Source organism: Pongo pygmaeus, chromosome 8, assembly GCF_028885625.2.
Source record: "Pongo pygmaeus isolate AG05252 chromosome 8, NHGRI_mPonPyg2-v2.0_pri, whole genome shotgun sequence".
NCBI lineage: Eukaryota > Metazoa > Chordata > Mammalia > Primates > Hominidae > Pongo > Pongo pygmaeus.
Window position 1 is genome coordinate 105,973,595 of NC_072381.2, and position 129,684 is coordinate 106,103,278.

Below are 129,684 nucleotides of genomic sequence, written 5' to 3' on the forward strand. Positions count from 1 at the left end.
GGTCTCCAAGTGGCTGTTGAGAGCCAATTTGTAGTGGTGATGGCCGAGGTTGCTCTAAAGGCTGGGAACAGCTGGAGCTCCGGGTGACTGATGGGTGGGCCCAGGAGAGGGGCCATTGGTCTGGCAGACACAAAGGCCCCGATGGTGTGCGGGTGGGGCCCGTCAAAATCATTAAGTGCGGAAGATGGGAGCCGGCAGACTTCAGATGGGACCAGTGGGTTGGGGGAAGAGGTCAGGAGCCTGCCCCTCCCTCCCTGCAGCCCCTCCTCCACCCCATCCCTGCTCTGGAAACTTGGCCACTCACACCCCGATTATCATCTGATTTGCATAGACACCCCCACCCCAGCCTTTCAGGTCCCTCGGCTCTCTCTGTGGGAGTTCAGGCTCCAGTCCTATTTGAGCAGCTCTGGCTTTGGGGGCTGACCAAGGCGAGATGCCTCCCCGTGCCTCTTGAGGGGATTTGCCCACCCTCAGGCACTGCATTCTCCAGTCGGTGACCCCATCCACTTCTCAGGGAACAGGGCATTCTAATTTCAGGACCACGGACCTCCCCTTCCCCAATTTCGAAGGGAAGAAACTGAGGCCCAGGGTGCTGATTTCTCCTGTCTCTCGGCGCCTTCTCTGTGTGGGAAATGCTTCTCCCGCTTGCCCTTCCCTGAGGGTTGGGAGACAGTGACACCGGGAGAAACCCGCGCCCCGCGCCCCCATCCCCCAGGAGCCCCTCCCTCCGCGGCGCTCCCGGCAGAAGAGGGAAGCAGTGACCCGGCCAGGTGGTGATGATGCGGCCGGCCGCGCTGGTCACTCTTGGCCGCTCCCCGCACGCAGCCCGACCCCCCTCGTATGGGTCACGGCGCCTGCAAAACTCCCTGACACAGAAACGCCGCGGGGCCTGCGCGTGTCGGGAACAATCCTGCGCCTGATGGGAAGCGACAGCTCCGCCACGCCTCCCTCCGCTCCTGCCCTCCCGCGGCTCCTCCTGGGCGCCGCGTCCCGCGCTCCCGCTGCCAGCCCAGCCGGCCTGGGGCGCCCTAGCCGCTGGTCCTGGCCCAACAAGTAGCCACCGACCCCTCCCATGTGGCCTAGGGCGGGAGGAGCTTCTGCCCGGCCATTGGGGATGACAAGGATGGGGTAAAGAGGGGCGCCAGGCAGGCGCAGGGCGGGGGGAAGGGGCAGCCCACAGTTGGCGCTACACGACTCCGCTTCTGTTTTCTCCGTGTTGACATAGAAATCAGACTGGAAAGAAAGCAACATGTAGAGGGGCTTCCCCAGGTGTGAGGTGACAGGTGGGTTTTCCTGTCTTTTTGCGGATCTGTGTCTCCTGGGCTTGTTTTGTCTTTTTGCGTCCGTTTGTAATAAACACCCCCTCTCCCACCCCCATAAAAGCCAAGCTAGAGCAGAAGGGCTGTTTGAAGGAGCGCTGCCACCTCCCACCCTGACTCCAGGCCCTGGAGCTGATCCAACCCGCAGGGAGGAAGGCTAGAGCATGCAGGAAGGGTCCTGGGGGTCAGACCAGGCCACGAGGTGACCCCTCTCCATCTCCATCCCGGGACGCTGGCCGTCCCCCCACTTCACCTTGCAGAGGCTGCAGGGGTGTGGGGAGGAGTGCCGGCTGTAGGGGAAAGGCCCACATGTGCACAAGTAGCCCCTCTGCATTTCCTCACACATGGACACTCAGATACCCGGGGCACACATCCACACACACTCACACATATGTTCATGCCTGCCAGCATGTCCTTGTAGTGATGGCCACTGGCCCAAGAACACATGAACACTTGTGCCCTCCTGTACACGCACACACACACACACCCTGTCCTTCAAATCCCCAGACAAATACATAGCCCTCTAGTTCTCATCTTCCTCCAGCTCAGCCCCTTCAGACAGCAAGTGCCCCATTCATCTCAGATGCCCTCATTCATTCTACAGCTGGCTTTCTGCTCACCCCGACTCTTCCTCCTCCCGATATCTGCTCTCCTGTCCCTCTCCCCAGCCTCCTACTCCCTTTCTTGGTCTTGAGATATGAGGGGAAATTTGCCTGCTCTACCAGCAGCCCCAGAGTTGGTATGAAGAAAGCAGAGCCTATAGGAGAAAATGAGGAGTCCCCCTACTCAGCCCCACCAAATAAGAGGCCTATGTGGGCTCCCTCTGGGCTCCAGGGCTTAAGGGGGGCAGGCAGGCCTCCCATGCCTTCTGCCTAGGAACCCCTGGCCATGCCCAGCTCCACAACAGAACTTCCTCCTCCTCTACTCCTACCCTACTCCTACCCATCCTTTGTGGCATAGCCTAGGGCCCAGCTTCTCCAGGCTCCCCTCGGCCCCCCACTCCTATCTGTACCCCTCACTTGACTGACATTCCTTTTGTGCCTTCACCATTAATTCTCTCTTCATAGCTGTGAAGCCTGTGTGCTCCTACAAAACAGGCAAGTCTCCTCTTCATCTTGCATTCCCTACTCCTGCACATCAGCTGACTTCTTCGTGAATGAGTGAATCAGCTGAGGGATATTTATGACTTTGGCTTGTGTCTCGGCTATTGAGGGTGACTATGTGTGAGTGAAGAAGTGGGAGCAGGGGCAGCCACATGGGGTAAGTGCCACTATCATGTTTCCTCTGTGAAAGTCCTAACAACCCTTGCACGCTTCCTAACTGCCCTACAAGGGAAGTGCCCATTTGATAAAGAAACGAAGGCTCAGAGAGGTCACACTATTTCCCCAAGGTCACAAAGCTTGCCAGACTATCAGAACCTCAGGCTGAGGATGCTAACAGCTTCTGCCTCCCTCCTCATGGCCTGCTGCAGAGGTGGGGAGAAGCTACCTTCTGATAACCATGCTGCCCCACCCCACCTCTCCAGAGTGAGTGGACCTCTGATCTTCTCTCCAGAAAGGGCCCTAATGGATCTCCCCCTTTCCAAGCCCTTTCTGTGGCCCTAATTCTCCTTTCTGCTCTCTCTGTTATATCATCTCTGCCCAAGATCACCATGGCCTCAATGTTCCTTTGGCCTTGAACACCTTGACAGGAAGCCGACTACAATCTTGGTTCTGCCACTGACTAGCTGGTGGTCTTGGGCAAATCACTAGTCACAACTCCTGTCTGGCCTCGATTTTCCCAAGTGTGTGTGGTGGAGTGGGGCTTGAGTAGGTGATGTCTGAGGTTTTCTCTAGCATCAGCATTCTGGACTCCAGTCCCTGGTGAGGGGAGTGCAAGAACAAACCAGTACTTCACCCAGCCCAGTCCACCCCTCCACCAGGCCCCCCAGAGGGGTTCAGGCTCAAAGAGGGCTGGGAAATGCTGTGAATTAATTACCATCAGACCTCCGGCCGCTGTTCATCTCTGTAAACAAACATTTTAATATGCAGTAATTAATTACATCTGCCACAGCGACCCTCCTCTCGCTCATCCTTCTTCAGCTTTTCTTCTGCTCACACTAGACCAACCCCCTCCTCCCAGTTGGAGCCTGAAAGCCAGGCAAAGCCCCCTCTGTCCATCGCCCCAGCCTTCTCCCCCCACCATCAGATGCAGGTGCTCGCATCTGCCATGCTGCTCTGCAGCTTTTTGTTCTTTTTTCTGTGTCTCTAATGCCCGTCTGTCTTTCTGACAGTCCTTTGTCTCCAGTTCTCTCTGCCTGGATTTCCCTCCCCAACAAAGTTTGATGCCAGGGACACATTCTGGGAGGAAGGGGCAAATGAGGAAGCCAGTGGATCTACCCAAGGTGCCTGAGCATGTGTTTCAACTCCTCAGTGGACCAGGACCACGCTAATTTACAGGGATTATCCAAAGACCAGAACAGGCCCTGTTCCAGGACCCTCCTGCCACAACCACTGGGTTGTGCGCTCCTGGGAGTCCTTCTGACGCTGTTCCTTCTCCTACTCCACACCCTGCCTCCACAGCAGCTCTGGGTGAAAAACGCAGAGGGGAAACAATTTCCCAGGTGAGCCCACCTGGCTATGCCACAATTACTTTTCACCACAGCCGGAAATACCACAATTGGATCCACCTTCTGCGCCCCAGCTCTCCCCAGCCTCCGTACCCAGGAGGCAGCCAGCTTAGCACGGTAGGCATGTGGGTGGCCCCGCAGCTCCTGGAATGGAGCGTACTCCGTTTCTGGGGAGGTTCCCCGCCTCCTGCCTGGAGTCTAGAAGGGAGCGGAGAAGTGACCAACACTAGATTAGAGGCGGGAACTCCGGAAGAGAAAGAGACGAGGGGGCCAGGATCCCAGGGCTGGCAGCGGCACGAAAGGTGGGAAGAGATCCGCAGGCCCGACGGGTGCGGGCCAGCCTGGCCGCGCAGGGGGAGCCGGGAGCTGGGTGGGTGGGTGGGGTGGGGCGGGCGCCACCAGGCGTGGCGCAGGGAACAGAGCAGAATGAAATGCAGATGCAAAACGTGCTCATAAGAGTTTCCTCTCTCTCCCCATCTGCCAAAGCCGAGATTTTAATCTTTAATCCATGAGCAATCAGCGAGCAGCGGCGAATGGCACATTACAGATGTTTTACTGTCGCGGGCGCTCGCAGCTTCCGCGCTGCGCACAGGCGCGCCGGGCGCCCCCGCCCCGCCCGCCCCCTCTCCCTCCCTCTGGTTCTTCTTCCTCTCCCCTCCCCAGGTCCCCGTTTAACACTATCCTCCTCACCTGCACGCTCCTGGCCCGTAGCGGAGGTGGGACCTGGGAGCAGGGCCTGGGACTCTGCTGGTGGGGGTACACGCAGGGGGCACTGGCGGGGGCGGGGGGCGACGGCATTCAGAATTCCGCTGAGGCAAATTCCCTGCCAGGTCCAGATTGGGGGGCGCGAGGACAGGAGCATCGAGTGCCCGGATAGCTGAGCCCTCCCACTCCCCATCCCCTTCCTGGACCCCACGTCTAGGGCCGCTGGCGGCTCCTGCGATTAGCGCTCCAGATGTTCGGCTGCGCTAGGGCTCCGCTTTCCAGATGTTGGGCACCTCTGTTCTCACGTTTGGGATCGCCATCCCTTCAGCATGATGAGGAAGGAGAGTCCTGTAGCTGTCAGATCTGGGAGTTGCTAGGAAAATGTAGTGGTATGGAGTCTTTTAGAGAAGCTGATAAAATCTCACTTCAGTTAGGAAGTTCAGCCCTCTGGAGTCCCTCCCACTTCTTGGAAGCTTGAATATTGGGAGGAAGGTGAGAAGCCTAGGAATGTGACCCTGGAACTCATAGCAGGACCTGAGTCCAATATACTACCCCCTCACCCAGCCCCTGTAGGATCCCTGAAAGCCCCAGAAATATATTCTTCCCCAGTTCAGCAATCCTTAGCAGTGATTCCAGTTTGCAAAGATACATTTGTGTGATTATTTAATGTCTGTCACCTCCACTAGTCCATAAGTTCCATGACGTCAAGAACTGTATTTTCACTCATCATTGTGTTCCTTGGGTCTAGCACAGGGCCTAGCACATAGTAGATGCTCAAATATTTGTTGACTGAATGAAGCCATTTGTGAGGTCTACTGTAATCTTGGAACATGTTTTTTTGTGCTACTATCAATGAAGACAGGCTCTTCACCCCAGCACAAAAGCATGCGTACACCACTCCATTACATCAACAGTCCTCCCCAACTGCAGCCCTCTTTCTACGTAACAGCCTCCTTCACGCCCCCACCCCACCACTGCCCCGCCCACCTCTATGGTGGATCTTTCCTATTAGTTAGAAGGAATCCCAGGGCAAGAGTGTGTCTGACACTAAACCAGGGCTCCTTTGGCCAGGGCCCCCTGTGACTTAACCTTCACCCCCAACCCTTGGTCACCACTCCCTCCCCAGCTGACCTCTTCCCTTTGCATGGCCACAGAACCATCACCCTCTCTTATGCTCCCCTAACCTAGCGTTTCCAAACGTACCCCAATCCCAGCCCAGCCAAAACCTGGTCCAAAAGCCCATTTCACTCACCAGGGACCATCCCATCACATGGGACTCCCTATTCCCCACCCCAAGTGGCTTAGGGCCTTCTGGGAAGAAAAAAGGAGGGGAGGATGTAGAGACCGGAAATGTGGAGGAGAAAGAGATGGAAAAAAAAGGAAAGCTAGACAGATGAAAAAAGGAGATCCACAACAGAGAGAGGCGTGGAGAAGGGAAGAGACAGAGACCAATGTAGTGAGGTCGGGTAGAAAGAGTCGGATATAAAGGCAGTCCAGAGAGAGTGAATAACTGCGTCAGCCGCAAAGAGGCCCAGACAGACGGATGCAGGCCGGAAGACGGACGAGAGGGGAGAGAGAGAGAGAGGAGAGAGAGGAGAGAGAGAGGAGAGAGAGAGAGAGAGACAGAGAGAGAGAGAGACAGAGAGAGAGAGAGAGAGAGAGAGAGAGAGAGGAGGAGAGGAGAGAGAGAGAGAGAGAGAGAGAGAGAGAGAGGAGGAGAGGAGAGAGAGAGAGAGAGAGAGAGAGAGAGAAAGAGAGAAAGAGAAGAGAGCTGGGTCAACGAGAGATTCGGCTTCCGGGAGCAGGGGCGTCCGGGAGGGACTGCCCAGGGCGCCCCGCGGCCCGAAGCCCAGCCCCGCCCCAGCCGCAGCCCGCGCCGTCTGTCGCAAGCCGCCCGGGGCCTAGGCCGCAGGGTCCACAGGCGGCCCTGACAGGCGGCGGCGGCGGTGAGGGAAGCCGGAACGAGAGGCAGCGGAGCCGCGTGTGTGTTTTTATTATTATTATTTCTGATTAAAGAGGAATTCATCTCGTATCTGCCTCCTGCCAGGGGCCGAGGTGCCGCCATTGGGGTTAACGGTGCGGAAGAATACAAAAAAATTTCATTGAGGAGGATTATAAAAGTTACTAGCTGGAACATTAACAGAAGAGTAACTTGTAAAAAATGCAATATTACAATATTCACAAGGACGGCAGAGCGTGGTAAAGCTATAAAATTCAACATTAAAATCTTCCACAGCCTAGATAACCTAGTTAACAAACATGGGATTGGAACTACTTTTCTGTGGAGGCTGAGGGATACGCGCCGGAGGCTGGTCACACTTCTTCCGCGGGAGGGGCGGGGTCGGCGGCCACGGCCTAGCTCCGCCCCCCGCCCGCCTCGTCCTCCTCCCCGGGAAAATGGGCACAACCCGGTCCAGCGCTGGGGAATGCCTGAGGAAGCCTTCAGAACCTCAGACAGGGCTGCTTACTTGCGACGTTATCTTTCATGGGAAGCGCTGATTAAAGAAGAGAGTTCAACGTGGATTTAGACCTGTCGAATAGGATATACATTTCTATAATTGCGGGATTTGTGTGTGACATCTATTAAAGCTTGTGTGTGTATGTGTGCGTGTGCTGGATATGTGTATCCAGGGTCTCTGTATGTATGTGCATAGTACTTGAGAACATAATGCATGGTTTGTAAAGGTGTATGTTAATAGGGTATACAGGGCATGGTGTTTTGAGATGAAGGGTGTGTATTCATAATATATATGTATACCAAGCAAGTCTCTATGTGGGATATACGTGCATATGCACAGAATCTCTGTGTGGTTAAGATACGTGTCTAGATAGCATAGACATTTGCTGAATATATGTGTGTACGTGGTGTATTCAGGATATATATGCCATTGCAGGCATATTACATATCTTTTTGCAAGGTGTGTTTATAAAGAGGATATATGTTTGCCTCATTCTGTGTGTATGTGTGAGTGTGCAAGGTGTATATATTAGAGGGCATTATGTGGTTGTGAACACAGGATGTTTAAATAGTATCAAAATATAATATGGTGGCACATGTTCTCAGGACCTCCTGAGGGCTGTGTCACAGGCCATAATAAAAAAGAAAAAGAAAGAAAAATAAATATATAATATGTTGGTTGTGTCCACAGAGTATGTATTTATGCATAGACTTGTGTGAGATAATATATATAAATGTGTATATGTGTGTGCAGGGTATGTGTATATGTGTACAGTGTGAGTGTATGTGAGCAGAGGGGATGTTTGTGGATATGTGTGTCCAGGTATTTTGTATATATTCATGTGTCTGTAGCACATATGTATTTGAGCAGAATATATCTGTATGTGCAAGGCATGTGTATATATGTATAAAAAATACACAGACATTGTGTGAGTTGTCTCAGTATGTAGAGTGTCTGCAGGTGCAGAAACAGAGCATTTGTTTCTATCAGCTTCTGAATACTTGTGGTATGGTGGTTAAGCTCATAGACTTACTTGTAGCTTTGTCATGTGCTAAGCCTGTGACCTTGGGCAAATGACTTAACCTCTGGCTTCTTAGCTTCCCTATTTGCAAGATGGGGATAGTAATAGTGCCTACTTCATAGAGTTATTATTAGGATTAGATGAGTTAATAGTTACTGTGGTAAGCAGAATAATGGCTGCCCCCCCCAAATGTCCACATCCTAATCCCCAAAACCTATGAATATGCTATCTTCATGGCAAAGGGGATTTTGCACCTGTGATTAATTTTTAAAATCTTGAGATGAGGAGATTATCCTGCATTATCCAGATGGGCCCAATGTCATCACAAAAATTCTTTATAAGGGAAACAAGAATATCCGAGTCAACGGAGATGTGAGATCGAAAGCAGAGATTGGAATGATGTGGTCATGAGCCAAGGAATGTGGGTAGCTTCTAGACTATGGAAAAGGCAAAGACACTGTTTCACGGTAGGCAGGTCTATTCAAACCTACCCCCAAATCCGAGGAAGTTGAGAGGACAAGCAAAGGAGAGGCTAACAAATCCAGTTTCTTAGAACAAAACATTTAATAGGGACTTACGAACAGAAGCCATGTGTGTATCTCAGTCAGCCATGAGAGGAGATGGTGGATCCCTGTACCTTTATCCCCCAGACCCAGGGCTTATATGCCCATGAGGAAAGCATGATTCAGAAGGGATATATAGGACAACTGAAGTATGATAATATCAAGGTTGTTTGACATAAGGGCAGAATTTGTAGTAAGTACCTGCTTTTACATGAAGAACAATAGATAAACTAGAAATCTTAGTGGCCTTTCCAGAACTGGGGTTAATCAGAAGTCAACATGGCAGATTAGCATCCAAGAAGGAGTTGCTTTAGCCTGCACAAAAACAAATTCTCCCCCGAAGGAACAAAGCCCTGCCAACCCATTTTAGACTTCTGAACTCAAGAAAGGTATGATAACAACTGTGTTGTTTGAAGCCACTAAGTTTTTGGTAACTTATTACAGCAGCAATAGGAAACTAACACACTTGTGTGTGTTAAATAAATTTCTTAGAGGTAATGCTTGAGGCCTTAGGGGAGGCCTGGTTGGTCAGTCTGCTGCCAGATTTGCCATCCACATCTCAGACTGCCTCTGGCTGCCCCCAACCCTCCAAGATTCCAGATCCTGCCAGAGCCTGTGTTTTGCCAACCTAAGCATGAACACATGTAGTGGATGGAGGAGGGGAATGTCCCCTCAATAGCTGCCTGCTTGTCCTTCCTTACTCATGCTTTAGGGTTGGGGCTAGTACCAGGGATCTAGGCCTGTGGCTGAGGGGGTTGGGGGGCAGATTGAGAATCTTTGGGCCTTTCTGTTCACTTGCTCTTTGACCAGGTTTGGCAGGAGGACAAGGTTGTTGTGATGGAAGGGAAACTTGTGTAGGAACTTGATGTCTTGAGAGCCAGTGGTGTATACACATGTCCTCATGCACAGAAAGCTACACCAGACCTTGAGCCACACTGCGTCACAGTCTTAGCCATAGAACCCAAGCCACCAATGGGATGAGTTCTTGCTCAAAGACCGTGGTTCTTCCATTACCTCTTTGCTTCTGTTGCTATCTCCCTCCATTTCCAGCTTAGGGCCCCTGTGTAATGATTCCCCCATGGTTCCTTCATTGGGACAGGGACTTGGAGGCATTGACATGAGAAAATGAAATGATTCAGTTAATTTTCACCACAACACATACTTTTTTTATTGTAGTTTTGCTCTTTTTATTTTTTTAATTGACATAATAATTGTACATATTTGTGGTATAAATAGTGATATATACATGCAATGTATGGCAACCAGATCAAGGTAATTAGTATATCTGTCATCTCAAATATATATCTTTTTTTGCATTGGAAGCATTCAACATCCTCTCTTCTGGCTGCTTGAAAATATATATTATAGTGAATATGGTCATCCTGCAGTGCTATAGAGCACTAGAACTTATTCCTCTTATCTAGCTGGAATTTTAAATCCTTTAACAAATCCCTCCCTTCCAGCTTCTAGTAACCTCTGTTTTACTTTTTACTTCTATAAGATCAACTTTTTTTAGCTTCCACATGTGAGGGAGAACACGCAATGTTTAACTTTTTGTTCCTGGCTTATTTCACTTAACATAATGTCCTCCAGTTCCATCCAAGCTGCCAAGACACAATAGATTTTTATTTCTTACAAGTATGTGTGTGCGTGTGTGTTTGTGTTTGTGTGTGATGTGATGTGATGTGTGAGCCACAGTTGCCTCATCCACAAAAGGGGAATACTAATCCTGTCCTTCTTTCCTTACAGGGTGTTAAGATAATCAAAGGAGATTTTTCTCAGCCGGGGCACGGTGGCTCATGCCTGTAATCCCAGCACTTTGGGAGGCCGAGGCAGGTGGATCACCTGAGGTCAGGAGTTCAAGACCAGCCTGGCCAACATGGTGAAACCCCATCTCTACTAAAAATACAAAAAGTAACCAGGCGTGGTGGGGGGCACCTGTAATCCCAGCTACTTGGGAGGATAAGGCAGGATAATCACTTGAACCCAGGAGGCGGAGGTTGCAGTGAGCCAAGATCGTGCCACTGCACTCCAGCCTGGATGACGAGAGTGAAAAAAAAAAAAAGAGAGAGAGAGAGAGACAGATTTTTCTCTACAAACATTTGGTATTGTTAATGCCTGGGGCCCTGGAACCAAGAACTCTCATTTAACAACTCTGGTTGCTCTTGGACATGCGGCAGCACAAGGGTATAAGTAGGAAGGGAGGGTCACAAGGAATCTGAAGGAGCATTGCTGGGGGTTAGATATCCATTTCTCCTCACTACAGAAGAGGACACAGGAAGGCTGTCTCCCAAGGGCATCTGCGCCGGTGCTGCACATATGTGTTCGGGCAAATACATTTGTACCTAGGTCCACACTAGAGAAATCAGTGTACGCTCATGGCAGGCCCCAGAGAGGTGTGACAGGGCATTTTGGGGATGAGACCACAGTGGGATACCAAAAAAGGATATAGAGTTCTCTATGTGCATTGCAATGGTTAAAGGGCCAAGGTAAGTTTGGAGTTATAATACCCAGGTAAGGCTCTCAGCTCTACCACTTCCTGCCCAATGTAACTCTGGGCAGCCTCATTAACCTCTCTGCCTCAGCTTCCTCATCTGTAAAATGGGATAATAATGGTGTCTAACTCATAAGGTTCATAATGTGACCTGAAATATTTATCTCAGTGCCTGGCAGGTAACAAGTTCTCTATAAATACTGTCGTTGATGGCAGTGATGCTGTTATCGTCATGATTCCTCCCCTCTTCCAGGAAGAGTTAGAGGTGTTCTGGCCTGTGAATTAGAGGGATCTGGGTTAAAATCGAAGCTTCACCACTAACCAGTTAGTTAACCAATTGTATAAACTTGAGCAGCCACACTTTAATCCAAATGAGCTTCGGCTTCCTCGTCTGTATAATGGAGTCCTTAACACCTACTTCAAAGGGACAGCCTGTGAGGATCAGAGTTTATGCACATGTGGCTCAAAAGCCATAGCTGGCCTTTAACCAGGTTTGCTCAGCCTGCACTGTAAATAGGTAAGTCATGCGGTTAGTGCAAAAGTTAAAACATACCAAAGGGAATACAGGGAAAAACAGTCTTCCTTCCACCTCTGCCCCATTCCTTAAGGCAATCACTTTCCAGAATTAGTCTATGCAGGTACATGTGTGTGTGTTCTCTTTTTCTCTCTAATGAATCATACCTTACACATTGTTCCATGCCCATATATATATATATATATATATATATATATATATATATATGGAAAGAACTCCAAGATAAATAAAGTTGATCTCATCTCATAGAGATAAACTTAATTTATCTTGAGCTCTTTCCATATCTATATATGAAAAGTCACTTCACTCTTGGTTAAGGCTGCCCAGTATTCCCCTAAATAGATGTATTATAAGTCATTTAACCAGGCTCCTAGCTGTGAACATTTTGATTACTTCTAATTTGCAAATAAAGCTGCAATGACTATCCTTTCACATTCATCATTTGATCATCTGCCCAGTTAGGTTGTTTCTTTTAAAAAAAAATTAAGTACTTTCCAACGGATTTCAAATACAAATCAATATTTTTGCTTGCTCTTTAAAAGTCAGACAACTTGGCATCACTGACTGCCACTCCTGCATGGCAACAGCCTCCAGAGTTGAGGAACTACATCCTTTAAAGAACCCTTTCCTTTCCAGTTGTTCTAGAACCCCCCTCCCTGTTGTCTTCCCAACTCCTCCTGCCCCTACAGGCATCTGCATGCATGAGCCCCTGGTAAGACTTAGAACATATGCAAATAGTGCCTGGAATGAAATAATGAAATATTTATTGAGTATAATGAAATAAATACTCAATAAATGCTATTATTACTCTTGCATGAGAAATCACTCATCTACAGTTTTGAAAATGAGCCTGTTTTAGGGACACAGATTTATGTGTCGTGCATGTGTGGATGGGTTGCATTCTTAGAGTGTGTAGGAAACTGGTGATCCAAACAAGAAGTGCCAGTACTCAGAGGCCCCATACCTGCACCTTCCACAGCTCTGGAAGGAAGAGGGAATTCTTTCACATATATCCTGTCTCATTTAACAAAATGAAGACTAACCTGCCGGCTAGATCTGTGCTGGCCAATACAGTAGCCATTAGCCACAATTATATTACATAAATTGATTTAATTTAATACAATTAAAAATCAGTTCCCCAGTCACACTTGCTTCATTTTAAGTGCTCAATAGCCACATGTTGCTAGTGGCTACCATACTGAACAGTGAAGATACAGAGCACTTGCACCATCACAGAAAGTTCTATCGGACACCCTGCTGCAGATTGTAATCTTCATAGAGGTAGGGACTGGGTATCTCTTGTCCATCACTGTAATTCTCATGTCAAGCAAAGAGCTGGCACAGAGAAGGCACTCGGTAATGTTTTTGAATTAATAACTGATGAATAAATGATGAATGAATGAATGAACCAAGCAATACCTCCAGGAGACACAACTATAGGCTCCTCCACAGTAGCCCACTGAGGCAGCCTTTTTGGGGAAACTGGGGGGATGAAGTCGAAGGGGACCTCAGTATAATATTGGAGACTGGCCGGGTGCGGTGGCTCACGCCTGTAATCCCAGCACTTTGGGAGGCCGAGGTGGGTGAATCACAAGGTCAGGAGTTTGAGACCAGCCTGGCCAATATGGTGAAACCCCATCTCTACTAAAAATTAGCCAGGTGTGATGGCACATGCCTGTAGTCCCAGCTACTCAGGAGGCCAAGGCAGAAAAATAGCTTGAATTCAGGAGGTGGAGGTTGCAGTGAGCTGAGATCGCACCATTGCACTCCAGCCTGGGCGACAGAGCGAGACCCGGCTCAAAAAATAAAAATAAAAAATATTGGAGACTGGATGCTCCCAGGGAAGCCAGCAGGGTCACCCCCAGGACTGAGGTCTAGAAAGGAAGCAGTCACTTATGGATGGTTGTTTGAGTCAGAAGCCTGTGTTCTGAACATCCCTGTTGTCCCTTTTTGTGAGGTATTCCCTCCTTAGAGTCTGAATAAAAGCCCCTTCTGAAATGTCCTAGTGCCTGCAGGCCTGTCCTAGGGAAGCCTCATTGACCTCAGAAGGTCAGCGCAGAGCAAGGAGGGCTCTTCCAGGAGCTGGATGGGACAGCTGACATCTTGCTGGTTCCAGGGAAACTCAAGCCACAAGTTGTTCCAGGAGCTGTGGTGCCTGGCATGTTCTCATCTGAAGGGTATGTGTGTGCTGAGAAAGAGAAATGCAGGAGAAATAAATAGATGTTGAGGGGAATGGGGTGGATAATCCAGATATGAGGACAGGAGAGGTCGGTTTGTAGATCTGCACACCTGTGTGTTGGGAATGTGTGTATCTTCCTGCACCTATGTGTGTCTGTACATATTGGGGGGCTATGTGTGTGGTAGGGAACTGTGTACATATTGTGGGTTGTGTGCAGTGTTGAGGGGGGCTGTGTGTCTATGAGGAGGGCCGCATGAGTATGATTAGGGAGCTGCGGGGTAACGTGTATCAAGGGCTGTGTGTGTTGGGGGCTGCATGTGTATTAGGGGTTGTGTGTGTGGTGCGTGTGTGGTGTGAGGTGACTGTGTATATGGGGAGCCTGTGTGGTGTATTGAGGGCAGTGAGCTATAGTGTGCGATGGGCACGTACACGTCTCTCCTGTGGCCCCACTTCATTTCCTCAGACTCTTGGACGGGGCCCAAAGTGACCCCTCCAATGATCCTGGGGAGCCCCACTTTGAAACACCTCCCCAGTCCATGAGGGGAGGTTCAAGCTGCTCTGTCCCAAATGGCGCCTCTGGTTTTTTGGTTCTGCCAGGCAAATAGAAGATGAGGCCGTGGGAAGACAGCAAAGACCCAGAGAGACAAGCAGAGCTGGAGACAAAGATAGGGAAGGAAGGGAGACCCAAACCTGGAGAGAGAGAGAGAGAACAGGGGGAAGGGGGAAGAAGCAAGAGTAGATCAAAGGCGAGGGCGAGATGAGAGGGAGAGAGAGAAAAGAGTGCAGGAGAGAGATTGATGGGAAGTGGTGGAGGTGGGGGGGTGGGGAAGAGCGGAGGGGGAAGCAGAGCCGGTGGATCAAAGGCCAGAGAGGAGGCCCGAGAGGTGGGGGGCGGGGTGGGGAGGAAGGGACGAGGGGAGGGGGCTCGATGGGGGAATTGCCGGGCGGGCGCTCGGGCGCTCCGAGCTGCGCGGCTCCCCGGGGAGACGGCAGACACTTTGCGGAGATGTTACTCCGGAGTTGGAGACGATGATAAATATGATAATTTGTATAAAATCTGAATGGGTCTTGTTTTCAGGGAGAATGCCTTGGATGATGAATGGGCCCGGCTCTCAGATAGATGGCTGATAAAAAGTGTATTGGATTGTTGAGAGCGATTTTAATTCTCATTCTGTACCTGCAGATGCCGCGGCCGCCGCGCCCGGGCTCCTCCTCCCTCCTGCCACCGCGCGGGGCGGACGCCGGCCCGGCCGGCCTCGGCGGCTCAGGAGGCTTCTGAAATGACTCTAATTACAGAGTTATTAATTTTAAGAGGAGGGTGAGCGGGGGGTTTATGATTATTAATCGAGCGCCCGAGCTCGGCGGGCGGGGCGCGGCGGGCCGCCGGCTAGCGGCGCTCGGAGTGCAGAGGACTCGCGGGGCCCCGGGGCAGCTCCAAGCCCGGCGGGCTCCGCGGCGGCGGCGGCGACCAGGCTCGCTTCCCACTCGGGCTGCGGGCGGCAGGGTCCCTCTGCGCCCATCCGGCTCTCCTCACCCCTGCCAGCCTCCGACCCGGCCGTCCAACGTCCCTCCCTGGCCGGCGAGCCTGCGCAGCGGAGCATCAGGCTCTGCGCCGGGGTAGGCGAGCAGGCCCCCAGCCCCAGGCCCGCAGCTGTAGGCCGGTGAGGAACAGCTCTGCTAGAGAAAGCGCACCCCACCCCCACCCCCAGCTCCCAACTCCCACAGGTGTCGAGCATTGCCGTGAACCCCGAGCCTGGGGCTGGCGCAAGTGCGGGCTGCTTGAAAGGCATATGATCATGACAAAGACGCTTATGAGGCCCTTGCTGTGTGCCAGGAACTGTGCTGGGAGCTCTGAGGCCTTACTTTCTCCATGCAGAAGGGATGAGGCTTCCCACTTCTCAGATGAGGAAACTAAGACTTAGAGAAGCAACTTGTCCTTGGGAAGGTATAAATGTACTTCAAGGTTACCCTGTCCCCCACCCCTCCTCCTCCCCCATACACACAACACTTTTCCTTGACAGGAAGAGCCAGGGAGGGGCGGCAAGACAAAAAGCGCTTCTCTCTGATTTACATGCATCCAGTCACCTCCACCCACAGTGTCTGCTCTGAATGCCTTGGCCTATGGCCTGACACCCTGTACGTCTTAGGGGGAGGGTTTTCAAAAGCTTGGACGGCAAGCTAGGAAGGCAGACCTCCAAAAGGAGTGCATCAATGGTTTGGCTCCGTGATACTAGCACTTTGAGAGTAGTATTTGCTGAGCTACGGGGACTATTTTAAAGAATTCAAAGGTCATCTCAAGAGGCCATTCAGTCTCACTTGGTGAGGAAATGCTTACATACCAGTAAAAAATGAGACCCTTCAAAAACAAGCCCTGGCCTCTCCTCCCCCAACACACGTATTTTCATTCCTACTCATTCTGGTCTTCACAGAACTGAATCATTTCAGAACTTCAACTTCTATCTTCTGGCAAAGACAATTCCTGCTCAAGGAGAGAGAAGAAAGACCATTGCAGGCCTAGAGAAAGGAAGAACTGGCCAGGTGCAGTGGCTCACACCTCTACTCCCAGTACTTTGGAAGGCTGAGGTAGGCACATCACTTGAGGTCAGGAGTTCGAGACCAGCCTGGCCAACATAGTGAAACCCCATCTCTCCTAAAAATACAAAAATTAGCCGGGTGTGGTGGTGCAGGCCTGTAATCCCAGCTACTCCAGAGGCTGAGGCAGGAGAATCGCTTGAACCAGGGATGTGGAGGTTGCAGTGAGCTGAGATTGTGTCACTGCACTCTAGGCAACAAAGTGAGACTCTGTCTCAAAAAAAAAAAAAAAAAAAAATAGGAAGGAGGAACTACAGGGCAGTTCTAGGATATGGGATGGGGGCAGCTCTGGCCACAGTGAGGTCAGTTCTGAGGCCGGCCACAGTGCCTGTTGTGCGGACACAGGAGCCTGCAGACAGGATGGGCTCATGGGCAGGGTCCTCTGTGCTCTGCAGTTCCCAGGGACCTTGGCCAGTCTCATGGAGGATCTGTATGGGACAACCCAGGTCAGGCCTGCATGTGGCCCATCAGGATCTGTCTAGGGAATTCTTGCTGTGGCTGGTGTTGAGGATCAGGGCCCACTTAGGCTGGATCAGAGGCTAAGCCCAGCTGGGACAGGGCATGGAGAGGAGACCCCCATCGTGAGGCTGCAGGCCTGGAAGCTGGGAGGGCCTGAGGGCATCTTGGAGAGGGGCAAGGCCTGAGTGGGAAAAATCAATCTCTCAACACAAAAAACACTTCTTCGGGTGGGGGCCCTAGAGCTTCCTGAAGGGCTGAGTGAGGGCTGGGAGGCCCTGAAGCCTCACAGTCTTGGCTAGTCTGCCTGCAGCAGTCAGATGTGAGTTATCTGATTTAGAAGTCCTGGGCAGAGAAAATAGCAGAGTGTGGAGGGAGTGAAAGAGGACTGGCATGAGGATCTGGAAGGCAGGGGGTGGGGGGCTCCAGTTTCACCAACTGATGTCCTTAAAGAGTCCTCTCAGCCACAGCCAGAATGGTTTCTTCCCCTCTGACTTCTCTCTGGGGACTAGGAGTATCTAATACAGCATATGCTTAAAGAGTGTAGGTTAGGGAGGCAGTAGGTGGCAAAGGTAGGATCTGAAGCTAACCTTTGCCACCTACTCACTGTGTGATTGTGGGTAAGCTACTGAAGCTCTCTGTGCCTCAGTTTTCCCATCTGTAAAATGGGATTCATGACAGTAGGTGAGGGTTAAAGGAATTACTACACATAAAGCCCTCAGAACAATACCTGACATGCAGTCAGCCCTCAGACATGTTAGTTGTTTTGTTGTTATTATCATTAACCTTGCTCCAGTGGAGTACAAGTCGTTTCCTCTTGTTGACAACTTTTCCAGAGTATCACTACATTCTGCTCTTTGTACCCCTGACACTCTGTACCTGTGCAGGAGACAAAGCTCAATCAATGCACGAAGAAGTCCAAGGCTTGGGTAGGGGTAGGGAATGAAATAGCATGATGAAGTGTGTTATTTAAATGTGCCAGGAATATATAAACTTACTTAACCTGACCAACAATTCTACAAAGCAGAAATTCTTGTCCCCATTTTACAGATGTGAACACTTAGGCAGAGTGAGTTCAAGGGATTTGCCCAAGGTCACATAGCTGGTACACTTCAGATCTGAAAAAGGTGGAGTCCACCTCCAGACTACTGACTCCATCTTCTACTCTTGGGTGCTGTTTCTCAGATGTCTTGGGATTAGTGAGAAGTTATCATCTTCTAGAGTGTGCATTGTTCTATGAGACTGCCCGGTAAAGGGTGCATGAGGTTGGGAGAAAAACCCATTTGTCAAGTGAGACAGGACATGTGGGTTTCCACTTCCCAACCACTACAGGTGAGGATTTGCAAGGGAAGAGAGTTGGAGGGTACAAGGGAGGAATCAGAATTGAGATGAAATTCACCCAGAAACCTAGGTTGACCTTAATTTAGCATCTCACCCTACAACACACATACACACACACAAAATCTGTGACCATCTTATTTCTGCCTCTCTCATCTAATGCTTCTATATCCCTTAGACTTTTTTGAGGCCTCACATCTTCTTTTGCAGACCACTCACTCAGTCTCTGATGCTGTCTCTACCTACAGCTCATTGTCCATAGAGTCCCCTCCAAATCAGATCTTTTCATTCCTCTGTTGAAAAAATCTCCCAGGCAAGGCATAGTGGGTCACTCCTGTAATCTCAGTGCTTTGGGAGGCCAAGGTGAGAAAATCGCTTGCCTCCAGGAGTTCAAAGCCAGCCTGTGCAACATAGCAAGACCTCATCTCTACAAAAAATAAAAAATTAGCCAGGTGTGGTAGCATGTACCTGTAGTTCTAACTACCCGAGAGGCTGAGGTGGGAGGGTTGCTTGAGCCTGGAAGGTTGAGGATGCAAGGAGCTGTGACAGTGCCACTGCACTTGGCCTGGGTGACAAAGTGAGACCCTGTCTCAAAAACAAAAACAAAGCAAGCAAACAAACAAAAAATCTCTCAATTGCATCCATGACCTAAAGGAGAAAAGCAAATCCTTAGCAAAAGTTCTCCTTGCTCTAGGCCTTGCCAACCTTCCAGCCTTATTTCCCTTACTTCACCCATATATTGGCTTCACAGAATCCTTTTTGCTTCCCCAGCTAGGTAGGCTGTTGCCCCCTCCCCATGCCTTTATCTTGATGCTCCTTATGCCTAGGAATATTTCATCTGCTTAGCTCCTGCATTTAGTGGACATCTACTGATCTTGCAAAACCCCATTCCCTTTATGAAGTGTTCCCTGACAACTCCCAATTGCCTTTCTCTGTATCCCAGTCACCATTATCTTGACACTTTCCTAGAATTTATTGGTTGATAGCTCTCTCTCTTTGCAACCAGGTAATGTCTTCCTTGAAAACAAGGCCAGTGTGTGATTTACTTCTCTAGCCACTGTGTCCCAATCCAGGTTTACTGACTGACTGGTGCCCTGATTCTTTGAGTTAGTCCAGCTCGTTCGCTGCCTTCCTACTTCCAAAGAATTCTGGTCTAGGCATCAGTTGCACTCTGTCTCCGTGCAGAAGTAAGAACTAATTGAGCTGCCATTCTCCTTCCTGGAGGTTTTTCTGTTTTGTTTTGTTTGTTTTTCCACTCCTCTAGTCCAGCTCTGCAGCTGACCCACCAGCCAATGCCAGAGGAGGGGACAGGAGGAGAGAGGAGGAGCAGAGTGGGTTGGACCAGGTCGACCCAGAAGTCTCAAAAGGCTGGAAAATTTCAGAGCGTTTCTCATCCCAGGGCCGCCTAGTGGGCAGGGAAGTCTTCCACTCTGGGATCTCGGTCTCACTCATACAGGAGCCTCCAGCGGCCCTGCTGCGGTCTCAGTCTTCAGCCCGACGTCCTGGGGGCGCCAAAGCACAGGGGCTCAAAATGGTGAGGCCGGGGAACCGGGCGCTCCCACCTCTGTCTACCCAGAGACCTAGTCAAACCGAAGGGGGAAAGCTCCCTAGCATCCTTAAGCCCTCCTTTCCATCTGGTCTGCATTTCCACTTTTCATTGCAATCTGCTTCTCTTCTGCACCGTCCCCTCTCCTCCCCCACCCTTCTCCCATCCCTTTTCCTCCCCACCCCACCCCTGCCCCCGCTTCTTTCTCCTCTTCTTTCTTCCTCTCTACCCTCTGGCCTGGGGACACCAGTGCTGGAGCAGACCCTGGGAACGGGCAGAATCTGAGCCGCGTCTCTGGGTCGCCGTGGGAAGGCGGCTCAGGAAATGCGCCCTCCGCTGGCGCCGGGTCGCGGTTCTGGCTGCCTTACTTTTTCCTTGCATCTATGGCCCGGCACGCCAGCCTGGACACTAGATCCGCAAGAAGGGAGTTCTCCCAGGGCCGGCTGAAGAATGAGAAGTCCGAGCTGCGGGGATGTTGGGGGTCTGTGCTTAGCGGCCACAGCCTGCCCACCCCGGGTTCCTGCCTCCCCGCCTCCCCACCTCCCTTCGCGCCAGGGCTGAAAGTCCCAGGCGCCCAATGCGTGCCCAAGAACGAGCCGTGAACCTTTTATCTACCCGTCCCCTTCCCCGCCATGGACCCAGGATGACACCCCACACCCAGACACCACTCTTTCCAGGGGCAGATGCTCCGGCGCGCCCCGCGCCCTGAAGTTCAACTTGGAGTCTAGGTCCGCGCGGGACCCCGCCTAGCGCCCCAAGCGCACAGGCTGAGCGCTCCGCCCGGGCCTCCTGGGTCTGCGGCCTCAGCGCGAGACCCCTGGCCCCCTCCCCGCCGCGGGGAGCGGTCGGGAAAGCGCGCCCTGCAAGGGGGTTTTGTAGATAAACAAAAGCGTTTGCTCTTCTGGTTTTCTTTTATTTTCTTTATTCACCTGTCCCTTCCTTCTTAATCTCCCTCTACGCTCTTGTTTCTTTAACTTATTTCCATTCCTCATTTTCCCTTTCTTTTCGTTCGCTTTTCCTTGTCACTCTCCTTCTGGTTCTCTTCTGTCTCTTTCTGTATCTCCCTCTTCCATTTTGGCCCCTTCTCTGCCTTTGGGTCCCTCTCTTTCTCTGGGTTTCCCTTTCCCGGGCCCCTCACACTTCCTGGGCTAGGGTTGCGCCGTCTCCCTGCATCATTTTTCCTGGATCCGCTGCCTCTTTCTCACTTTTTCGTTCTCCCGGCGGCCACCGTCTGGCGGGCTTGGGTCCGGTTCCCCCGCCGCCGCAGTGATTTATTCGCTTCACCCGGCGGAATCAGGTGCTGAACCGAGCCCCGGAACGAGGGAACAGATTTCTCTCAGGAAAGGTTTTGTGAACTAAACGATGCTAATTACGGGGTGGGGGATGCGCCGCCCGGGAAGGGGAGGCGCGCGGGGCCGAGCGCGGCCTGGGAGGGGAGAGACCAGGGCTGGCCGAGGCCCTCCCGGGGCGCCTCCCCTGCACCTCTCGCCCTGGCTTTAGCCTTTCCCTGGGAACTTTCCCGTCTGAGTTAACTATTAACCTCCGGCGAGAGGCAATTTTCTTCGGAATTTCAGCGATTTCCTTTTCGCGGTGGACTCAGATTAGCATGCAAACGGTGAGGTGCTCGGCTTGAGTCTACGCGCGGGCGAAGATGCCTCTGTCGCCTCAAACAGTGTCCTTCGCGACGGCGGAAAACTACAGCCCGCCCCCGCTCCCGTGCCTGCTCAGGAAGCCGTGACCAAGCCAGTGCCCGCCGGTGCCCGGAGTGAAGGTGGAAAAAGCCGAGCGCTCCTGCTCGGGGGCGGGGTTGAGAGGGGGAGATTAATCTGGGCAAGCCAAGGGGACCTTAGACTTGCAGCCAGGGCCGCCACCCGAAAAGCCCGCATGCAGGGACGCTCCTGAAGGCTTAGGCAAACCCGGGGAAATGCCCTCCCCCGCCTGCAGAATCCCCACGCCGTCTCTTACTTCCTCCCTCTTTGCCACTGCCGAGCTTACACGTGCACACACACACCCCTCTCTGTCTGTGACCGCAACAAACTTTGTGAAACTTGAACCGCTGGGTGCAAACTTCACGCCCTTTTCTCCTTTCCTCTCTTGCCTGGGCCGGCTCCTCCTGGAGCAGGGAGGGAAGAGGTTCTTGGCCTCCAGACCTCGGAGAGGAGTTTCCGAAAGTCAGGGCCTCGCCTCGCTGTGACATTAGACCCTTGACACCCACCAGACCGACGGACACTAAACACATTCCTTGCCGAAAGGTGCTAGTAGTTGCAGCGGCCAGGCTTGGCAGGGCCCTGGTGGACCACCCCGCCACTGCCCTGGCCGAACTTTCCCAGGGCGTTGGTCTCCTGGTCCCTATTAAGTCGGGGCTGTCCTGGGCTTGGAGCCCAGGTTCAGAGCTGTCAGCCCCTTGCCAGCTGTCTGAGCTCTCTGCCTTTCTAGTTTATTTTCCCCCAGCTCTCGCCCTGGGTTAGCTCTCCCCCAGCCCTCCACTCTGTCTCCGTCTCTGACTCCATCTTTGGCAGGGCTGCCACTATCTCTCTGCCTCTCTCTGTCTCTCCCTGTCTCTCTGTCTCTGTCTCTCTTGTTTGTTTCAAGGCACGGACACTGATTGCGCCTTATGAAGTTCTAACTGGTTTTGTGTCAGGAAGATCTTTCTCGCCGCTACCCAGCCTGGCGTGACGGATTAAACATCAACTAGTTAAATAAAAATTAATATCAACTGCCTCCTAACTTCTAATGTCATGTTGTTTATAACTAATGAACTGATTAGGGGATAAACACATCACGAAGACATTCGGCTCTCCTGCCTCGGCTCCGCTGCCGCCTGGTACCCACTCCCCAGCATGGCCTGCGGGTTGCCAGGCCAGAAGGAGTTGGGGGAGGGGGTTGCTGGAGGCGGGACAGGCTGGAGGGCCTGAGAGCTCCCTCGGGCTTGCTCCTCTTCCTGCCTTGATCTCTTTCCTCCCTTTCTCTCTTGTCTTTCCTTCTTATTTCCTTCCTCTGTACATTTCCTCTTCTCAGTCTCTCTTGTTCCCTTCTTTCCTTATTTCTGTCTCCCTCTCTCCTTTTTTCCTCCTTTCTTCCCATCCATTCCTGTCCTCCTCCTCTGCCCTGTGCTTCTCCGCCTCTGTCTCTGGTAGTGTTTCTCTCTCTCTGCCAGTCTGGGCCCTGAACCCTTCCCTCTCTGGTTCTCCTCTCTTCCTCCCTCTATTGGAGTTTCTGCCTCTCTCTTCCCCCTTGTTCCCCATCATTCGGATTCATTCCTCCCTAGCCAGTGCAAAGCATAACGATGACCAGTCCTTGTGACTAGGCCTCCGCCCTGCTACAAAGCCAGAGGCTGCGGAGGCTGCAACCTCTCCCTCAGCACCTTGGTGGAGACTGATGCTCCTCCCTGCTCCCCAGCTATTTAGGGGAGAAGGGAAGGAACTAGAAGAAGTGAGGGTCCTGTTTTTTATTTCTCCTCTATTTGATCTGGAACAGGAGTGAGGAAATAAAAAATGATTTTTTGAAAACTTTTACTTTTCATCTTGTCCCAGAATAAATTAATACAGGCTCAAGTGCTAAATTTAATTTTCAGGAAAAGAAAAACTGCCCTGATACCTCTCCTTTAGGGGCTTCAGCTTTCTCACCAGCCAGCCCCAGCCTGACCTGAGCAGCCTCCTGCAGGGCCCTTTTCCTAAAGATACTTAAACCAAATCACAATTGTCATCATGACAACAATAAGGCAGAGAAGCCAGTAATCACAGACCCAGCCCCAGTGATTATTTTTTCTCCTAAGAAGCCACAACATTTAAACTTGGTTTGCCCTGGACCGCAGGGTCTGACAAGACAATAACAACAGAAAAAGCTTTTAAAACCAATTTAGCACACGTGAAAATGTAATTCTAATGAAGAATCAATAGTCTGGCGGATCATTTTTCCTGGGACTCCTTGGAGATCCTGAGAGAGACTTTCAATCAATGGGGCGGGCAATGAGCAAGAGGGCCCAAGAGACAGTGCAGGACAGGGGTGAGGGCCAGGAGACAAAGAGAAGCTGAGCCTAAGGGAGGAGGCCAGAGGGAGGCTGAGGTACAGGGCTGGGCCCTTTGACTGACATCACTTTGCAGGCTTCTGGAGGAAGAGTATCAGAGCCAGAGGTAAGAAGTCACCTTCCTCTTCATGGCCCCTCTGGTATGCAACAGGCGACTTTGCACAATGGCCTCAGCTCTCTTCCCCTGAGCCTAGGCCCTGGCCTTGGCACTGCCCCAACTCTGGGCCCTGTGTTCAGGTAACTGTGACCAATGGGCTCAGGAGCAGGCAGGGGACACTGAATAGTGTGTTTCCAGTTCAAAACACCTGGTTCCCAGTGGGTGCTTCCCTATGTATGTGTCTGCTATGCTGGGCCTCGGTTCAAGTCTTACAGAACAGAAGCAAAAGCACAGGAAGTATGTGTGGTCATACTTCACATTTTACAAATCACTTGCACACACACTATCTCACGAGGAACCTGCTAGAAGGGCAAGGATTATCATCAGTATTTCAGAGAAAAGGCCACAAAAAGGCACAAAGAGCTGTGCAGTGAAGGTGAGACTCAGCAGGCCACAGTCCCTGTGTGTGAGTGGGTGTGGTTCTGAGTAGGTGACAGCGAGAGGCTAATCACATGTGTGGTCATCTCACATGTATGCAATGGAGGGACCACACAACGGTGTGAGATTTTTGTCACAATGGTCTGAGATTTTTGTGTATGTAACTAGGGTCTCATGTATACATATTGCTCTCCATCCCTGTCCTTGGAAATGTTGCTCCGTGGATAAAAAAGTGAAAAAAAAATTTTTTTGCTTCTAAGTATTTGTGTGCTTGGGTTGGAAAATCACTGTTTGATGAAAAAGAAAAAGAAAAAAAACACCACCATGGTCTGATATTTTAAATCACAAATATTAGTATGATGATAATTTGGCCATAATTTGCCTGAAAGGGTAAAAAAATCATATTCTTGTAGAAAGATATTTAAATTTTAAGTCACAGAACCATGATACAGGTTTTGCCTCTGGGCTCTTGTGCCCCTCCAGCTTCCTGTCCCTAGTTATACAGCCTTTCTAGAGGAAGTTCAGCTGAAGTGGTGGGAGTCCCTTTCCAATTCCTGAGGGAAGCTGGCCCAGTGGGCCTGGTGAACCTGCTGTCTGGCTTGCCTTGGTGCCTTCCTGCCTGGGGCCTGGTGGGGTATGCTCAAGATGGGGCCAGCCCCAGCCTCTGCCTGCCTACGGGGGTTTACCCAGCACTTTCCTTGATAGCCTCTCAGTTTTCCCCCGTGAGTGTGAGCCAGGCTGTGTGAAGTGGGAGGCCCAGGGTATGTGGGTAGGGGTATTAAGTGGAGCAAATGAAGAAGGGGAACCCTGGGGCAAGCAGGAGTGGGAGCTGTGGTGCTTAGAAGGTGTGTGTGTGTGTGTGTCAGAAGTAGGAGTACAAGAGGGTGCAGATGAGCAAAGGGGGTGTGAGAGTTTTGAGGGAGAGCTTATGGCTAAGGTGTGAGAGGTGTAAATTCCAGGTTGGGAGGGAGTGATGTGGGCAAAGCTCAAGTGGGCCTTTCATCAGGGTTGGAAGTGTCAGTGTGCTGTGAGAGGAGGGTGTGAGTCTGAGGGTATAAAAGACTTGGGACCAGAATGCTATGGACGGTCATGGCTCAAGCGGGTGGCCCTGTGAGTGTGGCAGGAGCTTGGAAGGGGTGAGTTCTTCCTCCCTTTGCCCCTGGCCCTCGCCATCTCTTTAAAGGCAAGGAAGCCAGAGCTTTTTTCTTTTATTCAGTTTAAAAATAAAAAAGCTCCTGGAGCAGGAGAACCTGTGAGGGATTTAGCGAGCACCTCCACCCTGAACATAGTGGGGACAGGGCCCTTCTGGAACCACTGTGTGGCCTCAGAAAGTTAGGGCACGTCTGTGGAGATCCTGGAAAGGGAGGCTGTGGAGCCTCACGTTCCAGAAAGTGGAATGAGCCGAGAGCTGAAAGTGGTGGGGAAGGGGAACCGCACAAAGTTGGGGAGTAGGCGAGAGCCAGGCTGTGGGTCTGGAGGGGGGCGTGTGACAGTGAAGAAGAGTGGGTGGGGTGAGAGGGTGCGCCGGCGTCTAGGCTGGGCTGCGGTCCGTGGGCGCCTCAGGCAGCGAGGGTGGCTGCTTGCCTGCGGCTGGCTGGGGCCTCGGTGCGTGTGCGCGCGTGTGCGCGGGGCGGAGAACCCGGGCTCCTCGGGGTGCCGGAGTCTCTGCGCGGCCGGGAGTGAGAGAGCGGGCGAGGGCGGAGCACACAGCCGAGGCGGCGGGCGGCTCGGGTTATCTGAGCCGCTTGGTCTTGGGTGGCTGCGCCCAGATCTCCGGGCGGCGGCGGCGAAGGCGAGACGCGTTGTCGGGCCGCGGAGGAGCGGGACAGCCAGACCCAGACCCAGGCCCAGGACGCGGCGTCGGCGGGGAGCCTAGCATGGAAGAGCGCGCGGGTCCGGCAGGTAAGAGCTAGAGAGACCCGTCCGCGCCGCGGGCGAGGACGAGGGGAGAGGGGTGGGGGCGGCCATGGCCGGGGCGGGCTCCTTTCCTCTTTCATCCCTGTGCTCAGTACCCGGTGGGCGACTGTGAAGGCTGGGGACTGAGGCTCTGCGGACTCTGGGGCCTCCTGGGCAGTCCCTCCCGGTGTCCTCTAAACCTTCTGAAAACTTTCCACTCAGAAAATGTGAGTTCTACAACTTCGCTTGGTCTCTTTGCAGAACTTGGCTTTTTCCTTTCTGTTGTGTGTTTAGGACTTTCTCGTTCTACTTTGGGCATACAGATATTTTGCACAACTTCCTCCAAGTTGGGAGCACTGGGAAGGCCTTCGCTTCCAGTAAGAAGGGAGTGTGAGCTGGGCCAGCGCCTATGCCAGTGGGTGGGGAAACGCCGTGTGTACCTGTGTGTAGGGTCTTGTGTATTCAATTATGAACACTGATGTAGATGAGCCTAACCTGTGTAGGGAGAAGGCTCTGTCCCCCCAACCCCAAATCAAGGGCAGCATGGGGACAGGTGGCAGGCCCCAGGGGACCCAGTGGGGAGAGGAATCTGAAAATGTTTACCCAAAGGTCTAAGGGAGTAGAGTGCTGCTCTCTTTTTCTTCCTTCCTTCTCTTGTCCCCCAGGGCTGCCAGCTCAGCTCTGGACTGCCCTTTAGGTGCCCTGGTGTTGTACAGCGGTGGGAAGCCAGGCACCCAAGTTTAGTTTTGGACTTCGGGGGAGGGAGAGGGTTGGAACAGGTTTCTAGAGTTTTCCAAATAATTCCACAGAGGTCAAGGCCTAATTTGAGGCCTTTTTTGCCTCACTCCTCACCTTTCCCAAATCTCATTCCTTGCTCCCCCCTCCCCCAGCTCAGGTTCCAGTTGTTTCAGCTGATAACCCAGGTCCCACCCCCAGCCCTACCCTTGATCTAGCTTCTCGATCCAATCCCTGGGCTGTACCCAATTCCCCTCCTAGGACCTTGTCCCCACTGGGAAACCTGAACCCCCGGGAGTGTCAACTGTGGCCACCTGAGCTTTTAGGGCTCTGGGCAGACCCTCTGCACCAGAGGTTTAAGTAGGGAGATCAATAGCAAACAGTTGTAATGATCTAATTAATTATGGCAAAATTAAAAGCGAGTACAAAATCAATCTCTGATAGTGTTGAAGATGGAATTCAATTGAGAGCCCATCTGTGCACCCCCTCGACCGTATAAATATTCAGCCCAAGGACAGACCTAACGTCTGGGCCTTCCTGAGAACCTCTCTCCCCTTTCTTCCTCTCTGCACAGGGCTTCTCTTTCCCAAACTCTTTCTGAATCTATTTTGCCCCTTGATACCTCCTGTTCCTTGCCCTCCTTCTTTCCCTGTCCCATTTGCTCAAGCTCCTGAGACTCCCACTTTTCCATTTTCCCTCCAGGCAGGCGCTCTGCCTGCATTGCAGGCCTGAGGTTTGTGAACCAGGTTCTCAGTCCTAGCAAGTCTCCCAGCAAGGCATCTAGGCCCCCTCCCCAGGACCTCGGGAAAGAGAAGGCAGTGTGATGGGGGGCATCCTTGAGTGCCTGTCAGGGTCCTTATTCCAAATTTCTTGGCCTTCATGATACTACAGAAGAGACCAGGGCACTCTCCACTTACCCAGGGGCGCCTGCACCTACTTGGGCCTGACGGGTTAGGGCAGCCGCTTCCCCGGCGCGCGTGGCACAGCGGCCAGCGGCCGGACTCCGCACCGCACTTCCTTTCCCTTCCCTCTTTTCCCGCCTTTGCGGGTGCGGGGCTCGTGTTCCAGGCAGCAGCAGCTCTGGGAAAGCCGGGGAGGAGCTGCGGAGCTGGGCAGGAGACAGGGCTGTGTTTGGGACAAGGAAACCGCACTTCGAGGCGGCCCCACCGAGCAGAGCTGCAGTCTTCCGCCCTCCCAGCCGCCTTCTCCCTTTGCCTCTTTCTCTTTTCACCGCCCCCTCCCTTATCTCTTCGGTAGCCACGTTTGGCCGGGGCACAACTCCCTGGAGGCCCTGCCCCCCCTAGACGGCCTCGAGCCCTTTTGGACCTCATCCGGCTAGTTTAAAATGACAATGACAGACGCGCGTGACCGAACGTGCCTGCCGGACGCCCCGGCGCAACTGCCGCAGCCGGGTTTGCGAAGGATGCGGGTTTTACTTAGTCTCGCTGAGCCTGTTCTGGAGCAGTGAAAACCATCAGGAAAGGGCGAGGGAAGGAGGAAGGGAATTGAATCAGCAACTAGAGCAATTGAGGTCTTCAGCTATCGCTGCCTATACCCCAGAACTTAGAAAAATAAGCCGTTTATTCGATGCCCTCCCTTTTTCTGCACCGCCCTGTCCCAGCTGGCTCTCTGGCTCCCTGACGCTGGTCCCCTGCCTCTGCCTTCTGGGGCCCTGAGCTCCTTCCCTGGCCTGCACTGAGTTCCCAGGCTTCTTTCTACCTTGGGAGACTTCTTCTCTCCCTCTACCCATTCGGGCGCCAGGCCTTCAGAGTCTGGGGGAGACACAGCCTGATGCCTCCCCGCCCTCTTTTGCCAGGCCTCCTCACCCCGTTATTAACTGCTATGTTGACCTGCAGGATTGATTGGCGGCCCCACTGGAAGAGGCTGAGGAGGCCTTGGCCTCGGAGCAGCCTCTGCTGAGGGCAAAGGGGGAGCGGGAGGGGGAGGTGCTGGATATGGGTCCCCAGCTCCCATCTCAGCCCCGCCTGGAACACAGCTGTCTGCCTATACTACCTTCGCCACCCCCTGGCACTTTTTACACACCCTCACAACACTCAAGCACACTCCTACGATCCCCTCATCCAGACGCTCAGCCCCCAAAGAGACACAACAGAAATTCTCCTTAATTGATTCAGAAATTGAAAGGGGTTTCTTCCCTCCAACAGTTTCTTCAATGTATTCGTTATCCGCGGGTCTAGACCTCCCAGCCCGTCTAGACCTAGCGGAGCGAACTCCTGCAACCTAAGGGATTTTTTTCTTTCCAAGATTTACCTTGCAGCTTTTCTTTTTTAGGAACAGTTACACAAAGTTAAGAAATAATTCTGGATGCAGGTGACCCTTGAGATGCAAGTCTCAAACCAAAGCATTTTTTCCGGAAAGAGACCCTGTCCTGGCTCCTGAGGGATTCGGTTCAGCTCTTTTGTTTCAAGTTCAGGGAACGGATGGCTCTGGACCTTGGAGGGCAGAGGCTGGCAGTCGCCTGGGGCAGGGGTCTCACGCTACAGCGAGGGCCCTCCTTCCCCCTTTCCCCGCGGGCCTAATCCGTCGCGCGCGCGCACGCGGACACACACACACACACACACACACACACACACACACACAAACACACGGCCCCCATAGCCACCGCAACTCTCAGCAACAGCCCTAGCCCCGACCCGAGGCCCCAAGACGGCGGGCCAGGAACCCCTGGGACGTCCCAGCTCCAGGCTGGACGTAGGCGGAGGTGGCAGGAGTGGACAAACCCAGGCGGGTCCCACGACGCCCCTTTCCTCGGGTCTCTCCTTGCCTCAGCCAGCCGCTCTCGCCCCTGGTCCCCTCTCCCCTGCGTTCGGGTCCTTTGTCTCCAGCCACCTCGCAGCCTGTCCCCGCCTCGGCGGCCCTGCCCTTTGGGCCTCCCGGTCTCTCTGGCGGGTCCCCCTGCCTTACCAGCTCCCGGCTCTGGCGCGCTCTCCGCCTGCTCCTCACATCCACACAGCTGCTGGGAGAGGAGGAAGGAAAGGCGGGAGCGCCGCGGATGGATCCGAGACCGTAGATTTCGTGCCGGCTCGCAACTCTGGGAAACTCAGCCCGGGTCCTCCCACCCCTCTCCAACTCTGCCCCGCGCGGCCCGGTAGCGCGCGCTCACCCGCGGGGACCCTTCCTTTCCCTGTATCTCGGCTGTGGCTGTTTCGCTCCCTCTGGTCTCCCGGCCTCTGGAGTGTGCTCCCCGGCCCTGCACTCCGTTCCCTTTGGGCCGCCCCCGGCTGTCGCCTGCCCCCACCCTCCGCAGGTCCCACGGTCGCGGCGGCGATGACGGTGGCGGTAACGCCGGGGACGTCCTGGGTCAGCCTGCACCGTCTCCCTCGACCACAGCCCGATGAGGCCGCGGGCTCCGGGCCGGCTGCTAAGAGAGTTAATCATTACTTCGCCAGCGACACTCAGCCTCCCTCCGACTCTCTCGCCCGGCCTAGGGGAGGAGGGGAGGGGACAGCTGGCCAGGTGGTGACTTCGGCTTCTCACAAACCAGCCTCTTCAGGCCTCCCAGAGACAGGTGGTGGCTTCTCAGTTCCCTCGGCAACTCTCTTAGGTCCTCTCTCTTCCCCTCCTGTCTCTCCCTCCTTCAAGCCTCCTCCCAGCCAGGCCTCTCCCCACCGTCTCCTGTCCGCTCTGGCTTTGACTGATTAACTGCAGGTCCTGGGAGGACCAACTTTCTTTGTTTGGAACCGGACCGGACGGGATTTCCTTGCCTAGGTCTCCGCCAATGGGCCAGCTCCTCCCGACGGTTTTGGCGGACTGGCTGAAGAGGACCGCGCCTGAGGCCACAATTAACCCGGCTGTTGGTGGTGGCGGTTGGGGGGTGGGCAGTGAGGAATTTAACCGATCCTCTAGCAGCTGCGCTGGTGCAGTTGGGAGGGGGGTGCAGGAAGTGGGAATGGAGGAGTGGCAGGAGGGATAGACAGAGGGAAGAACGATAAACCTAGACAGGTGTGGCATAGCCAATAGAAAGGGAAACAAAATAAAACAGGAAGGCGGCGCGGGGAGGAATCCCCAGTAACCTTTATAGGATTGAAGTTGGGTGGAAAACGCCACCTCCTGCCCCACCTTAGCACTCAGATCCCTCCTTTACCTCTTTGTGGAAGGGTAAGAGTTCAGAAAGCTGGCCATTTACTCCATAATCTACTATAGAAATGGCCGGGTTGCAAAATGCCTATTGATTAGCTCCATGGAGTAGACAAGACAGGCGTAATTATTCCCATTTTACAGGTGAGAAAACTGAGGCTCAAAGAAGCAAAGGGACTGTGTATGTCGTGGCTGTCGCTTTTTCCTGTAGGCTGTGGGGTGAGTGGCCCCTTTAGCTGTGCAGAGGTCCATGGGTATCTAGGGAGGGGGTACAGGCTGTGTCCAGGTCTGAGCCAGAAGTACCAGGGCCTCACGGGGCTCCTAGCCCTTTTAGCTTGTTCTCTGTTGGACAGGACCTTCACTCTTACTCTCTAGACCTGCTGGCTAGGTTTCTCCCAGCTTCACTATTTTTTCAGTTCCCTAGTAGAGTGGCCCATGGGCGGCAGCCACCTGGCTGGCCCGTGCCACTAAGAGGCAGCTTTGGTGGCCAAGTGGCTTGCATTGTTGTTGCTTCTCAAAGGGCCTGTGAAGGGCTGGGCAGGTCGCAAAGACCTCTTGTGAGGGGAAGCTAGATTAAAGGGGGAGGGGTCCTGGAGGATAAAGGCCCAGCACGTGCGCCTGGACTCCACAGGACCAACAGACCGAGCGGGCGGGGCCAGCTGGGAGTCAGGCCCCCCGGGCTTCACGCAGGGAGCCCAAATATTGGGAACAAAAGCAGGAAAAGAAGAGTGAGAGCAGGAGGGAGGGAGGGAGCGAGGAAGCAGAAATTAGGGGGTCTTAGATAAAAAAAAAAGAAAGTAGCTTTAGGGGGAATGTGCTGTGGAGTGTGAAATTGCAGCCCATGGTGCTCCATATTGTACCAGAAGCTCTTCCAAAAAAAAAAAAAAACCATCCTCCAACGTGACCAGAGGGCCAGGCAGGGGGAGGGGCGGGGAGAGAATGGGGAGGAGGAGGGGGAAAGGCCGGGCAGGAGCCGGGCAGGCCTCTCTGCGGAAGGGGCTGGGGTGTAAGTTTCGGCTCCCTGGGATCTGACAGCCGAGGGTATGCGCCCTGGGGTGCGCCGGGACCCAGAGGGCGAGTGAGCCTCGGTGGTCGGCTCTGGAGTTCGGTTGTCAGAAGAACTTTTATTTTTCTTTTTGGTGGTGACTTCTAAAAGTGGGAATAATCCAGAAATGAAGCTCAGCTGCGGAGCTGCAGCTCTGTTCTTCCTCTCTCCCCTCCCTTTCTGCTTCTCTTCCCTTCGGACTAGTTTTCTCCCCTTGGTTCTAAACAGCTTTTTCCCCTCTGAACTTTAATGCGTTTAATTTGGTCCGCGCTGTGGGGAGCATTTCCTGGGGAGATGCATTTAATTTCGGAATTTCTAATCCCCTCCCTCAGACCCCGGCCCTAGCTCCCCTAGCCGCTCCCCGGGAAGTGGAAGGAGGAAGGCAGGTCCCGGCCACGGGGGAGGGGCGCGGCTGGGATGCTCCCGCGGCCCCCGCCCGTCTCACCAAGGCTCAGCCGTCTTCCCAAGCTGCTGGAGGCCGGGCGCCTGGGCCCCGGGTCAGGGCCCTGCAGGAGCAGGAGAGGCAACCACGCCTCTGCCTTTTCTCGCCTGGGCAGAAAACGCTGCGCCAGGGAACTGGAAACCGGAAAACGTGAGAAAGGGTTTCTGGAAGGGAGAGGGAGCGGGTGGCAGCGGGGCAGCGGGGCAGCGGGGCAGTGGACTAGGTCTACACCGGCACTTCACTTTTGCACAACATGCCGAGAAACGCATTTGAGAGCCCTGGAGTCGCGCTTGGCTTGGCTTGGGGCGCCGGTGCGTGGGTACACTCGAGGTGCGGGATGCCTATCCGCCACCCCGACACCTACACCCAGGCAGAGCAGGCGCGGCCCAGCCAGACAGCCAGGCCGGCAATAGCTCGGCCTGGAGGGCGGAGGCAAGGGTGGGGGCCGCCAGGCGCCTGGGCAAGCCTGGCAGGGAAGGGAGCCGAGAAGGCAAAGGAGCCGAGGTCCACAAGGAAGATTTATTGGGCAGATCAGATGCACAGAGGCGGCTAATGAAGCAAATCCCGAGATGGGTATCAGAGCAACTCCCCAAAAGTTTATTTGCCTTTAAATTTCCGCAGGGAGGCGGGCTCCTTGTTTGAAGTGTAAATGCCCCTAGGTTGGGGGGTGGAAGGGCCGCTTTGAAAACACCAGAGAGAAAAGGTTCATTTAGAGGCGGACGGGAAAAGCAACCAACCTTGACAGGTCCGAGCCCGGGTAGTGTTTGGGGTTGGGTTGTTTTCTTTCTTTCTCTTTCTTTACCCCTTTCCTCTTCTTTCTTCTTTTTTTTTTTTTTTTTTTTTTTGCTTTCTTGCTTCCTCCCACCCCTCTACTAGACTCTATAGAGAAAGAGAACAGAAAAGGGGGAGTCAGAGGAGCGGCCAGTGACTGGATGAAGGCCAGCCCTTCATCCTGGAGCCCTAGGAGAAGGCAGAGCTTTGGAGAAAAGGGGTTCCTAATCACTAGGGAGCATTACTCTTTGACTCTCTAGACCCAGGAATGGGCTGGAGCTAATGGGGAAGCGGCCAGGAGCCGGCCTGGCGGAAGAGTGAGTGTCCAGCTAGTGCAGTGCTGGGGAGAGGATCCCAGGAGCAGGGGGGACTCTCAGGAGCTACCTGGGAATGGGACTATCAGAAGGATCTTCACTCCTCAGAAGGTGCATGTGAAGGATAGGTGTGTGAGGACAACTTCCAGCACACTTGGCGCATTAAGTCCCCTTCTCTACAAAATGGAAAATCCTTCTCGCCCAACATGTGAAAATGCTTGTTGTGGGCACCCACATTTCATGGTACTTGTAACATAGGGACCTGTCTAGCCGGTTCTAGAAAAATCTGTGTCTGTGTGGAAGGGGGGTTCTACTCACAGCTTTGTTCCTTCAGTAGTTCACATGCCCCGAGACAAATTCCTGGATGACCAACTTGGAGAGACCTGGGGCAAAGGTTACTTTAGTTCTGAGCTCCTCTAAATAAGGACCCTTTCTCAACTTTCCTTTCACCCCAGTTCTGGGTTAGTTACTTCCCAGAGGGGAAAGCCAAGGCTGTGCTAGCTAATACCACCTGAGATCCCTTGCACTCTGGCCTGGGAGCTGTTACTTTTCGGCTGCCCGAACTGTTTTCCTTCGCTCCCTACACGAAGTTAGTGCGTGTTCGTGGGGTTGTGAGGCCAAAGCAAACCCGGGAGCGCCATCTGCAGGCCTCGAGAGGAAGAGACTGACCTTAGGGTCTGGGCCCTGCGCCTTCAACCTCTAGCCCAGGGGAACCAACCTGCCTAGCCACCCAAGGGAAGAGGGGTAGGGGCTGGGAGGGGCAAGCAGGGAGGAGTGTTTTCTTCCCAGACTTTACCCCGCAGGTGGATTAAGCTTATTGGGCTCTGGAGGATGCAGGAGGGAGGGCAAATGCCAGGATCCCAGTGGACCCAGGCCCCACAGCAGTGAGAGGCTCAGAACCCCGTCCCGCTGAGCCTGGCCTGAGCTCCTCCTGAGGAATAAGGGCATCCCGAAAACCCGGGTACAAGACGCCCAGTAGTAGTAGTCAGGCTGAGTCAGGCAGGTGCCTCTCTCCCCATGCTATCTGCCGCCCAGGCTCCGGCCAGAGGGAGGGGAGCGGGAGTCCGCCGCGCTTCCGCGGGGCGCCCGGAGCTGTAGACAGGGGCTGGAGGAACCTCGGATCCGGGCTGCAAGAGCGCTGCGCAGGCTTCGCCGAGCCGCCCTTTCGCAGACCCAGGGAAGCGCGGGGAGGGAGCGAAGGAGGGAGAGAGTTAAAACATCAGCTGAAGTGCCAAGATGATTTATGAGACGAGAGAAAATATTTCATAAAGATCTCCCGGATATTCTGTACTTAACCAGTTAGGAGACAAAGGGCTTCTTCTGCCTGGTGCGTGCGAGCGGACCCCAGCGAGCAAGGGAGCGAGTGCCAGAGAGAGCTGCGGAGGCTCCGGCAGGAGTGGGGACGTCCCCGTGCGTTGCGCCTCCTGCGCTCGCCCCGGATCCACCGAGCTAGCAGCGGGCGGCGCTCAGCCGCGTCCGCAGCCTCCTCTTCTCCCCAGCCGGGGAGAGCCAGCCTCGTCTCCCACATCCTCTGCCGCCAGCGACCTGCAGCTCCGCACTGGCTCCCTCCCCTGTCCCCCCTTCTCAGTCACCCGAGGGTTCAGAAACCAAGTCCCCCGGCTCTCCCGCCATCCGCTGGGTCCCACCGAGGCAGGTGGATACTCTCCGGAGGTCTTCAGCTCGATTCTGAACCAAGCGTTCTGGACTGCCCAGACCCGGTGGGCAAGGGGACTGGGGAGGCCCTGCGCACAGTCGCGTGGAACGGGAGGGGACAAGACAAACTGCTGGACACTTTTCCGTGGAATGAGAAGTGGGGGGTGCGTGGGTGGGAAGGTACCTCCGGAGGGAAAGGCCAAAGGGAAGGACCAGAAAGAGAGGAAGGAAGAGCCGGGAAGGAACGGAAGGGAACTCAGGTCCGAGGGTGGTGGGGTTGGGGCTAGAGATGCGCACTGGGCCCGGGGCCGCGCGGCCCAGGCGGGCACTGACCAGTGAATGGCAGGGCTCAGCGAGTTAGAACTGAGAGCCCGGTTTCACAGCGCAGAGCGCTCCGAGGCCCTCTGTCGTTACCTGAATATTCATTAGACTGGCCGCTCTTTATCCTTATCTAACGTTTATCTTATCGGCGAGTTTCGTTTCTCAGTGTAGTTTTAATCCCGGGCTCCCATTCCCCCTCCCCCGGTCCGCTCCCCTCCCTCCCTCTTCCTTCGCCGGCTGCTCCCTCCCTCTCCCCCTCCCATTTCCCCCTCCCCTCCCCTCCCCTTGCCGGCACCGGAGTGACAGGCGCGGGGCCCTCCTCGCCGAAGCTCGGGGCTCCGGCGCTGGCGAATCACAGAGTGGTGGAATCTATTGCCTTTGTCTGACAAGTCATCCATCTCCCGGCGCGGGGAGGGGGAGGGGGTCTGGAGGGGGCTTTGCAGCTTTTAGAGAGACACACACCGGGAGCCGAGGCTCCAGTCTCCGGCCGAGTCTTCTCGCAGCCGCAACCCACCTGGGGCCAGCCCAGCGCTGCCAGCGCCGCTCGGCTCCCTCCCTCCCTCCCGGCCCTTCGGCCGCGGCGGCGTGCGCCTGCCTTTTCCGGGGGCGGGGGCCCGGCCCGCGCGCTCCCCTCCCGCAGGCGCCAGCTCGGACATCCCCGGGATTGCTACTTCTCTGCCAACTTCGCCAACTCGCCAGCACTTGGAGAGGCCCGGCTCCCCTCCCGGCGCCCTCTGGCCGCCCCCGCCCCGCGCGCTCTCCGACCACCGCCTCTCGGATGACCAGGTTCCAGGGGAGCTGAGCGAGTCGCCTCCCCCGCCCAGCTTCAGCCCTGGCTGCAGCTGCCGCGCTAGCCATGCGCCCCCAGTGCACCCCGGCTCGGCCCACCGCCCCGGGGCCACTCTGCTGACCTTCCAGCCCCGAGCCCCGACAGTGGCAAGTTGCGGCTACTGCGGTTGCAAGCTCCGGCCAACCCGGAGGAGCCCCAGCGGGGAGCGCAGTGCTGCGCCCCCCGCCCCCGAGCGCCCCGCAGCAGCCGGGCGTTCACTCATCCTCCCTCCCCCACCGTCCCTCCCTTTTCTCCTCAAGTCCTGAAGTTGAGTTTGAGAGGCGACACGGCGGCGGCGGCCGCGCTGCTCCCGCTCCTCTGCCTCCCCATGGATATGCACTGCAAAGCAGACCCCTTCTCCGCGATGCACCGTGAGTACCGGCGCCCGGCTCCTGTCCCGGCTCGGGGCTCTCCGTCCCAACCCTGTCCAGTCCCAGCGTGGCCCCGGCCCCTCGCGCTTAGGTCCCATCTTGGAGGCCTCCCTGGCTTCTCCTGGTCCCTCTTTTCGTTCTTTCTCTTTCCCTCGCCCGGTGTTTCTAATGCCTCCAGCTTCTCTCCTGCCTTCTGCCACCCATACTTACCTCTCTGTCTGCCTGCTTTCCTGCCTTCCCTGATGCCTATCACCTGCCTTTGCTCTTTCCATCCGCTCCTTCTTAGGTCATGGGATGCACGGCCTCGGAGCCCTGGTTCCAGCCACCCTCTCCCTAGTCAGCCTCTTGCCCTGGGCTGGGGGGCAAATTAGCAGGCAGTTTTCAGGGTGTTGTTTTGTTGTTTTCTCTTTTTTCTCTTCCTCTCTTCCTCTGTTTGCCTCCCTTTCCTGTCTCCCCACATCTTTATCTTTCTCAAACTTAAGAGTCGTGGGGTCCAGGAGACTCCAAGAGTATTCAGCCTCAGTGTCAGAACAATTGGGCAGAAGAGTGTGGGGGTGGGGTGCCCCCTTCTGACCCTCATCTCTCAGCATCTCCAGGCCCTTCCAGCCCAGCATAGGCTTCTTGTGGGCTGGTTTGAAATATTTTCTTCCTCTTCCTTTCTTTCCCACCCCTCTTCCCTTGCCTTCCCCTTCCCTTCACATTGGGAATCCCAGGTTGTCAAGACACGATGGTCATCTTTCCCTGCCTCTTCCTGGGGGATGCTCTAAAAACAAAGAGGGGTTCCGAGAAGAAATCGAAGTCAGGGAGAGAGACAGCAGCGCAGCCTTCCAGGTGGGCCCCCGGCAGAGTGCAGCTCTGCTCTCAGCTCTGGAGGCTCCTTGCCTAGACTCCCGACTCCCCATTGAGGATCACGCAGCCAGCAACCTGGCCAGGGGGTCAGCAAAGAGCAAAAAATGAGGGGGAAAGAACAAAAGGAAAGCAAATGCCAAAGCTGAGGAGAAAGGAAAAGAGAAATCCAAACACGGGAAAAGAAATTAAAGAAAGAAAGTTGAAATGATGTTACAGAAGAAAAGGGAGAAGGGAGAAAAAAATAGAGAAAAGAGGGAATTATTTTAATAAAATTTGAATTTAATTTATGCCATGTCTTTAGCTTGAAAAACTATTCTGAGATTTTTTTTGCAGGCCTTTTTTTTTAAAGATAAAATTCTAAATAGAAAACTCCTCCCTATCTGCGGATTAATAATTAGGGATAATTTGTAACTTTTCACAAGGAAACTTTAGACCTGGCTTGGACCTGTGTTTAGGACAGGAGAGCCGAGGAGGGAGAGCTGTGTTTTTCGCTAATCATATATTTAGCGTTGCGGGGGTGAGGGGGGGCGTTTAAAAATACTCCTGGGATAAAATATATTTTCCTAAGTAATTTCCAAGCGCAGGAAAGCCGCGCCGAGGGCATCAGGCCTCCGCGGGTCTCGGCGAGCGGGCCGGAAAGCCTCGGTCCTTTTCGGGAGGAGTGGAACCGGGTCCATACGCCGTCTTCGCCCAGCCAGCCTGCCTCGCGGCCCGCTGCCACCGCTCTTGTTCTCCTTTTTTGCGGATTCCGCCGGGGGTCCGCCGAGTCCTGGCTGCCCGCGGGCAGCCACTTTGAAACCCAAAGGTTTCTGCACCGCCAAGCAGAGGTCGGAGGGAGAGAGCCGCAGCGCGGGCCCGCGGGCCAGTGGACTGGTGGGTGAGACACCGCAGCCCGAGTCGGTGCCGGCGGCAGTGGCGCATTCCAGGCCCGACTCAGCGCCGGCTCGCTGCAGTCCCCCAGCCCTGGACTCCCGCCGTGTCCCCTTCCCATCCCCACCCCTTAGATTGGGGCTGAGGGGCCGGGCCCTGAGCCCGGGGAGGCTGAATTATTCATCTTTAATCTGCCCGCAGCTGCCGCCTTTTCATACCGGTAACGCGAGTTCTCCCGGGGCCTAAATTATTGATGGTCGGGGTTTGGAGGGAGGGGAGGGTGAGGAGTGGGGCTAGAGATAGGGAGATTAACGGGGTGGGCAAGGGGGTAAAAGAAGAGGTGTCAATCTCTCCCAGCAACCCGATCAGAGGTCTTTCCCCAGGGTTTCACCCGAGCTTGCTCTAGGTACCCCCCGAGAAAGGGACGGGAGAGAAATGAGGGGGGCACAGATGTCCCCGCTTTCTCCGAAACTCGTGTGAGGCTAGCGGGGCAGGGGCTGCAGCTTGCCAGTCCGGGCCGACCCGACTCGGCCGCTAGAAGTCTCTGCGCTTGGATTGCTCAGTAACTGCGGCTGCGGGTTGATCGCTCTGGGTGCAGGATTTCTAGACTGCTGTAGGCCAGGGAGAATGGGGCACGAGGAAGCACCCTCAGGCCTGGCACCCAGTGGCCGCCTCGGCTCCGAGATCGGGAACCCGCGCTGGAGCCGGGTTGGAAACCCTGTGCCCTTCTCTTGGCCGAAAGAGCAAACGCCCGAACCGGTCGGTTTCCCGGGGGGCTGCCGAGGTCTGAGGGGTCAAAGAGACGCGAGTCGGGTTTGGGTCGGCTACACAGGGCGCCCCGAGAGTTATTAACTCGCCGGCGCGGCCTATGCAGTGCCACCTGGGCGAGACGGTGGGCCACAGCCAGGCTCTGCGCGGCGCGGCAGGCAGGCGAGCCCAAGCAGCCGGCATTCTCTGCCTGCTGCCTGGAGCCGCTCTCGGCTGCCTCCCTGTCTCTGAGCACAGCAGACCCCGGGCCCCTGCCTCATCCGCCTTCCTTGCTCCACTTCAGATACTAAGGAGGTGAAAGAGAGATACGGTCCCCCTACAGATAAATAACATTAGAAAAACTTCCTATCAAAAACAAACAACATAGGAAAGAGGTAGAAAAATTCCGATTACAATTTAATACTTTTTAGAGAAGAGGCAGAGAGCAAAGGGGTGTGTGTGTGTCAGGCACTTATCCCCTTTCTGCGCTAGGAGCTCGGATAAACAGTCAGCCAAGCCCCGACGCCCCCAAATCGTCTGCCTCCAAGCCCCGCACGCAAGGACAGCTCCCTGGTTGCCTGCGGCGCAGGCGGGATGCTGCTTCGCAACTAGTCCAGTCCTCTGCCAGGCCCTTCCTCTCCTCGCTTTCTTACGCCCTTTCCGCTGGCATGAATTCCCCTTTGGCATTTTCTCCCCTCTCCCCTCTTTTCTGTCATCTGGTTTCTCTCCAGTCCCACCTTCGCTTTCCATCTTGCGTCGCACGGCCTGAGTCGCCCTCTCGCCCAGCCCCCAGTCTTCAGCCCAACGTCTGTGCTTCCAGTCCCCACTCCTCCTTGTGGTCGTGGGGGTCCACCACCTTTCTTCTCAAGTTCGGGAACATGCCCTTCCGCCCTGCCTGCTTCCTTCGCCCGTCCCGGGCCGCGGACCCTGACTAATGGCCGGTCCCTGCTGTGTGTGGGGTGTTGTGTTTTTTTCTTGTCTCTCCCCAGCAGGGCACGGGGGTGTGAACCAGCTCGGGGGGGTGTTTGTGAACGGCCGGCCCCTACCCGACGTGGTGAGGCAGCGCATCGTGGAGCTGGCCCACCAGGGTGTGCGGCCCTGTGACATCTCCCGGCAGCTGCGGGTCAGCCACGGCTGTGTCAGCAAAATCCTGGGCAGGTGAGGGCTTCGCAGCTGTCCCGGGAGACGCCTTGCCTACTTCCCCGGCCAGCCCTGGGTCTCCAGCTGGAGGACGTGGCTAAAAGTCCAGCGCGCCAAGCCGGAGAGGGGGATCCCCAAAGGGGTCTGGAGAGGTGCTCCTTTTGGAAAGAGTGTTCAGATGGTGGCCGAAGACTCAGGAGCGAGGGTGGAGCAGTGTCACCCAGTGCCTGCCCTGCCCTTGGTCCCTGGTGAGAAGGCAGCCCGTTTCCGGCTTCAGAAAGAGAAGGATAACTTTCCTAATGGAGTTAAGGCAGATATGGGGTGGAGGACATTAGAGGAACGGGGTGGGAGTGAAAATGGGTCCCCGAGAGAAGCAACAGCATTTGGGAGGTAGAAGTAGGGTCCTGGTTCCCATAGATGCTCTGTGCCCAGTAGGAAAGGGTTCGAGGTGGTGCCTCAATCCTGGCCTCCGGGAGACCTTGCAGCGCTGTTCATTTTGCTCTTCCCAAATGAAAGGCTGGGCTTTCACTCCCACGGGTGCCTATTTGGGCTGGTGCGCACCCAGCACCTGGTGTGGCCGTCTCCCCGGAGGGATGGTACCCCTTGTCCTCCTACTCCCCAGCGCTCCTCGTCCTAGCCAAGCACCCTCAGGAAGTCAGCTCAGCCACACTGGGCCTTTTCCCTCCACTCCGCTGCCTCGGCGGGTGGGAGAGTGGCTCAGCAGCTCTGGAACCTACAGCCCCCCTGCCCCGCCACGGTCCGCTTCTGGCTGACCCCGCCGGCTTTCCCGGCGCAGGTACTACGAGACCGGCAGCATCAAGCCGGGTGTGATCGGTGGCTCCAAGCCCAAAGTGGCGACGCCCAAAGTGGTGGACAAGATTGCTGAATACAAACGACAGAACCCGACTATGTTCGCCTGGGAGATCCGAGACCGGCTCCTGGCCGAGGGCATCTGTGACAATGACACAGTGCCCAGCGTCTCTTCCATCAACAGGTGAGCAAGCCACCCGGGTTTTCAGGGCTGGACTCCAGCTCCTGGCTCCTGCCTGCAGGGGTGTCCCACGCCCAGTCTCTGCTCTTTGTCCAGCCTCTGCCCTTTCTCCCTGCTCCCAGCCCCAAATCCTTCTGTCAGAGAAAGGGAACCTGTGAGGCAGAGAGATAGACAGACAGACAGGGCTGTCTGCAGTTCAGGGCTGGGTATTCCCTGCCAGGCTTCTCCCGCCGGCGTCCTGGAAATGAATCCAAGTGTTTGTGGTAATTAAGACTCCAAGATTACGAGCATCCAGCCTTGGGATCTAGAGACAATCACAGCCTGCAGCCGGAGCCTTTAAAATGACCAGTGTCTATTCATCCCTCCAAACAGACTGCCCTTTCTAAAGGCTGCTCCTTCCCCAGGGGCCGCCGCTTGTCCTGGCTCCCTCACCCTCCCTGCCAGCTCCCACAAAGCTCACCTCCCAGGAGTCTGGTCTTGCTAGCCAGCTCCACACAAATTTCTGGCCTGTAAGCACTGGGATCTGGGCTTGCAGAACAAATGCCAACCACCAGCCAGCAACTGGCAGGGAGTAGAGGAGCTGGACAAGGAGGGAGTGCCAAGCAGGGAGGGAGAACTCCAGACTTTGAGACTGAACCTTGGGTGATACCCTCAACCACCTAAGGTGCCTGTCTCCAGGCTGAAGTCTTTGCGCTGATGACAGGCTCACACAAGTGAGGACAACACAGGGCTGAGTCAGCTTGACGTATAGGATATTTAGGTCTCCTGGTCTCCAAACCCCTCCAGCGTGCTCTCGGGGAGAACACATGTGCACACTCCATGCATGTCCACCCTAGCCAGTGTGCCAATATGCCTATCTGTGGTAGCTACAGAACATACAAGCAGCACTGGGCTCAGGAACCCAGGCTAGTTTCAAGATCACAGAACTGTACAAACTGACAGTTGTTCACAGAGTCCCTGCACAAGTCACACACCAGCCTTGGCCCCCCATTTTAAGACACCCCAAAATGAAAAGAGGGCTAAGCAGTTCACACCTTTGTTATTTTTTGCATTCTTCATAAGCTCATTATCAGGACAACTAATAATTCACATGGTGCCTTATTCTGAAATTGGCATCACATATCAAGGATTTTTAAAATATTTTGCAAGTGATATGGAATTATCCCAAATCATCCTGAAAACAGCAGGTAAAATTAGCTGGTAGAATGTACCTTGGCTAAAGAAGATTCCCTCTGCCACACTCGTGCTGTAATGTACTGCAAGGCGACCCCAGAAATTATCCCAGTGTGTGCCATCTGTATTAAAATGGTTATTCAGTTATGAACAGGGTAACATAATACTGATCAGCTAATTATACACCCTCCGAAAACCCTCCAGCTCCCTCGGCCTGGCTCAGCCAGGTATTGAAAGCATAGCGATTTGACATTCAGATACCTTCCAAAGGAGCTGGAGAAAGACGCTGGGTGGTTTGGGAAAGGAATAAGCCCTTTGCTTTAAAAGCCAGGAGAGGAGGCTGGGGCAGCTTTGGGCTGAGGCAAGAGTGGCACTTCGGGAGGGGAAGGGGACAAAGCATTGTTTTATGAGCCATGTAGAGACTCAGTCTCTTGGCTGACTGCTGGTCCTGGGAGTGAGTTGGAACTGAAATCTCAAGAGAAGAACAGCCAAGGGCCAAGAGTGGCCCTGCTATGTGCAGTGTTGCTAGGACTGGGTAGTGGTCTTCTGCAGAACATTTAAGAGAAATGCTTGTTGTCAGTAATAGAATTGTCAAGCCTTTGAAGAAACCCAAGTCATGTAGGATTAATGTAATTTGTTTCTTTTGAATGGTGTAGAGGAGTGGCACAACAAGTCAGGTGTGGTGGCCCCATCCAACACCCCCTGCCCCTCCCCCCAACAACATACACCCCTCATTGGCTGAGATGATTTTAGAAGCTGGCTTAGGCATAAGTTTGGAAATGCTTCTATCCTGAAAAGCCATGAAGAGCAAGGGCCAGGTGACCCTAGGATCAAGCTCCAGAGGTCTTGAGGTGCACCCACCAGAATTAGGACAAAGTAGACAAGTAAGCCACAAGTGAGATGAGGGTGGGGAAAGAGTAGCCTTAGCTTCACAGCTGTGACAGCTGCAGAACCTGCCCAGCACAGAGCCCTATCACCTGAGGGGCACACAGGCTTCCTTTGGGTGTGGAGAAATAGCCATCTGTGGGCAGGTGTTGCTGGAGATGGAGAGGGAGTGGGAGGAGAGGAACAGGTAAGCCACCAACAACACGGGCAGCCCACCCTGGGTCCGCAGTTAGGCTTCATGGCTGGCTTTGTCTACAAGGAGCAGGAAAACTATTCCCAATTTTGCTTTTGGCCGGAATCCTCTCATGGTTCATATTTTGGAAAGAACTCTTGGGGCTTCCCAGTGTGCTGCTGAGTTGGGGCTGGAGAAATCCACCTGGGGAACCATGCTCTCATCTTCATCCGTGCAGGTGCTTTTTGCTCTGAAGAGGGAAGGTTTATCTGAGATGTATTGTTTCACCCAAAAGCCTGATAAAAACAGGATGTTTCTGCTAGTGCTGGTTATATCAGAAACTTTGCCTTTTATCAGTTTTGGGAATTCTCACTCACTGTAGGAAGAGCCTGGAGATTTTCCTGTGTGCAGAAAGTGTGGTGCACCGGGGAACGGGTGGTTCTTGAGTTTAGAGCTTTGTTGGTAGTGACCTGCCCACTTGTGTTGGGTACTTTATAACAGTTATGAGTAAGGTTGTGCATAAGCTGGTGGTTGGCAAGAAAAGAAGTCCACACATGCTCACCCACCTGAGCCAATGGTTTTTCATCTTATCCTCCCCAAAACAGATGCTGTTGCCATACTTGAAATATGCTGTTATGGTTATAAACCAAATTGCTTTTTTCACTCTTTAAAAATGGTTTTGGCATTCTCTGATTCTGTTGCGATAAAGGCGTGGCCATCCAGCCTGTATTCTCCACTATCAAATCCTCAGAAATGCCTCTCTGAACAAGTGGACTGGGTCAGGAAGGCCTCCCCACTCCCACAGACCACTGTCAAAAATCCCAAGGCTTGACTGGGCTCCTTAGCATGTGGAATTTATCTGAATCTTTCTAAACATTGGGTTACCAATGGCTGACCATGGAGTTGCCAGTTTTTTGGTTTGTACACCGCTGCTGTAAAGGGCAGGTGTTTATAAACAGGGGACTTTAGATTGAAACCTGGTGTGGGAAATGGCCTGGAGAGGGGAGAGGTGGAGGGAGATCCATGCTACTGAAAAAGGAAAAAGTCACCTAGTTACATCGCTGAGCAATTGTCTAAGCAGGAGGGATTTTCCTGATTATATGCCAAAGTCTTCTGGTTTGGCTGTTACTCTGGGCAGAGAATACAGCTCCTTTGAAAGAACAGGCACAGACCCCAAATAGAGTCTGGGGTTACTGACAATCCCCTGAGGGTGCTCTTTTGGGAAGAGCTGACAATAAGGGTGTCACCTTCTAACTTTTTTAGCTTGCCTAACACTCTTTGGAGTCAGGGCACTCTCTGCCCCTAGATCTTTGGAGTGGACCCTGCCAGAATCAACTTCTCATGGGTCTCCCACTATCCACACTCTCTCTTAGCCTGTTAGGCTCTAGGTGAGTACATTCATTCTCCTAGCAGTGGCAACCCAGGGCTGTGTTAAGGACTTCCATCCTGTGTCATTTGGGTGTCCCTCTTCTGTCATTCTCAGGTCTTTGAGTCATTCTCAGGTCATTGTTCCCCTTGGGTCAGGAAGTGGAGTGACAATGGTCTACCAGTTGTTCATTCAAAGACCTTTCCAAATAAGCTGGGAGCTATTCATCTTAGCCCAGGGAATGTTGAAGATATGTTCCGGGCTAGGGTCTGTTTCTCCCTCTCTGAAACTCAGGTTCCAGAACATTGCCTATTCGACTCTTGGACCTGGCTTGGCATGAAGCTTGGCCAGAGGGGCGGTACTGCCTACCACATCTCCATACCTTTGCAGCTATTTGGTGGTCAGGGCTGTTGGTCTCATGGCAAAGAGACAGGACAAGTTGGAGAGTTCAGAAAAAGACTTCTATCCACAGAGGAATGGGAGAAACAAGGACAGGGAACTCGCCTTCTGTGGCCTGAGCCTAGCAGATTGGGCCCACAAATAGCAGACCAGTGCACCAATTTCTGTCAGAGAAGCCTCGCTCACCTGTCCTTTCCCAGACACAGTCCCCTACTGTGAGGTTGCCCATCATCGGAATAACATTTGAAACAGGCGTGATGGTTGAAATTCTCATGCCTTAAAATGAGCTGGAGTTGTCCTCCTGAAAAGCCTCTTTTTGTTTTTGTAGTTGTTTTAGCCTGGGCTTCCTGGCCTGCAGTCCTGTTGGTCTGATTGCCTCCCTGTTGGCTGGTTCTGTGGGTGTTCAGGCTACAAAAGGGGTTTCTGGTGAGAGCAATGGCTGCTTGCCCTGCCTTCCTACCTCAGCTGGCGACTCTCGAGAAGAGGCAGACAGGAGGCGCTGGGCCTGACAACAGCTGCAGGTGCATTTCAGAAGGTGACGCAAAGAAGAAAGGAGAGGGAAAACCCAAAATAAATAAATAAATAGTGTCCCAACTGTTCTGAGAACTCAATAAAATAATCACATCAAATATGAAGAGGCATAAATCTTGTGTCTGCACAGGTAACCTACTCAATTGCTTTTATTATCGCTCAGGCTGCCTCCATTTATTACCATTCATGGCCTGGGCAAAGGAGGCTGCGTGGAGGGTGGTCTCCAGTGCAATCCTACACCCCGAGAGGCAACAATCAGCCCATACAGCCAGAGATTTCGATGGGAGCCCGGGAAGGGCCCATCTGTCTGCATGAAAACCAATCAATAACTCTGTAACCAGAGCCCTGGTCACAGGGAAATGGACAACACAACAGTTCAATAGAGGGGCCACAGGGGGAATTAGCCAAGTGGAGATGGGGCCAAACAGGAGCAGCCCCTAGAGAAGGGAAACAGGGGTGCCTGGAGTAGGGGAGATTAGGGAGGGGTTGGGGATGTGGCAGGGGAGAGCAATAGCTTCATATGCATGTTGGTATTAGATGGGGAGTATTGTACAAAACAGACCCAGGGAATGAGAGGCAATGTTGGAAGTTGAGGTGGTAGGGAACATGTGTTTTGGACAGCATTTGGGAAATGGGCTTGTTCTGGTGCACATGGGATAGTGTGACTATGCATGATGGCATGTGCTTGCGGACTAGAATGTTACAGCTTCTACAGAAAGAGGAACAATAGTAGTAAGTGGTGTGGAAGATTAATCACACTCCACACCCCCTAAAACCCCTCTGAAAAGGGGATTCTTATGAGCCCACATGGGATAGGGGTCCTGCTTCCCAATCTTCTTAGCAGGACTGATGAAGGAGCCCCATTGTCCGCTCCCAGCTTCTTAGGTGTCCAACAATAGCTCCTCTGCAAGTTGCCTCTTAATACTCAAGTCTATCTTCACCCCCTCCTTGTGGCTACCTGGAATTGGAGTTTTTATATTAAGAAGAAAACAATGGTGTAAAAGTGACATGCATCCAGTAGAAATCATACTTCAAGTACCCAAACAACCATTCTGTTTCTCACTTTCAGTACAGTATTCAATAAATTGCATGAGACATCCAACACTTTGTTATAAAATAGTCTTTGTGTTAGATGACTTTGGCCAACTGTAAATGTTTTGAGCATGTTTAAGGTAGGCTAGGCTGACCTGTGATGTTCCATAGATTAGCTGTATTCAATGCATTTTCAACTTACAATATTTTCAACTTATCGAGCCATCACCCTATTGTGAGTTAAGGAGTATCTGTACACTGAAAAGAATTTATTTTTCACTTCCTGTCCTTTAAAATAATGCTCATCCGACCTGCCAATTCTCTGCATCCCTGCTGTTTCTTCTCACACTTCCCTCGCCCCTCCAAGCCAGGTGTCCAGAGCTCAGATTCCTGCAGGGGAAGCAGCTTCAGGTGCAGCTATCCCCAGTGCAGCTCCCCAACCATGCAGGTGAGTCTAGAGAAGGGGAAAGGGCTCCTGAAACTGAGAAGTGGGAAATAGAGTCTCACAACCAATGCCCAAATAGCAAGTGAAATATTAGACAGCCGAAAAATTAAATCACGTTTGGTTTTTCTATCTACCACTGAACTACTAGGTTGAGGTGGTTTTCTCTTGTGGAACAGACTATTTGTTTTGGGGCTAGCAAGGCATGGCTTGAATATATTCATGATGGTTTGCAGTGTAGAAGTTGATATCTTCTGTGTGTGTGGATTTGTGTGTGTTTGTGGGTGCCTACCTATGTCTGCTTTTAGATGAAAAGGCTCTGAGGCCAAGAGGAGAAAAGGGAGGAAGGCTCACAGGACATGACCTGCAGTCACAGGCAAGGCTGGACACCTTGTACTTGGGCCATCAGATCAATTGGCGAGTAGTCATTGGGCCACTGGGTGAGGTGGCAGCAGCAATAAGGCTAGGCTGAAGATGCCTCATTTCATAATCTAGGCAAATTGGGGCCACATTTTCCTTCAGTTATTTGCATTGTAACACTCTGTAGTCCAGTTAACCCCAGATAAGAGGGGCTTTCCTACAATGATGCCACCTTTGTGACGAAGAGCTGTGCGACCAGCTGTCCATCCTTACTTTGATACTTGGGTCCAAGCCCCGTTGGCAGGATTAGTTAGTGACCAATTGCATAAGCAGCCACGAAGACGCTCTTCCCAACACAATCCTTCCTCCAAAGCTGTGGTCCCGCAGTGGGAGGCATGGCAGCAGCACTGGGACCCAATGGTGGGCAGAGATCACCCCAGAACCGGCCTGCAAGTCTTTCCTCAATAATCCCAGGTGCGAGGGGCATAGTGAAGAGGCTTACTGTTTGTGAGAAACGCAGAGCTGGCCACTGCAGAAGGCTTGGGGTGTAGATGAGGCATGATAGCAGAGGCAGCCTCAGGTCTCCTAAGGAGGGCTGGGCACAGGGGAGCTGTTGAGGATATGGGAAGCTAAAGAAGAATGGTCTGGTGCTGCAGGAGAGGGAGCAGCCTCTTGTAGGCTGGGAACTCTCAGGTAAGAGAGGAATTGTGCAGGAAAGAGGTAGACAGGCGAGGCTGCAGAGCTAGGGTCCCCTCATGGCACATCTGCGACAACCATGGGAGAAATGAGGCCCTTTCTTTTGCTTTCTGAGAGATAATGTAATGAGAACAGATTTTGTTTTCCAAGAGAGAAGGAAAGAGACAGAAAGACAGCAGGGCAGGGGGAGAGAGTCAGGTGCCATTCTATTCTAGAAAAGTTCAGGTTTGTTGTAGGGATGTTGGGGGAAGGAAAGCAGTGCCCAGAAGTCCAGACTGGGGTTTGCCAAAAGCAATGATGGAGACATGCTGTGGCTCCAGGAGTCATGAGCACAAAAGACTCCCCAGCCCCAGCAGGAAGAGGCTCCAGAATATGAGATGAAAAGTGGTGAGAACTGGACAAACAGCTGGAGCACATGGGCCCTGCCTACAGGCAGTGATGCAGGAAGACCGGATTTTTAAAAACTCTGTGCTGACCGAATAAAACTCAACTTTGGGCCTGATTCCGTCCATTGGCCAGCATTCAGCAGCCTTTGGTTGACCTGACTGGATGGACTTATCTCTCTGCCTTAGACCAGGGCAGTAACATCCATGCAAATGGAAGGGTATGGGGCATTTCCTGGGTCCCTTGGTCCAGAAGCTGCTGGGGAAGGGATTGGAGGAGAGATTATGACTCCCTATAGCCGGAGGAGGAGAGGTGGGGTGTGGGTAGGGAGGGGCAGAAAGTGCGGATGAGGACTGGGAGAGTGAGGCAGGAAGTGATGAAGCTGAGAGGTGGAAGGAAGAGCGCTGCCTTGGGCTGGACAGGGTTGTTCGGGATTGGAGCACATGGCTGAGCAGGATGTGGCACAGCAGAGCCTGCAAGGGGAGCTTGGATTTGCTCATCTGAGCTGGGGCCTTCGGTGGCCCTGCAAGGTCTTGGGGGTGGTGGCAGGAAGCCTGAGCTCCAGGCAGCTGGTAGTACAGGCTGATGGGCCCTGAGGAGAGGCCCAGAGGTGATGAAGGAGAAAGGGGAAGAGGAAGGTAAGCAGGTTTCCGAGAAGTGTATGGAGCGAAGGAAATGACCTGGGAGGAATAGCAGCCTGGCTGGAGCTATGCAGCCCTTTCTGAGAGGGAACCTCATGAGTGTGCTGCAATGGCCTGGCTGTGGCCCCTCTAGGCAGGCTGCGAGGCAGGCCAGCAGTGGCTGCAGCCTAGTCCCTGGCAGGCTGGAGAGAGAGAGTAGGAGAGCAGCCAAAAGGGAGGGAGGGAGGCCCCTGCCTGCTGGGGGTTCCAGATTCGAGAGCCATCTCCACCCAGAGCCTTTGGCCGGGTTGCTATGGACTTCCTCCTCTGCCTGCCCTCAGTCCTGCCTGAACCACAGATTTCTCTCTGCTGCCACCTGGGAACAGAACAAGCCAGGGACAGGACCGGTGGCTCCTGGCAGGGCTGAGGCAGGGCGGCAGGCTGGGAGGAGAACTGTGTTCACCCTGCAGGCACAGTAGAGTCAAGAACTCAGAGAGGAAGGATCGGAGAGGACTGGAGAGAGGGGAGCAGGCAGAAAGGGAGAAAAAAAGTGGCCCCTGAGCATGAGCAAATGGGAGTGAGCACTGGGGGCTGCTCTCCCTGGTCTTGGTGCTCCCTCTTGGCCCGGGGGTCTTTGCTGGGCCCAACTGCCCAGCCCATACTTGCCAGGCAGGTGATAGAAGCTGAAGGGCATGAGAAGTCTGCAGGCAGCTTCTGGCCTGCTGGACATGGAGGCGGTCAGGAAGGAGACACTCATTCTGCCTCTTAGTCCAGAAGCTTCGATCCTAATTTTGGAGGGCAAGCAGTGGTGCCTGCCTTAGTGTGTTGTCCCAAGAGAAGTTGGTGATGTGTTGGGAGCCTCTGTGCACGGCTCTGCTTTGGAAAGACTATGTGTGCTGGTGGTATCTAGCTAGACCTGGCTTCTATGCCCTGGGAAGCTGTCTAAATGGCCCTGGCTCCCAGGGAGCTCTCGAAAGGAGTCAGTCTTGTCAAACTGGGAGTTGGTGGTTTGCTATTCAGAAGGCTTCCGGCTAAAGGGATTGTTTGGTCCCAGAATGAAAGTCCCTGTTATCACTTGGATGGCCTGCCTGTTTGGGATGTTAGTTAATGTTCCTTGGAGAGCACATGGTTGAATGGACAGTAGACATCCCAATGGGTCAATGAGCGGGGGTTCTGAAAGGTACACACAGGGTCCCGACACATCTGGTCTGTGTGCATGCACAAGTTTGGGGATGTGAATGCTTGTGAGTAGTGTGCATTTGCTCTGCTGGATGAGTGAACCAAGCCGTGTGTGATGGCCAGGGTGGAGGGTGTGTGTAGTATCGCACTAGGAGAACTGGAAGCAGTTGTTTCTTGTGTGTCTGCTGACGTCCTCAAAGGGAGCATGTATTTAGGTAGAGACAAAGGTCAAGATAGTCACCCCCTTTTATCATTTGCAGAGTGGATACCACTCTCCCTTCCCCCAGTCCCTTACTTTTCTTCCTCTTTCTCCTCCTCCTCCTCGTTCCTCAGGTTAGCTGGTTTGGGGCCAATCTCAGAAGACTCTAATTAAAGAGTGAGGAGAATCTGATAAGATAAGGAAGGCCATCCTTCCTCTAGGGACTAATGGAGGTTTCATGTTCCCCACTCCCCGCTGCTTCTCTGAGGAGCTGACACTAGGGCAGGCAGCCTTCCGACTGTGACTGTCTGGAGTCTGGGAGAGCCAGAGAGAAGGAGGTATGACTGGGGTTGGGACTCGGGTTCCTACCCATTTGCAATGGTCCTGGAAGGGAAACCCTAGCAGACTCCAGATGAGAGTGAGGGGAGGGTAGAAGAGAGACGGCAGAAGACAGGAAGACAGAAGTGGGAGCCAGATGTGATCAACACAGACATGCCTCGCTAAGTCCTAGTTTTTGGCCACAGAAATGGACTGTACAAGGTGGAGTGTGGTATCTTTTTTTTTTTTTTTAATTAGGGAAGGGGCTATGAAGCCATTTAGCCCATCTTTGGGGCTAAGCACTTAGCTCCTGCAGAGAGTACAGCCCTGGTTAGGGTTCAGCTCCTCCTAGAAACAATGCTCACCTGCGCTCTCGACCCTCCACCCTCCCACCCAGCACATACACTTTTCTTCTTCCCCCACCCTCGTTTCCTCTGAACTTGGCTCTGTGGATCAGGTCACTCCTGGCCCCATGGAGACAGCCAGGAAGGCCATGCCAACTCCCTTAGGAAATGACCTCCCAGGGTAGGGACAAAAAAAGTTGAGAGAAATTCATTTCATGGCCAATGGCTGCTTAGAAAAGGCAATTCCAGCATCTGAATGTGATAAATGTTAACTGAGCATTAATCGCATTAAAGAGGGCCCTATAAACTTTTCATTTCTAATTAAATTCGTCCAGTGATGCTGCCCAAGCGAGTACTCTGGGCCTTTGTTTATGTGGAAAATTAAAATGCAAATACAATGGGATTTATTTCCAGGAGTGGAGTGATGGGCTGGCCCCTCTGGCTACTGGTCTCCAGGCCTGTCAGGTCAGGTGACTGCTTCTTTGGAGGTGCTATCCCCCTTGTGACAGATTCTTGTATGAAGGGAGAGGCCAGAGTTCAAGGTCAAATAGAGTTAGTAAATGGGGAGAAGATATAGAAAGAATTGAAGAGAAGGAGAAAAAGGCAATAGATTACCAGGAATATAGGGAGACATTATTCTGGTTTCCCACCCTCCTTCCCCACCAACTCACATCTCTAGGAGTATAGACCCCCAAAATCTTGTGAATATCACCACAAGCCTCCTCTGAAGCTGTGAGATGAAGGAGTACATGGGAGAGAGAATTTGGAGGAAGCAGCCCTGCCAGGCTCGGCATGGCGGCTCACACCTGTAATCCTAGCACTTTGGGAGGCTGAAGCAGGAGGATCACTTGAGCCCAGGAGTTTGAGACCAGACTGGGCAACATAGTGAGGCCCATCTCTATTAAAAAAAAAAAAAAAAAAAGAACTAAGTGGCCATCAGGAAGGGTCAAGGGCCTGGATTTATCTCCAGCAGTTTGAGGGTCATCTGCTGTCCACACTGGGGTTTCACTGGGCTCTTCCTGCCAGTTCCAAGTGGCATTGACATGGGGCAGTGAAGCATAGAGGCACAAACCGAGGAAGACATTGTGCATGCACGCCTGCACGCACGCAGCCTTCTTGCACATAAGGAGAGCCGGTTTCTCATAAGAATAAACAAATGTCCCTTGCAAGGAGTCCTTTAGTGCTATGATCCCTTGATAAAAGTGGTAATCCTAAATGCTACTGAATGGAACAATCTAAATTTCCTATTTACTAAAAACAAATTAAAAGTCGAGGGGAGAGAAAACCTGCATAAGAAAAATTAGTTGGGTATATCAGTTAGAGACACTGAAAGATAGCTATGCTGCTCTCTGGATAAGGAAGTTGTAAATAGCATTAAAAAGTCAAGCAGGAAAGGAAATGGAGGTAGGAGAAATGATAAAAGACAGAGCACTAAATCACAAATAGGGGTACCTGCACAAAGTCACAAACCGGCTTTATGCCAAGCTTTGCAGAATCCACAGCTTGGACTGACAATACGTAGAGATACTAAACGCACAGGCACGCAGACTTCCAGAGAGTGTCAGTATGCAGAGGGTGGATTGGTCGCACCATGGGCAAGCTGTTGTCTCTGCTGGACTCTGGGATTGATCCATCAGTTCCTCCTTGCAGGGACCTGACTGGGTACAGTTCGGTAGGCAGTCGAGGATACAGCTGTATGAGGTTTTTAAAGGTCTTTAAACACATGAGTCTCTTGTGAGCTGGATCCACCTTCTAATGGATCTCCAAGGTAGCAACTCATTCCCAGAACACTGCCTGCTTGACTGATTTTGTCAAATAGCTGCTATCCCTGTCCTCCTTTTTCTGTTTTATTCTGGGCTACTCTTTTCCTTTTTAGTGTTCACTTATGCCTCTTGGAAATGCATGAGCACTTGCTGACAAACAGGTTAATGACTGTGGCAACTCCCAAACATCTGGATGGAAACCAAACTTCAGTCAATCATCTATAAAGGTTGTCGATATGATGCCAAAGATGTGGTGATTTAGAAATGTCCACATAATTGATTGAATTTCTCAGTTTTTTATCCAGGCACGGAATCAACACATTGGGAAACACCTATTTTCAGAGAAAAATATTCCAGGAAACAAAGTGTTATCATTAGAAAGCATCTTTGATGTGTTTGAGTCTGATTTCTGGCTTGAAAGGAGGCTGGGCTGGGCTCTAAGTCAAGTGGAGATCTGGTGGTTAGAGTAGTTAGTATTGGACCGAGCACAGCTGGTGAGAGGTTTCCTTCCCCCAAAAGTTGGCCAGGAGGGCAGATCACTTGGTCCAAATAAGCTTAGGCTGCCTGTTAGGCCTGGTTTCTCTAAGGGAGTCCACTTTGCCATTTTAAGGGAGACTGTCAGGTTCTTAATACATGTGGCTTTTTCTTCATTTATCTTTTCATTTGTCCATTCAGAAGCAAGTAGGTGCTTAGCAAGCACCTACTATGTGCCAGGCAATTCACATAAAGCTATGTGGCATAGTGTTAGAAAGCAGGCTCTGGGGAGAAACTGCCAGAGTTTGAAGCTGGCTTCCCTACTCACTGGCTAGAGGGTACTGGGTCCACCTTATATCCTCTCTGGGCTCCAGTTTCTTCACTCATAAAATGTGGGGGATAATCATGTAGGTCTCTCATAAGTTCTCATGAGGGTTAAATGAGTGAGTCCACATAAACCTGCTTAGAATTGCACCTGGCAGGTATTAAGTACTCAATAAAGGCTAGTTATTATTATGCAGTAGTAATAATCAAGTCTGTATTTCTTGTTATGTGTCTATTTCAGTGTGTATGCATTCTGCTTTGTGTATGCACAAACACTGAAAATATTTTTTTTTTTTTTTTTGAGACGGAGTCTCGCTCTGTCACCCAGGCTGGAGTGCAGTGGCACCATCTTGGCTCACTGCAAGTTCTGCCTCCCGGGTTCAAGCCATTCTCCTCTGCCTCAGCCTCCCGAATAGCTAGGACCGCAGGCGTCCGCCACCACGCCCGGCTAATTTTTTGTATTTTTAGTAGAGACAGGGTTTCACCTGTTAGCCAGGATGGTCTTGATCTCCTGACCTTGTGATCCGCCCGCCTCTGCCTCCCAAAGTGCTGGGATTACAGGCGTGAGCCACCGTGGCCGGCCTGAAATATTTTTAAATAAAAAAGTTTGAAGAGCCAAAAGGATATTCTGTGAGCAGAATTGTGTATCATGAATGCCAGTGAGAATCATGGTCCCTCGTGAGCCCAGATGGATTTAGGAAGAGGGCCTACTCAGTGTATTTCCAGAAAAAAAGACCCTCTATGATTCAGTAATCTGACCATTGAGCAGAATTAGTCAGATAATTGCCTGTTTGTCGACTTTGAGAGCCCAGCCCTTGTGGCTGTGTGTGTGTGTGTGCGTGCGTGTGTGTACTTTGTATAACTGCACACTCCTTCTCTTGGATGAGCCTGCTATTGCTTGAGGAATTGAAGGTTGGCATTTTCTGGACTTCATGGCATTTTCGTAGGTTGTGGTGCTTTGCATTTTGTAGTTTTTTTTAAAAGATAAAATGAAATGGTAGTGGGGAAAAAGTCCTTATTTGATGCATTTGAAGGGTTCCACTGATTCTTAAATGTCATACAGGGGAGAGGAAGGGGAGGTAAACAGGAAGAGGAGGGGAAGAGAGGAGAGAAAATGGAGATAAGACAAAGGAAGAAGAAAGAGGAAAGGGAGAAGTGAGCAAATACTTAACAAATTCAAATGATATCTGTCTATTCTTGTCTGGCATGTCTGGATATTCTAAGGAAGCATGGGAGTTTGACAATCATTGCAGTTATTTCCATTGCTAAGGAGTAAAAGTTTTTAAGAAAAAAATTTCAGGAAAAAATTACTTTGGGCTTAATCTATTTGATGAATGGCTCTAACTAACTGGACAACTGCAAATTCTATTTATTCTTTGCCTGACAAGAGCAAATATGAAAACCAGTTTCCCGAACTCATGACAATGTGTTTCTCATCTTTATGGGAACTTCCGTGGAACAAGACTGAGGTGCAATCCCATTCTTACCTCAAGTTCTCCCTGCCCCTTTGGCTTAGTTAGGTGACCAAGTTCAGCTCAACGGATGGCCGTAAGACCCACACCCAAATACTTAAACAGTCACTTATCTGATACCTTGTATACCTTTTGCATCGTTCTCAAATTCCTAGATTTCATTATTCGTCATTTATGCCTGTTAGCTGGTAAAGGTTCTGATTTTCAGATTAGAAAGTAAATGTTTTTAATGAGCAAAATTAGAATCCTGAAAGCTCAATCATCCTTACATTTTTCTTGTAGTATGAAACAAGTCAAGGGCTGCCTATTCATTACCGGATGCAGGTCCAGATGCTGCCTTCTGTGTGGGCATAGGCAGTGGTGAGCTCTGTTAACCCCCAGCCCCTGCCACTGCCCAGATGGCAGGGAGAGAACTACCCTCTGCCCCTGTGCTACCTGGCTGCAATTTTTGCACTTCTCTGCTTAAAACACACACACACACACACACACATACACCTCTTAATTTGTCTTAGGATTTTATGTACACTAGCACACATGTGTACATGTTTATACACATACACAGGCCAATCTTATGGCTGCTTTACTCAGAAAGCCTTTATATTTATCATCATCATCATCATCATCATAGTGGTTAACAAGTGCTTACTACAGTAGGAACTGTTATAAGCATGTTTTCATGCATTAATTGATTTAAGCATCCTAAACAACCCCATAGGGCTTTATAGGATTGTTATAGATGAGGTAGCTGGAGTACAGAGAAGTTAAATAACTTGCTCAAGGTCACAGACTAAGTAGCAGAAGTAGGATTTGAACCCATGCAGTCCTGGCTCTAAAACCCACATGCTTATCCCCTATGCCGTACTTCATATCTACTTTGGATCAAGGGAAATGCAGGCACAGGCAATCTCTTTGGGAACTCTGTATATTTTGCAGTCTCTTACAAGCTCAAAACAGGAAACCTGCACCCTAGCAGATGGTCACACCTCTGTGTATCTCTGTACTCTTCCATGGTGTGTGTTCCTCGGTGCAGGCCACTGCTGAGCCACATCATCTAGAGATACTGGGAAGGAAGAAGATGCTAATAGCCAGAGCCACAGAGTAGAGTGGAATGGGGATTATTGGAACTAGAGTTTATGGTGCTGTTCCCGTTGTGATTGGGAAGTTTACTCCCGTCCATCCTCCTCTAGCTCCAGCAGGGACCTAGACTCTCAAATGGCATAAGATTTGGTCTAGGGGCTTAACTCTCCAAATCAGGCAGACCTGTTCTCGTTTGGTAAAGTCGTAACTGTTCAGCAGAGCAGGGACATTTGCTTCCAAGAAGAATAGAATCGTATTTTTGGTTATCAAGAAGAGATTTGTCTTGCATCTCTAGAATCTTCCTTCTGAAAAGCAGCAGTGCAAATGACCAGGCCAGAGTAAGCTAAAAAAGCTAAAGGATGGATCCTCTCACCCACAACCACACCAAGAAGGCAATTAAAGCAATTACCGAATCACACACCACCACCCAGATCCAGCATCATTACTCAACCCACATCACCAAGGAGACACCCATTAACCTAATCTCTGAGACATACATTAGGGAAAAAAGATGCTGATATGATCAATGAACACAATAATTCAAAGCAGAAACACAGACACTGCCACCAAACAATACTCAAATTCCTCCAACTCAGTGTTACACAAAGTGCAGCCACCTCAATACAATACCACAAAACACCAAGTGACAAACATTAAGCTAGCTGCCGGAATGCGTCAACACAATGCAATAATACACGGTAATGCACAACACAGTTCAAATTCTGCATCCCATAGGCACACCCATACCCACAGGCTGAAATCATGTGGCCACTTGAGCTACATGGGCAGACACACACAGAGACAGAGCCAGTAGCGCAGCACCCAATTCTCTTGCACACCCAGCAGAAAACGATCACAGCTACAGTCCTCCCAAGCACGATGCAGCCTGCCAGAAAGCAGCAGCACCATGCCGTTTCTCCAGCAGGTGGATGTGTCCAGACCATCACCTCTAATAAGGCCTCTGGGCTCTCATTGCTAGTAAGAGAGTAAACTGTCCCCTGAGCCTGCTTCCCGAGACAGGACAATTCAGTTCTATCCTGGTTGGGGTTTAATAAGACTTCGCTGTTAGTGAAAATGACAGAGCTCCAGGGATAAAGGGAAAGGTGGTGGTGGGGGGGGAGCTCACTAAGCTGGGTGCAGGAATTCCCCTTCCTCTACCCAGCCCTACCTTCTGTGGCCATTCCAGAGCCAAAGCCCTCTTGCTGGGTGTTCATGGAGTATCGATTCAGTCTGCAAGCAATTTTAATATTTCTTCAGGGACTTTCCAGCAACAGCACAAGTCATTAATTCACCCTCCCAAATTGCTTATTCAATAGCAGGAACATGGCTCCTGAATAAAGTCCCAGAATTTATGTGACTCGCACGAGTCAGGAGGTCAAACAACTGTTATGGAGCGAAGTTAAAAATCCAAATAAAATATTGACACTTTTTTGGGGAGGGAGGGGGGGAAGCAAAGGTATTTAAAATAGGTTTTTGTTGCAATGCCCCCAGGATAAAGAATGGAAGGAGACTGAAGACAAGTTGGAGTTTATAAAATCAATGGAATTTATTGCACAGCTACTTGGCATTTAATAATTCTCTCATTTCCACATCCCCCTCCCCTACCCCATCCTGGCCATAGACAGAGAGATACACAGGTATACAAATGCACATTTATGTACATCAATACTGGTGCATGGACCAATATAAAAACACGATTGTGATGTGAAAATCTCAAACACCCCAGGAAGGGAACAATGATGGTGTAGAGTCTCGCTGTAGTTTACATATTTGACAGAAATGGGCAGAACTTGGCAGATATTCATGAAGCAGGTTTTGATAAATATATCCACTATTATAAATCTTAGATCAATGCATTGGAGCAGACCTGAATATAAAGATACACTAATCATAGAAATAGATCCTCAAAACAGAAATTGAGAAACACATCTATATGTGTATAATCATGCAATCATGTACATGATTTGGAAACTAGATAGATGAAAATAATTTGGAAAATTTGCCCCCCAAACCTACCAGTGCATATAAAATTCACTGAAGCCTATAGCCACTTAATCTAAAATTGTGGTTTGTTAGTAACACAAACATGATGCTTATCAAATACAGCTATGGCACATGCATAGGAGAGGATAAGCATGTTTAAAATCACAGCTTACATGAGCTCTCTGTGAATTGTCTACATATATAATTGCTCAATTTTCCAAAATCATGGATATGAGAAGGAAAAATTTGTTCATGTCCAAATAGTTAATAAATAAATATATATATATATAAATTTCCCAAAGAGATAAAATGGTTCAGCCTACAGACATTGAAGTCACAAGCCTAGATCCAATGTCTGGCTCTTACCCAATGCATATGTACAATTATATGTCAATTGAAAAAAATAAACACCAACCAAACAAAAAATTTCTGGCTCCAATGCTATTAAGCATGTGACTTTGGGCAAGTTGCTTGGCGTTTCTGTTGTTTCTTAGGCAAAATAGAGAGGATGGCTATTTGACAGAGTTATAGTTGAATTCGAATGAGAAAATACATTCATTATAATGCCTTTCATATAGTGAATATGAAATAAATGATAGTTATTGCTTTTACTATTATTAGATTCAGCTCTTCTATTCAGGCCTAGCCTCTCATAGATTCTACCATCTGTTCTTGATATGACTGACTTACTCTACTCAATGGTTAGCAGCATAAGTTCTGGAGTGAGACACTCAGGTTTAAATTCTGGCTCTGTTACTTAACAGCTGTGTGACATTCCATAAGTTACCTAACCTCTCTGAGTCTCAGCTTCCACATCTGTAGATTATGGACAATAATCTTCATAGGTACTTGTGAGAATTAAGTTAAATAATCCATATGAAGTGCTTTGCACAGTGCCTGGTACATAGTAAGTGTATATTGGCCCACTGTGTCCCTTAAGATTATGTCATTGTTACTATTGGCCAGGTACGGTGGCTCATGCCTGTAATCCCAGCACTTTGGGAGGACTAGGTGGGAGGATCACTTGAGGTCAGGAGTTTGAGACCAGCCTGGCCAACATGATAAAACCCTGTCTCTACTAAAAATACAAAAATGAGCTGGGCGTGGTGGTGCGCACCTATAATCCTAGCTACTCAGGAGGCTGAGGCAGGAGAATTGCTTGAACCTGGGAGGCAGAGGTTGCAGTGAGCTGAGATCATGCCATTGTACTCCAGCCTGGGCAACAGTGTGAGACTCCGTCTCAAAAAAACAAACAAACAAACAAACAAAAAAAAAACCAAGAGTATATTATTGTTATTATTATTAATAATAATATTCATTTGTTATTGAACAAATAGCTATCAAGTACTTACATTATACCAGACACCATTGCTAGGTGCTGGGGAAAGACAGTTGTGAGAAAAATAGCAGTGACATCTGCCTTCGCAGAGCTCAGAGGGGTGGACTCTATGTGAATTGAGTAAGCGAGAAAATAAGGTTTCAGCTCTGTGTTAGACCCTGAGAGGAAGAGGGAAACAGAGAGAAATAGATTGGAAAGCTAGGATAGAACCAGATTAGGGAAGATTTTGAAGGCCAGGCTGAAGAATTCTGAATTTATCCTATAGGTGATAGGAAGTGATTGTAGGGTTTAGCCATATCACATTGTTTCAGGAGGAGACAGAGAAAGACTGACAGACTGTTTTTGAATGCTTGAGTAGGTGAGAGGTAGGAAAGGCTAGAGGTTGGGAAGCCAGGCAGTCACTAGAAGGCCCTATATCTGCTGCTGCTCAGGTGACTGCAGAGGGAGGTGAGCACGCCTGTGGTGGGATGGGGTTGGGGGATAGACAGGTGCAGAGTGGGAGACTTTATCCCAGCAATGAATCTATAGCAGTACCTTGTTCACCTTATATCAAGCAGTCTTCGAGCCTCTGGAGCTTCCCAAACAGGATCATGGGGGTGGACAGTTGGTAGATTCCAGCTCTAGCCAGGAGCTCTGACAGATGAGGGCAGGGCCAGTGGTAAGGGGCGCTAGTCTGATCACGCTCTGGGCTTGGCATGCACCACAGACTGGTTTCCAAATGGTTAGTTAAACACATTGCCCCTTAATTTTTAAACCTATGCATATCTTGAAGTTAAATCAATCCATATGCTTACCATTCATCATATAAACCATCACTATTGCCCCCTTGGGCCAGCCCCATGGCCCATCTAGCCTGGTAAATTGTCTCTGGCCTGGACTCTCAGGGGCACATGGTGGAAAGATTATCGCCCTCAATGCCAGTCTTGGAAGGCTAAGTTGATGCAGAATATGTGCCTGGTATCTAAGTAACCCACTGGGAATTTATCATCCTGGAATGTACCAAAAACCATTTTGAAATTATTTCAATTTTTAACCTATGGTTTTTTTTCCACAGAGCAACTGATAGCTTATTGAATTTTGGTGACTGTGTCAGCTGGAGTCAGGGTTAATAGATGGAGAGAAATGTGGATTGATAGAGTATGAGAAAGGAATTTTCTTAACTCACTAAGACTTATTCCCAGCTCTCCCAAGGATCCCTTTGAGAAACCAACAAGAAGGATAGTTTCTTCACCCCCTGGCTTAAGCTAGTCTTCTCAAATAGAGTTCAGAAACTCTAATTCAGGTCTAAGATGGGACCCGGTGATTTGCATTTTAGCAAGCACCCCAGGGGATTCTAATGCAGGTAGTTCAAGGGCAGTAGCTTGAGGAAACCCTTCTGCCAGCTTTTTGGTAGGACTTTCATTTCTTGGAGCTCAGCTATGACTTCTGAGAGTCAACAAGAGTTGACACATTTGGGAAGAACCCTGGTAACCTGGAACCTGTGTATTCCAGCAACATCCTGCCACAGCCAGAATGGAAGGTCCTGCCCACAGTTCTGAAGAATGGCCTGGCCCTTATCAGTGGCCATGTTCAGAACCCTGCCTGACATATGGTCAGTTATCCAGACTGAAACCTGCAGGGCATGTGAGTGAGCATGGGCAAAAAAACCTCTAAACTCAGCCCAAACTGCAGCCAGAGGCTACAAAAACAGTGTGTTAAGTGATTCAGGCCTGCCTTAAAGGAAGCCATGTGCAGGAGAGATGCTGTTTCCTTTGTGTTTCTGGGGAGAGGAGGAAGTAAATTTCAATTTTTCAGTTCCTGGGGTATACAAAGGGGGGAGACTCTAGTTCCTTAGAGTTCTCAGGAGTAGGGACCATTTCCAGGAGAGGTAAACATTTCCTGGGTGATCTATGACATCTCACTCAAGGTTCTGCTGTGGAAAGTGTCCCGCTGTTAGTGTTGCTGACTTGCCTCGGGGCCAAGCCATGGATACGTGCTTGATATAGGCAGCTCTCAAAAGACGCGTTGAAGCAATAACCACCTGCATTAGCTGGGCAAAATATCCTTTGCTGAAGCAAATATCTTCTTTTTTTTTTTTCCTGAGATAGAGTCTCGCTCTGTCGCCGAGGCGGGAATGCAGTGGCGCAATCTCTGATCACTGCAACTTTCACCTCTCGGGTTCAAGCAATTCTCTGCCTCAGCCTCCCCAGTAGCAGGGATTACAGGCACCCGCCACCATGCCCGGCTAATTTTTGTATTTTTAGTAGAGACGGGGTTTCACCATCTTGGCCAGGCTGGTCTTGAACTTCCCACCTCATGATTCACTTGCCTCGGCCTCCCAAAGTGTTGTGATTACAGGCGTGAGCCACTGTGCCCGGCCGCAAATATCTTTTTTAATATCTTTTTTTTTTTTTTTTTTTGAGACAGAGTCTCACTCTGCAGCCCAGGCTGGAGTGCAATGGCACCATCTCAGCTCACTGCAACCTCCACCGACTCCAATTGTGGGTTCTACTTCACCACTGCAATCGTGGGTTTGAGAGATTCTCCCACCTCAGCCTCCTGAGTAGCTGGAACCACAAGCATGTGACACCCTGCCCAGCTAATTTTTGTATTTTCAGTAGAGATGGGGTTTCACCATGTTGGCCAGGCTGTTCTTGAACTCCTGACCTCAAGTGATCCACCTGCCTCAGCCTCCCAAAGTGCTGGGATTATAGGCATGAGACACCATGCCTAGCTGCAAATATCATTTTGTTCTCTAGGATGATTGAGTTTATAATGCCCAGGCAGTCTGAGGCCATTGGCAGAGGCCCCCATGACCACTCGTCTGGCTTAGTGGGCAGTGGGGCCAGCTAGTCTGGCACATTCTCTACCCTGGAGTGCCTTTGACTTACCGAATCAGGAAAGACCCTCCCCATACCAGGGATTAAATATTTTCTGCAAAGACTCTAAAGTGGGCAGTTTACTCCAGGACAATTTAAGCTGATTTATACATGTATATAACACATATATCCAGATACTTGACATCTTGCTCCTAAGAGCAGCCTGCCCCAAGCCTGGTCATGTCACTGGTTTGTTCAAGCTCTGCTAGGGAGTAATTTTGTTCCTCTAGGGAATAATTCTAAAATTGGGAAGGAAGTCTGTTCTAGACAGCAGGAAAGGATTTCATGGCAACATACTTGGAGATCCAATGTACAGGGGTTGTCAGCAGTTGGGTCCAGCAGGTGTTATTATTCCCATTTTCTAGTGAGGACAACTGAGGTTCAGGGAAACCTCTCACCCTTCATTTCTCAGAAGGAACTGAAAATAGAAGTTTCAATTTGGTGCCTTTGGGTGTCTCTCCCCTGGAGGCAGTATAATTTAGCAGGTAAGGGATTAGTCCCTGGGATTAGTCTATCTGAATTCAAATCCCAGATTTGCTGTTTATTAAATGGGTGACTTTGGGCAAGTTGTAATAAGCCTTATGTGCAAAATGCGTTGTTGTAAGGATTGAGTGAACTATTTATTTGAAGTACATAGAACATTGCCTAGCACATAGTAGATACTCAGTAGACAGTTTTTTGTTTTTGTTTTTAAACTGGAGCCTCTCCTGAGGAAGCATTGCTCCTAGAAATCCTGCCCAGCCTAGTCCTGTAAATGCTGCCACCTCACTCCTCCCAAGGTGAGCTGTCTGGGGTCACCTCAATGCTAATAGGACCTCTTCTTGTCTCCACCTCAGGGAGTTTTTGCACACCATTTATTATCATATAATATAATGCAATATAATATCATACATAACATAACATAATATGATGGGTAGGTTAACTTGGAAACCCTGAGGCGGACCGTGGATGGATGGATAAATGAATAGATACATTTGTACTAAGTATACATACATTATATCATTCTATTGATTTGTAAAAAGTTCCCGGTCTGCCTGGCTGTAATGAGATTTTTGAACTTTGCGTGGCGATCAATGAGAGGAATATTATTGGCCTGGAGAATTGATATACCTGCTCTCAGTGGCTTGTTCTGCTCCCAGGCTGCCCCGGCCCCCCAGGTGTACGATTCCAGCAGACACTTAACCTTTTTTACAGTGTCATCAGGCTAAAAGGAATCTAATAGTGACACAGGACTTGTGCTCAGCACTCTGCCACTATTGCTTTCCTGTCACAAATAATTTATAGCCTTCTATTTCCATCCCTGAGCCTGCACCCCAGCCTTGCCTCCTGCTTTCCCCCAGCTCCCAGGAATCAATAAACTCACATAGCCACAGTGGGACTTCAGGGTGCAAGGAGACAGACAGACAGACAAAGACAGGGGAAGTGGAGAGAGGAGCAGAGAAAGAGAAGAAGAGAGAGACAGAGAGTGAAACACAGAGAAAAGAATGCGGAAGGAGGAGGAAGAGAGAGAGCCGAACCAGAAGATGAGTAAGAATGCCTGGTGCTCTCTTAAAAGGTGGAGGGCTTCTGTCTTTCTTCTTGAGTTTAACACAGTGTTAATAGGAGTCTCATCCAGGGCTTTCATTCTTACTCACAGAGCCTGAGACTGTGTTGATATACAAGTTGGTGAGAGCTGGGGGCCTTCTGGGAATTTAACCAATGAGGGAGTGGCCTCCCCACCTGCCCTGTCATCCTTTGCTCTGAAGTCCTGCCACGACACCCTGCCATCCCTCGGGTCCCCTGTGGATCCTTGCCAGTGACCCCAGTGGAGCTTGGTCCAGTCCCCAGTCTGTCTTCTTGAGAGTCTGATGCAACCTCCTTTTGGGTCAGATGTCGCCGCCGCCACTGCTGCTGTTTCTCGTCTTCTCAATGCTCTTCCCAGGGTCTCAGTGGCACCTGCATTGACCAGGCTGGGGCATACTGGGTAGGGAGGTCTCCTGCCTGCATCTGCCTAAATTGAAAGCAGCTAGGCCTAGGGGTCACCCATAGGAATAATAATACTGGTCATCATTGTTATTATAGGTAGCATTTATAGAACCAACCATCATACTAATCACATTACATGGAGTGTCCCTATTTAGTCCTCACCACAGTCCTATGAAGTGTATGGTAGTTTTATCTTATTTTACAGACAAGGGAATAGGAAACTGCCAGGGGTTTCACAGGAAACAAGTAACAAAGCTGGGATTCCGACCAAGGCAGGCTGAGCCCAGAACTCATACCCTTCTTCCTTTTGCTGCTCTCACTCCCGGGGCCCAGGCCAAAGCCCTGGAGGTCCCCAGGAAAGGGTGAGCTCTCATCAGAAATGGTGGAGGAGAAAGAGCATCCTGTGAAGGAAAGAGAAGTGGGGAGCAGGCACCCTGGCAGGGCAGTCTCTCTGTGGAAATGGAAAAATGACACCTCCCAGCTTCTGAGCAGACCTGTGTCCTTCAGGGTCCCAGCTGCACCCTCCAGGGTCCCAGCTGCACCCTCCAGGGATCTATATCCAGTATTTGACCTTCCAGGCCAAACCCGCCCGGGGCTATGGAGGTTTGGTGTGTGTCTGGCTGTCTTGTGAGGCCAAGTATGAAAAAGAATTGGAGAAGGAGGAGGAAGAACATGGGGAAATGGTATCAGGCCATCATCATCAACAACTGCTTTACTTCATTCATCCTTTAGCCCCGAGTGAAATTGCCATGAGTTATTGGGTTGTTGTATGGGAGACAGGAGGACAATGGATGACCATCAGATTTCCACCATCCCAGTTCTTAAATTCTCTGAGATCAGCTCTAGGGACTGGCAAGTGCCCACTGCCTGAGGTCATGGATGGATACCAAGAGCATTAGTAACTCACAGCAGGCACCCTGCCCAGCTCCTCCCCCATGCACCACCAAGCCGCTGTCAGGGGGTAGTGATTTTCCATCACTTGCTGCCTCAGCTAAATTTGCGCCAGTGCCCTAGGGGTCAGAGGCTCTGGGTAACAAAGACAGAAACTCCTCAAGCCCCTCCAGTTATCTCTCTCAGCCAGCCCCACCCCTGGGGTTCCCTTAGTCAAGAGCCCATCAGCCCTCAAGCCAGACCTACCCACAGGCCCAGTGAGCTCGCAGAAGCTGTTGCTGCAGTAAACTAGGAGCAGCTGCTCTGAGCTGCTCAGCATCTTTCTAGACTTTTCTTATAGATGATTGTACACTGCCTCTCAGCTGCTATCCAATCTTTTCCATTGTGATCAAACTCCAAATCTTCCCTCCAACTCTTGGGAGATGACCTTGCCTTCTGCTTTGCTGAGAGATAAAAGCCATAAAAGCTCCTTTTCAAAGCTTTGGCCACCTGAAAATATGCCATTTCTGGCTAACACCTCCCTGGAGTCTGCACTCCATTTTTCCTTGTTCTCCCTTGCTCTGTTAATCATCCACAGTCCCTTAGGCAACTTCAGTCTCTTCCTCTTCACTGGTTCTTCCTCCTCGTCTACAAGCTTATCCAGGTCTTTCCTACTCAAGAAGGCCTTCCCTCCACTTAGCTGATCATTCTATCCTCCACCTTCTATACTTTCCTCTCCTTTCATTTTCCAAAAACTTCTGAGGCAATAGTCTCCATTTACCGCCCTGTCTCCTTTTCCTCCCTATGCATTCCCTAACCTTGTTCTGTCTGGCTCCCGCTCCAGTCGCTTTGCTGAGACTCCTCCTCAAGGTCACTAATGGCTACCAGAATCCCAAATCTGTGCTTCTTCTTGTTCCCAATTCCCTTCGGTCTCCATGTTGCTGTTGGCACTGCAGGTTGTGTTTTTCTTGAAACATTCTTCTCCATTGACTTAGGTGAAACTGACCTATCTTGGTTCTGCCATTTCCTGTGCAATTAATTCTCTGAATCCTTTGCAAGGTCAGTTTCTTCTCCCAGTCCCTGGAAATAAATGTCCTCCGGTATCCACTCTTTAGGCCTCTTGTCTTTTAAACACTCCTTTCCCTGGTCCCTGACAGTCTCCTAAATCCATACCTCTGTGTGCCTGCTGATGCAGGGGCATTGCACCTGGACGCTCCTCTTTCACCTCAAATGCTGCACATCTAGGACCAACATCACCACTTCCTTCCAAAACCAGTCACTTCCCTACAGCCTTATTCCCGACCTGCTGATGTAAACTCCACCAAGTTTCCAGTTACACAAATCTGAGATTGTAAAACCATGGTTGACTCCAGTTGGTTGCCAAACTCCGGCCATTCTGCCTTCCTCTTATCTTGCAAATTCTTCCCTTTCTTTCCTGAGACCAGCTCCCTATCGCCTCATGCCTCATGTATATGTATGTTGCTTTACTGGGATCCATTTGTAGAGATCCCCCCTAGTTTAGAACTAAACCTGGTTCCTACATGTTGGGGGCAGGATGACAAAGTAACAAAAAGCATAGATTTTAGAGGCTGCATTCTGAGTCTTCCCTAATTAGTACCGTGATTTTTTTTTTTTTTTTTTTGAGACGGAGTCTTACTCTGTCGCCTAGGCTGGAGTGCAGAGGCACAATCTCAGCTCACTGCAACCTCTGCCTCCTGGGTTCAAGAGATTCTCCTGCCTCAGCCTCCTGAGTAGCTGGGATTACAGGCGCATACCACCACACCCGGCTAATTTTGTATTTTTAGTAGAGACGGGGTTTCACCATGTTGGTCAGGTTGGTCTCAAACTCCTGACCTCGTGATCTGCCTGCCTCAGCCTCCCAAAGTGCTGGGATTACAGGCGTGAGCCATCGCATCTGGCCTTTTTTTTTTTTTTTTTTTTAAGATGGAGTCTCACTCTATTGCCCAGACTGGAGTATGGTGGCTTGATCTTGGCTCACTGCAACCTCCGCCTCCCGGGTTCAAGCAATTCTCCTGCCTCAGCCGCCTGAATAGCTAAGATTACAGGTATCTGCTACCATGCCTGGCTAATTTTTGTACTTTTAGTAGAGTCGAGGTTTCACCATGTTGGCCAGGCTGGTCTCAAACTCCTGACCTCAGGTGATCCACCCGCCTTGGCCTCCCAAGGTGCTGGGATGGCAGGCGTGAGCCACCGCACCCAGCCAGTAGTGTGATCTTGAGTGAGCTACTTAAACTTGTCTCAGCTTTGGTTTTCAATTTGCAAAATGAGGATAATAGTCTCTACTTTGGAGGTGGTTGTGCAAATTAACAGTAATATATATGTCATATAAATTGTGTAAAATATTGGCACATAGTAGATGTACAGTAAGTGGAAAATGGTGATGGTTCTCATCACATCCAAGTTTTCACCCTTGTTTCCTCTTAGTACCTTGCCTGCCTCCATTCATTCTGGCTGACCTCTCTGGGCATTAACTTAGAAGGCAGCAGGCTCGCGTGGCTTCCGCTTCTACCAGCTTGTGATGCCCTCCCCTCTACTTCTTTGTTCATCTTAGGATCAAGTTATTTTTTACTGGGGTAAGAGACAGTGGAGATCCTGTAGTCCAACCCCTTCATTTACAGCTGAAGAAACTGAGGCCCAGAGAAGTTGAGAGATGAGACCAAGGCTATGTGGCTTCTTAAATGCAAAATCAGAAGCAGGACTCAGGGCCCCTGCCATGCAGCCCAGTGTCCTTTCCGCCATCCTCTGTGCCTCTGATTTCAGCCCTACTCGGCTTTGAAGATCTACATCAATTTCCCTCTGTTCAGCGACTTCTTCCGCAGTTCCCTCTCCTGCAAGGGGAATGGTTCCTCTGCTCCAACTTTCCAGCACTAACTACCTGATTCCCTCGGGTAACTGAGCTTTTTCGGGGGCTAAGCCTCCCCTCCCCACCTTCATATCCACTGTGAGCTAGGGGCCTTATCCCAACTGCCTGCAAGTGTTCAGGAAAAGCTTTTAGAGCTGACTTGCTCATGGCTTGTGACTCACCTGGCTGGTTGAGGTGAGCTTGGCTCACATGCCTCTCTGTGGGGATGAGCAATGCTATCAGAAAAGTGGCTTCCAAAGGCCCCTCATTGACCAGTGGGTAGGAGGAGCATTCCTCAGTCTTGGCCTTGGGACTGGTCTTTGGCATCATTGAGCCCTGGGTTTTTAAGATCCCTGAAAAGCAGGCCCCTGGAATGTTTGATTTGGCCCCTTCTCCCCAGGATGTACAGGGAGGGCACCAGACCTTTCAACCAGGCTGGCAAAGAAGCTGCAATCCAAGTAAGAACCTCAGAAAAGGAGGCCAGCAAACCAGCCAGCCATATAGGAACAGGGCTCTGACTTGTTTGAGGGCAGTAAGTGGGCTCAAGAAGAGGTTGTTCAGCCTGACATCTGGCAAAGGGACTGTGTGCTGTGCTGGAGTTCTGGGGACAAAAAGGTCACCTGTGACCCAGCCCCTCCCTGGCTACTTCTCATTCTTTCAGGATATGGGGAAATCTCATCCTCTCGACTCTGAAGAACTGTGATACAGTCCCAAGTAGGAAAGCAAGCTCCAAAATGATCTCAAAACCCAGGAGGTCATGGTACCAGGAAGAGATGCATGTGTGGTTGAGGAGAGAAAGGTGGACAACAAGCCACTAGGGCAGTCCTCACCCTGCAGAAAAAGAAAGAATGCTGTGCTCATTGGGTCTCTGCCCTGATCTTTGCTACCAAAAATCAAACAATAATTTGGGTGATGCTCATAGCAGGACATAAGGCAAGCTGCATTCACCCAGAGCTGCATTAGGTTGGATCTGCAGAGCCAACAGAAGGAAAACCCTCTGCCTTGCAGCAGTCAGTGAGGGCAGGGACCCAGGGAGCAGATGGATGAGGAAATCACTGAGGAACTTGGGAGAGAGCCCCTTTGCAGGGCTGGGCTGGAATTGGCCGGGGTAGAAGTGGGCATTTGATGTGTGATGCTGTTGTGACGCTGTTGCAGAATCATCCGGACCAAAGTTCAGCAGCCTTTCCACCCAACGCCGGATGGGGCTGGGACAGGAGTGACCGCCCCTGGCCACACCATTGGTAAGAGGGCTCAGGGAAGGGGAGGAAACCAGATCCCACCTAGAGAAAGGCAGGAAACGCAGCTCCACCCCTGGGAACTGCCTGCCCAGTTGAGGTCCAGAGCCCATCCTATTTGCCAGCTCCTCTCACCTGAACTCCTGTCCACATAGGATCTCCCTGAGAGATACTGGTTCACTAGGATTGTTCTCTGCCTCCCACTTGTGTCATCTCCCTCTGCCCTGTTTTAGTCAGTCCCTATCCTCTCCCCTCCTTTCCTCTCTCTTAAGTGTTTTTCTTCTAGCATTTCTTCTTCTTTTTCTTCTCCTCCTCCTGCTTCCCTCTCCCTCCTTCTCCATCATCTTTTGTTTTTATCTGATTCTGTCTCCCTACCTGTGCCCTCTTTCTTTTATATCAACTTTCTTATTCCATCTTTGTTTAACATTCCATCTTGTTCTTAACATTGTCCTCTGTCTTCTCCCCTTGCCTCCTCTTCTTTTCTCCCTCTGCCCTTCCCTGTCTTCTCTCTGCTTCTTAGGTGTAGCTCTGGCTCTGTTCTGTCTTCCTCCTTCCTCATGGCCTCTTTCCTCTTGGCCTTTCTCTCTTGATTGCTCATCCTCTGTCTCACCCACTCTGTATCTCTCATCCTTTCTCCATCCCCCTCATTCTTTGAGCCATGCTTAGGGCCTCTCAAAGACGTGACCCAGGCCTACTAGAACACCTGCTAACACTCCTCCTCTGTCCCCAACACACACAGACTGGCTTCCCTCTGGCCCAAGGAGAAACTTGGTGCTACTGTAGCCATAGATGAGGCCTGGGGTTTGAGGGGCTGGGATGTGGTTACATTTTTCCTGCTGCTCCTCTTGGCAGTTGTCTCCTTCTGTCTTGACCAGCAGGTAATAGAAATGCCTAGTTCCAGCCCTCCAGGAGTTGGCAGGAGCTGTTGTTTACTAGGCCAGTGTTACAGGGTGTGCTGGGAGGGAGGGTTGGGCCAGGCTGTACCTGAGTTGATCACCATAGAGCGAATGGGTTCACTAATCTTGCCCTAAGGGGGAAATTAGGAGTTTCTCAAGTGATTTCAAGACCAAAAGCAGCTGAGAAAGAGAAATGCACACTCCTGGGGAACATCAGGACCAGTCTTGTGTCTCCTGGAGAATCAGAGACAGATCTTAGAAAGCCACAGACTCTAAATCAGGATTGGTAAAGACTCAGCCCAGGAGACTGAGAACAATGAGCTGGGGCTTCATTAGAAGGGTTTGCCCAGCCCCAGGGATTGGATGAGCTGTGCAAGGGGATATCCAAGGAGCTGTGCTCTCTAGAGGACCATGGAGGTGCTGCCTAGATGGAGACAGCCTTGCTGTTTCCTGGGCCTGTACTCCATCCGTCTTTAGGAGAGTGACTTTGAGAACCCCAGTGAAATCCACAGGTCTGCAGAGAAAGCCTGGGGTTGACTGGGCACCACTTACCTCAGGGCTGGACAGAAGTGAATAATAGCCTGTATATGGCAATGCAGTCCCCTCTTAAATAGACCCCAGAGGAAGTAGAGGAATGAGAGGAACGTGGGCTCCTCATCCCTCCTTATGTCCTCTGCTTCTCTCTGCCCCCCAGCCTTGGGGCTTTGGCCTACGATCACAACTGCTAAACTGCTATTCTGATGCCATTTCCTCCTTCCTCTCATCCAGTTCCCAGCACGGCCTCCCCTCCTGTTTCCAGCGCCTCCAATGACCCAGTGGGATCCTACTCCATCAATGGGATCCTGGGGATTCCTCGCTCCAATGGTGAGAAGAGGAAACGTGATGAAGGTAGGGAGGAGGGAAGAGGTGTGGCTTCCCCTTCGCGTGCTTTGTCCTTGGACTCCAAGCTCCGGTTTCGGCCTGGCCTCGCAGCTGGTCTGCTGTGAGATCAATTTTAGTAGCAAAGCCCAGGTCCCGCCACTGCCCTGCTGGCTCCTGGAGAGAGGGAGGGTGGCTGCTGGTGGGGCCATCAGCTTCACCATCTGCTCAGCAGCCCTGGCTGCCTCACCTGCCACTAGGGCTCACCCTATCGATCCCTGTGGGATGCCAGGAGGAGAAGCAACAACCGTTTACCTTGGAAAGGTTTTGGAGTTGGGGGAACAGCTGGTCTCTGACCTGAGGATGAAAGGCCGACCTACCTTGTCCTTACCTGATCCCAATCCATCCGGAGGTGAAGGAGTGATGTCATGTGCAGCCTACCCTGGTGCCGTTTCTCTTTAATACCTGCACACCGCCCCCAGTTCAAACCTCACAGGGAGCTGGACGTGGGAACTCTCTCTCCTCTTCTTCTCCATGAGTAGAGATGCCACTCCAAATCCCCTGGCCCTCTCCCTCACCTCCCTGAAATGCCTCAGGGTGCAGCCAGGCTGTTAGGAAGGGTGTCAAAGGGAATGGGGAAGAAAGAGGAGGAGGAGAGAAGAAAAGAAATACGGGGGAGAGTGGTAGGGATGAGCCTGGGACAAAGTGTTTTTCAAATGTCGTGACATTGGGAGTCCCTTGGTGACCATCTGGTTCTCTTCTGATGCTTGAAGCTGGGGCAGAGGGCTGGCAGACCCAGACCAACAGAGACACCAGTGTCTCCGGCCTGCTTCCTGCCCCCATTTTCTCATGGTTCCTGCTGGAGAAGTGGTAACCTCCTGGCCTTCAGAGGATTTTAAAGACATCTCCCAGGAAGGAGGCAGAATCCTCAAACAATGAGCATAAAGGGGTGACCATCCATCCCATTAGCCCAGGACAGTCCCAATTTATGCCTGTTGTCTCTGCATCTTGGCCAGTCAGCATCTCAGCATCTCCCTTTTCTCTCAGAAATGTCCTGTTTGGACAATAAATTATGTGGTCATTCTACACATAGACAAACCCTCGGTAGGGGAAGCCTAATGGAGTGAGGAGCAGAGAAAAGGGACAACACTGAGCTTGCCTGGGCCCACAGTCCAAGATCCCCCGGCCTAGGCTGAGGGAAGAGAGTGGGAGAGGCCTGGCCCCCAGCGGAAGGGACAGCGTGGAGGGGAGGCCTAGGCCTGGCAAGACATTGATGACCTGGCACTGGCTTCCTTCCAGAAGCCCTAATGGTCTCGTTTCACAGGGAAACAGCTTGTCTGGCTCTATTTCTCCTTCTTCCAAAATATCCAAACCGATTTGGCTGCCACGGCCTTTGCCATTCACTAAATTTCATTGTGGTTGTTTTGGCGGCAGCCCCTGATGGGCAGGGGGAGGTTGTGGGAAAGGCCCTAAGTCCCAATTCTCCCTGAGGCTCCCCATGCTCAGGCCTTGGCCAAGCTCCTTGGCACCCCAAGTGCTTTGTTAGAATCTGCCTCAAACCCTAAAGGTCTCTCCCTTAACCAGCAGCCCCTGTGTTTTTTAGGGGGTGAGAGGCCCAGCAGCCCATGGGAGGCCACAGATACCCCTCTGTACTCTCCCTTTTCAGTCTGAGGCTGTGGGAAAGTATGCCAACCTCGTGGCCAAGTATGCCCTCTGCTGCATGGGCTCCTGTGGGGCAAGAAAGGCTGGGGGTAGGGAGGCACTGGCATGAGGCTGTGGTCACCCAGGGCTGCGCCTGGCTGGCCCAGAACAGGGTGCTCTCCTGAGCGGTTGATCGCCTTCATTGTTTCTAATCAATTCAGTTCAGTGAACCTTTCCTGGACATAGTTTCAAGAAAGGCTTGGACTATAGGATCCCAAAGCAGAACAAGATATGATTCTTGTCCTTAAGGAGCTTACATTCTAGTGGGGCATGTTAAACATGTGAGCCCAAAGAGCAGATAGGCCCATCAGATAGCCTGTTGCGATGGAGGTCTGGATGGCGGGCCACAGGAACTGGGCTGGGGAGGGAGTACATGGCCAGGAAGGGCTGCTCTTTGAGGAGGGGCCTGAGGGATGAAGAGGAGAATGTTCAGAGACAATGGTAGCCTGAAATTCTATCTGATAGACTGAGCCTTGTGACCAGAAGGCCCTTTGGCCAGCCGCTGCAGGGCAGCTTTAGCAGGGATAGAAGGCACAAAGAGATGTGGTGGACAGTAAGGCTGAGGAGACAGGTTAGGGCCACAGGATAGCAGGCCAGGTCTAGACCATAGAAGGAGTTTGGGCTTTTTTTTTTTTTTTTTTTTTTTCTGAAGGCAGGAGTAGTCTGAGCAGGAAGGGACAGGAGCAGGGCTGGGTTTGGGAAGCTCATGCTCCAGCAGTGTGACAGTGATGCACCAGGGCCATGTTGCAGGAAGCAGTGAAAGTCTTCAAAGCAAGAGATTATGGGGCCCCCAAGTTTCCTCTGAAACATTTACATGCTGGGCCTATCCGGGTGGCAAGACATATCAGAGGCCTCACTCTTTTGAGAGACAGTTCTCCTCCTCTTACCAACTCCTCTTGACCAACCCCAGGCCAAATGGAGATGTATTTTCCCTGGTGGAGGCCAGGCCTATGAGGGAGACCAGTTCTCCGTGACCTCCCCCCCCCAATCCTGATCCATCAGCCCCCAGTGGGAAGGGAGAGGAGAGAGCAAAGGTAGAGCTGTGGCAGCCCCTCCTCCCCTTTCCCCCACTCTGGATGCTTCTAAGCAGCCAGGCCCAGTTTGCATTAGGGAGCAGCTCAGATGATTAAGAATAGGGGAGATAATTATGTGTCAAGATGATGTAGCCCAACTCTGCAGTCAGGCTAAGGTAGCAAAGCAGCTGGCAGGCCAGTCACAGAAGGCAGCCTCGGGCATGGGCTGCAGACACCCAGGTGTGTCCTTCAGTGACTGGGCCGGGACTGCAGCAAAAGAGAATACTGACCAGGGGACTGAGGGGTGTTGGGATGGGACTGAGCATGCACATTAAAGGGCTAGACCCTAGAGGGAATGGAGGGGCTCATCTCCCTCCAGGAGGGCCCTTAAAGACCCTGCCAGACTGGCCCTCCTTTGGCCCCAAGCACTGTGGCATCTTCCTAGGAGTGTCATACCCCGAGGGCAAGCTGTGAACCTCTTTGTCCTCCAGGAAGCTGCTCCTCTTTTGCTCTGGGTACAGTTCGGCCTATTCTTCAGCTCTAACAATGTCACGGTGATGGGCATTAGTGAGGACAATCACTGCAGTGCGTGCTGGCATTATTGGAGACAATCTCAGCAGTAGTTATTGGTGTTCACAGTGATAATGCCCAGAACATTATTGGCATTGGCACTCGGAATATGGACAGTGTTATTAGTATCTGCAGCAATCATTTCCCTGGGGATATTAGGAAAGGACTGATCAGCTGTGACTCTGGGGAAAAACTGGCAGTGACTGTGAGCCTGTTTGAGACCCCGTCCCATGCCTTGGCCTTTGAGAGTATGGAAAACACCCCCTGACTTTCCCTTGAGAAATGTGCTGGTCAAGAGGCTTTGACCCTCATCCCAAGAGCCCAGGAGCTCCCAGAATGAGACAGGTAGACAGGCCAGATAGATGAGGAAGTTATGTTCTGAAGCACCCAGAAGACAGGCTGTCCATCAGTCTGAGGAGGAAGAATCCCCATTCATATCATGCAAAAATCCTCACTTCTTCTTAGCTGTAATTACGGGTGGGCATGTTAGTGCTGGATTCCCTGGGCCCTTGGAAGGGACGCCAATTCCCTGAACACTGTGTGAGCTGGTTTATGTGGCTGGAGGAGAGAGATTCTTGTATTTCCCTATCTACAATCAGGCTGAAAACTGGAAGTCCTTCGCCTTTACCCAATTGCTTTCGGCTGGGGCCCAAAACGTTGCTGTACATCGGTGATGGTGTTGAAGCACAGGGCAGTTACATAACTTGTCCAAGAATCCAAATGAAGTCATATGGTGAGAGTCTGCTGGTCTGTGTGAGGGAGGTGTGTTGGGATCATCCTTTGAGGTGTGAGATTGCAGGGGGCCATGATTTTGCATTCCATTAATTAGGTGTACAATGAATTGTGCCGTTGAGTGGTGCCAAGCTGGAGCAGTTGTGCATTTGCAGGCAGGGCAAGTTGCATGGCTGCAAATGGCCGAGTCCTGTCACTGCCTTTAATAGCTCCCTTCTGCTTTGGATGAAGCCATAACTGGAAGAAGCAGTTTATTTCCTTAGTTAGCTACCATCCTAGAGGTCCCCAAGAGTGTTGCTCAGGTTAGACTTGCAGCAAATGAGAGGATTAAGCCGTGGAAATGAGAAGCACCTGCCCTTGTCTACGAGCCTGGCTTGAGGCAACAGAAGGTTGCAGAGACTCCCACCAGGAAGGAAGGTACAGGGTAGAAGCGAGCATGCCATCCCTAGAGCAGGGCATGGATGGGCAGTGGGGCTCAGTGGGAATGAATGTGGCCTCTGGAGTGAGCACAGCAGGGTCTGAATCCTGGTGCCCCTCACTAGTTGGGCAAGTCACCTAACCTTCATCAGCTCAATCTTCTCCTCTGTAAAATGGAGTTGGTAATGGCACTTCCTTCCTGGGGACTGTGGAGAGGATTCCATGAGGTCATGAATTTAGTGTTGAGCTGACTTCATCTTGGAAGATGCATCCTTGTGTATCTGGGAAAGAAAGCCTAATTGGCAGATGTATGTTTCATGAGGAAATGAAGTGTTAGAAAGAAATTTATTTGGGCACAGGCGCCCTAACCTTGGTGCAGCTCCTTGTAACTAGGGCAGCCTTTAGTGGATGCTGGGATTAGCTAACCTGGATGGGACCAGTGCAGTGGAGGAAAGGTGTTGTCCTCACACCCGGGATTGGGAGATTTGTCCATTTCTATCTGTTCATTTACTCTGTGGTTACCCACTTGGGCCACTTGTTATCTTTCAGCCTCCACAGGCATTTTAGGTATGTATAAATAAACAAATATAAGATCCTCTTCTTTTTCTAACATGTGGGCATCTCTCCCTCTATTCATCTGTGTACATTTCTGCTCCCACATGCAAGTTTATTTATTTACCTTGGAAAATGTATGTTTGTTTTATAAACCCAACTGTAATTTTTTACACAGTTTATGCAAGTGTGAGTATGCATGTGTTCTACCGCTCTGAGATCTTTGGGTGTAAGGGGATGGGAATGTCATGCACTGGGAAGGTGTGCAGTTACCTGGGTAGTGTGCGTGCTTGGAGACAGTGCCAGGTGTGACTGTGTGAGCGGGGAGAGCTCTAAGCCAGGCCTGAGTGTGTTGAGCTCCCATGGTCCTGGGCACAGGCATCACCCTACCATCTGCTGATAAAGGGAGGGGCTGTCCTGAGCCTGCCTCCAGGGGTGGCCTAGGGCCCAAGACTAGGGAGACTAAGGTCCTTACAGCCAGGCTGTATGGGAATTGCAACTCAGAACCCTTGTAGCCATTAGAAGGGGAGTCTGGTCTCCCGATCTTGGGGTCTTGCCCCCAGTCTTCTGCCTGCCTGTCTTTCGGGATCTCTCAGTGTTTGTCTGTCTCTTATTTGCTCTAGTTGAGGTATACACTGATCCTGCCCACATTAGAGGAGGTGGAGGTTTGCATCTGGTCTGGACTTTAAGAGGTATGAGGGCCAGAGGGTATGGTGTGGGGGTCAAGGGAAATAGCTTGGGGATGGCGGTTAGAGAACATTCAGAGAGTGGGTTCCTAAGGGCCAGAGCATGGAAAAGGAGGAGTTGGCTCAGGCTTCCACTGGGAGACCAGGAGGCTAACAGAGTCTCAGGGCCTGGATTACTTCTGCCATGGGCCGCTGATGGGGTTTGGGAGCTGAGGCCCCGGTGGCCTGGAGGGTCAGGCACTCAGTGAATGGGGGGGCACTTTTTCTAGCCCTTGGAAAAACAAAGAGCAGACCGGGTAGTAAAACAAAAGCAAAGGAGACCTGGAAGAACCTGACAGCCCTAATTCATCACGGCCCAAGTTTTTTCCTGTGTTCCCATTATATTTGTTTGTAAAAGTGGAAATCAATTTTGAAGGTAATTTTCTGGAAAGAATGGAAGGGAGGTGGGAGGGCCGGATAAGGCAGAGATGGTAAAAGGAAAAATTTAGGCCAGGCACAGCCCAGGGGCAGCTCTTGGCAAGGTGAAAGAAAATTGCATATTCAATCTCCATCCATGAATCTCCCTCACTGCTGCCCGCCTCCTGCTTGAAAACAATGAAGGCTTTTTCCCAACGCTGGGCAGGGCCTCAGTATCAGCCTCACTTTAACTTCAGGGTCATTAATTCCCTGATTATTGAAGGAGAAGAGAGGGTTGCAGCATCGTCAATTCCAAAGGCACCCCCCTATGTGATCGGACACTGGCTGGGGTGGGGTGGGGGGCACCTGGGGCAAAGTGAGGCATTGTTTGAGAAAGGTGTGAGGAGAGAGGAAATGGGGGAGCCACTGGACTATGGGGGAAGGAAGCCAGGAGGGTGGAAGAAGGCAGTCATTACTGCATACCTCTGTTGTGTTGTTATTGCAAATTAAAAGTAGCATGTTCCACTCCACAGCTATCTTTGGGGAGGGAGGGGCACCGAGGGAGGTGGGGGATCTTATCATTGCTTCTTCAGCAGACCAGCCGTGGTGTCACTGTGTGAGGTGACATTTGAATTTACAATTCCGCTGAGAAAAGCCATTAATTCACAAATTAACATTTCTCCCTCTCCCTCTCTCTTTAACACTCTCTCCCTCTCTCACATGGATGTGCAAGCAATTGAAAAGACAAAGGAAATAGCCTTAAGGAAGAGACTTTACTGCTAGTCTGTCTGTGCTGAGATTGCTCCCCCTGCTTCCAGATAGATAAACCAATTACCTGAGCAGCTCTGCTCCTGGCCGCCCGCGATCGCCTCCTTTTGTAGGCTGCCTCCATGGCTGGATTACACTCGGTGTATCTCATTAATGTAAACCAGGCGTGCCCTGGTCACCAAGCTCTCCTCCCAGCTCTCCTTCTGGAGGGGCAGTGGGAGGAGGGCTGGGGTCAGTAAAGGCAGGCAAGGAGGACCCCGAGGAAGACCAGAGGCTGCCACTGCCTGGCTTCCCAGGCCCTGGGCACTCGGGTGCAGCCTGCCGTATTGGCCGAGGCTGATGGCGGAAGTCGGTGGGTGAGCGCTCCTTGGTGGGCTTGCTCTGAACTGAGTGAGGGCTGGGTATGGCTGGGGGCAGAGGCAGGAGACAGAGCCTGACTCTCTCAGCGGCATTTTGGTCCGGATGCAGGGGGCTGGCAGAACCAGAGAGGGATCTGAGTGCTCCCTGCGTGGGAAGAGCTTGGGGAAGTTTTGCTGAGTACACACTATTTTAGTGGGATGGGATTCAGCCTGAAGAAGCTTGGAGAGAGGCTGAGGAGGGCCCAGAAGACATGGCGAGGTTGCACCATATTGGGTAAACAAAAACCCAGCACTTGGGTACAATTATGTCTGTTTACCACCTAATTCTGGCACACACACACACACACCCTCCCAACACACATACACGCACACCGACACACACACATGCACACCTAGCAATCCGACTCTTTTCCTAGAGAAGACGGGAGAAGGAGTGTGCTCCCAGGTTTCTAAAGTGAGCTTACATCCTGGGTAGGGAATTGCAGGGCCTCTCTCTGCTTTCGCTCTCCTCCCAGACCCTGGTTCAGCACTGTAAGAAGACATTTATGTTGGCAGGGGGCAGCTGAGCAGAGTTTTTGCTTCTCTCTTTTTTTTTTTTTTTTTTGGATGAAGTTTCACTCTTGTTGCCCAGGCTGGAGAGCAATGGCACAATCTCAGCTCACTGCAACCTCTGCCTCCCAGTTCAAACGATTCTCCTGTCTCAGCCTCCTGAGTAGTTGAGGTTACAGGCACCTGCCACCATACCCGGCTACTTTTTGTATTCTTAGTAGAGACGGGGTTTCACCATGTTGGCCAGGCTGGTCTTGAACTTCTGACCTCAGGTGATCCACCCACCTTGGCCTCCCAAAGTGCTGGGATTACAGGCATGAGCGACTGTGCCCAGCCTGAGTTTGTGCTTCTCTAAGGAGAGGTGTTCTGTGGATTATTGGTGGGATTCTATGATTTCACACACTGTACTATCTAGCACATCACAGACTCTCCCGTCCCTAGGAGATAGGCCCTATGAAGGTCCAGAAACCAAATCTATATGATGGTAACCGTCTGTCTAGACAAGTGCCTGACTTTAACTGCATTGGCTCAACCTGTGTTCATTTTCTAACTCATACTCAAAACCTGGCTAAGGTCCACTCAGTCCAAGAAAGAGCTGAGGTTCAAAGGTCAGCACTCACCAAAACATAGGGGAAAAAACTCATTTATGAACACACATTCATTGCTATGATTATATCTTCCTAGTAACCAAGGAAATTAAACTGTTCATACCTGAGGGGTGAGGTTTTCTGGCTTAGTTGGATCACATATTTTAGCCAAACTCTCTGGGTAGAGTTGGCCGTGAGCCTGTTGAATACTGACCATGTCATTATCCAGAGGTAGGTGTAGGTTCTGTGCATAGGTGATTTGTACTTTTTTGTGGGGAAGTACAGGGGTTTAGCCTTGGCTGTGTGGATCAACATAGGTGCATGCATCTGCATGTAAGTCCTTGCCTTTATATCAGAGACAGCAGCCAAATCACCAACTACCTTTGCTTCCCAACTAGTTAATGCTGTTGTGGATGAAGAATTCCATCTGGTTGTTTGGGGAAGTATTTTGAAGTTTAGCACAAAAGAGTATATATTTTTTCATAAAATGCCAGAAATTCAGAATAGAGAGGTCAATTCCACCCTACCAGGAGAGAAAATACAGAATTGCCCCAGAGGAGACTATATGTGTCCATCCACTGCTGGAAACTGGGGTGGGTGGGTGTAGGTATACCACTGTCTCAGCAAAGGCTGTCTGGTACTCCTGCCCAGCTCCACGTTTGCACCCTCATGGATGAGCACCCATCTTGTCTGAATACATCTTCAACTTCCTAGTCTTTCACTTGGCAACTACCTTCCAGCCCTGCAGGTAGGCATTGTTCTCCTTTCCCACCCAGCAAGGGCACCAAGCAGGAAATCTGCTGCCTCAGCTCTGCACTTCTTCCCCAAGCACAGGCTATGGAAGCAGGAAGGAGGAGATGAGCGCCTAAACTATCCCTGCGCCCTGCTACTCCTGAGTTCACCTCCCTGGGCGCCTCTTCCTCTGCAGACAAGTAGGAAGCTGAGAAGCGCAGGCAGCTGGAAAAAGGGTTTGGAGAGGATGTAGGCTGGGGAGACCCCAGATCCCTGCCTGCCAGCGGAATGGTCCTGGCAGCCTCCTTGACCATTGCTGTCCACCCTGGAGCCCAGAAAAAGACCCCTCCTACCCTGCCTTCCTTAGAGCCATGGTGGCCTTAGGGCTCTCTGGGACCCTCTCCATTTTGCCCCATTGGGGTAGAAAGGCATAGAGGGCTGGGGGAGGGCTGGGCCTGGCTCAGGGGCTGCGAGACAGATCACGAGCCTCAGAGCCGAGTTGCAGCCTCAGAGCTGAGTTGCAGCAGAGCCAGTAATTCAAACCATCCTGACCCTTCGGTGAACCCGAACCTGCTGACCTTGACAGCACTAGACAACAGAGGCCTCACAAACCTCAACCTGCATGGAGGCCTGGCCTTCCCTCCCTCCCATTCTTGGAGCCCTGTGGCCCATCCTCCAGGTGGCTCCTAATTTGGCTGCCCCCATGAAATGTCAGCATCCCCTCCTTCCCTGAGGCTCCACCTGCCTGCTTCAAAGCACCCTTTGTGCTCATCTCTACTGGAGACAAGTGTGTGGGCATCTCCTGGGGGCCTTTCCAGGACTGGGGCTGGGGCTTTATCCTGCAGGCAGAGCTTTTACACCTTGCCCTTCTCTTTCTGCCCCAGGCTTCACCTTTTTCAGGAGGACTGGCTAGAGTGTGTGTGCATGTGTATGTGTGTATGTGTGCGCATGTGTGTAAGGTTGGGGTACACACAGGGGCAGCGGTAGAATGTGATCCAGACGGCAGACAAGGGGAGGGAAGAGAAGCCAGAGGAAAGCAGCTCCAGGAACCTGCATTAAAGTAAATGCAGTTTATGAAGTTTATGCTTTCCTCCTAGGGAGAGCTGGATTCCATCCAACAGCCTCCCAGAGCCTGCCAAACAGCTCCTGAAGCAGAAAGTGCGAGCAGGAGAGCAAGCAAGCCAGTGACAGAGGGAGAGATGCACGGACATACTCACACACACTTGCTGCCTCACACAGATCTCCCTCAGCCCAGGCAGCCTGGGAAGCCTGGGATGGAGGGATGGAGACAGCAGGTTTGGTAGGAGTGACTCCAGGAGCCATTCTTTCCTCCTTTCTTCCCTCCTCACCTGCCATCTCCATCTCTTTAGGCAGAGTGCCCAGCATGAGCACTTGGGCAGTGTGGGCACCTGGGTGAACTGGTGGTGTGGGGAGCCGAGGGCACTGTGGGCCACCTGGGGCAGCCAGCCTGTAAGAGCTGCCTGGGTGAGGGACAGTGTGGGTGGTCTTGGGCAGTGGGTATGTGGTCTAGGCAGCAAAAGGGACCAGAATGCTATACAAAGGAACCTCTAGGGACTTGCTTTTTGTTCGGATGCTGGGGATCCATTTTTCTCTGGCATTTTGGTCTGAACCATGTGGGTGCCTTACAGCTACTGAAGATAGTTATTGAAGCCTTTTAAGGAGAAATAGAGACTGTATTTTTTTTCCTGGTAATTCAAAGGAAATAAGTGGTTGACAATGTTAAAGTATGAAAGCTCACAGAGGGACTTAAAAACAAGTTGGAGTATTGGAGTATCTGTTCTTCTGGACTCTTCTTCACGTGCACAAGCACTTGGGTTCATGCGTGTGTGCACTAATAATGTGTAAGTGGGCCAGGACCCTTGACTTTAGATGAAAGGGGAGTGTGGGGGAGAAAATGCCTGGAGAGGAAGTCCGCAGCCTAGGCCTTTGCTCTGGCCTGTGGGCTTGGCACCATCATGTTGCTTGCCCCTATGGCTTCTGCGACATACCTCAGCTGGGGACAGACAGTGAGAAGTCTATCTCCCTTCTCTTTCTGGGAACTCCATGTCTGCTCTATTCAAGTTCTACCAGGAACTGAGACAGAAGAGGATGACAGAGGTAGAACCATCCAGAAGCAGAGGATGGGGAGAAGAGGGCAGAAGGATAGCGAAGGATGCTCAGAAATTGCTGACTGTGGAGGACGCCTTGGGAAGCCAGGAGGTGCTAGGCACAGGAGACAGAAACTGGCCAAGGATGGCTTTGGTCCTTTCTCCCCGCTGCTCTCTCCCTCCCCCTCCCTCCCCTCTTCCCTCCACACATCTTTATTGGTTCTGGTAATAGCGTTGATTTGCATGTCAGGCAAAGCCTTGCTACACACACAAAAAGAAAACCCCAGCCCTGGCGGTGTGGCAGTGTCAGCTCTCGCTGTTGTTCGACAGTGTAAAATTAAATTAATAAAGCCCCCAACACAGGAAAACATAACAGGAAATTAATGGCCTTTACTGTCGCTCTGATGCAGTCATTTGCAACCCTGCTTTCCGCACCAAAGACTTCATAAATGCAAGCAGTTTCTCTAAACAAGCATACTTAGGGCAGCCTGGTATGTAATTTTTCGCCTTGCTTGTGTCCTTTGAGCTAACAAAGCCCCCTTTCCTCTTGGTTCCAGAGATTTCTAACTGGTTCTGGCCCCTGCTGGAGCCAAATGGGGACAGTACCAGGCAGAGGGCCCCACCCCCTCCCTGAGAGCCCAGAGAAGACTGGGGAAGGGCTAGGGTCCCAGGAGCTAGACGCTCAGTGAGCCCTCCTTCCCCACCAGCCCCTGCAGCAGGCCAGCAGAACTGCATACCAGTGCTCCCAGGCAGGAAAGTTGATCTCCTCGGGGAATTTCCCTAAACCCACTCAAGGCTCACCCCTCTCCTTCCTCCCCTGGGTCTGTCCTCCCTCTCCCACAACCTGTGTGTTCCCCTCCCGAGGCCTCTGGCCTTCACCTCCCTCCTCCTTGTCGGTACCCACTCTCCACCGTTCCACTTCTTCATACATGGGTCGCACACATCTAGGCTGGCTGTGACTTGGCAGTGGGTGCCACGCTCTTCTTCTCCATAGGTAACCTGGGGGCTCTTTTTCGGGGGAGCTAAGTTATTCAAAGTGAGGAAAGTAAATGTGCTGGTACAGTTCCCTGGGGTTCTAGGTTTCCTCTATATCTCCCTCTTCTCTATGGGTTGGTTAGGAAATGCCAGGGCCCTAAGGGGCCCCTCAGATCATCCCTCTGTCCTCGGCAGTTTTCAGTGAGCTAAGAGTCCTTGACTGCTTTGGTGTGTAAATCGGTAGGATATTGAGGAAACTGACACCTTCCTCTCTGGCCTCTCTGGGGATCTTTGTATCAATGTGGGCCCAGGTGCCCAGTGTGTTGGGAGGTATGAGAGGAACAGAGAACGAGGATGTGACTCTCAGGAGCTTACAGCCTACTGGGGAAGGCAAGGCTGTTGCACTCAGACAATTGGCTGTTCATTAAATGCCCAGACACATGGCTGTGTGTTCCATAGGAATCTGGGGAAATGGACTAGAAGGGCAAGCAGGAAATGGGGCTTGAGCCTGGGAGCCTGGGAGTGGCTGAGATTGAGAGAGGCCTTGGCTGGGCTGGATGGTGACAAGGCAGAGTGTCAGATTCTTAAGGGTCATCCTGCCTTATCTGCCACTCACCATAGAACTCTTTCCTCCAACAGTTCTGCCTGAAAGGCCACAGCCCTGCCTGGACATATGTCAGAGATGGACAGTGGCCATTGTTTGTTTGCAGCATCACTTTATACCAAGTCATGCGGGTTGAGGGAAGAGCACGGGATGTGGGATCCAAATGTCCAGATGTGGGTCCATCTCCACTCCCTACTTGCTCTGGGACCTTTGACTCATTACATAATATCTCTGAATCTCAGTTTCCTCATCTTTAAAATAGAGGTAATGGCATTTGCCACAGAGAATGGTGGTGGTGGTAAAGCTCTCCATATGACACCCTCCCTTCCCTTCCCTCCCTCCCTTTCATCCACTCCACTTTATTTACTGAGCTCTTGGCAAATGCTGGGCTGGGTCCTGGGTGGATTTCAGATTCTCACATGATATGGTTTCTGCCCTTGGAGTTCCCTCACCATCCTGGTTACCCATCTCAGAATTCGTTATTGAAGGTTAAAATTCCTCTGAAATGAACACTGAACTCCAAAGACAGTCTAACCAATGCCAGGCACAGTAGAGCCTTGCCACTCTCCCATCTGGAGACTCTACATCCATATAGCCTAAGATTACATTTGATTTTTTAGCAGCCATGTCAGACTCAAGCTCATATTGAGTTCGTGGTCAACTAAAACCTCGAGATCTTTTTCACATCAATTGCTATCAAGCCAGGTCTACCCCATTCTGCACTTGTGTAATTGATTGTTTTTAACCTAAACATGGGCATTCCATTTATCCCTGCTGAATTTCATCTTCTTGGTTTGGGTTCTTAATTCTACCCGAGTAAGGTCATAAGGATGTCTTCTATATCATCATCCAACTAGTTTTTTTCAAAAGAGTTATTTTCCTTGAAAACACGGGAAAGCCACATGGCCCACCAATGGGGACCTCCTCCTGGCTGCTGTAAGTGAATGAATGCTTTGGGAACTACTGAGCCCAACAGCCATCAATCATTTTACTTGTTTTCATCTTGTCCATTATGCTAGGAAGGAGATTCTTTGTTAAATGTTAACACTCACTACTTCCACATAATTTCGTTAATAAATTATTTTTAAAAATCTAGTTTACATTGATGAGCAAATTGAGTGCCTGCTATGTACAACGTATGGCTGGACTGATTTACAAAGGTAAATAGGACACAGTCCTTGACCTCAAGAAACTTACAATCTAGCAGGGAGGTAGACATACACATCATTATATAAGCAGAATGTGATGAATGCTGTGATCAAGGCATGAGGTCATATGATGAACGAAAAAAACAAAGGAGCAGTTGCTTCCAGTCAGGGCAACTAGGGAAGTGTTTATGAGGGAGGTATTTGATCTAAGTGTTGATATGGAGTAAATATGCCACAATTTATTTTTGCGAGTGTGTTCAAGCTCTGGGGTTCACCATTTTCTTTTCTGTTGCCCGTAAATTAACTGTATAATAATTTCTTTTAAAGAATTTCCAGAGCCTGATCCTGAATTTATGATTTTGAGTATCATTTGCATATGTGTACCTCTTCCCCCTTTTCTGACAGGCAGGATGGCATTGGGCTTGTCACTGCCTCATCCTTTCTTTGTGACATCTCAGGGATCATCAACAGCAGTTTTAGGGTCCTGTCTGGACCTGGGAAAGTTCATTGAAATGGCCAGAGGTTACCTGCCTAGCCCCTCCCTGACCAGGGCACCAGTGCCCTCCTACTGGGCTCAGTTTGAAGATTCTTTCCTTTGGAGAAGACAAAAGCAAGCTAAGGGTTGAGAAGTTCTGCCTTCTCTCTCAATATTACATCCTCTTCCCTAGGACTGAACCAAAACCTGCCTTTCTTTTCTTTCTTTCCCCAAGGCCCTTTTTTGTTGTCTCAGCTTGTTCTGAGCTTTTGTCTTCCTGACAGGCTCATGCCACCCTCATATCCATCCTTGGTTATGGTCCCCCCCTTCCATCTGTATAAGAGGAAAAAAAGTGCCTTCTATGATCCTAAGTGCAATACATGCTCATTGGGAAATACCTGGAAGAGATAGTAAATTTTTAAAAATTCACTCACAATGTCATCACCAGGAGATAACCACTGTTGAATTTGGTATATTCTCCCATTCTCTTTCTTTTTTGTGTATATATAATTTTTAATCAAAAATTGAACAATACCATATAAACAGCTTCATGTCTTGCCATTTTCACCTAACATTACTTAATATAGGACCATTTTCACATATCATTAAATATTCTTTGAAAACACGATTTTTTAATGGCTGTATAATCTTCCACTGTTCGATGTACATGTCCTTTTAAAATCTGGGATCATCATATTTTAAAGCTTATCTGTGTGCAACAACAGTGATTTTCCTTAAATGTCCTTCTCTTTTCACCCCTCCCCCACTCCCACTCCCTTTATGCTGTCAGGTTGATTATTTGAGCTTATAGAAGCAGAATTTCATTTTTAGAGCATCCCGTCCTCGTGGAATTGTGGTCTCTTTTAGAATCTCTTGCCATGGAATCCCTGGCCATGTCTTTCCCCCAACATGGAGCATTTTGCTTTCCTCAATTCAGATTCTGCCCAGCACCCCCTTCCTGAGCTACTGTCAACTCTAGACATGCTTGCTTTCGCCCTGCATTCCCGTCATTTCCCTTTCATCAGTTTTTCTTTCTTGGTCAGAATTAAGTGGCCTGCAATAGTGGAAAGGGATCTGAGCTAGGAACCTCAGTTCCCATTCTTATGACGACTAGCTATATGACATGGGAAAATTACCTAACTTCTCTGAGCCTGGCTTTTGGTTTTTGTCTTAACTTTAAATATCTAAGAGGGAATCCAATTAAATTCTCTTCATGATATTTTCCAGCTGTAGAATGTGAGTGACACTGAATTCAGAGTAGCAGCCTCCTTTGTTGCTTCTTTTTCCTTCTAGAAGGTAAAATGTTGAGCATAGCAAGTTAAGAACTGATCAATCTTTGCTTTTGGAATTCTTGTCAACAAATCAGCCAACATTCATGATCACCTTCTGTACATGAAGTTTATAAAGTTGAAAGCTATGGGACTCCTGCCTTCAAAATTCACAGTTCAGAGGAGAAAACAAACATTAAATAATAACTGTGATAAGAAGAGATTCTAAATTTGGCTCTGCCACTTATTGGCTATCATAAGTTGTTCTGGGTAAATTGCCTAATCTCTCTATCCCTCAGTTTCTCCAGGTTAGGAGCTTAGCTGCCAGAGGCATGTTGCCAGGGTTGACTTCTGGCTCCTCCACCATCCATGAGGCGTGTAACCTTGGAAAAGTTCCTTAATCTCTGCACTTTCATTTCCCCATCTACAAAATGGGGACAATAATGTTTAAGTTCTTGTGAAAATTAAGTGAGTTAATATATGTAAGATTATCAGAGGAGTGCTTGATATATACTAAGCACTTAATAAATGTTAGTTGCTGTTATTGTAAGGGTTAAATCAGTGCATGCATGTTAAGCATAGTGTCTGGTATCCAAGTAGAAACTGGATTTGTTTTAGTTATTATTAGTACTATTTCTACAATAGAGGTTTGGATAGATGGCTGTTAGAATGCAGAGAAAGGAGAAATTAATGGTGAGGGAGGAGCTAACAGCCCTCTTGTATATGTCTGAGGAAACTCAATCCAGAAAAGCTCAGGAGATTTATAGCAAATGAGCAACAAAAGTAGGATTTCAACCCAGGAGATGTTACTTCTGGTCTAGCATTGTGTTAGGGTCACTAGTACAGTTAGTGTCCCTAGAAGCTGGTAGATGTGAATGGGCATAGCAAGCCTGAGGTCAGGCAGGCCCACAGCCACCCCAGCCTCCCCCGTTTATAAACTCACTGAGTGTTTAGAAGCTGGGCTTGGTCAAGTACAGCAGGTAGTTTCCCAGGGCTAGAAGGCTAGAAGGCTGGGCAGAACCTGGTCTTGCCCCAAGCCAAGGTTTGGGCCAGATTTCCAAAGCCTTCTTCATGTCCACCTCTTTTTTTTTTTTTTTTTTTTGGACAGGGTCTCACTCTGTCTCCCAGGCTGGAGTGCAGTGGCATGATCTCAGCTCACTGCAGCCTCCACCCCCAGGGCTCAAGTGATCCTCCAATCTCAGCCTCCCAAGTAGCCTGGGCCACAGGCACATGCTACCACACCCAGCTAATTTTTATATTTTTAGTAGAGACGGAGTTTCACCATGTTAGCCAAGCTGGTCTTGACCTCCTGCGCTCAAGCAATCTGCCCACCTCGGCCTCCCAAAGTGCTGGGATTACAGGAGTGAGCCACTGCACCTGGCCCACTTTATACCCACCTCTTGAGCTTGGCTTGGGAACTGTGGCCAGGCCAGACTCACTGAATGTCCAGTTTAAAGATGGGAAGCAATGGGGCATATCATCCATCTCCCTGGACAAGCAGTGTCACCATAGCTCCTTTCCCAGCCCGGCCCTCTGAAGCCCCTTCCCTCCTCTCTCCTTTTTCCTATCTATTCCTCCCTCACTCCCGGAATCCCACTTCCCCCTCATCCTCTCTTCCTCCCTCCCTTCTCCTGTCTCCCTTACCTCTCTCTTCATTCCGGAACACTCCTTCCTTTTCTATCCTCCTCCACTCTCCCTTGTGAACACCGCCCCTCCCCATCCATCAATCCTCCCTCCTCTCCCAGTCTGGACAGCACCTGACCTCTGGGGAGCCACCCCATTCCTCAGCTCCCAAACCTCACTCCCTGTTCCTAGTTGGACCTCCACCTCCCTGGTCCTGCTGTGCCGCCGTGGGGGTGGGGCTGGGGCTGCACAGGCGGGCTGCCCTGAATGACAAGTGGGGATATTGATCGCGTTCTGAACTCAGCCCAGCCGATAGAAGGTAATTAATGACTCCATTTGCCTCACTACCGAGGAGAACAATTGAGTTTGAAACTGCAACAACTGGCAGCTGGGAAGACTAGGGGGCAGCCTGGGGGTGAGCCCCTCAGAGGCAGAAGTAATGTGTGGAGTAGCTAGGCAGAGAGAGCACCCTCTGAGCAGAGGCCACCATCAGAACGGGCAGAGCCCCCATCCCCAGCACAGCTGGCCCCTGAGCCCCACTGCTCCCCCAGCCCTTGAGGCCTGAGGCCCATCACCCACTGTTCCACCTGCCTCCACGCTTTTCTCTTTTCTTCCCATATCACTTTTTGAGGTCATTTTCTGCCTGTGGATGAAGACTCAGTTTCCCCAAGACTGCTTCTTGCCAGCTGTGCAATCTTACACATATTTTGAACTCTCCCTGAGCCTGTTTCCTCGTTTGTAAAATTGAACTAACAGTATCACTTTTGCAAGAGTTCTGTGAAGACTGTGGATAATGTGTATAAAGTACCTTGAGCCTGCCCAGAACACAGTAAGTGCTCAGTAAATGATGATGGATCCTTGACAGAGAAGGCAAACGTGGTAGAGTGGAGAGAGCTTCGGAGTCCGACATCCCTGAGTTCACATCCAGGCTCTGCTGCTTCCTAGCTGTGCAGTGTTGAACAAATAATTTTGCCTCTCTAAGACTATTTCCTTTTCTAGAAAATGAGAGTAATAATAAGTACCTCGTAAAGTTTGAAGAGGTTGATGAGTGTAGGTGAAAGCCCTAATATCATTACTTTCTCAATAGACAGATAGATGTTTGTATCTGAGCTTAGAAAACTGAAGTTAGTGTAATTCTTTTTTTTTTTTTTTTTGGGACAGAGTCTCACTCTGTCACCCAGGCTGGCATGATCTCAACTCACTGCAACCTCCGCCTCCTGGGTTCAAGCGATTCTCCTGCCTCAGGCCTCCCGAGTAACTGGGATTACAGGCGCCCACCACTACGCCCAGCTAATTTTTTGTATTTTTAGTAGAGATGAGGTTTTACCATGTTGGCCAGGCTGGTCTCTAATTCATGACCTTGTGATTCACCCGCCTCAAGCCTCCCAAGGTGCTGGGATTATAGGAGTGAGCCACCGTGCCCAGCCAAAATTAGTGTAATTCTTTGCTATACTTAAATTCTTCTCAAATACCTCATCTTGCTTCCTGGGATTTGATGGGCAACCCCATTCATCCCACCCTGATTTTGTAGACTTTGATGAGCCTTGGTGCTTTCTGACCAAGGAAATGACATCATTTCATTTTCATTTTCATTTTCTTTATTTTTCTTTTCTTTTCTTTATTTATTTATTTATTTTTTGGAGACAGGGTCTCACTCTGTTGTCCAGGCTGAATGCAGTGGCACTATCTTAGCTCACTGCAGCCTTGACCTCCCAGGCTTAAGCAATATTTCCGCCTCAGCCTCCTGAGTAGCTGAGCCACAGGTGCATACAACTATGCCCAGCTAATTTTTTATTTTTTGTAAAGGTGAGGTCTCGCTATGTTGCCCAGGCTGGTCTCACACTCCTGGACACAAGCAATCCTCCAGCCTCAGCCTCCCAAAGTGTTGAGATTACAGGCATGAGTCACTATGCCTGGCCAATTATTTCATTTTATCTATTACCACCACCCCCAACTGTTTCTTGTCCCTTGCAGTGACCCTTCTGTCCCTAGCCCTGTTCCCAAGACAGTGTTCAGGGGGTGTCCCCCTCCCCAAGCTGCTGAGACCCCACTGGACAACTCCATTCATGACTGGCCAGTGCCAGGGCCCTGACCTGGGGTGAAGGGTGTGAGATAGGGCCCAGCTCCAGGGCCACCCAGGAATAGATGGGGAGTGAGCGCAGGGCTGAATGAATGAGGAGATGAGATCTTTAGATTGAGGAGTAAAGACATTTTTAATAGTGATTTTAGAAGTAGCACATACTAATTGCACAAAGTCTGGATGATATGGAAAAACTTAGATGAAAAGAAAATAAAAATTTCTTGTGATTGGGAAGTAACCGCTGTCACCATGCCGGCAGCTCTCCTTCCAGTCAAGTTGATCTTTGGTTTTGGAGTTCTCTTCGTTTGCCCGGAGACTAGGGACCTGCTGCCAGTAGCCCCACACTCTGGGCTCTGGCTAGGCAGGCAGCCACTCTGTCCATCCGTTTAGTCCACAGCTGTCGGGGCACCTGCCCTGTGCCAGGATCCCCAGCAAATGTCCCCTTGAGCCAGTCACTTGCCCTCGCTTCACCTGCACCTCATTTACTCTGAGCCTCAGTCTCCTCCCCAGTAAAAAGGGATTAAAATCCCTACCTACCTTGGAGAGTGGTTGGGAAGCCCATATAACCTAAGATCTATGAAGACCTTTTGTTAAATGCTAAGCAAATATGAAACAGTCAGAGAAGAAGACAATATGAGCTTTGTTATCCTCGAAAGAATAATCTATGTCAAAGTTTTGACTCAGCAGTTTGTTTAATTGAATTAATTTATTTACGTACTATCCATGTTCCAAAAAGACCTGTGGTAGCTCACCCCCTTGAGAGTGCTCATGCCACAGTGGACAGAGCACCTGGAATGGCCCAGTCCTGGGAGTCCCATTCCCCAGTCGTGTGACCTTGGAAAAGTCACTGCCCACCCCTGCTAGTTATGGTAACATGAAAAATTTGGACCAGACATCCCCTAATCATCTGGGCACAGTCTGCACTCAGCCAGCACCTGTGCCACAGGCTGTAGCCTCCATTTGGGGAGGGTGCCAGGCAAAGAACGAGGGATGCCGAGAGGAAGGCTGTGCCCTGGATGGAGCCAAGTGGCCTTCAACTGGGCCCACTGTGTTTGGCACCCAGGCTGCAGAGTGAAATGATTTAGAGGGCAGGCTCTGTACTCAGACAGACCCAGATTCAAATCTGGCTGTCATTTACTAGCTGCATGGCCTTTGACAAGCTACTTAACCTCTCTTTGCTTCAGCTTCCTTATCTTTAAAATGGGTATCATAGTACTTCCCTCACAGGGTTGTCGGAAGAATTAAATGAGCTCTGTAAATAACAGCAATGGCGTGTTATGAGTTCTTGATGCTTGTGAGCTGCTACAGAATGGGAGCTGGGCAGGGGGCAGACGGAGAATGAGGCTGAACCCTCCCTCTATGGAGACTGACTAGCACAGGGTCCCTTCCTTGCTCTGTTTCATCTTATTAAACCCACAGCCACCATATTTTCCAGCCCCAATCTAAAAATGTGGCCAGAGAATGGGGAAGAATACTGGAAATCAGAATTGCTCCTGAAAGCCCAGGACACGTGACCAGCAGCCTCCAGCCCTCTTGGTGCAGGGAGTTCAAATGTAGATGTGTTCTCCAGGCCCCAGTCTCAAGCAGCCTCTGCCACCTGCTTTGGATGGCAGCTCAGCAGCCCCGGGGTTAAGTTCTGCTGCTCACCAGGAACACAGTATTCTCTGTCTATTGGTAGAGGCACCGGAGATGGGCAGGATGGTGTTGCTGAGAGTGGGAAAGGCCTGTGCGTCAGAGTTGATGCTGTTAGAGGCTAACAAGCAGTGGGGATAGCACATCTTTTGCTAGCCAGGGACGTGTGGGGCTTACCTGATGAGAGACTGGGTGTCCTGGGGTGCCAGGCCAGTCAGGTGGCCAGTCCCAAAACCTTCTGCCAGAGGTATGGCTTTGAATACCACCCAAGAGAGTCTGAGTACCTACTCGGGGCCATTCCTGATTCTGGAGTCACAGAAATGCATTAGTCACGGTCCCTGCCACAAGGTGCTCTTTGACTGGCTGCTGGGCATGGGGGCAAAGGGGCTGTTGGGTAGGGGATCTTCTTTGGAATGGATGGTGTCTAATCACTCACGCGCTTTCCTTCCCTGCTCACTAGATTAAGATCGGCTTTTACATCCTAGAAACCTAGATTAAGATTGGCTTCTGCTTCCACCTCTGTTTCAGCCCAGCTCTGCCAGACAGCCCTTAAACAGCTGGGCCTGACAGTGGTCTCTTTCTTCCTCCTTGTCGTCCCATCTGAGACTTTGCCCTTGGAAAGTCCCATGCTGAGCTCGCTCCCCATCTTCCCGGGAGAATCCTCTAGGTGGTCAGCACTGACAGCCATCTTCCTTCTTTCCTTTTTGACTCCTCCTCCTTTACTCTCTTCTTCTTTTCCTCCTCCACTCCTTCCGCTGCAAAGCCACTCTCATCCAGGCCCTGGGCACCAGGTAGCAGGACACTCATGCTTCAGCGAAAGCAGAGCCAGCTGGTTTTATTCCTGCAGTAAGTGTCCTCACCCCAGCCAGCGCTTCCAGCTTCTGGTGCGGAAGGCTTCTTCCCTTTCTTCCCCTCCTTCTTTCTGCCCTTCCCTGCCTCTGGGCTTCCTCCTTCCCTGAGCTTATCCTCCTTGGACCTTCTGATCCAGGGCTTCTCCCAACCTCCTTTCCTCATTCCCTTCCTGCCCTCTTTCCTTGCCTTCATTCCTCCCTTCCTTCCCTAGCTGATGGAAGGTTGCCACCCCCTCCTCTGGAAAGAGCCCGTGAGAGCCTATGGTACGTGTGGTGGATTTGGAGGGCTGGCTGGCTGTCCCCCATCAGTAACGCCGCCGCTGCCGTCTCCTGGGCCCTGTGGTTCACCTCCCTGCTCCCCATAAGTTTCTTTGTGCTCCTTTGCCATTCATCATGACTGCTGCCTTCCCTCTCCTACAGGAGTTCCTGCAAGCCTCCTCCAGCCTCTCTGGGGGGCGGGGGTTCTCCGCATGCTTTCATCACACCACTTTGTTTTTCTTCTCCTCTAGCACCTCCTTTCTCCTCCCCACTTCCCTCTCCTCTGCTTCCCCGCCTCCCACTGCCACCTCTTCCAGTAGCAGGCTTCCTTAGCCTTTGCCTCCTTTCCCTCCCCCTTCCCCTCCTTTGCTGCCTCTGTAACCTGTCTTACCACCAGGGCCTGAGTATACAAAAAAATAATAAATAAATGAAAAGGTCAGTGAGTGGAGGGAGCAGCAATAACCCCTAAAACAGTACTATCAGTGGAACATGATTGATCAATTGAATTCCATAGTGGCTGAAAAATGTGGGATTAAGTAGTGTATTATACGCACAATGAGTTGAGGCATGATGTTCATTTCAAGTTCATTTCGCCGGCCTCTGCCACCAGATCAGGCAATCAATAGGGGCAGCAGATATCATATATCACCTCTCTGCGGGCCGGGGAGAGAGCACCATAATCTCTCGCAAATTTAGAGTGACAGATTTGTCAAGATCTGAAGGGCTCCTGAATAAATGAAGGCAAAGAGACTCCTCCAGCCAGTGACCTGAGGACAAAGCTTCAGTTCAGCCCCTACACACACACACACACACACACACACACACACACACAGAGTGAGCCAAGCCACACACAGACAGGCATGTACAGAAATCTACACAGAGGCATGAGGGGAGTCCTGCCACACATGCACACACATAATGTGTGAACACATGCTCACAAATACACCCTCTCTGCCCCTGCAATAACCATATATGAAGATATCTGATGCTTTCCTCAGCCCTGACAGTCCGGCTTCCCCAAAAGGTAGGAGGGCTCCAGGAAGGGAGAATCAAACACAATAGGACACGCAAGTAGCTACAGGGAGTGAAATGAGGATGACGGCACATCCTGAAAAAAGAAGTAGGCACAGGAGAAATGGGGCATGTGGCCTCACAGTCCTCATGCAATCACACACAGACACACACATCCTTTCAGGAAGCTTCTCATTTTATTTCCACACACACAGACCCGTGTTTATCTGGATGTTTATTTATGTACAAGTGCATAGACACGCAATACTCACACAAAAGGGAAAAATAAATTTACCACACTTCTACTTTCAACTCATATGTTGATGCACACATCCCATAAGACTGAAATGATTCCAGAGCCTTATGCAGAAAAAACCACAACCACCAAGCTTTATGTCCATGGAAACAAATACCATTGAAGCTGCTTCTGTCTGTCTTCTTCAGATGTGGTCCTGGTCTTGATCTCTGTCTCTCTCTCCCACTCTTTCTCTCTCTCCTTCTCTCTGTCCTCTTTCTCTCTCTCCCTCACACACACACATACACACACACACACTTTCTTTGCTTTCCCACCCCCTCCAGAATAGATATGGAGGGAAGATGGGAGGTCACGTTAAGAAAGCAGACCCCATGCTCTGTCTGGGAGCCCAGCAAGGGAGGATGGCTGCAGGTTGAGTTAATCAATATGTAATATTTTCTATGGTCTCCTGAATGATACTGTATGGTGTTACTGTATATAATGCAATATTGATTATATCATATCGCATAATCACCTATAAACTGATATATATAACAGTCCCAGAGGAACACCCTGGGGCCTCCGGCATGGGCTGGCCCCAGGCCCAAGGCTCCTTAGCTGGTCTCGGGCTGAGAGAAGCCTGGAGTGACCAAGCTGGTATGGGGTTTGGGGGGGAACCCCACTTTGGAGAGATGCAAGGTGTGGGTTCAGAGAGAGGCAGCAGAGCAGGCACATTGCCTACTGTACACCTTGAAAACTCCAGGGAACTGACGCTGGGAGGCAAGGATAGGGCAGGGGTGAGAACGCCTGAGGAAAGGGGACATGGAGACGGGATTGGCCTGTAGCCTCGGGGGAGCAGGCACCAGTGTGACAAGTCTCTGCTCCCTCTGGAGACTTGCAGGAGGAACCAGGTGACCAAGAAACTGGCTCCTGTAGGAGGCTTGAGCGTGGGTCCAGGTTGGAGACAGAGGCCGAGAAGGTGGCCAGGGCATAGAGGCACCCACAGGGGCCCTTCTGTGGGCTCTACCCAAGCGGGAGCTTTGCTGTTCTAGCGACACCTCTTTCCTCCCGCTTGCTTCCCTCTGGCCTCAGTCCTGGCCCAACCCAAGCAGAGTGCCTCAGCTCTGCCTCAGAGCCCCTCCTCCCTTGGGGCGAAGTTGATTACTTTACCCAGTCTCCAGGTTACACCCGGCCTTGGAAATTTGATGGTTTTCAACCCTTGGAATTAGTGGAACTGAAATTCATCTCAGAGCCGAGTTCAATTCTCCACAGGCTCAGTAATGCCAGTGTGAGACACCCAGCTTCTTTCTTCCCCAGGCTGGCCCTGGCTTGGGGGCAGGGGGTGGTTCAGGGAGACATGCCCCAGGGAGCTGGCTCCACCTCTGCCTAATCCTTCTTGACCCCACAGTGTGACCGCTCCATCTCTTACCAGGTCCTCAGGTCCTTCTCTTCCCTAGGCTTCCTCAGCCAGATCTCTGAGACAGGGCCACCCTCCGGTGTCAGCCCCGCTGGCCCAGGGGCTGAGAGTGAGGGGTCCCATACGGGTGCAGAGCTCCAGGGCCCAGAACCAGATGCCCACCTCTTTGCCCTGTACTGTTCCTGTGCCTCTGCTGGCCTGGCGCTAACGCCCCGAGTGTCCATGTGTTCTCCAGATGTGTCCGAGGGCTCAGTCCCCAATGGAGATTCTCAGAGTGGTGTGGACAGTTTGCGGAAGCACTTGCGAGCTGACACCTTCACCCAGCAGCAGCTGGAAGCTTTGGATCGGGTCTTTGAGCGTCCTTCCTACCCTGACGTCTTCCAGGCATCAGAGCACATCAAATCAGAACAGGTGAGGAGGGAGCTTTCTGCTTGCAGAAGTAGAAAGAAGCCAGCATAGCAAGGCCTCTCAAAAACTTGTTCACCAAACACCACATGCATAGCCAGCATTGTATGTGTTACACACATGTGTTCTGTGTGTGTGCAGTGTGAACAGGCTCACACAAGACAGTATGGTATCGTTAAGACAAATCATTATGGTCTGTATATAGTAATTAGAAATGATGAGTTCTGAGTGCAAGAGTATGGCCTTGGGTAAATCATCTCTGTTCAGAGCCTCAGTTTCCCCATCTATAGAGTGAAGGGCTTGGATGTAGGATTTGTCAAGTCCCTTCTAGCTCTGCTTTTCTGTGGTTCTTGCATGGAGTACTCAGGAACATCCTCTTGCTGTGTCCCTTGCCCATACCCCCTCAGGGTCCTACAGAACGTCTATGCTAGACTGGGGAGCTCTCCATGCCCAGTGTCAGGAGAGCCTGCCTGTGCCTGCCTCCTGCTCCCCAAGCCAGCAATTCAGTGGAACCCTAGGTAGGCTGGCAGCTTACCACTTACACCCAACACTTTCTGCAGACACTGAGCAGCCCAAGACACACAGCATGGGGCACAGCACGCAACACACCAGCAAAACGCACAACGCAGAAACCACCTCCAAACTTTTCTATGTGCTGGTGTGCATGTACTCACACTCCGCCGTCCACCTGCTCCCCCACCCACAGCCCACGGTACTGTGCTCACACACCACTGCCCAACTGCTCCCTCACCCACAGCCCACGGTACTGTGCTCACACACCACTGTCCACCTGCTCCCCCACCCACAGCCCACGGTACTCACAGCTAACCCCGGCAGCCGCATGGAGCCAGTGGGTGTGTGCTGCCCCCAGATCACCAGCTCAGCATACCCCTAGCATATGCCTCCACCCACATACACTGGGTGGAGCCCCCAGCACACCCGCTCACACGCAGGGGCACACTCCCATCCCTGCTACACATGCGGCCCAGGCCAGGCCCACAGTCACAGCACAACACAGCATTGCTGTGCTTGCACGCATGCACACACGCACCCACACATGCACGTCAGTGCAGCCCCACAGCGTCGCATGCTACAGTTCCACTCTAAGACTCCAACAGCTCCCAGCCACTCGCCTTTCTCCCCACCTGTCCTTTTATCCCATAAGCTGTTTGTCTTCATAAAACAAAAATCAAAAGTCTTTTTAAGGTGCCCTGAGCCATAAACCAACAAAGGAGGAGCTGGCCGAGGCGGGCGGCTCAGTGCACCCTCCCTGAGTCCCCGGCTGTATTACAATGAATAACCTTTATTTACTTTCATTAGACTATTAAACACCAGCACAGTCATTTTTCCCCCTGAAACTCGGAGCAGGGCCCATAAAGCAAATCCGAAGCCTAATTGAGTTCATTTTAATTTCTCTCCGATCACAGCGAATTACTCTGGTGATAAATCAGGGGGCAGCTTCACCCCCAGTAGAAGGCCTAATTTGCAGCTAATTACAAAACTGATTTCTACAGGAAGATCAATACGAGAAGGAATTGGAAATGACGAGGCAATCCTGTCCAGCCATGGAGGGGAGGGGGTACTCTGGGGGGGCCAGGAAGCGGAAGGGAAAAAAACAGACCCGAAAGAGCAGAAAATCAGTTTTAATTTAACGTAATATTAATCAGAGCAACTTTTCCTGCTTTGTGCAGGCTCCTAGTCTGCCCAGCTCTGGGGTCTGGCTTGGCCGTGGCTGCAATAAAAAGGCAATTACCCGAGTGTTTCGGGCAGGACACCCTTTCAGAGTCAATGACTGGCCCCCTCCTACCCTTCTGTTAGCCATGTGGACTCTCCCCCTCCCCAATTTCATACCCCAGTGCACAGGCAGAGAGCGAGGGGCCCATGGGGCTGTCATTGTTTGTTTTTAAAAAAGGGGCGCCCATACCCGATCAGCCAGCAGTGCCAGGCTGAAGGCCCCACTAGGCCCTTCCCCCAGCTACTGGCTCTGCCAGTCATGTCATGGTTCCCCCCTCCTCCCCAAGGCTCCTCGACATCCCATGCCTCTCAACAAGGGTATCCCCACTACTACACCCTACCCTCAGGGGTGCTTAGGCAGGAGATGCTACAGAAACATAAAGGGTGCTGGCATTAAGTGCCCAAAATGTGTAAAGGGTGCTGTGCCTCCAGTTTCACCAAGTCAGATCTACTCCTACCTGCACAAAACTTGCCATCATCCGCCAAGCCCCCCTCCCGCATCTCCCCTCTGCCCTACCATCTCTTTCTACCCCATCTGGGCGGGCTCCCCTGTTCCTCCTCCCCATCTGCACACCGAGCCCTTTCTCTGTGCGTGCATCAATAGAGAGCTGTCACTTTTCTCTCTTCTCCCAGGGGAACGAGTACTCCCTCCCAGCCCTGACCCCTGGGCTTGATGAAGTCAAATCGAGTCTATCTGCATCCACCAACCCTGAGCTGGGCAGCAACGTGTCAGGCACGCAGACATACCCCGTTGTGACTGGTAAGCGGGCTTCCAGGAGGGTGGGGGCACTGTGTTCAGTGGAGGGTGCCTCAGCCCATGCCATCTGAGGCCCAGTGTGATGAGCAGGTCCCTCACCATGATATTTACAGAGAGAACAAGGCTTCTAAAACCAGGATGCTTCCTGAACAGGGGTGTGCAGATGTGGGGAGAAAAAAACTGGGGTCAGGGCATCTGTGGGCTTCAACCTGGAAAGGCTGATGCTAGGAGGGGCTGTTGCCAGTTCTTCCTCCTGTCCTTTGCCTCTCCCTTTGTCTGTTTCTCTTCCCTCTCCCAAGTTGCCCAGAATCATGAGCCTCTTCTTAGGACATCTGCAGAAAGCAAATAAGCCAGGCTGGTGAGAGTGGAGCATGGGTACCCAGTGTCCAGCCTCCACACTTGTGTCTCCAAGGCTCCTGGGGGACCCGCTTACCGCTCCCTCCAGGTAGCATGGGTGACCATGGCTTTGGGCTTGAGGGCATGGCACCCAGCTCTGTGGAGTTTGAGATGAGTACAATTATTTCAGCCTTCCTCCTGCTTCCCAGAGAAGTCACTGACACCAAGGCTTGATTTCAAGGCCAGGTAGGATCAGGCTTGCCCCACAATCAAATGCGGAGCTAGGGGCGCCATGGCCAGGAGCCCCTACAGATGAAGAGCAGCAGGGCCAGTTAGTTTGGAAGGGGAGGTGGAGTCCAGGGAAGGCCGCAGAGCTCCAGGCTGTGGAAGGGGCGTGCCACTGCAGAAGGGTTTCCAGGCCAGGAGACTGCCCAAGTGGGAGAGACATGCATTGAGGTGTTATTAAAATTCACCTAATTCTTCTGGAGACACTAAAGCCAATGTGCCGTTTGTTCCTTGGGAGGCAGGATGATTGAGAAGGGTCTCGTTGGGGATTGGGAGACACTGTGGCGTTACCTGCAGAGCAAGGCAAGCGGAGGTGGCCTGCGGACCCGGCAGCGGGGCTGCAGAGCCAGCAGCAAAGGCAGGGAACAGGCACGGCCCACTCTAGGACTGGGCCCTGGTTCTGCCTGCAAGCTGGTCTAAGTGCAGCTGCATTTGAGCCTGAACTGGGCTCAGTGGCCACCCTGAGGTGGCCACCTGGGGGCTTAGGAGAGCCCTGTCAGCTTTCCCAGCCTCTCCCTAAGGGGCTGTACTGGTACAACTGTTTCCAGCCTAGATCTTTGGCTAGGGAGTCAGAGGTTGAGTTCTGGAAGTGTTGGAGACCTGGACTGGGCTTTCAGGAGTGACGACCTTAGCTGGGTTAGCTGGGCCAGGACATAGCCCATGACCGAATGGCCCTCAGCATGAGCCACCCTTCGCCCAGCTGGGAAGCTGTCTGACCTGCTAGGTATTCTGACCCAAAGCAGAGAGACGGCCCAGGCCAGGCCACCTTTCTCCTGACCTGCTCAGAGGTACAGTGGTCACTTCCCAAGGATGGCCACTCCAGGCACTGTTCAAAGAGAATCCAGGAGACTTCTCTAACCACATCTGCTGCCCAGTGCTCAGACCATAGTCCAGAAGGCAAGGACTTCCTGGGGTGGAGATATGGATCTTCAGGGTAGGGCTCCTGCCATAGGAGACCCAGGGGCTGGTGCAGAGAAGTGCCTCCACCTTGAGCAGCCCCCACCCGCCTCCCTCCCATGGCCCTGGAACAGTCCCAGCTCAGCCTGGGAACATCTCCGGCTGATCCATCTGGATCCAAGTGTGAGAAAAGTTCATTTCAGACCCAGCTTGACATTCCCAGGTGGCAAGTTAGCACTAACATCTCAATCTGTATGCGACATTTCAATCAAGCGAGGAGTAACAAAAGCAGAACCATTAACATTCGGAGCTGTTCACCAGTGGTAATGACGGGGAAACTCACTCAGAAACTGGAAATTACCAAAAAGAGAGAAGTGTGTGGAGAGGTGGGGGAGGGAAGATGGGGATAGGGGTAGGGAATGATTTTTCCACACTTAGGCCAAGATCCAGTGTTTGGATTAATAGTGCCATTACCCAAGAAAGAGCTGCAGATTATGCTCATTCTTAAAATGTTTTTGCTGGCAATTAAACTGCTGCAGTTATTGATCTTTGTTGATTTTATGTCCTCTTAATTTGCATAATCTACTAAAGATGAATGATTTATGATGTGTTTATTATGGGGACAAACAGAATTTGCTAGAGGTACTGTCAAGGTGAGCAATGGGGCATTGCTCAGAGACTCCATGGGCCATCTCAGCAGTGGGTCCAGCGTGTTGGCCTTCAGGCCAGGATGTTGTGGGTAGTAGTGAGCAGTGATGCAAGGAGAACAGAAACAGGAGAGTGGACTTCGGGTGAGTTCTTCTAGAAAGATGTTGGCATCTGTGAGAACTGGGCTCCAGGCAGAGCTGGAGTGTGGGAGAGGCCCTTAGTGTATTTGTGGACATTGCCCTCAAAGAGTCTTTACAAGCTTATTTTCTTGGCAAATATTAAGGGCTTTGGTGGGAGAAGAGAAAAGGAGGCTCTTTTAGGTGGGTAGGTGATTCTGGGGAGGTGTGTACTAAAGGTAAGGGAGCTGTTAGGTCACCCAGTGCCCATAGCCTGGCTTAAGAGTGCCAAGGTGTTCAAGGAGCCCTCTTTATTCTCCACGTCTCAGGCACCCTGCTCATCTTCTTCCCCAGGACTGATGGCTATGGCTGCAAACCTTAGGGGATGAGGGAATGCCCTAGCCCAACCTGAAAAGCCAGACCTTATTGAGATTCCTGCCACCTCCTGGCACTGGAGGCTGATTTCAAACTTCACCAGCCACTTGATGCAGCTATTCCACAAGGTCAGGACTGAGAGGAGAGAGGAGCCTGGACTGTTGTGTGGAGTGGAGAGTGGGGCCCAGTGGGCCAGGACACAGCTAATCACATTGCAAGCAAGGGTGGCTGCCAGAGGCTAGGGCTCAGCCCCATAGCCTCCCCTCCCCACCTTCCATCAGGGAACCAAGGAGAGAGACTGATTTTGCTGGGTAGTGTTTGCAAGTTCTGCCGAGATTTTAATTTCACTGCATCACAACTCAGCAAGCTGCCAAGTCAAGCTGGTTATTTAAATTTATCACCCACTTTCCCTTCCACCGCTGGGCTGCTCTAGCTCAGCGGCATCTCTTCTCTCCAGCCCACGGCTCTAGGCTGCTGGTCTGGAACGGAGCCAAGTCTCTCCTAAGTGATAAAGAAAGAGGGACCAGCTACATGAGAGAATGGGTCATGGGCATTCTGGCCCCAGGCTTTTTCAGGTTGGCTGGCTGTGGCTGGTACCTCTCATCACCTTCTTGACCCTCCAAAGGAGCCCAGGGGGGCTGCCATCCACCTCTCAGTAGTCCCAGGGCCCTCCGGGTCAGGGCATCTGCAGTGAGGACTCACTCCAACTGCATGCTGGAGGCTTCATTCCTTAAAGTCTCCCATCCCTGGTAGAAAAGATAGTCCCTGCTCCCCACAGCTTTCTCACCTTGACCCCCGCCTCCCCATGTCTGGCCGGGGCTGCAGTGACAAAGGAGCATGCAGAGACACTGGCAGTGATGTTGATCTAGGAGAAGACGAGAACTTACTCCAGGATTCCCAAAGTCACTGGGGATGTTTCTGAGCATTAGAGAGTCCCTTGACACAGTGCAAGTCCACCCCGAAGGAGAGAGCCCAGATGCAAGGAAAGGTGCTGGAGAAGTCAGAGACTGCAGTTCCACGCTCTCTAGAAAAGGGTTGGCCAATCTTTTGGCTTCCCTGGGCCACTTTGGAAGGAGAAGGAATGACGAGTCATACATAAAATCCATTAACACTAAGATAGCTGATGAGCTAAAAACAAAAACAAAAATAAAAAACCTCATAATGTTTGATGAAAGTTTACGACTTTGCGTTGGACCACATTCAAAGCTGTCCTGAGCAGCATGTGGCCTGCGGGCTGTGGATTGGACAAGCTCGCTCTAGAAGCTAGGGAAAGCACCAGTCCCTGGAGCCACTGCACCCACAGGCTTCAGTGGCCTCGCCTCTAGTGGGCATTGCTGCCGCGCATTGGCAGAGCCTTGAGCAAGTGCAGCTCTCACCGCCCTTGTTTTAGTCACAGAGAGGTAAAGGAGGAATGAGATTGATGTCTGGGACCCAGGCAGGCTACCTCACCAAAACATAACTGAATAAAATATAACAACAAAAATGTTAATACGCAGCAAATCTCACTCTTTGGTGCCAGAACTAGAGGGGAACTCAAAGCCAGATCAGTATTGGAGAGGCCGCTGGCATCACACTGGAGGGAGATGCTGACTGGGAGAGGATGGGGTTGTAACACACCAGTCAGGGAATGTGACTTTGGGAATCAGGAAGCCAGAACTCAGTATCATCCTGCATAAAGCGAGGAACAGAACAGGGATCACACTGTCCGTGAAAGGCAAACACATACACTCGTCTGAGTAGCCCAGGGAAACAAGGAAGCGGGCAGCAGGGAAGGTCACCATGAGACATGGAGACCCCAAGCCTGATGCCAGATCAGAGTCCAAATTTATACCATGAGTATGTTGCAGGAAACCCAAGCCAGGATCTTACATAAAAATTTCTACAGGATAGTAACCCATTCTGAAACCTCACCAGGAGCAATGACAAACCTTCTTTGTAGAGACATTCTACAATCCAGGGCACATGGGACTCCCACAGAGGGAAGAAAAAAACCCCACCACTAATGATGGGCTTACTGTAAAAAAAAAAAGTACATATCTCATGTGAATACAAACTTTCAAAAGGGAAAGTTAGTAGAAGCAATAAACAGAAGTCAACATCCCCCCAAGAACTGGAAACAATAGAATAATCTAAAAGCGCTATAAACTCAGCATGTTTAATATTCTAAAAAAGATCAAAGAGGCCGGCGCAGTGGCTCACGCCTGTAATCCCAGCACTTTGGGAGGCCAAGGCGGGCTGATCACGAGGTCAGGAGATCAAGACCATCCTGGCTAACATGGTGAAACCCCGTCTCCACTAAAAAAAATACAAAAAATTAGCCGGGCGTGGTGGTGGGCACCTGTAGTCCCAACTACTTGAGAGGCTGAGGCAGGAATATCACTTGAACCCAGGAGGCAGAGCTTGCAGTGAGCTGAGATCACGCCACTGCACTCTAGCCTGGGCGACAGAGTGAGACTCCGTCTCAAAAAAAAAAAAAAAAAAAAGAGATCAAAGGAGGTATCAGTTGTATCTTTATCACAGATCCAGATCCCCCAGTCCCTTCCCACCACTGCTCACTAAATTGTCAGATAAAGGAGATCAAAAAGGGAAAAGAATGAGGACCATACCTATAGATTATTGCTTTGGGGTCCAGGAAGCATGGAAAGAGCTGAGCCTCAGGCAACTCTGAAAGTAGAGCCTGTTCCAGGCTTGTCCAAGCTCCCAGACTGCTAAGCCTCAGCAGAAAATCTTATATTTTCTTTGGGAAAATGTCTGAACATTAGAGAGCTAGAGACGGGGACAGTACCTTTCTCCCTAGTGGGGTCAGGGCAGGTGGGAAGCCTCCATACCTTCCCCATCCTGGTTGGGGGAAGGTGGTTTTATTCAAGAGCTTGGGAGAAATGTCTCTTAATTCCTGAAGACTGCAGTTTTGAAGGAAGCTGTAACTAAGATCCAGGAAGAGATGTGGATGCTGCCCAAGAGGGAAGTGCCCAAGGCAGGAAGAGGGAGCAGAAGAGACTGGTCTCCCAGAAGCTGGCTGATTTGAGCAGAGGTAGGGGAGGCCAGAGAGGCAAAGTTCACAGCTGGACAGCAGCAGGGACCAGTGTGAGCAGTGTGGATGTAGCTTCTGAGAAAGGGTTGCCAACTCTCAGAAGCTCGGCCTCCTGGCCCACATCTGAGATGGTCAGCAAAGTGGCCTTTTAGCAGATAGAGGTGTGGACCCTGGGAAACCTCCTCCTCCTACTCAGGGCATCCTGAGGACCTCCAGGAACTGCCTCTTTCCTGTAGTTAACAACCCCCTTCCAATGCAACTGCATTTCCCTCCATAAAACAAACAGCTTAGCCCTTGGCCAGCCCCTGGGGGAGGAGAGGGCAATAAAGACTGAGAAATGTTTCTCAAGGAGGCTGGGAGTCTCCTAGTCTTGTCTGTCAGCTCAAAGCCCCTGATTAGCTAGAGGAATTTAGGGCACAGACATTACAGTTCCTCTCCTTGAAAGGAGAGGGCTAGGACAACTTCAGACGTGTGGCAAGTCAGAGATCCCTTTACTGTGGAGGCCAAAGCAAGCCAGAGGGCTGCTCCTCAGTGCTCACATGCCCTAGACCCTTCCTTTAGGCTGTGAGGGTCCCAAGAAAAGAGGCTAGCTTCCTTCAAACATCCCTGAGTCTGCTAGCCACATCCCCAAGGACCTCCAGCCCCCAACCTCAGCTCTGATTTAATTACGGGGGCATTTCCATAGCAATGAGACATTGACAGATATGCGGCTGCTCTGGGCCTGCAGCCTAGGGAGTCATTGGATCAGGCCTCTTTCCCTTCCTCCTTTATCCAGTCCACTGCTAGAGGTAAAGGATATGGAAAAGAAGAGGCACTAATCCACTGTCAGGCCATATTTGACCAGAGTCAGGCCATATTTGACCAGAATAAAAGCTGTGGCCATATTTGACCAGAATAAAAGCTGTGCCACCTCAATCTCAGGTCCCAATCCCATGTCCTTGTCTGTGCCTACCGGCCACCCTGTGCTGGTGGGCTGCGCTCCCCAGGAGGGTGCCATGGCAGAAGTACCCAGGCTGAGAATGGGGCTGCAGAGGGAGGAGCATCGTAGGGAGGGTGACAAAGGTAGGAAGGGTTTGGGGTGTCTTAGCAAAGATGTAGTTCTGGTGTTTTCTATGCTGAGCTCAAATTTGGCCCTTAACCTTGGACCTTTCTTCTTACCTCCTCCCTTCATCTCTTCCCTCTGTCCATGAGACCCAAAATCCTGAACATGCCAAATGGAGTGCTTATTCCTCCAAGGATGGCCTCACTTGTTCATCAGAGATCAGAGAGAGAGAGAAAGGGGCCAGTCTGAATTTGAATCAAAATATTTTCTAAGAAATCAATGATCTTGCTCTCAAGTGCATAACAGTAGCCAACTCAGGCCAATAAAGGATTGCCCAGTTGAGAATGCTGGCCACTGCTTTCATGATTCGTCAGGTTACGGGGACCCTTTCGGTTTCTGTAGATGTCATTTAGATACTTGATGTGTCCCACAGGGGAATTCTCCAAAAAAGAGATCTCCCAGCACTAAGCTTTTTAGTCCGTTGTTTGGTACTTTTTAAGAAGAAAATGTGGGCTAAGTAAAAGTAAGGTCAGTCAACCCAACATTTTTTGAATGACCGGAAATCCTAAAGACTGCTGTCCCAATGAAACAGGTATGTATTGGTACCAAGGGCTCAGAAATGTCCCAGTGGCCTCAAAGCCACCTAGGCAAGACCTGACAACCTGTTTCCCCCAGAGGGCCCGCCACCTCCAAGGTGACAGGAAGACCCCCCACTCCTTTCCCAGGGTAGCCAGAATCCCTTCCACCTCCACAATTAGCTGTAGCCTCAGGACAAACAAGCCAGTGCTTTTGCAACCCTGAGCTTTGGGAGACAAGCTCCGCCACTATTGTCACTTCTGAGAGGGCTTTGCATGCCTTCAGCCTGAGTCCTCCCCTCTTCTCCCCAGTGGTGGTGACGGCTGGGCTGGCAGGCGGGGAAGGAGGAAATCCTGCAGGGCTCGGAGAACAGCCTAATGCTGCAGAGGCTTAAGTGGCCGTTTTCCTTGAGATTAGGGTTTCACTTACACAGAGCGCCTGAAAAACACTGCGCTTTTGGAAGGATTAGAGCTGACAATTCAGTGCTCTCAGAGAACAAAATAAAGCCAGAGAGGAACTGGGAGGCCTGGAGTATCAGAAGACTGTGCAAACAGGCTTAACCTCTGCCCACCCAGCATGAGGGTCTCTCATGCTCTGAGCCCATCTTTGAGCCTGGGCCCAACCTCTTGAGTGCCAGCACCTGCCCAACTCCAATCTTCATTTGTGATTTGCTCATGGAGCCAGAGAAGGCAACACAGGGACGTTGCCTTCTGGGAAGAGGACTGGGAAGTTGCCAACTGGGAAGAAGACTGGAAATGTCTTCCCCTCTCTCTGAGCCTCAGTTTCCTCCTCCATAAAACAAGGGAGTCGGACTAGAAGATAGCCAAGTTCCTTCTCAGCCCTTTGAAAATGTGATTCTCCCCAACACTCCCTAGTGTTATCCTAGGATGCTGAAGCTGCATTTCCATCCATGGTCCAGTTGAATTAGAAGGAAACCACCTCTTGTGAGGCCCTGAGCCAACAGGCTACACAGCCCAGAGGAGGGCGGGGTGCTGGGAGAAGGGATGGAAACAGCATGACTGGTTGTGTCCGGCCGGTTGGCTGTCAAGGTGTAGACCTCACTAAGCCCCTGCAGATCTGGGTAACATCCCTGCCTAGGACACACCAGGGATTCAAGGTGTCAGTGGGAGCTGAGATCAGCGGGCAGAGCAGCCACCCTGAGTTGCAGGCACAGCCCCCTCTGCTGGAACCTGGAGCAGGCAAGCCTTAGGTGGGGTATGGGGCTGAGGCAGAGCCTGGGGCTGTGGGCCGTCCCATAGTCCCTTCTGCCCTAGAGGACAAGTCAAATCCTGAGAGGATTTGGAAGCTTGGGAAATAAGAAATGAAAGGAAATATGTAGATAGTTATTTTCCTCTCCTTTTAAAACATCTTGTGTGGATTTAAAGTTTGTTACTTTAGTGTAATAGACATAAGTTGAATTGGTCAAAGGTGTTCATAATTGTTATAGTAAATACCAATTATGCATTGATATATTTAGGCAGCAATTACAAATGTAATAACTGTGTATTCTTGTAAGTATTATAAATGCCTATGTCAAATGCAGGCACAGACTGCCAGCCTTGAAGAAATCTAATGTCTTCATTTTCGCTACCTTATGAGAAGCAGACGGAAATTGAGGATAGGGCAGTAAAACAAGAGTTATGTTTTCTGGCCTTAGGGTCCTCCACAGTGTCAAGTGGGTAGCAAAAGTGCTCATTTTCAGAGAAAGATGCTGAGGAAAAGCATCTCTGAACTCCTCAATAGAACTTTTGCTGTATAAATCTATGTCTAATAAGTCTCATCTGAGCCATGATGAGCAGCAGTTTCTGCTTCTTTCGTGGCTTCCTTTTTATTTCCTTGATCTTCTGAATGCTGACATTTTCCTTGACTTGAGATAAAACTCCCTGCTACTTCACATGTTATTTTGCTGTGCTTTGTATCATCCTGTTTATTGATACAATTCAAGTAGTTGCAAACAAATCAGTGTCTTATGCCAAAGAACAGGGCTCTTTCGCTTTTTATAAACCGTGCTTATTAATCTTTAAGCCATATTTTTTGAGAATATGATAAAAGTCATGTACCATCTACACAGAAAGATACAGATATATAATGTCCATAACATTTTATGTATAGATTTATATAGACCCCTTGAAGTGATCTATGGGTTCTTGAGGGATCAGTTAACCCCAATTTAAAACCCACACTGTAAGAAAGTGGAAGAAACTGAAACACATAAGAAACAAGAAGTGACAAGATGTTCTGTTATAGGAAGGATTCACTTAGCACGATCCCATATTACTTTCCTGGACCAAACACCTATTTATTTTCTGGGTCTGCACTATTTGAGAATAATATCATTCCAGGATCAATTCCCAAGTATACAGCCTGTTCTGTAATCCAGTTTCTGCCATCTACTAGCAGTGAAATCTCAGACGTAATATTTGGCCCCTCTGAGTTTATTTCTCATCTATAGAATGGGGATTAAAGGCCGGGCGTGGTGGCTCACCCTGTTATCCCAGCACTTTGGAAGGCCAAGGCGGATGCATCACCTCAGGTCAGAAGTTCGAGACCAGCCTGGTCAACATGGCAAAACCCCGTCTCTACTAAAAAATACAAAAGTTAGCTGGCTGCAGTGACAGGCGCTTGTAATCCCAGCTACTCGTGAGGCTGAGGCAGGAGAATCACTTGAACCTGGGAGGCAGAGGTTGCAGTGAGCAGAGATTGCACCACTGCACTCCAGCCTGGGAGACAGAGCAAGACTCTGTCTCAAAAAAAAAAAAAAAAAGGGGGTTTAAAAACATATCAATGGCTGGGCCCAGTGGCTCACGCCTATAATCCCAGCACTTTGGGGGGCTGAGACAGGCAGAGCACCTGAGGTCAGGAGTTGGAGACCAGCCTGGCCAACATAGTGAAACCCCATCTCTACTAAAAAATACAAAAATTAGCCAGGTGTGGTGACAGGTGCCTGTAATCCCTGCTACTTGGGAGGCTGAGGCAGGATAATCACTTGAACCCAGGAAGCGGAGGTTGCAGTGAGCCGAGATCGTGCCACTGCTCTCCAGCCTGGGTGACGAGAGCGAGACTCCATCCCAATAAAAATAAAAACATCAACATCATAGGGTTTATATGAAGATTAAATGAGATAATACATCATATAAAATGTTAAGGACACTGCCCAGCATATAGAAGGTGCTCAATGAATGCTAGGTAGTCCTGGTGCAAGTAGAAACACAGCTCTGACCTTGAATCTTAGACCTGATGGTGAAAGTGGCACAAATTACCTGATGACTACAATTTTTCAGCTTTCTTAATAAAGTCTTTCACTTTGCTTTTCTCTGTACTTGTAAGAGGAGCTGCACTTAGATTCTCCAAAACAGTTGATTTGATCTGGCCCATTTGGTAAGGAATGTCTGACGAAAGTGCACTGTCTGATGCAGTTGTAGTGATTGCTGTAGAAATTGGCTTTAGAATCTTCAGGGACTTCTGCAGTTGAACTGAGAAGACATCCTCATCAAGTACAGTGCTTTGAACACTTCTGGGGACTTTAAGATTCTCCACTATCACTGTTTCTTGAAGACCCTCTTTGTTTTTCAGAAAACTCTCGCAGGAGATTAATACTCCACCCCATGGAGTTTTATTATAGACTTTTGGCATTGGGATTTTATTCTCTGAGTCCTTTTTATCCACAGCCATGACGATATGAGACTTTGTTTGTCAGATGACTTCTTTTCCTTTTCTTTGGCTCTTTTGGGGAGTATCTGGCTTCATGTTATTAAAAGGCAGTGTGGTATAAACATGGCTTCAAATTTTGGCTGTATCATTTACTAGCTGTGTAGTCATGGGAAAACTGTGATGCATTTTTGTGCCTTCATTGTCTCACCCTTGAAACAAGGAAGTTACCTCATCATCTGGAAGGCTCTTCATCTTTAAAAACTTTGTAACCTTGGCCAGGTGCGGTGGCTTACGCCTGTAATCCCAGCACTTTGGGAGGCCAAGGCACGCAGATCAGTTGAGGTCAGGAGTTTGAGACCAGCCTGGCCAACATGGTGAAACCCTGTCTCTACTAAAAATACAAAAATTAGACGGGCATGGTGGCACACACCTATAGTCTCAGCTACAGGCTGAGGCATGAGAATCACTTGAACTCAGGAGGCGGAGGTTGCAGTGAGCCAAGACCGCACCACCGCACTCCAGCCTAGGCGACAGAGCAAGACTTCATCTCAAAAACGAAAAACAAAAAACAACTTTGTAACCTTGGAAAGCAAGCATCCAACATGAAATGCCCATCTTCTTGTAATAATATGTGGGGTTTTGTCATTTGTAATTTCTGATGCTGTTTTTATGTTACTGGCCATTGTCAGTGAGCAACAAAAATCCTCTACTGCTTTCTGTTGGGTGGCACATATTTTATAACGGATGTATTCTGCCACATAGCTGTTTTCTCCTTTTTCTGTGCTTTTGCTTGTTTGTATAAAGGAGGTGGCTGTGCTGTTGTACAGTTTTAGAGTCTGTCTGCACTCCTATTTTTCCATCCATCTATAGTACAGCAAGGCCCAATGCTCTGTCGATTCTTGCTTGAACAGATTCCATTACCCATTCATATTCTTTCACTAAAAGAGGCTTGCTCAAAGAATGCTGCTGGGCAAATGGTATGACAGTCTTAGTAATTTGAAAACTTCTTGCAGTATGTGTTTTCCATTATTGACAATGGTGTTCCAGAAGAATATATGGCTCTGACAAGAGTTTGGTCAATTTTTTCTGCTCCTTAGGTGTCACCTGTGTGCTAATGAAGCAATTGAGAGTGCTTTGTATGCAGTGGGCAGCACCTTTGTTGGCTCAGGGGTCCTGAACAGGGTACCCCTTTGTGGAGATACTGGTGTTATAGACTCCGCAGCAGCAGGTGCACAGCTGTATGCAGAACACGAGGAAGCTTGCCTGCTTTTTCCTTGTCTTGGGACTCTTCTTTCACATTTTAAAAATTTCTACATGGCACTGCCCAGCTTCAGTTTTCTAAATAGAATTTGGCAATGTGCCTTTCAATCAACTGTTCAGTGGGTGACTTTCAGCATGCAAAAGTTCCTACCTGAGGGAAGTTGCCATTTTGCAAGAGAGAAAGCCAGTAGAAATAAAACTTTCCAATAGGACTGCATCCAAGTTAGCTGGAAACATCTTTCTAGTCATCCAGCCTTTCTTCCTTCCTCCTGAAGTGAGGTAGGAGATTCTGTGACAAAACCTTAGATTATAAGGAATTCATGGTGACAGGTTGTGGGAATCATGCAACTGAAAACCAGAATTCAGATGCATTTAAATTCCTGTTTATTAAGAAAGAGGCACACCCCTTTTCCTGCTGCTTTGCAGACTTTATGATGACAGGGAAGGAGGAATTAGGTTTCTATATCTGTTCAGCTTCAAAACTTCTGCATCTTCCCTAACTCAATCCTGTCCTGGGCCTTTCTTTTTTTTTGACCAATAAATGCCATATTATTAATCTCTCTAGGAATTGATTTTGATGTTGCTGTCATTGTCTACTTCAGGTCCACTCCACTGAGAGACAGTCAGGAGGAGTGTAGCTTTCATTGACAAGAGAAGTCAATAAAAGAAAACCCACATCAAAGCAAACACAAATCCTTTCTTCTGTCTCTCTAGGAGTCAAAAGTGATCTCTCATTTGGCAGTTCTACTCTGCTTGTTCTCGAGTTTTAGGAAATGGAAGATATTGGCTATATTAGACAGGTATAGAGGAAAGTCATTCTATTGCATAATAAAGTCACAATATATGAGTCCCTCACTGTAAACCTCTTATCAGCCTATAAAAAAATCATCATCTATTGTTTAAATTGTTTTTTAAAGAAAAAGCATATTCTAATATTTACATTTTATCCCAGCCTTTACTTCTTTAATGAGACCAATATACATGAAACAATAAAAAAAATTATAACCCATCAAGAATTGGCTGTTAAGTGCAATAGATTGATGGAGGATTAATCAACAAGTGTTTATTGAGCATCTACCATGTTCCCAACTATGCAGGATAAAGCAGAAGGCAGGGTCCTGCCCTCAGGTTGCTTATGATCTGTTTGAAGAAGCAAGCTATGATATGAAACATCAGGGCTGATATATTATGAAATATAATGGCATGGTAAACCATGCAGCACAGATGCTGTGGAAGTTTAGAAGAGAGAAACTTCCCTGATGGGTAGAATGGTAGGGATTTTAAGGCTTCAGTGGGGAAGGAGAGGAAAACCGTAAGGAAGAAGAAAAGGTCATGGCAAAAGCATAGGGGGTTCACATCACACAAGCCACTGAAAACAGTCAAACTAAACCAGGAGAGGTGAGAATCTTAAGTTGGGTGGAGAGAGTACCTTAGCAGCTTTAAAAGCCACAGAGTTTCATTTCAAACTCTAGACTACAGGGAATCAGTAATAGTTTTTACAAGGGAAGTGGTGTGATGAAAGCAAAGTTTGATGAGGACTAGCCAAGCAGCCACATTTAGGACAGACAGGAGGGGAAGAATGTGGAGTCAGGGAATGCCAGCAAAAATATTCTGTGGCAAAAAGAAGGTGCTTAAAAGCTGAGCTAGGAAGGTAGTGGAAGAAATGGAAATTGAGCAGATGTAACAGACATTGCCAAGGAGAATTGACAATACTTGGTGACTGACTTCAGCTAGAATGGGAGGAAGAAGGCTAGGTCAAAAAGGACTCCAAAGTTTTTGGTCTTATGATCTTCAAGATCATAAGAACCGACAGAGGGAAGATGAATCTGTCTTTATTCCAGTTAGGTTTGAGGTGACAGAGGGACAGCTAAGGAAAATGTTCAGCAGGGTGCTAGAAATGCAAAAACCTGAGCTGTAGCTCTGTATAGCTAGGGAAGGATGAATCACTCAGATGTGTCAAGGTAGGGGTGAGGAAACTCATACAGCTCTGGAATGCAGGGAGGTGAGGCCATCTTCAAAGGGAGAGTAGCAAAGAGAGAGAGAGAGATGCTTTGGAATAGCCATTGGGAGAATAATGACTACGGCCCAGCTGATGAAAAGAAAGTGAACGGGCCCAGGTATGCATAGTTCTGTTACTTTCTCCAGCCATGCCTTGCCTTCCCAAGGATAGACAGAGGCATTAGAGTAGTAGAGTGGCATTGGCTAGTGAGGAGGATAAGGGGAATCTGGAGGGGTTAAGGGGGTTCCAGGAGGTCCAGGAGAGGATAAAGAGGTTATGGCAGAGGGGAGAAAGCAAATTATTATTAGAGATCAATGCATGCTAAATTGCAAAGGGAGGTGGTGACCCCTTCATAGCAATGGAGGGTGCAGGCAAGGAAGGGAGCCCAGTCATGTGCAGCTGTGTCCCAGAGGACATGTCTGTGGACCAGGGGTAGCACCCTCATCTTGACTCGCTTTGTCTCCCACCCTCCAGGCTTTAGCTGATAGAGCCCTCCAGGGACAGAAGTCCAGCAGCTGGTGGGGGAGCAGATTTTGCTCATTGGAACTTTATCTGGTCCACTTGCACTGTTGGCTCAAAGCTCCTGATTCACTTCAGGGTGGTTTTCTATCATGTAAATACCATAAACACTAACAGCAAAATAGCCCACTGGCTGGCCCCTTGCTCTCCACACCTGCCAGGCCCAGCACCTGCAGCTCCACTTGGAGAGGACAAGGAATAGCCATCAGTCCCTGTAGGGGTGATGGTAGGGTGTCCTTCAAGCCTGAAGGAAAGATGGGGTGTTAGGGAGAGGAAAGATAAGCAAGATGATAGAGATCCATTTGGCTGCTGGAGATACCACAGCTGAATATCTTGCTGAGAAGGAGGAGTAAAACCAGGTCATCTCCCTCCCATCTCCATCTGGGTTTGGAATGCACAGAGACACAGGCAAAGGCAGATACACACACACACACACACACACACACACACACAAATACACAGAGACACAAAGAGCTACACAAAACAGATGCATACACACAGCTGATCATAGACATTTAGCTTAGACACATGCAAAGGCACACTCAGACGGCGCATTCAGGTGCACAGCGGCACACGTACCCCTGCACGTCTGCACAGAGCTCTTTCCTCTCCAAGAGTGTCCTCTCCGTGCAGTACCCTGGTGTGAGTAGAGGAAGGCCCCTTTCTTCCAGGCCTCACCCCTTCCCCTTTGTGTTTTTCCAGGTCGTGACATGGCGAGCACCACTCTGCCTGGTTACCCCCCTCACGTGCCCCCCACTGGCCAGGGAAGCTACCCCACCTCCACCCTGGCAGGAATGGTGCCTGGTAGGTGACAATGTTGCAGCTGCCTAATCTAGATGGGGGGAACTAAATTGTGGGTGAGCTGCTGAATGGTCTGTAGTCTGAGGCTGGGGTGGGGGAGACCCAACGTCCCCTCCCTGCAAACCACTGCTATTCTGTCCCTCTCTCTCCTTAGAGGCTGCAGTTGGTCCCTCATCCTCCCTCATGAGCAAGCCGGGGAGGAAGCTTGCAGAAGTGCCCCCTTGTGTGCAACCCACTGTATGTCATGGCCCCTCCACAGCGCCCACACACCCAAGTCTGTGCCCGAGGAACACTCAGCCTCAGCTCCACCCTCAGTGCCCAGCCCACCCCAGCCAGCTGACACTGCTTGGAAGAGCCTGCCCTGGTTTCCATGGAAACTTGGAGCCAAGAACCATTTCCAGGGGCATGTCAGTCACTCAGACAAAGCCACCCTGGTCCACACCAAGACACAAGCGAAGACCAATGTTGAGAACCAACCCCAACCCCAACCCAGAGAGAGGAGGAAGCTAGTCCCTAAGAGGAATGGAGGTTAGGCTGTGGCGGGAACCAGGGAGACTCGCTGCAGTGAGACAGGCTAGAACACCCCTATACCTCTTCAGAGGCACCCAGCCTTCCATTGCTCCCCTGGGGCTCTGACCCATCCCTGATCAGAGGAGTTGGGTTTGGGTTGTTTGGATCAGAGAGGCAGAGGCTGTATTTAAGGTCTGGTGACTGCAGCTGGAAGTTGTACTATACCTAACCCCTAACCCCAGATTGGGAGCAGGGGCTTGAAGCCAAAGAGAGCTGAAGTTCCTATGTGCACAAACACCAAAACACTCTTGTCTTAAGGAGGGTTAGACTCACTCAGCCAGCAACTCACTCCCTCTGGCCGCCCTCTATATGGCCTTTCCCTGAAGTTCAACTCTCATTGGTATGGGGAATGGGGAGGATAGAAGAGAGTGGTTGGCCCCATCCATCCAGCGACATTTAGGGATAACTCTGGGTAAGCAGAGCTTGGGGTGGGGGCAGCAGCAAAGAGGGAGATTGCTGCTGGGTCTTATGGACTAGGGGCTGAAGGGAGTTAGAGGTGTGGGTAAAGGGATTCCTGCCCAGATTTAGGGGAAGGGAAGTAGAAGCCTTGTTGGGAGGCAAGGAGATTTTAGGGAGAAGCTCCCAGCAGTGAGCAGGTGGGGGCTGGAGGAGGTTTTAAAGAGGTGGGGTGAGGGAAGAGTGGGGAGGTGGGGGCAGGGAGTCTGCAGGGAGGTGGGGAAGAGGGGAGCAGCAGAGAGCTCGTGGTGGCGAGGAGGGAGTCGTTAAACAGAATCTAGTGCTGATGAGGAAATTACACTTGTTTCATTAGCGATGGGGAAGGAGATAGCTCAGTTCCTCTTGGTCACAGTTGAGCTCAGAAGCTCATTATCCTGCTGCACGCATGCTTTCCCTCCTCGTCAATAAACAGGCTTTCCAGTGGCTGCATCCCCCACCCCCACCTCAGCTCCCTCTTGAGAGGGGCCCCTTCTCCTCTACTTAACCCGCGGTTAGGGATCACTGTAAACAGTCTGGGGTCATCACACAGGAGAAAGGGCGAGGGGGAAACCTGGAGGCCTGGCCTTTCTCCCGCAGAGGGAGGGAGGTAGCTTCCGACGGCTCCCAACCCACGGGCCCTCCGCTCACCGCTAGCGGACCAGCGGGCAGTCCACCTGCGCCGCCTCCATCCCCTGCCGCGTAGCCCACGCATCCAACCTCTTGAGGGAAAGGCGGGAGGGCGGTGTCTCCCAACAGAGCTCCCACCTCTTGTGTTGGCACCGCTCATTGATGCCATTCTTAGGACTTTCTGGGAGAAAAGTGTCCGGAAGGCCTTTCTTCGCCACCGCCCCCCACCCCCATTTCCACCCATTAGGAGCCATGCCTCCTAGAACCGGAGTGGCCTCTATAAAGGCTCTGGCCCCTAGCGCGACAGGGTGGACGCGCCCCAATACAAACCCTTCGTGGGTGGCCGCGAGCGCCTCCGCTGGGAAGCCCTGGGCGGGCACTGGCCCACAGGTCCCGCCCGTGGGTGTGCGAGGGCGTCGGTGCCTCCCGCCTCCCCGGGCTCTCCCCACGCGGACGCGGTGATCGCCCCACCTCCGCCCGGCCCGCCCGCCACGGCCATTACCCTGCCCGCGACACCTGCGCCTGAGACCCGGAGGGAGGAGCGGGCGGAGAAGCCACCGGCCGGACTCGTGGGGTCCTCCCCGGCGTGCGGGCGTCTGATCCCCACTCCCCGACCCTCCCGCAGGGAGCGAGTTCTCCGGCAACCCGTACAGCCACCCCCAGTACACGGCCTACAACGAGGCTTGGAGATTCAGCAACCCCGCCTTACTAAGTGAGTACGCCACCTGGCTGGCCGGCGGCTTAGCGCGGCCGCGCGGCTTCTGGGCAGGGTCCCACTCCCGGCGAGCCGACCTCTGGAGACCCGGCCGGGCCAGGGGGACAGGCTTGTTAGTGCAGCACTGAGGCCCGGGGACCCCTCGAGGACGCCCGCACCTCCTGCCCTCCCGTGTCCTCCCTGGTCGCTCGGAGGCTCTGCGCCGCCCTCGCCCTCGGATCCCCTGGAGGGTGCGCAGCCGGGCGTCACCGGATCGGGTCCCTCTCATGCCCCGTGAACGTAACTATTCTCCGGGGCAACTGGCTCCACTGCCCAGCCAAGGTCTCCCAGTCCGGATCCCGCTGGACCCCAGCCAGGGGAGGTCTTTTCTTTGCTTTTCTTTCCTTTTTTGTTCTCCTGTTTGTCCTCTCACCCAGCCCATTCTTCTCCTGTGTTAACTTCCAGGTTCCCCTTATTATTATAGTGCCGCCCCCCGGGGCTCCGCCCCTGCCGCTGCTGCCGCTGCCTATGACCGCCACTAGTTACCGCGGGGACCACATCAAGCTTCAGGCCGACAGCTTCGGCCTCCACATCGTCCCCGTCTGACCCCACCCCGGAGGGAGGGAGGACCGACGCGACGCGATGCCTCCCGGCCACCGCCCCAGCCTCCTCACCCCATCCCAGGACCCCCGCAACCCTTCACATCACCCCCTCGAAGGTCGGACAGGACGGGTGGAGCCGCGGGCGGGACCCTCAGGCCCGGGCCCGCCGCCCCCAGCCCCGCCCGCCGCACCTCCCCGCCTGCCTGGACTGCGCGGCGCCGCGAGGGGTACTCGGCCCAGCTCGTCCCGGCCTCCACCGAGCCAGCCCCGAAGCCCGCCAGCCACCCCACTGGACTCGGGCGCGACCTGGTGGCGCGCGCCAGATGTTTCTGTGACACACAATCAGCGCGGACCGCAGCGCGGCCCAGCCCCGGGCACCCGCCTCGGACGCTCGGGCGCCGGGAGGCTTCGCTGGACGGGCTGGGCCAAGGAGATTAAGAAGAAAACGACTTTTGCAGAAGAAGGAAGAGCCCGCTGCCGAATCCCTGGGAAAAATTCTTTTCCCCGGTGCCAGCCGGACTGCCCTCGCCTTCCGGGTGTGCCCTGTCGCAGAAGGTGGAATGGGGGCGTGGGGGTCCGGCTCTAGGAACGGGCTTTGGGGTGTCAGGTCTTTCCAAGGTTGGGACCCAAGGAGCTGGGGGCCCAGCAGCCCGCACCGACCGAGCTGGACTCTCGGCTCTTCACTGCTCCGCCTGGCCTGCCTAGTTCCCCAGGGCCCGGCACCTCCTGCTGCGAGACCCGGCTCTCAGACCTGCCTTGCCCCTACCTCAGCGTCTCTTCCACCTGCTGGCCTCCCAGTTTCCCCTCCTGCCCGTCCTTCGCCCGTCCCTCGACGCCCTGCATCCTCCTCCCTGACTCGCAGCCCCATCGGACGCTCTCCCGGGACCTCCGCAGGACCAGTTTCCATAGGCTGCGGACTGGGGTCTTCCTCCAGCAGTTACTTGATGCCCCCTCCCCCGACACAGACTCTCAATCTGCCGGTGGTAAGAACCGGTTCTGAGCTGGCGTCTGAGCTGCTGCGGGGTGGAAGTGGGGGGCTGCCCACTCCACTCCTCCCACCTCCTCCCAGCCTCCTCCTCCGGCAGGAACTGAACAGAACCACAAAAAGTCTACGTTTATTTAATATGATGGTCTTTGCAAAAAGGAACAAAACAACACAAAAGCCCACCAGGCTGCTGCTTTGTGGAAAGATGGTGTGTGTCGTGTGAAGGCGAAGCCCGGTGTACATAACCCCTCCCCCTCCGCCCCACCCTGCCCCGTAGAGTCCCTGTCGCCCGCCGGCCCTGCCTGTAGATACGCCCCGCTGTCTGTGCTGTGAGAGTCGCCGCTCGCTGGGGGGGAGGGGGGACACAGCTACACGCCCATTAAAGCACAGCACGTCCTGGGGGAGGGGGGCATTTTTTATGTTACAAAAAAAATTACGAAAGAAAAGAAATCTCTATGCAAAATGACGAACATGGTCCTGTGGACTCCTCTGGCCTGTTTTGTTGGCTCTTTCTCTGTAATTCCGTGTTTTCGCTTTTTCCTCCCTGCCCCTCTCTCCCTCTGCCCCTCTCTCCTCTCCGCTTCTCTCCCGCTCTGTCTCTGTCTCTCTCCGTCTCTGTCGCTCTTGTCTGTCTGTCTCTGCTCTTTCCTCGGCCTCTCTCCCCAGACCTGGCCCGGCCGCCCTGTCTCCGCAGGCTAGATCCGAGGTAGCCGCTCCAGCCCCCGGGCTCGCCCCCTCGCGGCCGTGCCCCGCGCGCCCCGGGCGGCCGAAGGCCGGGCCGCCCCGCCCCGCCCCGTAGTTGCTCTTTCGGTAGTGGCGATGCGCCCTGCATGTCTCCTCACCCGTGGATCGTGACGACTCGAAATAACAGAAACAAAGTCAATAAAAGTGAAAATAAATAAAAATCCTTGAACAAATCCGAAAAGGCTTGGAGTCCTCGCCCAGATCTCTCTCCCCTGCGAGGCTTTTTTATTTGAAAAGGAAAAAGAGAAAAGAGAATCGTTTAAGGGAACCCGGCGTCCAGCCAGGCTCCAGTGGCCCGAACGGGGCGGCGAGGGCGCCGAGGTCCGGCCCATCCCAGTCCTGTGGGGCTGGCGGGGCAGAGGCCGCGGACTCAGGCCCAGGCCTAACCTGCTAAAGGTCCCCGGACGGTTCTGGTCTCCTCGGCCACTTTCAGCGCGTCGGTTCGTTTTGATTCTTTTTCTTTTGTGCACATAAGAAACAAATAATAATAATAATAAATAAAGAATAAAATTTTGTATGTCACTCCCCATGGCTCCAAGTTTGTCTCTCCCTGTCTCTGAGATGGGCCTCCCCTCCATTGGTCGATCCCCAAAAGCCCCTTCAATGATCCTCCCAACTACACTCCCACTGCGACCTCCAACTCCTTTGCCGAGACCCCCTTGGCGGCAGCTGAACCACGGCGAAGGCCGAGACTAGCCTGCCCTTTAGTAGCCACCCTCCCGCATGCAACCCGGTCCTGGGGACAGGAAGTTCTTACTCTCCGAAACTTCAGAATAACTCCGAGTTAGGCGCCTATACTAGACCAACTCTGTGGTCCTACCAGTACACCCGCACCCAGATTTAGGGTGCTGGCTCTCAGAACCCGACGTCTGAGGCCTTCTCCACGTGGGTGGAGGGGTGGTCGTCTGTCCTATCTCCTCCCTCGGTTCCCCATCCGGTGCAGTTGCGCGTGGGCGCAGAAGCAATTTTATCCCCGGAATCTGCAATGAAACGCGAAGACCGCAGACGCTTGCCGCAAGTTTCCTCGCTCTGCGTTTACTTCTGGGCCCGAAGAATGCCCCGCAGAGGCCCTGGGAGCGGGTTCATGGGACTTCACGCGCCTCCAGTGTCTTGCGGAGCCCCGGGCCCCAGCAAGCAGCGGCTGAAATTGCTGCGCCTTGTGCTGTGGTCTGGGTATGTCCCGGAGAGGGCGCGCAGGCGCCTTTGTCTGTCGCGGGGTGGTCGGCGGCTTCCTGCATATGTATGGCTTTCTGTTCATCTATGTGTTCGTCTATATGTCTCTGGATGGGTCTGGGGGTGTGGTAGTAGGATAATTGTTTTTTTAGCCATCCTTGCTGTTCTTGGGTCCAGGTGTCCAGTGAAAGATCTGTATGTCTCCACCTCTCTGTTCTCTGTTTGGGAGGGGTTGCAGGGGGAAGGGGGATGTGGTGACTGTCCAGGATTGTTCTGCTGCATCAGAGATACTTGGGAGGGTCTCCTTTCCATCCCTTCAGCAGCTTCCCTGCTCTGGCCCTCCCACACTCTTGCCAACACAAAGGGCCCAGCTTCCACCTGGAAACTTTCCTTCTGTGCCCCGGGACACCTTCCCAGCCCAGCTTCTATCACAGCTTCCTCCCACTTGAAAGGCTCTTGAATCTCTGAGCTGCCAGGGATACAAGCAGGACATTGGGGCAGACTAAGAAGTGACCTTCCCCTTTGGCTTGGGACAGTGTCTCCTAGACACCTCCTTCCCATCAGAATCCCAGAGACCTTTCTTTCAAGCCAATCTGCCCAGGCTCACCCATATCATGGCACCTCTAGGGGATGTACAGGACCCCCAACAAATCAGCAAACCCTCAATCAAATCCATTCCTTTCCCCCTCCCTCTGCACCTGTGTCTCCTCCCTATTCTTCATCTTAGCAAATGGCAGTTGCACCCTTCACCCTGCCTGGTGTTTGCTGTCTTGACCACCAGCCTCCTAGAAGAGTGGCCTTCAAACTTCTCTGGTCATACACCCTCTCAGCCAAAAGAATTCTGAATGTGTGCTCCCAATATAAGTATATTTACTGATTTACAAATTCCATAAATATACTACTGGACTAACATATTATGAATCGTGTAAAAGATAAAATATTAAAAGAATGAGTTTGGAATATGTAAAAATAGAAGTTCTAATGTTCTCATACCCGAATGGATTATCTTGCACTCCCTGGAAGATGTGCACCCCACTTTGGAGATCCTGGTCATAACCCACGAAAACCCAGCATGACAGAACTCCTGACTATTGCCTGGTGCCCAGCGAGTACGTTTCTGGAAGTTGCCAGGGCACTGGCTTGGGCCAGGGCAGCCCAGTGAACACTGCCCTCATCATATATAGCAGGTATCAGACCCCCAGTGCCTGGCTTTGCCTCCAGGTCCACCCCAGACAGGGAGCCTTGCCCTGCCCACTCCATCAATTTGGGAGCCACGGCCTCTTAATGTGGGTCTCACTGGAACCTCTTCTGTTCTATTTCTGGTATCTCTCAGACTGAACTGGACAGCATACATTCCACTGTTTACAGTAAGCACCTCTGCCCAGAAGCTTCATATGGTGTCCCTCCTAGAATACTGATTTCAGCTTGGAATCAGCCTGAGGGCCCCAAAACATGATCTATCATCCTTGGCCAGTTGCAGCCCCACTCACCCACCCCAGACACAAAGAAGGCCTGTTCTCCTGCTTCAGTTTATTTTCTCCAGAAGTCATTTTGACTCTGCTGGCTCTGTCCCCATCCTACCCCTAGAGTTCCCAGCTGAGGCACACCAAGTATGACAGTTAGAAACAGATGAAGAGAAGTGTCCTGGGTTGAGGGAAGAGCAGGAGCAAAGACAGGGAGTCATGAAAATACACCAGATACAATGTGGCTGGAGTATCAGGTGCCGGGGGAGGGGTGGGGGTGGAGGGAGGTGGCAGGAGATGAAGCTACAAAGGTAATCAGAACACTGTTGTGGGCATTCCAAAATGTTACCTGTCACACACACAGCTCCTTTAAGGAAGCTGCCCTACCCACAGCTACTTCCTGCCCATGTAGATAATGTATTTGTACCAGCGACTCTGTTACTGGTACAGAATTGGACCGGAACACAAATCCACGCTGAACCAATCAATCCTCCTCTTTTGTAAAACAAAACTAGGAAGTATGGAAAGAAAGAGGCCATTAACCATGAAAAGAAAAGCCCAAAGGCGGCCCTGAGGGCATCCTCTAGTCCTCCTCACCTCAGTAAAGGATAGCTCCATTTGTATCCCTCAAGCCCAAAAACCCACATCTTCCCTGACTCCTCCTGTCTTTTGCATCCCACGTTTGATTCATCAGCAAAACCAGACAATTCTACCTTTAAAATCTATCCAGAGCATGACCTCTTCCAACTACCTGTACTGGACTATCCAGGATCAAGCCACTGTGGTCCTTCACCTGAGCTTGCAAACAGAAAGTTCTAATTGGCCTTCCTGCTTCCATCTTTGCTTCCCTCCAGCAGCCAGAATGGTCCCCCAAAATGTACGGCAATTCATGTCCCTCCTCTGCCCAGAAACCTTCGGTGGCTCCCCATCTCTCTCAGCGTCAAAGTCAAAATCCCTCCCCATCCCCACCACCACCTTAACTCACCTCCCATCACCTCCCTCGGCTACTGTGCTCTCTGAGCCTGATGGTAGGAGCCCTCAATCATGTGAAGAGGAGGATGACCCACAGAGAGAGTAGCTGAGTCGCTGATGAGGAGGACTGAGAGGGCAGATGTTCCTGCCTCTCCTGCAGTGCAGAGGATTGAGACTCAAACTGCACTGAACGCCTCAAATAACTCCCACCATTCCTTGGGGTGACTCTCTGTTCCTTACAACCCAAAGCACCTCCCACAGTCCCCGTGGGGTGCATCAAGAGTGCATCCCTCCTTCCATTGGGTAGCTGCCCCTCTACCATCCTGTGTAGTTCTCGTGGGACTGTCAATCACAGTGCCTCATCAGCTCCTACCACATATTTGGGCTTGTGATGCTCCTCTGGCCAATGAGGACCCCATGTCCCTGGCCACAGCACAGAGATAAAAAGTTTGAAACAATGGGAGTTCTCTCAGGAGCATTGTTATGGAGTCTTGGAAGAGAGGAGGGGTTTTTGGCCTGTGAGCTGCAATGATGAGGGCTTGGGACTCCACGTGGAGAATGTCTGCCCAAGGGTGAAGTCATGCTCAGAGTCAAGCAGAGACCAGCAGATCTGAGAGGTAGAGGAAAAACAAAAAAACAAAAAAAAAACCTCTAGTACTATCATTCAAACCTCTCTAGCCAGCTAGGCCCGAAGCAAGCCCCATTTTTGGATTTCCAGGATCAAAATTCAATACCTTCTCCTTGTTTTGGCTTAAGCAAATTTGTTGGGTCTGTCATTTGCAATCAAAAAAAGTTCTGATTTAAGCAGTTCTGGAAGACACACATGCTCTGTTAAGAGCTTTGGATTTTTTTTTTTTTTTCCCCTAGAGGCAACGAGAGCTATGGAAAGTTTTTGAGCAAGAGAGAATAGCTTAATAAGTCACATTTTTGGAAGAGTGCTCTACCCATAATGAAGAAGTGGAATACAAGGAGAGACAGTGGGTGCAGGGAGAACTGTATGAGACCACTACCATGGTCCAGGCAAGAGATAATGGAAATCTATGCTAATGATTAGATTAGCTCCTGAAGGAAACTGACAAGGAAGCATGACACGGTTTTATCTTTAAGTAAAAAAGAAAGACAAGTGCAGATCAGAAGACCTGCTGTATGAGAAAGAGAAAATAAGAATCTTTCTTGCATTTGCTTATATACACATAAACAAAGATAAAATGGTGTCTCTGAGCTGGGAACAATGTGGGGACAGGGCAAGTATAGTCATTTCTGTGACTATAATTTTTTAAAACCTAATTTCTGTGACTATAATTTTTTGAAAACAAATTTTGACTTCAATGAAAAATAAAATTTCAATTAAGAAAGGTAAAGAGACAACCAGGTCCTTGACACATATAAGCATAATGAATAAGCAAATTTGGCTTTTCTTGATGTTCTATGACTGAGGGAAAGGCCATTTGACTTGGAGAATAGCAGATACCTGGTGACCTCCAAGCTAGTGTTTTCTGAAGATGGAAGTGGGGGTGGCTAAAATGTAAGGATGTAGAAAGGGGCAGAGTGTAACTGATTCTTTTCAAATATTTGGAAAGGAGGAGAACAGGAGAGGGGCCTGGGGATGGTATGGTCTGTGAGCTCAAGAGAAGGTTCTTTTTGGCCAAGGGCTATGTGGACAAGCCCGTGGGTGAGGCAGAGGGTGGAAGGCAGGGATATGAAGAGAAGCTGTTCATGATGGACATGAGGGGCCTGAAAGAATGGGGTGGAGGCATGTGGGGAGGGGTGGAGAGGAACCAGAGAATTCTGCTTGGGAGAGGAAGGTCTTGAAGGGACAGGGTCCACTAGATTTGCTCAGAAAGATTGTAGGAGCCACAGCTGCTGTCTGCTGAGAGTGAGGGGAGCAGGACTGGATCCTGCCTGGAGAGGGTAGAGAATTTTGGAAGAATCTCTTCTGGGGATTCAGAAGGAAGTTGTGAGGGCAGCAGGAGCACATGACCAACAGCAGCAGGGAGAGCTCACACTGTGGGGAGGTCTTGGGCTCTGTCCTTCAAGACACAGAAGCCAGGCCCCCAAGATTACACTGCCCCCACTCCCAAACTCCATCCACATCTCCCTTCTCCAAGGGGCCTCCCTAGCGGACTGAACCCTGGCAGAACCTTGAGCCCATGCTCACAGTCTGATCTCTGTGACTGTTCATCCTCAAGTGCCCAGGCGTAGCCTCAGCTTCCTTATGTGGGAAAGCCACCACCTGCCCCCCAAGGAATTCCCAGCATGCAACCTAGAGGCAGAAGAAAAACCATGTGTGTATGGAGCATCTCCACACTGAGGGCAAAAGGGACCCACAAGAGAGTCACAAGGCTGGCTCACAAGATCACTATGTGACCTTCAACAGACCTCACTCTCTCTCTGTGCCTCAGTTTCCTTGTGTGTAAAACCAGATGACCACTAGGGCTCCTTCCCACTTGGACATTCTAGGCTTCCGTAGTTCTAGACTGTAGGTGCTCAGGCAATCTCTGTGGCCAGAAGAAGTTCGCGTAAGCTCTGTAGAGGTGAGGTGGGTGCACTCAGATGGGGATGGGGGAAAGCTCTTTAATCTACAGAAGGAGGAGGCATGGATTTATTTATTGTTGCCATCTTCCCCATCTGAGAGTTAGGACTGCCTTTTCCTATCTCTCTTCCCACTCTCTGCCCAGAGGTCTCTGGGGTGGGTCTCTGTAAGTATTGAGGCAGATGAATGGTGATCTGAGGGGACCCCTGAGGGTTCAGGGTAGGGCACTAGGGGAGGGAGACAAAGGAAGCTGCTCTTTGGGGCCAAGAACATTTCCAGCCTCCCCCCACACCTCTGCATGACCAAACCTTTCCAATACCCTAATTAGCCAGTCCCTTAGGCCCCTGTTAGCCAGGCCGGCTGAGCGCCCAACTCCCTGGAGACCAGCCCCTTTACCCCGCAGACTAATCAGTTCTTCACTCTTTGAGTGCATGAGCGTCCTCATCACACATGCATGCGCGCACACACACATACCCTCCCTTATTCTCACCCAGAACCCCAGGCCCCATTCCAGCCTTACAAGTGTTAATGTAGGGTGGTGCTGAATTTCCCCAGTGACCATATCCCCATTTGGGTTGATTGAAGAGTTGGAAAGAGACCAGACAAAGTTTGGGGCTCATCTCCAATTTGGGGTTTTCTCTCAAACTTGTGGGGTCAGGATGTGTAGCCAAGGATGAAGTCACAATTGGGGTGTTCTATAGTACCCCAAGCCCTTGCACTGGTACCATCTAGGGTCAATATTCACCCCAACTCAAACCCCCTCCTCCCCCTCATCCCGTCCCCCCTAGTCCATATCCCCACCCCCTACCCCCGACACCCTCACTGTCAGCCCAAACACATGATAAATTGCCCTGTCAACAGAATTCATTCAGGGACCAATTAATTCCACAGAAATGAACCAGGAGCCATCAGTTGCTGAAAAACTCAGAGTGCAGGGAGCGGAGGAGGGGGTACAGGAAGGGGGTGGGCAGCAGGGGAGGGGATGGGGAGGCTGGGGAAGTTAGTCTGACAGAAATTGGTCATTTAATGCTTAAGTGCACGCTAGACAGCCCTGTCATCGCCCGCGGCCCCCGCGCGGGATTAATTATCAGAGGAGGAGAGGGCAGCCCAGCCCAACCTAGCCGTCTGTCACCAACCAATGCTGGAGTCACCCAAGCCTTGGGCCACCCTGGGTCCCCTTCCAAGCCTCCAGGCCTCCTGTTCCTCTGACTTCCAAGTCCCCCCAGATCCCAGTCGTAGGCCCAACCTCTTATCTTGGCCCCTCAGCCACATTTAATCATGGCCTTGCCATCAGCTAGTCCAACCAGGAAGACTTCTTCAACCCCTTGACTGGGTGAGGCTCCAACTCCCCACACTCCCCTGTCGTTATTCTCAAACATCCTAGGTGAACATGTGTGCAGAACCCAAGGCACAATTTTGTCCCATCCACTGATCCTAATCTGAGAGAACAGCACCATCATCCACTCCATGGCTCAAGCCAGAATCCCATCATTATCCTTGGCTCCTCCCACTCCCTCATCTCTCCCATCCAATCAGAATCCAAGTCCTGAGAGTTCAGCCTCCTGTAAATACATCACATCTGGTCCACTTGCTTCTAGCTCTCTGCCACCAGTCAAGGCTGAGCCATCATCTGCTCTGTCTGCTCTCCTGATTCAGGCTTTTGCTTGTGGCTAATGTTATTTTTTTTAATGCAAATAACATCCTGCTGCACCACCTCCCTCCCTGATACTAACATCCAGCTTAACACTCTTCTGGGGATCGTCATGGGCCTGCAAGAGATCAAGTTCAAACCCTTGACTTACAAGCCACGAAGCTTCAGCCTGTGCCCTGGCCTTGCCTCCAGCATGCTCCTTTGCTCTCTCTGCTCCAGCCCCACTGCCCCTCCCTTCTGACCTTTGCACAGGCTGTTCTCTCAGCATGAAGTACTCCTACCCTGCAACCCCCACATTCACTTGACTAACTCCTGATGATCCTTAAGATCACAGATTAAATATCACCTCCACCAGGAAGCCCTCCCTGACTGCTTGATATGCTCTTACAGCTCCTCAAACTTTTTCATTCATCAACATGTCATCTGGCAAGTACTTGTGCATTATCTGTCTTTCTACCAAAATGTTAAGTTTCACAAGAGTGGAGTCAATGTCTTTTTTCTCAGAGCCTGGCATTTAATGGATACCAGAATAAATGTACTGAATGAAGAATTGCCTAGCCCTGTCTTGGCTCTCCCCCCTTGTCTGAGTCCAAGTTCTCCAATGTCAGAACTCTCTTGATAGCCCAAGACAAGCTGGGTTGGCTAGAGAGCTGAGAAACCCTAAGAGAATACTTGTGAGCCCATCAAACTGACCCAAATCAGCTGTGCGTTGTGGGCTCAGACCAGGGAGAGGCTGCTGAGGGCTGGAGAGTAGAATGGCAGAGAGAATGGTTAGGAGGACTTCCCAGAAGAGTAGGGAAGTGGGGTCTGAAAGAAGCAGGCTCTGTGCAAACATGGGCTGGCTGAAGCATGGGGTTGTTCAAGGGAGAAGTAGTAGTTGGAAATACTGGGTAATAGTTGGAAAGGGAACTTCCCAAAACTGATATTCATATATTTGCTGGAGGCTGAACTGAGAAGACTTGGGTACTGACTGGATGAGAGAGATGAGGGCCAGGGAGACCAGTTTGTGAAAGGCAATGAATGCCAGACTGTTTGACCATTTTCCTATCCTTAACTGGGGGGAGGGCACTGACTACTTCTAAGGTGGCCTGATGCAAAGTTTTATTTACAAGTTAATTCTAGCTGCCAGACAAGGTGGTTGAAGGGAAAGTTTGAGGCAGGGAGACTATTAGAAGGCTAGTGCAATAATGAGATAGGAGGATGGAGATGGAGTGAGAGCAAGAGAGAGAGAGAGAGAGATGCAGGTTGACCTGTGGAAGGAAGATCTGTAATAGGGAAGTCTCCCTGAGGGACAGCGGGGGACAGGTAAGCTGGGTGGGCTCCATCTCCAAGTGTCTGGCCCAGGAAGGCCTGGTGGTAGCCTCACTGAGGTAGCATATCTGGACTTCGCTGCCAATTGGTTATGAAGGTGAGGAGGAGAGACAGGGCAAAGATGATTGCCTCCAAGGGTGTTCCAAGAGCCTGGCAGCTGATGGGCCACCAGCAGAGGTAAGAAGAGACGCTAATTTGGGGCTAGAGATCATGACGTGCCTTTGCATATTGAGTATTTGTGCCTGAGTTTGACATGCCAGGGCATGATGGCCAATAGACAGAATTACAGGGAAATAGATCGGGGGAGTAAATTGGCCTCTGGATGTAGAATCGGGAGATATACCCTCCTGCTCCACTCTCCTAGTCTCCAGTTTTGCATTGCAGTTTGGATGGGCCAATTTAATTCTGTAACAAAGTAACAGTATAGTATTAACCCAAAATAATCCTATAATACCATAGCACAGTAAAGATGATGTATCACCACCAAGATACAAGTGATAGTGTAGGGCTGTAACGATCTAATCCAAAAACAGTATAACCATATGGCAATTTGCTACTATCAACCAGGAAATGATGGGTCAGTGCACTATGGGTTAACAGTACTGGGCTGTAATGAGGTAACCATGTAATCAGTGATATTGTAGTGTTGAAATGACTGTAACAAGGCACACAACCCAGCAACGAAATGACAATCTGACAGTGTAATTGTGTTAACTTAGTAATGGTTACCGATATAATGATGCAATCACATGATGGCAGAGTGTGGTAATGATGTCACATGATCATAAAACCTCAAAGGCACTGGAAGGGAAGAGGATGGAGCTCTTAACCTAAGCCCCAGGGCTCTGAGAATAGAGTAAGAAAGCCCTTTCCAAGTTTAAAAGGAAGCTGCCTCAGGATGCTGCAGAGGCTGGAAGCAGCTTCTGGAGGGATGTTGCAGCCTGGGATAGGAAAGAGCTGAGCCAAGAAAGAAAACTGGGGGCTGGGCACAGTGGCTGACACCTGTAATCCCAGTACTTTGGAAGGCCGAGGCGGGTGGATCACTTGAGGTCAGGAGTTCAAGATCAGCCTGGCCAAACATGGTGAAATCCTGTCTCTACTAAAAAATACAAAAATTAGCCAGGTGTGGTGGTGCACGCCTGTAATCCCAGCTACTCAGGAGGCTGAGGCACTAGAATCACTTGAACTCAGGAGGCGGAGGTTGCAGTGAGCCGAGTTC

The 129,684-nt window shown here is 51.1% G+C and overlaps 1 protein-coding gene across 6 annotated transcripts; it reads left to right on the forward strand.

The window, feature by feature from the left end:
- The first annotated feature begins 25,887 nt into the window (after window positions 1-25,887).
- PAX2 (paired box 2) lies at window positions 25,888-119,887 on the forward strand. Of its 6 annotated transcripts, none has more exons than XM_054436277.2 (12): window positions 26,084-26,279; window positions 36,742-36,852; window positions 40,308-40,476; window positions 41,255-41,452; window positions 69,693-69,778; window positions 71,437-71,556; window positions 77,135-77,203; window positions 96,509-96,684; window positions 99,046-99,172; window positions 114,607-114,708; window positions 116,963-117,049; window positions 117,516-119,831. In XM_054436277.2, exons 1-12 carry the CDS (start codon window positions 26,255-26,257, stop codon window positions 117,635-117,637), a joined length of 1,392 nt encoding a protein of 463 aa, XP_054292252.1. In that variant the 5' UTR covers window positions 26,084-26,254; the 3' UTR covers window positions 117,638-119,831. The 6 variants fall into 6 exon arrangements, with proteins under 6 accessions (XP_054292258.1, XP_054292252.1, XP_054292253.1 ...); XM_054436278.2 differs by having other exon boundaries at window positions 117,497-117,633; XM_054436280.2 differs by lacking the exon at window positions 77,135-77,203 and having other exon boundaries at window positions 26,085-26,279.
- Window positions 119,888-129,684: the final 9,797 nt, after the last annotated feature.

Coding starts and splice junctions, on each gene's coding strand:
- PAX2 (XM_054436277.2), top strand. CDS start 26,255: ATGGAAGAGCGCGCGGGTCCGGCAG. Junction 99,173..114,606: donor GACATACCCCGTTGTGACTG/GTAAGCGGGCTT, acceptor GTGTTTTTCCAG/GTCGTGACATGGCGAGCACC. Junction 114,709..116,962: donor CCTGGCAGGAATGGTGCCTG/GTAGGTGACAAT, acceptor ACCCTCCCGCAG/GGAGCGAGTTCTCCGGCAAC.